Here is a 138,780-nt window from a genome sequence, read left to right as displayed (position 1 = left end):
GGAAAAGTGACAGTGGTGGAGGAAGCAGCAGCAGAGGCCGACAAAGGTCCCATGATGCAAAGTGCCCCGCCGCTGCTGAGGCTGACATCCATGCTGCCATCACCCGCTGACCCAGCCTGCAGCCAGCACCATACCCGGGTCTGCAGCAAAGGCGCTTGGTGGGAGTAGGGAGCTGTCTGTGCTCCGCCACGATCGCCCTTAGGAGTGATCTGGTGGCAATGCAAGTCTGCCCACGGGATGCTCCTAACAGCCGATAGAAGTAGCTGGTGGTGAGGCGTGGCTGCCTGTGGGACGCTCTAGGTGAGGGTGCACATGGAGGGGAAATTAAGTCACCCCCGAAAAGACCGCCTAGCCATTTGGGGGGGGGGGGGTCAAAAAAAATAAGGCCCTGGCTTATTTTATGAGAAACACAGTAGATGTATTATATTTGTACAGAATTTGTATAGAAGTTTACAGAATACAATTATAATAGATATAATATAACAGGTAAAAAGATGTTGAGACTCTAGAAAGAGTGCAGAGAAGAGCAACTAAGATGATTAGGAGACTGGAAGCTAAAACATATAAAGAACAGTTGCTGGAACTGGATATGTCTAGTCTTATGAAAAGAAAGACTAGGGGTGATATGATAGCAGTGTTCCAATATCTAAGGAACAGCCACAAGGAAAAGGGATCAAGTTATTATCCAAAGCACTTGAGGGTAAAACAAGAAGCAATGGTGGAAACTAATCAAGGAGAGAAGCAACTTTGAACTAAGGAGAAATTTCCTGATAGTTAGAACAATTAATCAGTGGAACAACTTGTCTTCAGGAGTTGTAAATGCTCCAACACTGGAAGTGTTTAAGAAGATTCATTTGTCTGAAGTGATGTAGGGTTTCCTGCCTAACCAGGGTTTGGACTAGAAGACCTTCAAGGTCCCTTGCAACTCTGTTATTCTATGTTCTAGAATAGTGTTCCAATCTACTCCTTCTGGTTCAGAGGTGGTATTCAGCAGGTTCTGACCAGTTCTGGAGAACTGGTAGCAGAAATTTTGAATAGTTTGGAGAACCGGCTGCAGAAATTTTGAGTAATTTACTGCCCCCCCCCCCTCTGACTGGCCCCACCCCATCTATTTTCTGCCTCCTTTCCCTGGAGTAGGGTGGGAATGGAGATTTTACAGTATCCTTCTCCTGCCATGCCCACCAAGCCACGCCCACCAAGCCACGCCCACAGAACTGGTAGTAAAAGAATTTGAATCCCACCACTGTTCTGGTTGTAAAACAAATCCAGTCATATAAGGTTAAAGTAGCCTAGGACTGAAAGTAAGGAAGATGATATATATATATATATATATATATACACAGAGATATACAAGCTTCATTGCCTAAGCATAAAGAGTTGAAGCCTTTTCTAGGTCCACAAGAAGATAATATTTGGAAGTGACTCAGGCAGACATTCTCTGTAATTCACTACAGTATAATAAGGAGCAGGTACAGCACAATCAGACTTGCAAGATTCAATTATGATTTCCAAGTTCAATAAAAATAATTTCAGCCTTCCTACGGAGTTCCTTTCCTGGCCTTTTCTATCTTGTACATCTAATAATCAATCAAAATCTAGTTATCAGATAAACTAGAAGAATATGTAAATTCAGTAGGTTGTATTCAAACATTTTTGTCTGCTAACTGAATGCACACAACTGAAAAAAAATGTATTTTCTTTCCTTCCCTCTTTAGCCTCCTATCTCTATGTTGAAGGATGGGAATCCCCTTTGCAGCAGATTTGCAAAAGGAAGTGTAAAAAAATGGTAGAAAAGAGGAAGATGGTAGAGCAACAGGAACTTCATTCACACAACTATGGATATCAGCTAATAAATGAAGTCCACATTGCATGAATAATTCTATAAAATAATGAGCATATAAGTAGAAAACACAAGGAAATGATGCATTTGTAAACAGATAATTTTTTTTAGTTATTTTATTTTATTTTAAACAAACATAAACAAACAAAACTTAAAACCATCTTCCAGTTACATAGATAAAATTTTTATGACAGGATAAAAATAATTACCTGTTTTTCATGTTTAATACAATGCAAAGGTTAAGGTTAGCTCCAAGAAAACAAGTAAACTATGGCTAGAGAGCAACATACAACTCAGCCAAGAAATCTGAACCAAGGGACCATAACCAAAGAGGAATTTCAAACAAATACATTTACTCAAAGAATTAGCATGCATATACAGCAGTTTGACAGCACAGCAAATTTGCCCAAACTGTGCTTGAACAAATTAACTGAACGTTTGCTTCTAAGTTTGTCTTTTCACTATCCAAAACATTAGTCCATGTTCCTTTTATAACAATACCAGACTATACAAAAATACTAACAAGTGAAGATATATTTTGAAACATGTCTGTTATTATCTTCAGTTTGACCAGTTTGACCTCACACCACTCTCCCGTATCTGTCTGTGTGGGGTTATCAAAAATCAAATCTGGGACCAAATCCAGGTTCTTCCATTCAGATGTTTGAAAACATGGGCAATCCAAAAGAATAACCTGCTTTCATGAGCCAAAGTCTTGTTCCATCCAGGCTTTTGAACTTCTGTTGCATCTCCAACTTTTCTTAGGGCAAAACCACTGGGTAAGGACAAAAAGAGGATGTTTGTGATGCCCATGAGTCAGAAGAATTTAAAAATCAAGATGGTAGCCACCAAATCAAAGCCTTGCTGTCATCTTTTCCATCTCTTTAGTACTCAAAGCACAAAAACACTGGTAATCTGCCTTTGGTATGGTCATTTTGATCTTTCCTGAAAGAAATGACCTGGCGATAGCCCTTTGAAGCAGGCCAGATCACAAAACAAATACGGGAGACATTCAATGAATGCCTACTTTGTTGTTGTAGGGAAGTTGAAGTCCACAAGGCTTAAAGTTGCCAAGTTTGGAGACCTCTGTTGTAGGGTATAATAATGGATTCTGTTGAAGTAATTCCCCGTTAGGAGAATGAGCGCATACAGGGAGACGTATTTGAGAAAAGTGTTTGACTAATACACACACACAGTACACAGATACACTGTACAGTAAATGTAGTTTTTTACTTCCACAAAGGTTTAAGCAAAGTCCAAAGTAGGCAGTCCAAAGTCATTCACAGGTTATTCAGTCAGTTTTTCAATCCAGGGATAATCCAAATATCAAATTCCAGTGTCAAAAACAGTTCAGTATCAGACTTACATTAAATCCAGTAATATCAGTCAATTAGGAAAAATGGAGCAACGGCAATACTTTCCAACAGAAGGAAACAGATATAATCACTCAGACACACTCTCTTCTGAGACTCAGACTGAACAAACCAGGTTTCTGGCTCCATCTTATGGCCGTTTGAAAAACCACACCCAATTGCATGCTCTTGCATTCCCTTAAAGATATAGTACTAAAATGTTTATCCTGCTTTATATATTTCTAACCCAAATACCTGTTAGGTGACTTATATTCCTAACATTCTCCCCTTTTGGGTAAGATAATATATACAACCTTACATTCTAAGTCCATAATCTTCACAGCTAGCCTTATGCTTTATAGAGCCTTGGGCCTTTGTAAAATGATCTGCTATATTGTTTTCTGACATACAGTATTCTAGCTTAATCATCTTACTTTGCACACATTGTCTCACATTTAAATATCTTAAATCTGTGTGTTTCGTTCTTGTTTTAACAGCAATATTTGAAGCCATCTGTATTGCTGATTGGTTATCTTCGTAAATAACAATAGGATCTGTTACATTAATTCCCATATCAATCAATAATTGCTTATACAAAACTAAATCTGTACATAATAAAGACAAACATGAGAATTCAGCCTCCATTGTTGATAAACTTAGATGTTTCTGTCTAATAGACCTCCATCCAATCAATGCTTTTCCCAATAATACAGCAGTACCCGATGTAGATTTTCATGTATTTATGTCTGTAGCAAAACTTGCATCAGCATATGCAGTCAAATTCAGTTCATCTTTAGGCTCCAAATACAATGCATAATGCATTGTTTGTTTCAGATATCTTAACACACATTTAGCAGCTTGCCAGTGCCTTTCAGTTGGCTCAGTATTAAATCTCGCTAATTGGTTAATATTGTATGCTATATCTGGCCTTGACAAATTACTGCGATAAGATAAACTACCAATCAAGGACTGATAAATGTTTTTATCAAAAACAGGACTTTGAACATCACTATGGCTAAACTCCTGGCTCATTGGTGTTTTAGCCAGCTTACAAAGTTCCATTTTAAAACTTTTTAGTAATTGGTTAATTTTATCTGCCTGTGAGATTTTGTATCCTCCCCTAGTTCTATTTATCTTTAAACCAAGATATTGTCTGATTTCTCCTAACTGTTTTATCTTAAATTTCTTTTCCAATAGTGAAATTATCTCAGTAGCTTCTTGTTCAGTTTGGTGATTAATGCTATGTCATCAGTAAATAATAACAACAATGAAATTACACCATTAGTTTCTCTTTTAAACAAACATGGATCAGCCATGGCAGCTACAAAGCCTATCTTAGTTAATTCTTTAACTATACATTGGTTCCACTCATATCCTGATTGCTTCAAACCATAAAGACTCTTTTTCAATTTCCAGCAATCATTAGTTTTATCAGTATTATCATTTTTGAGACCTAAAGTTTTCTTTAAATATATAGTGTGTTGCAACGGTGCATGCAGATAAGCTGTCTCTTCATCCAAATGATTTACAATATATTTCTCTTTAGCTGCCCACACTAATGCTGCCCTTAATGTAGTAGCCTTCAGACTAGGTGCAAACACCTCATCATAGTCATTTGCTGTCTGATTGAACCCTTGTGCTACTAACCTGGCTTTATGGGTAACAGTCCCATCTACACCTGTCTTCAGTTTATATATCCATTTACATCCTATGGCATGTTTACCTGGTGGTAACTTAACATTTTCATATACCTCCAGTCTTTTTAATGATTCCAGTTCCTTATCCATTGCTTTCTGCCAAGCAGCCTGATCCTTAGCAGGATACAGTTTTAGTTCACTATAATTACTTGGAACTGTATTCACTTGGCATACAACACTAGCCTGATATCTATCAGGTGGTCGTGTTACTCGGGTTGAACGTCTTGGTAATACAGGGCTTACTGGTGGACTTTCCTGTGCCACCTGCTCCTGTTCTTCTATTTCTTCCTGTGCCTGTTCTTCTACTTCCTCCTGTGCTTCCTCTTTAATGGCTATTTGTGGTTTACTGATTTTATCTTTAGGGACTATTTGGGTGTCAATAATAATATCATTGCTGGATTCCTGTTCCAGTTTATTCTACCCAACGTGCTCGAGAAATTTTGCACTAGCACTACAATAAACATGAGCTGTGCCTTGATCCCAGAATCTAAACGATCTACCTACAAAACCTACAAAAAATAACTTCTTAGCTGTATGTTGCCCTTTCAGTCTTACTTGTGAGGGAATATGCACCCATGCTGGAGCTCCAAATGTGTGTAGGTAACTTAAATTTGGCTTTCTGCCATGCCAACGAGTGAATGGCAATTCTCCAGTTGTTGTGTTAACTACATTGTTTAAAACATTGTTACTACACATTATGGCTTCATCCCATAGTGTTTCAGGTAAACCTGAATCAGATAACATAGTGCGAGCCATGGCTTGTAATATTTGCCCTCTTCGTTCTACAAATGAGTTATGCTGTGGTCTGTAAGGTGCAGAACGTTTATGCTCAACACCAGCCAATTTCAACATAGTTTGGAATCTTTTGTTAACAAACTCAGTCCCATTATCAGTAACTAAAGTAATTACTTTACTTTTCATTTTTCTCTCAGCAAACCTTAGACAGTTAAAGAAATGTTGGAATGTTTCTGTTTTGTTTTTCATGAGATAGCAGAAACCATATCGTGAGTAATGGTCCATAATACTCAAAATATAGCAGGCACCTCCTAAACTTGGTTTCTTAGGACCAATTATATCAGTAAAAACAACCTCTAAAGGTTCTTTGGTCTTAAACCCATTAAGTCTGTTTGCTGGAGTAACCTTGTTTTTCTCTTGGCTACAAGCTTTACAGTTTAAATACTTGCTACAGGGTTTCAATTTTACTTCCTCTGACAATTTGACAGTTTGTTTGAGCATTTTGAAATTAATGTGCCCTAGACGTCTATGCACTAAATGTATACATTCATCATGTGGCATAACATTGTTATAAACTGAGCTAGGCATCTTCAACTGGTCATCATGTATCACATATAAATCATTCTCTAATGTAGCAGTAATACTTTTACCCTCTTTCTCTATTATACAGTTATCTCCCCTAAAGGTTACTACATAACCAAGATTAACTAAAGCCCTTACTGATAACAAATTAAATTTTAGTTTAGGTACATATAACATAGTTAAATGTTCGTTTATACAAGAACAATATGCAGTACCTTCACCTGATGCTTTAATCTTCCATCCATTTGCCAATGATACATGTTGTTTACTTGTGGACATCTTTACAAACCTTTTTCTATCTTTAGTAATGCATTGTGATGCTCCACTATCAACAACCCACAAATCATGGTTTACAGTTGAATTGCTAGACATAGCAAAACTAACCCTTTTCTTGGCTTTCTGGTGTTTACTAGTATTCTGTTGTTTTCCTTTCTTACAGAATCTAGCTATATGTCCCCTAGCCCCACAAGAAAAACATTTCCTAACAGTATAGGCAGTTGAAGACAAATCCTCTTCTTGTGGTTGTTCCTTCCTCAGTTGGTCCCTATCCAGCCATCTTCTTGCTTCTTCTAACAACCTTCCAGTTATGTCAGTCAATGTCAGTTTATCTCTGGGCAGGACTTCCAGTGAAGATACATAATCATCATAACTTTCATCCAATGAGGAAAGAATGATGTAAACTTGATGCAGCTCTGAAAATATTAGTTCTTTTTCATGTAGCTCTTGAAAAGTTCTTTTCATGAAATTCAAATGAGCTAACATATCTCCACCTTTCAGAAGACGTGCTCTAAACAGTTTACGTGTAAGATGTATGTGTGCACCTACACTGTCACGAACATAAATCCTCCTCAAATTCTCCCAACACCTAGCAGCAGACTCTTCTCCACGAATATGGACTAGCTGCTGTGTTAGTCCAATTATACAAAGAGCTCATTCGTTGTTCTGTTTAAAGTCAGCAAGCTTCTTAGCATCATCCTCATTATTTGGATCCCAAGCATTTACATCTGGTGGGTCTTGAACTACATTCCATAAACCTTCTCTACGCAGAAGTAGGCTGCACTTCATAGACCAGGAAACATAGTTTGTTCCATCCAACTGGGTTATCAGTGATAGACTTGTTGAAGTGTCTTGTGCCATCTTTACCAGGATAGTAAACCACAGTTAAACAGTAAACAGCTGTCTGTATACAGTACTGTGTATTCACACTAACTCTCAGTTATCTGAGCCTGGTATGGCCTGGGCCCATAACCAGTGTTGAGGTAAATCCCCGTTAGGAGAATGAGCGCATACAGGGACTTATTTGAGAGAAGTGTTTGAATAATACACACACAGTACACAGATACACTGTACAGTAAACGTAGGTTTTTACTTCCAGAAAGGTTTAAGCAAAGTCCAAAGTAGGCAGTCCAAAGTCATTCACAGGTTATTCAGTCAGTTTTTCAATCCAGGGATAATCCAAATATCAAATTCCAGTGTCAAAAACAGTTCAGTATCAGACTTACATTAAATCCAGTAATATCAGTCAAATAATCCTGGAAAGTAATGACAAGTTACTTACATACTATTGCAGGAAAGTGACAGAAGTTATGGTCATGTAATCACCATGAGTTGAGCTGAATGTGAGGAAATCTTTTAAATATGAACAATTCTTTCAGTCCTTCTTATTCCTATCATATATTCACAATAATTATATTATCAGTATCAATAATTACCATCACATTTTTGGCTTATTGTGGCATGCTTTTTACCTTGGGTTTGGGAACTGAAGATGATAAGGTAAATGATGAAAGAACCAGGTAGCATTGAACTTAGCAGACCAAAGTGGCTACTTCTAAGAAAGGAGTCCCTGTGGATTTTACTATGCTACTTTTTGCTGATTATAGGGTGAGGTGCTCATATTTCTGTGTCAAGGCCATTGAGCCAGTCCTGTACAAAGACATTTCTGTAGCCATCATGATGTCTTGGAGTGCTGTTACCTTCCTACTGTAGTGGTACCTATTTATCTACTCACATTTGCATGTTTTTGAACTGATAATTTAGCAGGCGCTAAGGCAACGACAGGAGCTCACCTCGTCATCTGACCCTCGGGTCTCGAAGCTGGGCTACCAGTTTTCCAGTCAAGAAGCCCAGCATCTTAACCACTGAGACTCCTCGCATCCCTGATATTTTAATTGTGTTATTTAAATTCTTCAGCAAATCACAACTACTAGATTTTTAAATTGTTGTTTTGAATTCTAGTGGGCCCACAATTCCCCCTGAGGCATATGTGGTCAAAGTTGCCTCTTTCTAGCTTGGAAAATATTTATCCACTTACTTAAAATATTTTTGGTCCAGTGTTCAAGCAAAAATTACTCCAAGCACTATAATTTTTTAAACAAAAAATATTTTAATAAAAATGTTTTTGTTATAAATGCAATGTTCACTTAAAATTAGAAAATACTGCACACACAAACACACAGAGGGGGGGAATTCTGAAGCGCCATAGATTTTCTGGGATACATCCTTTGCTTTTTATATGAAGTAGTTCGTTGTTGTATTCTATAAACTACTCTGAAATGTTTGAAGAGGAAAATAAATAAATAAACAAAAAACAGCATTTGGATTGGGTCATTTTCAGCTATTTTATGCATCGGGAAATGCATAATGTGTTTGGCTAAATATCTTTCTTAAGTGTATGTTTACATGCAGCCAATCAGATAAATTTATGATAATAATCACACTTGATTATCTTTGCTCAGGATTCACCTGCAAAAGTCTACCCAGGAATAACTTTAGCATTGGAAATTGATCACATGTGAAGCAGTCCACACAATACAACTGACTTTTGTAAGCATGCTCAGTTATGAATAGAATTACCTGACTGTCAGTCATCTTATTTTAAAATACCTATGTTGCAAAAACCGTATGTGTCATTATAGATTTAGCAGTACTAGCAACATCCTCTTTTGTGAACCAAGGAGGCAATAAGACTAATTAACACTCACTAGGGAACCTGAAATAATGATCCCTCTCTCTTTGGAGAGCCAATTACCCCAAATATTCACATTAACTACTTAGTGCTTCTTTGAAAGAACTGTCTTGATTTCTTCTTTTCTTTTTAATTTAAAGCATTATATAACATGTAGCATCACGTTTTTGTTATAAATGCAATGTTCACTTAAAATTAGAAAATACTGCATATATATACTGAAGTATATTTACTTGTATGTATATATGTATTTGTGTGTGTGTGTGTGTGTTATGTGTGTGTGTGTATTTGCAAAATGGACAAATAAAACTAGCAAATGCCATAGGTAAACCCAGGACTTTACTCCTTCATGCTGAAAAATATATTACTCAGTACAAATTTCTGCCACATAATTACAAAAATTATGCAGAATCAAAGGGCAATTAACAGTCCTGGAGATGATATTGTGTATAGGCAGAATGGGAACTTTGATGATCCAGCCAGATCAACTCTTAAGGAAATTAATGGAAATTATTAAAGGACATTCATGTTTTTTTGATTGCTGTACCAACTATTTTTTCCATTTTTATTTTATTATTCCTCTTGTTTCGCAAGAGGAAAATTGTGCAAATACTCAGTTTCCCAGGCATGTGATATTATAAAACACCTTATAAATAAATCCACTGCTGGAATCAATAAAATGCTTGACAAAAGTAAATAAAAATAACTTGGATTTGCTTGATTCCTTTTCTTCTCTTTTCTCTGATATTTGGGAAGAGTAGTTAGACCAAAGCTATGAGGACATTTTGGGAGAAGACATCAGAAAACCGGTTCTTAGCAAGTTCATGTAAGGTAGGTAGGCTGGCACGCACCAAGCTCTTGGCATTGTGCAGCCAACTCTACAAAGTACTCCAAATCTATCAATCAGTGGAAAAATTAGAAGCTTTGCTGGAATTCTGCCTTTCCAAATGGAACATTTTTACTTAATGGATTTCATAATCCTGCAAACAGGCACTAAGTAAGTATTTTTCCTTTCTTTCATTCAATCATGTCTGATTCGCGAAAACTGGCTGGACAAATTCCAGCAGTTTTCTTGGCAAGATTTTTCAGAAGTAGCCTTCCATTGCCTCCTTTCTCAGGCTGACAAAAAATGACTGGCCCCATGGTTATCCCTCTGGCTTCATCACCATGGTGGGACTACAACTCACAGTGTCTAGCCCAATGCTTACACCAAACTGGATCTCACAAGTAGTTAACATTTCTGCAGCTTATTCTTGGTGTCTTAGACCAAATCAAAATAAGTAGTAATTTACACAGCAATATTAATCAGAGTGCTACAACATTCCTTATTATCAAGCACTTAAGAGAACCTCTTTCATCAAACCAGAAGTGTACTGTATATTGTGAAGTTTTAAATGTACGTATTATGTGACCACTATTAAAAACCTGTTTTTCTGCATTACATTTATTACTGTAACATTTGATATCCAACCTTTCAAGGAAAGTTCTCAAGGCTCCACATCCCAAAGAAAATAAGACTAAAGTTTATTATGTTTCATACAATGCTTTCCATTCATATATAGTTGAAGGGCCAGAGGAAAACAGAAATGCAATATCTTTCCTAATGTGCATTGCAAGAAGGTCTATTGGGAAATACAGAATTTACTTTTCAGTAAATAATGGGAATTGGGATGAAAATATACCACTATTTAAGAGTAGCCTAGTCGGAAGAAGCCATTGCTTAAATAACCCTACAAATTAATGGCTACATATTATGTTCTTAAAATAACACTAACCTACTACAACTAAACTTGGATTTTTTAAACTATTTTTGTAAAGAACAGCTTCCATATATTCACTGGTGTTGATACAGCCTAAAAGGCAAGGGCTTTAAAACATTTATGACCACAAATTTTCATTGATGTCATATGGCGCTCACATAGCAGTCTCAACTTATGATCAAACATAGAAGCTTTATTCTACACATAGGAGCTAACACAAAAAATTGTTCTAATACCTTTGACTGTACCTGCTTATAACAAACCATTCTGGATAAAAAATTTTTACCTCCAGCTCAATGAGTGCATATTAAGAGCCTATTTGCATAAGTGAATAGGATAAAAAAAAAGACCCAGTTTAAATCCATCCATAACCAGACAAGTTCCCAGGATGACACAAAATTATTATTTCTAGCACAAACAATATTGCAAGATATTGGAGAAGGGGCGGCAGTATATACTGTCTTCACTGTGAAAGGGGAAATGGGGCATAAATCCAGTAAATAAAATTAAGAAATAAAAAAGAAAATGAATATCTCTTGAATTATCAGTTTGAACATTTATGCCAGAGGTCAATTCTTGGAGTTGAAGTCCACAAGTCTTAAAGTTGCCAAGTTTGGGGGCCCCTGATTTATGCAAATCGTTCATTACTGCCTCACCAAGTGCTAGTCCCTTTCTTCTGAACTACTGCTTCCTTTCTTTTGCTAATTAATAGACAAACAAAAGACAAACAAAAAAAAAGAAAGAAATCCGCCCATTGTCAGTTTTGGTTTCTGTTGTCATTGGTTTAGTCTTTTTAATTTTTAATCAGAGATTTTTTTCACTGTGCTCCTTGACTTTCATTATAGATATTTGCACATCATTTATGTTTTAGTTATCAGAGTACTATCATCCAATAGGGCAGGTTATTGATACTTTTTCCTCCCTATTTTGAAACTACACTCAACTTCTTGCAATCTGCCTTCCCTCGATGTATATATTCAGTAAATAGGTTCAATAGGTATATAACCTTATCTCATTCCTTTGACAATCTGGAACTAGTTGTTATACTATGTTCTGTTTTGACTATGATTTTATGTCCTATGTGTACATTTTGTGTGAGGACAACGAGATTTCATTTCATTTACTAAACTGTATGGCCAGTCAGCACCTCATGACTCTGATTGGGGTGCAATCTAAAAACTGTTTAATAATACAGACAACAGAACAATAGACATCTGGAGTAGGGTAGACCAATAATCTCTAAAAGAAGCAATGTGACATAGTCCAAAATGCCTTTGCTTTGCTTTATCCCAAGATCCAGGGAAAAACCCATTTTGAGGACTCTTTTAAACAAATGTTTGTGGGAGATGTTGTTCCAGACAGCAGGTACATCAACAGAGAAAGGCACACTTGCTGTGTCCTATCAAATGAAATTCTTTATGGGATGGGGCCTGAATTATGTACGTGATTATGTATGCGTTAGGATTACCCATATTAATTTAGAATCCTTACTCACAAAGTATTTTCTGAAGATTAAAAGTAAAATATTCCAAACATTTTATTTTACAATAAACAAATTTGGAGGACCATTTAACACATTAAGATTCATCACTCAGAATCTGTATCATAGCATTATCACCATACAATTATTATTTTCAGCTCATTGCAATACCACTTCTAGCTTGTGGTGGCTCTAAAAAATTGTGGTTTTAAAAATTAGATGTATAAACATTTCTCTAACATGGTCAGGCTTAATACAGGTGGTAAACTGAGGGCTACCTGGGGGCTTGTATGTTGGGGGGGGGAGGTTTTAATTGTCCAGACGTTGTTGCTGGCTTCATGTTGGCAATGAACCTAAAGCAAGCTGTGTGACTCAGTGACAGTTGCAGTCCAGACACTAGAAAGACAAAGAACTAATACACTGGAAAATTGTAGCCATGGATGTCTTTAGTAAGAGATGCTGTTTATTTCTATACAAAATTAATAGATTGAGTGCTTGCTTAAAGTAGCTATTTATCTTTATTATAGCTGAAAATATTTTTTGACCATTTTTAAGGGGCAAAATCCATTCTAAAGCAAATTCCCCATTATAAATGGAGCAAAATATGAGTAAATCAATCTTAAAAGCAATCTACTCAATTAAAATGCCAAAGTATTAAACGTCCAATCACAACTGTAACCTCAGGCAGAGCAATTTGCTGATTCACACAATTTGATTGTCAGCTGCATACATTCAACATGCAAAACTTTGTACATTTTAACCTTGGTTAGATTTTCTCTACTTGACTGTCTTTGTGTGCGATGAACAAACCCTGCCTAGTTGTCTATTTGTACTGTGAAACTGGAAAATGGGTTAATTCAGTAATCCAGTTAAGTGTCTTGTGCACATCCATTCAGGGAAAAGTTTGGGTAAATGAATGGAACTTTAGAGCTTTCTTACAACCTGGAAATAATACGCCCTAATGAATTCCAGATGGCTAGGCATGTACAGGGCCACTTCAGAAAAGGTAGTTCTTTAATTAAAAAGAGATTGGATTTATACATCACACTGGAGTATAATGTGATTTGTTTGAGTTTGGTTTAAGTCTGTTGTGTGAACCAAGCCATTATATTTATAAGCATTAATTTGGTATGTTTTGTGAACGTAGCTGAATTTGGTTTGTTCAGTAAGCTATGGTTTACCAACGACTTAAGAAATCGATAATTGACATAGGCATTTCTCTATGCGTGACATGAAATTTCACTGGGGTCCTTTGGGAAGAATGGAAAATAAACTGAAGTTAATTCAGTTATTCCTTAAGTTATTCCTGAAATTGATAACATTAAGGACTAGGACAAAAATTCTTACCTGTAATGGGCAAAAATAAAACTCTCCTGTGCCGTGTAATCATTTGTTACTGGGGACAAGTAAATTTCCTATAGTTTTTTTTCTGGCAGGTGGAAAGGACCTGGTGGAGATGCAATATCTGAGATTTTCAAGAGTGCAATGACTGTTCCATGTTGCTCTTGCAGACTTACCCAGCATAATTTTCATATCAAACCAAATTGACCCATGATCCTAAATACCAGCTTTTGCCTGAAAATTCTACTAGGGGAAATCTGGCACCTTTTTGAAGTGTTGAGACTGCAGTTTGGAGGATTTCCTAGCCAGGGAAACTAAATGCCATGCTGGCTTGAATTTTCTCGAGTTACACTCCAGAGAGGCTGGTTTAAGTATCTAATTCTCTAACAGTAATCTTATTTTCTCCCTAGAACATTTGTATGCTGAATCCTGTTTAGAAATTTAATCAACAAGATATCATTGAACTAGTAACATAAGCAGCTAAATACAACTAAATCTGTATTAGCAGAATCTGGGTACTGGCCAGTATGTGGTAACAGCCAAAGGATTTTTAACTGTAGGAAATAAAGTAATAGTAAGGATTCAAGTCTGCACAGGATTGGGCTAATTACATCATGTCAAAGTCACCAAGAGTTTAAAAGGAATGGCATTATAGCCGCTACTAATCATTTTCAAAAGACTATGCAGTAAAAACTATCAATCCTGCTGCAATACAACATTGATTATCCACAAGGCCTCTTCATGGAAGCTTTTACTTATCATAATACAAAAAAGGAATACAAGTATTCATAGTAAAACAACTGCAACCAAAGGATGTTGTTAACACGGTTTAATAAAGAAGTATTTGGATCTAATAATATTTGTGGATGGAAAATTTATATTCAGAACAATTCATTTACCCAGTTGTTTTTTTCTCCATGTGTATATTTCTCAAACAAGGCCATTCCTGTACAGCTAATAAACCAGTGGAATTAATTTTGTTATCAATGTTATTACATTTATCAGTAGACCAGAACGGTTGGGTGGGATGGTAGGGAAGTGAGAATCAAATATCTTGAAAACTGAAAATATGTTTTTAAGTTTTGCCTAACCTGGTAAGGAGAAAGCAACAACTCTCCAATTTAAGAAATGGTATAGAGCAGGGCTGTCAAACTCCTGGCCCATGGCCATGCTCACACCCTGTTTAGCAAAGGGGGGGGAGTCCCAATACATCATGTGATGCTGCCGAGACATGAGTTTGACACCTCTGGTATAGTGAGATTATCTGGGGTGAATTTGCAACTTTAGCTTGAAGAGAACATAAGAATGAAATTACTCCCGTGATCCCTTCCTGAAGACCTAATCTATAGGATTAGCACTTGCGTGATGTCTCATGGTACCCGTTTCATTTTTATACAGGTAGTCCTCAATTTAAGACTGCAATTGGGAATGGAATTTTTGTTGTAAGTTATGATGGTTTGTAAGTCAAAATATCCACTTGACCATACCTAATTTTACAACTGTTAAGATGGCAGTTAAGCAAATCATGTGGTCATAAGTGCGAAGTTATTTTCCTGCATGGGTGGGTTTTTTTTTGCCAGAAACCAGCAAAAACATTGCAAATTGCTATCACAGGACCACAAAACATAGCAACCAACTATAAATCTGACCCAATTGCCAAGCACCTGAAATGTGGCAATGTGAGTCTGGAAAAGCAATGGTGTGATATTTTACCACAACCGCTTTATGGGTCATAAAACAATCTTTCTGAGGCTATCATAACTTCAAATTGTTGTTAAATAATTGGTCATAAATCAAGGACTGCCTATATCTGCTTTGACCAAACAGATACATGCTTCTAGAAAAGGCTTTATTTCCGTTAAAGTCTTAGCAACCGTTGGTAAGAAAAATTCAGCAGCCTGAGAGAAACCCAATTTAGGTGCCTTTAAAAGAAAACTAGAGGATCAGATGCAGAATAGGGCTATCAAAATCTAACATCTTTAAATGGCTTCAAAAGTCTAGTTCCAGAATCAGATAGAAATTACCTAAAATATCAAGACAACAGCTATGATTCTTGTGTTGTCCTTATATTTGAGGGGCTGCCATAGAGAGGAGGTGGGGTCAACCTATTTTCCAAAGCACCTGAAGGCCAGACATGGGATAATGGATAGAAACATATCAACTTATTCAACTTACAAATAAGGAGAAATTTTTTGACGGAACAATCAACCAATGGAACAGCTTGCTTTCAGAAGTTGTGGGAGATTCATCACTGGAAGCTTTCAAGAAGAAACTGGACTGCCATCTGTCAGAAATGGTGTAGGATCTCCTGCTGGGTGGTGGGGCGGTGGACTAGATCAGCGGTCACCAACTGGTGAGCCTTGAGAAAATTTTGGTGGGCTGCAGAGAAATCTCACCCCCAGAGCACCCTCCCCACAAGCAATTAATCCAGGCTGTGCAGAAACACAAGGCTGTGCTGCCACATGGCCCGCAGGAATGCTCCCCACCCACTCACTCCTTACCCGGCAAACTTACCTGCTAAAATTGCTATTTTTCTTTTTTCTGACCATCATCTGTTCTGCTGTGCTGGGAGATTTAGATTAGCTAGGAGGCAGGAAATGGTTAGATTAATTGCTTTCTAGCTAGTCTTTAGATCTTCAGCTCTGCTTCCCTTAGGACTGAAGGTTTGCTTGTAAGCAAATTCAGTGCAGACTCATGGCAAGCAAATTTGAGAGACTGAGCTAGCCGATGGCAGATAGATCACTGAATGATTCTGTGAGCAACTCAACCTGCCTGCTTTGCCTGATTTTGGGTAAAAATTACTCTTTTTTATAAAAAATTCAGTATTTACATACATGGTGTGTTGTAAGTTAATTTTGTGAGTTTGCTTGCTAGCAAATTTTATGAGTTTGCTTGCAAGCAAATTTTATGTGACAGACTGAGCTAGCCAATGGCAGATAGATAGATCTCTGAATGAATTTGTGATTCTGTGTGCAACTCAATCTGCGTGCTTGCTTTACCTGATTTTGGGTAAAAGTTGCTTTTTATAAAAAAAATTCAATATTTATATAAATATTTATAATATTTACATACAAGCCATGCCCAGCCAGTCACATGACAAAGCCACACCCACAAATTAGGCCACACCCACAGAACCGGTTAGTGGGTCCCTGGGATTTAAAATTATGAGTTTGGTGGTCCCAGAGGTCCAAAAGGTTGGCAACCCCTGGACTTGATGACCTACAAGGTCCCTTCCTATTCGGTTATTTACTTATGCATTTCCCAGATGCATCTTATTGGCTTTTATATGACAAAAAGTGCTGACTGAAGTAGGTCTGCTCCAGCAGAACTTTTTTTCCTTTCCAGAGTTTAATAAAGAGCCATACGGTCTGGAGTCTGGACCGTATGTGATCTGTCACTGAATTTGATCTGGTTGCTCCAGTTGAAAGAAATGGGTGTTCTCAGGAAGACAGTCAACATCTGGATAGGCCATTAATATGAAGAAGTCTGTTTCTTTCAACTTGTCAAACCATATCCTTGCTGAAAAAGATAAAACACTGAAACATGCTTGTCAACCATTCTTTAAACTATCTGAATCACAAGAAAAACATTTAAATATGCATGAATATTTTGATAGGATTGTATTTTACATGAAAAAAAGATGAAAATGAAGCAAATACTACAAAGTAATCTTATTCTGCAACAGTTATAAGGGCGAAGAACAGTTGTGACATTTTTCAGTGATAGAATAACTTTGGTCTCTAAACGAACTGTTGTAAGTTGAGGACTATTCAGAGATAAAAATTTAGTAAGTTAGGAAAAGTGTGCCAAACGAGACCTCTGATATTTGTTCTTAACCCTTAATAAGTGTCTCTGGGTCATATGACTGTGAATGGCCCAGAATGAAACAGTCATCAATTTCTGAGCCCTTGCCCAACAAATCTGTCCCCAAAAGAATATTTTTTTCCGAACTTTTTTTGTGTTTAAAAATCTCGATCTTTCCTGTCCCACCAAAACTGACAAGAGTTAATAAACACTTCTTTGATCTCAACTACTTACGATCAACTGGACTTCACTCCAACATATGACAGTGATCTATAAGAAATTGTATAGTATGCTGCTGAGGGTCAGATGCCGTCAGCTGGAGAAGGAAAACATCACAAAACATCACAGTCAATTGACTTACATCACAAATATTCAAGTCTCACTCACAGGCTGGAGTCAAGATGAAAACACATAAGAGTATAGTAGGAAAATAGTTGTGGCATGACTCTTCCATGGTTAAGACCAGAAGAGGAAAGTTTCTCAACTCCATTGTTTTCCACCAGTGTTTTTCAATCCCCTGAACCTAAAGACGTGTGTGGACTTTAACTCCCAGAATTGAAGCTGAAATCCACATATCCTAAATGCTAGCTGGAGAATTCTAGAAGTTGTAATCCACACATCTTAAAAGTTGCTGAGATTATAAAAGACTGGTCTACACACAGCCTCTGGCATTTATACCCAGCATATCCAGAAGTTGGGGATTTGGAAACAAATGAACACCACATTAGGAATGCTTGCAAGGACTTTAGTATTCTTTCAGTCACTCCTTAGAAATGCATGCCAACATTTAGCAGCCTCCTCAATTCTAACTTCCTGTAGAATTGAGAAACGCCTCTCAACCCCACGTGGGGAGAGGAGAAAAAAAAAAAAGCTGGTTACTTGAATGAAAATCGGAATGCAAGACAGGAATGCATGCTCAGGATAGGAAACTCAACTAGCGTAGGGAAATATTACATAACGATATAAGAGCGTCCTGCTCTCATCCCAGATCAAAGACACCGCTTACTTAATCATCCCGGCTGGTTGACATTGCACCATTCGTCTTCAGCAGCAAAGCAACTTTTGGCTGAATTAACTTGATTCCAGCTGGGCAGCCCTGGCTTCCGCGCAAGATACAGATTTCTAGAATAGTAGCTTGTGTAACAGAAGGAGAAGGAGTCACTCACGTCCCAAGGGTGAGAAAATCTTCCCAGCTTTGGACAAAAGGGAAGGACTTCAAGAGACAATGCGGTGGTGTTTTTTTTTTTTTTTTTTTTGCAAAACTTTGCTCCACTATTCCAGACTTCCCGTTCACTCACCCACCCCCACCCTCGGGTACATGAAGTACTCAGCCGCTTCAAAGTCTCAAGAGCCCCCCACTCCCACTCCGGAGAAGAGCGGGTGCGTGTTGAATTGTGCAGAACACGATATCCCTCCGCTTCCACCGTGCAACACTTCCAACAACATCACATACACACACACAAAACCGAGGGAAGGGCGAACTATTTTCAGGAAACGAGTTGTAGAAATCAATTGGCCGTCCAGGAAGGGAGCGGGGATTATTGTCCTTTCCCTTCTCATTTTTGGCCTCCATAAAATTACCCCCCCTTTTTTTTTTTTGAGAGAGAGAGAGAGAGAGAGAATTCTTGCAGTGTCGGCAGGCGGGAGACTCAAGAACCGGAGAGCCTTCGCAAACTGATAATCCCAGATTGATCGGCGGAGCAGACTCGGTCTCACGGCTCCTCTTAAGCTCCTCCCTGTGGAAGTCGGCTCGGGGCCCGATCCGTGCGGGCCTTCAAAGCCTTTAGTAAGGGGTGGGGGAGGTGGGCGCTTAGAGCAGTGCACTTTACTCAAGACCACTCCACGAACTAAAAACTCCATGCCGGAGATACAATACTGAGCTTTGCCCGGCGGGAGGGGGGGGGGAAACACAGGTCGCTATCCCTTCAAGCATGTTGGTTGCATGTGCTTGGGGAACGGAAAGGAGCTCTCTTCCCCGCCCGTCGACGGCTCTCCGCTACCAAATACAGTGGATCAGCTAAGGGAACGAAGCTAAGTGGTTTGTAGCACTTTTTGGGAGCGAGCGAAGGGGGGTCGTTGTGTGCGACCGAAGCAGGCCGGGGCTGCTCCCTCCGCCCACCCACCCCTCCTCTCACCACCCCCACCGCCGACGGTCTGCAGCCGAGGGTTCATGCCGCTCCCCTGACAGCAGCTTCCCGATCGGCCCTTTGGCCAAGACTCTGAGATCGCCTTTGGCCTCCCGGCCTTGGCGGCGGAAGGAGCTTAAAGTCAACGCTTCCGCCCAGTTCTCCCGAAGGAGGGGGCTGGGGAAAGGGCCGCGGTTCCTTCTGGGGGTTGGGGCGCCGTGGTTAAAGTTGCTTTTCCTTCTGCTCCGGAGAGGGGACGAGAGTCCTGCTCTTTCGTCCGCTTGGCTTCTTCCTTCTCAACCACCAGCTGCTGGTGACGCATCCGCCCTCCCTCGTCTCCGGGCTGCTTTAAAATACACCCTCCCCCCACTTCTTTTTTTTTCCACCTTCCCTCCTCCTTCCCTCTTCCTCTCGCTCCGGGCTGAATTAGTTCCTCTCCCAGTGTGGCGTCTGCTTGCTCCCAGAGCTCGTTTCTTCTTCTTTTTTCGCGCGCTCTGCGATTTGGGGCCGCCGGTTCCTGTTTGTGGAGTCTGGAGGAATTTCGGTGACTCTCCTTTTCCTTTCTGGCAGCAAGAGAGGGAAGGGCAACGGCGGCGGAGGCCAGTGTGCGGATGAAGGACCTGCTGCAGGAGCGGGCAATGTGGGCTTCTGTCCGGGTGCAGCTGCAGCTCCACAAGGACCTTGGTCGGGAGCTGCGCTGCAGCTGAGCGAAGGGGCTCCGCTCGTCACCGCCGCCGCCGGGATCGGCGACGGTCAACCTTTTCCAAGCGGGGGGAAAAAAAAGAAAAAGCAGAAGCTGCGATCTGTGCCGCTGACGCCCCCTCCACCCCCTTGCAAAAGCCAGTCTGAGTCTCCGGAGGAAGGCTGCTGTTTTAACACACACACACACACACACACACCACTCAAGGATTGAGGCCATTCTGGAGGAAGGGTGCGAAGGGGGGCTAGATCTGGGGTTTAACAATGGTGGGGCTTCTGGTGAGCTCCTGCTGCGCCCTGGCCGCATCGGTGCTGCTCCATCCCGGTTTGGGATCTCGGTGAGGAAAAAATGAACGAAGAGACGGCGAATTCTAACCAAGAGTAAGTTGCCTTTCATCTCTACTGAATGGGTTGATTAAGAGGACGGTCCCTTTCCCTGGTCCCCCCCCCCACCCCGTTGCCCTGCAGCTTTTCTCTAGCCGAAATGCTTGTCTTTTGCCTAATTATCTATAGGAAATCTCGTTTTATTCCCTTGCTTTGGAAAGTCACGGCAGTCTGGGATATGGCGGGAGGAGGTGGTGGGGGGGGGGAGATGTTTATGCTTATCCCGGATTAGCAATGGCCTATACTCCGCCTCTTGATTAACCTTTTTCTTTTCATGTGTATGTTTTATATTTCGAGTAAAGTGTGGGAGCTGCTTCATCCTGTAGGAAACTGGCCCTGAATTTTAATTGGATGAGTCAGTCAGTATAACTATTGTTAAACCTTCCCCTGAAGCTTACTTTTATAATGAGCTGTTAAGACTTTTCCTCCATGAACTAGAAATTGGAATAAAGAGGATGCTTCACATATTTACAATAATCGATTTCTAATAGGAAGTAAGCCCCTTTGGGTTCTTTCCCAGATGAGCTGTTTTAGGATTTGTAGCATTCGTGGGTTTGCAGAATGGCAATTTTCAAAACATTTGTTGCAAGCAAAGTGAAACATCTTTATTATAAATGGAAAGCAAGCTAGCCTTGTTACAGATCCTGAACTTTCCCAATTCTTTTAGGCAATGAACAATGTTGACATTACCTATGACGCCTACATTTTTAATAGTTACTGTTATTTTAAGGAATGAATAACAATATTTATTGGATATACTTTGAATTATGACAAAAGCATTCCCCCCCCCAAATGTCTGCGGTAATTAAATGTTAGACATAATTCTTGGGTTTGGGTGGGGTAGAGACACTTGTCACTTGCAGATGCCCTTCCAAATAAAACAATAATCCTTTAAGATGTGTTGGTCAGAACCTTGTTCTTTTGTTATGTGCTTTATTCTTAAACTAAAACGTCAGTGGATGAACCTAGACTGCAATAGACAAAGTACAAAACATTTGTACCCAGTCACTTGATAAGGTGAAGTGTTGCAATACTGCTAGAACGGCGAGGGAAGCAGCCGCCGCCGCCATATTTTCTTTTTTTGTGAATTGTTCTAATTTGCATACCACAGTTTTCATTCATAAAAAAATAATTAAACCTTCGCCACGTTTGCCATTGCGGGTCCTGCTTGACAGGGAGTGGGCCTTTCGTAGAAAGGTTAAAAAAAGATTAATCGGTACAAGAGTTAGGATTCTCTGGTTTCTTGTGTTGAAAAATGCTGCTTCTCTAGTTGTTGACACTGTTATGTGGGAAATATCAGCTCGGGAAGTGCTGAGAGCACGTGATCCACTCCATTCATAAAATACCTGGCTGGCCATTCACAATGCAGTGCACTGTCTACATGGAGCAATTTCCAGATCAAACCTGATTTTTTTTTTTTTTTTTTTGAGGAAGATAATACATCTTACAATGTATATCAGCATTACTTTTCTGGCAAATGCATAGAAAAGTAGCATGCTTTGAAAAGAAAATTTAAGGGAATTTCAGTAAAAACGGTAATGACACTGGGGATTGCTGCTCTTTATTTTAAAGTGCAGAATATTCCAGTATATGCTTCACTTTTAAGATATAGCACATCTAACAGTAGTTGTAAATGAAGGACAAATGGTTGCATGAAAGTTGTTACATGAAACACAATTGAGAATTAAAAAGCTTGATTGCAATTCTTGTAGCTCTTGGCATATACATTGTACATATACAATCTGCTTTAATTTCAGAAATTTTAATATATTTGGCAATGAAATTTTAATTTAATAAATAGTTGTGTTTTTATAGCTCTCTCAATTGTCAGTGAAGCATTTTCAATCAGCAGGAATGTTATAAGCATAAATCTTTTGACCAACACTTGAAATTCTGGGATAGAAAAACGATTATAATGTAAAATATGTTGTTGAAAATTTTTTTAGTTTGTGGCACATTCATTATTCTTTTGTTCTTACAACAGAATATATTATAGTTAAAAGTGCTATACTGTTAGCTGATATTCCACCCATATTTAACAGACTGCTTTTTTTCCTGAAATGTGGTAACCAATTATTTAGTTAACGTTAATTCATATAAATTTTGTATTAAAAAGCTCATATTCTATTGAATTGCACAAGTCCACACTTCGTTATTAAAATATAGATCTTCAGTAATATTAATTAATATTTAACACTCTAATAGGCACAGTCTAGCAGAATTGGGTTCTAATATAATAGAAGTGTATGTGTGCACATACACATACACACTTCCTCCAAAGAATTTGCCATGAACAGCCAGTAATATTTTCCAGTGAGCATATTTTTTATTTTTACTTTTCTGGCTATGTATTTATAGTTATATGAGTTTTTTTAAAAAAAACAACAACAGAGAACTGCAAGAGCATTTTACTCAGCCAGAGAAAGCATTTTATGGTTGAATAATGCTGTGCATTATGTGAACAGAATTGACAAATACTTGCTAATTCAAGCTTGCATTGTTTGTGTTTAAACATCCAGAACATAGCAATGATTTTTTTTAAAAAAATACTGCTTTCTTTAAAGGGTCATACTACTGGCATTTTTCATAGTATTCGGCCATTGGATTAATCAGAAGCTAATATTTTTTCATAAGCACAGATCAAGTAAATGCTTTTTGCTTATGAAGTTAAAATTGTATTATTTATTCTGAATAATTGATGTTGTGAAGGCCATTTTAGGAAACGTATTTTAAATTATAGATCCATCTTAGCATATCCTTTACCTAGTTTCTTTTTAGTTTTCACTTGAAGCTGTCCCAAAGTACCATTCTAATTCATAGTTTATTCCTAAAAACCATTTTATTGGCAAAGTATAGTATTCTTAGGTTATGAATGAAAGGCTAAAATTGTAACTATTTCCCCCCTATTCTTTTAGCAAAAATCCTGAAACTTACTGTTTTATTGTCTTGTTCTCACATAAACCTGGTTGCAGTACAGTTAATCATATACAGTTGACAGTTAGTGAAAGGACTTTCATTTCGATCGAATTTGCTCTCTAACTTTGCATGTGCCAGAAAGACTGACTTTATTATTAAGGGTCAGAAATGCTTTGTTAATGTTATTTGGGGAAGATTTGGCTGAAAATCACGCAAGGGTAAATGAAAGAACTAAATATCTTAAAATGAGGACAGCTATTTGAATTGCTCTGTTGTAGGTTGGAACTAATGTAGCTTTGCCAGCTGCATATGTGATGGCCTACATATATGCTTCTTGATTTTACGATCCAGCTTTTATTATGACATGACTTTCAAGGAATGCTTATTGTACATTTACAGAAGAACTAAAATGTTGATATTGCAGACATTTCATTGATAATGAAATTTAATTGACATTTTGTGTGTGTTAAAATATAAAGATTTGCGTACTTAATAAAGTTCTTTCAATAATAAATAGCAGCATGTATCCATATAACTATTTGCATTTTATGGAGACAGAAGTTACTTAACATTGGTGTCCATTTCATATATTGATAACTATGTTTATACTTATACCTGTTATCTTATAATCGCTTGACAAAATAAATAAATAAACTCGGTATATTTATTTATTTATGTTGATTGACTGTCCATCTTACCAAAGAATAATTCTGGGCGGCTTACAGTCATAAAAATATATCTATACATATACATTTTAAAAAAACAAACATTAAAATCTAAGGAAATGTATAAGCCTAATATATTAAGAAAACTCAAACTTTATGGTATCTATTGTTAATGCATTATACTGTTAATGCATTATATTGTTAATGCATATTGATATCTTCAGTAACATAGTTTACTTAATAAGTTGCAAAAAGAACATTTGCAATGAAAAGAGCATGAAAATTAGAAAAGAGAAGTAAAAGATAAGTAGCACTAAAATCAGCATAAGCCGAAGGAAAAAATAAATGAAAAAAATAAATATTAGCTTGAAATAAGGAAACGGAGACAATAAATTGAAAGTTATAAATGGTATCAATACATGTCATTTCATGTAGTAATTATTGTAAAGGAACATTTATATTAGATGTGATACATTTTAAAATTTTAAACATCTCTGTAAATATTTAATTGAAATAAACCCTGCTGAAATTACCATTGTACTATGTTGTAAACTTTTTTGCACCTAAATACACACAATTTTAAGAATATTTGGTATTTATAGTTCAGCTACAAGATGAAAACAGTGACATTCCTACATAAACCCCATTTATTTTTACTATTTTATTTTTGAAATGTGCTTTCCTTACATTATGGTAGCCCTCGAAACCCCTCCCAGACTTTACATGGGATCATTTTTTTCTGATATTGGTAGGAGTCTTATGAGTATCTTCTATAAAGGTATAAAAAAGGAAATAGTAACAACCGCATTTAAATATTTTTTCTTTTTTTAAAATGGAATACAGTAGCTAGAGTGGTGACATTACCCAGTATGGTTTCAATTGCTGTGGAAGACGCAATTCCAAACATTCTTACAACACTGAATATTGTAAAATTTACTTTTGAATATTGATAGGACTATGCATCAACCACAATTGAGCCCAAAAGTTATGTTGCTAAGAGAAACAGTTGTTAAGTGAGTTTGCTCCATTTTATGACTTTTCTTCCCATATTTGTTAAGTGAATCATTGCATATCTTAAGTTAATAACATGGTTGTTAAGTGAATCTGAATTCCCCATTGACTTTGCTTGTCAGAAGGTCACAAAAGCTGATCACATGACCCCAGGACATTGTAACTATCATAAATATGAACCACTTGCTAAGCATCTGAATTTTGATCATGTGACCATGGGGATGCTGCAATGGTCGAAAGGGTTAAAAATGGTCATAAGTCACTTTTTTCAGTGCTGTTGTAACTTTGAACAGTCACTAAATGAACTATTATATGTCAAAGACTACCTGTATAAATAAAGGACTGATTAGAGTCAAATGAAAGTGAATTCAAATCTTTATCAAGTCAAGTTTACTGTAATTCCTAGTGACGAGGTATGGAAAGAATTCAAAATAGGCATTTCACAATGTTACACGCTTGTCATGTTGCATACTTCTACTTCACATGAATACTTTTGAATGCCTTGCACAGCAAAGCATAATGCTAACAACACAGACATATCCTTGTTGTCTTTTTGATGACAGGATGGAAATGGTTTGCCATTACCTTCCTGTAGGAAGACTTGTCAACTTCGTAAGGATTTCCTGGTAGTCTCCCATTCTGACATTAATCTGGTCTGACCCTGCTTAACTGTTTCAGGATCACCCAAGATTGCTCGAGTGCCATGATGGTGAACCTATGGCACCCATGCCACAGGTGGCATGCAAAGTCGTTTGTGCCGGCACACCAGCCGTGGGCAGACTTACCTCACTGCGCATGTGCACGCCTCACAGCTGATTTTCGGCCTCCCAGAGGCTTGAGGACAGCTTCTGCAGCTTTGCAGGCTGAAAATAGGCTCGTTTCATCACTTCCTGTAATACCGGAAGTGACGAAATGGGCCTATTTTTCGGCCTGGGTGCAGGTAAGGGGGCAGTGGTGGGGATGTTCGCAGGGACTGCCTTCTGCTGGCACATGAGCATTTGCAAGCACACACAAATTTTGCCATAGGAGCCCAAAAAGGTTAGTCCCCACTGCCCTAATGCTTCTATTGGCTGAAATTGAAGGATACCCATCCTCATTGAAATTAAAATAAAAGGATTGGGATAATTTTTTCTATTAGTTTTTAGTTTCTTAGGGTAAGTTTAGTGTATAAATGCAAAGAGCAAAATTCTCATTTCAATGTCATGTTTAGAACATTCTGACTCATTAAAAGGAATTAAAATGAATCATTTTTAAAAAGCATGAATTTGCCATATTGATCCTTTGAGTGTAATCCCTAAAATAGCTGTTCCAAAAATCTTTCATTCTGGTTTTCATTTAAACTATTGGCTGCTTATTTATAAAACAAAATTAATAAAAAGTGATCATGATCAGAATTTCTGTTGCTAAGCAACATTGTCGCAAAGTGTGTGATCATGTTGCTGTGTTGCTTAGCAACGACAGTCTCCATTGCCATTGTTAAATGAATCCCACTGGTCATTAGGTGGAAATCCAACCCAAGCTATTCCCAGCTTGGTTTCTCTCAGCATTGAGCCTCGGTAAGGTAAGGGACTGCCTTGTCTGTTCTTCTGCCATTCCCCCCACCTGCCTATCTCTCTCCCCTCATGTCCCTTTTGGTCACCTGACATAGCAATACTCTTTAGTGGTGGCAGCGCTAGGTTTTCGGCAGTCTCAGCTGGCCACCATTGCTCCTGGGCCTCTACTTCAGCCCCAGTGCTGCTGCCATGGAGTACTATCTTAAGTCCTGTGCTGTAGCAGCTGTCACAATGCTAAGCTCCCACCAACTTTGCTGCACCCAGCTGATCTTTATCGTCTTCTCAAAGCATCATGAGGATGGAATGCATGAATCGGAGGACAGTGCATGTGGCCTTTTTGCAAGACTTCAAAATCCTTCCAAAGCATTGTGAGAATGGTGCATATGATTTGGAAAATTATCTAAATCCTATTTGGGCAATGCATAGCCATCATCTGCTTCACATGGGGCCAGACTTGCCGGCAGTGGAAGAATGACAGTAAAGGGTAGCAGGGCCTGAGCAGGTGGTGGAGGCTTTGAGCTGTGGCGCTGGGATAGATGGCTGCAGCACAGAGCTCCTTGATGGAACTGAGGCTGAAGTAGAGGTATGGGGTTGTGTTGGTGACCTGAGACAGCTGAAGGCCCTAAGGCCTTTAGTTCAGCTTCAGTTTGCTGTTACAGCCAAAGATTGCCACTGTACATGGGCATCCAAAGGACAGAAGTGGGAAGGAGATAACTGGGCGGGGAGAATTAAATGCTCCTGTGGTTGTAAGTACAAGCAGGCTGCCAATCACCTAAATTTTGTTTATCTGATCATAGGAATGCTGTAGCAACTGTAACTTCGGGGAATCACTTGTACATATTCTTTGTTCAGCACAACTGTAACTTCAAATGGTTGCTGAACAAACAGTTATTAAGTGAGTACTACCTATACTTCTGTCTTCCTTGGATAGAAATGGGATCTATTTCTATTTCTATTGGATAGAAATAGGATCCATTTTTATCAATGGATGGAAATTAATCAAGGAGAGAAGCAACCTGGAATTAAGGAGAAACTTTCTAACAGTGAGACCAATTAACCAGTGGAACAGTTTGCTATCAGAAGTTATGGCTGCTTCATCACTGGAAGTTTTTAAGAGGGCAGTGGACAGCCATTTGTCTGAAATGGTATAGGGCCATGATGGCGAACCTATGGCATGTGTGCCACAGGTGGCACGCAGAGCCATTTGTGCAGGCACAAGAGCCCCAGGCAAACTTATCTCACTGCACACGCGCACGCCTCCCGGATGATTTTTGGCCCGTTTGAGGCCTTTTTCAGCCTACCTGATACTTGAGGGAAGCCTTTGCAGGCTGCAAAATAGGCCCATTTTGTCACTTCCAGTATTTCTGAAAATACAGGAAATGATGAAACGGGCCTACGTTTCAGCTTGCAAAGGCTGCAGAGGCTTCCCTCAAGCCTCATGTAGGCCGAAAAAGGCCTCAAACAGGTCAAAAATCAGCTGGAAGGCGCAGTGCAGGTAAGGGAGTGGGGGATCACGCGTGCATGCACAGGGGGTGGGGGTGCATGCACACTGCCTTCTGGGTGTTGGCATGCAAGCGCTAGCATGCACACAATTTTTGGCATAGGAACCCAAAAAGGCTAGCCACCACTGGTATAGGGTCTTCTGCTTGAGCAGGGGTTGGGCTAAAAGTGTCCCTTCCAGCTCTATTCTGATTGATTTATAAAAAAAACAAATTCTCTAAATTATCAGTTTCCTTGCCACAGTGAAATGACAGACATGATTTATTTTCATTTTAGCCATTATAACTTAAATGACATGAGAAGGTTATTTTTATTGTTGGAAACTAAATTTCGCAGTCTTGTTTGATGCCACAAATAAATTAGCTGGAGCTACTGTCTTGTTAAAACTGCTTTAATTAGAACAATTTTAATCTTTTAGGTATAGGTTTCAGCTAACTTCATAAAGTAAGCTTCCATATTTTAAAAAAGGGATAGCAAAAGTAATCCAGGGGAAAAATAAATTCATTATGTCATCAGTGTCAAGTGACTTGCATGCTAAATAAAAGGCACTTGCCATCGTTTATTGGACTTCTGATATTCCAACTGTCTAGCAAGGGTTGCTAGAATTTTGCCATTGAAACACAAATTCTCCTATTTTAAGAATGATTGATAATCTTAGTCCTTCAAATCCAGGACTACGAGCAAGGTTGCATTCAGCCATAATGAAAAAATAAATTTTGAACTTGATTACAGTCTGAATCTGAAGCCTGTCTCCATGTTTAATAAATGAATTGAAGTATGCCATTTCATTCCTTATATCATCAGCTTAAACATCTTTTTTTCAAAGCCGAACCGCACACACCTATAAATGCTCACCCAATGTTGCTATGGCAATGGAAACATTTCTGCATACTTAACAAGCCAAAGTCAGGTAATAGAAGCTTTGCAAAAATAAGTTCAGTTAAGTATTTGCCTAGGGCATTGAAAAATAAAGTTGCTCATAAAAGCTACTTATCAAAACAAAAAATAGCTTAGTGGATTTAATAAACTTGTTATAGTTTAGGTAGTCCTCTGATCTAACAATATTATTAAGATTGGAGATTTTTCAGCAAACGAGGGTAAACATATTGCTGCAGAATGATGATTTCTTTGTTAAGCGGGTGTTGTGCAACATGGGTCATGCTGCATACAGTAATAAGATGAAATACAATCCAGCTATCAAAAGTTGAATTACAGTTACATTCAGTAAGTACTTCATTTCTGTCTATTTGCATGAACAAGCTTTGTACACGTGTGGTTTTAAACTAAGGGCAGTAGCATTAATGTATATAAAATAAATATAAATAATATATAAAATATATATTGTCTAAGATTTTATTGCTGCCTAAATACATTTCCAGGAAAGCTGTCTTGTAAAATTCATCAATCATTTTATTAAAGCCTGCTATTTTAAAAGGAGTGCTTGTTTTATAATGAAGTCTGACCTTGATTATAGCTAACTTTGGTTCACTAGTAACCAGATTTTTTTGTAACCAGTGTTGTTGGCCTGCTTGCTCTGTGGGGATTATGTTGCAGTATTCAGGGCAGCAGGGGCTCCTTATCAAGGGATCCTAAAGTCCTATCAAGATTCAAGGGAAGTACTTTATTATTTCTTCCCCTTCTGGTGCTTGCTGCTTTTAAACTTATTCTGTAGAAACCAGTGGGTTTCAAACAGAATAACAGATTGCAGTATCTTTTGCCTATTTCTAGTCCCCATCAGAGGCTCATTTCTCCCTGTCAGAATTAGTAGCAGCATAGCTTGCTATAGAAAGACCCGTAGTACTGCATCTCTAGTCACTAATCCTGGAGAAAGTTCATAGTAATTTGGCAATATCTTCCTTTCTTTTTGCTTTCATGATTGGAAATGAGACTTAAAGAGGACTCTCAGAATTGTTTTTTCAACAGGCGTTGACAGATTGATATGCTAAAGCAGGGCTGACAAACTTGTGGCCCGCCGGCCAGATGTGTCACGTGCTGGCCATGCCCACCCCTGATTTAGTGAAGGAGAAAAAAGTCCCAATACATCATATGACGCCGCCATGATGATGTAAGTTTGACACCCTTGTGCTAAAGGAAGGGGTGGGATTCAAACTTTTAACAGCCAGTTTTGTGGTCATGTCTTAGTTGCTGGCATGGCTTGGTGGTCATGTGACTGGGTGGACATGGCTTGGCGGTCACGTTATTGGCTGAATGTGGCCAACTCAATATCACTCACATCGAGGCATGCATCTCCTCACCTGGCCTCTCATGACTGTGGGGATGCTGCAACAGTCATAAGTGTGAAAAATGGTCATAAGTCACTTTTTTCAGTGCCATTGTAATTTTGAATGGTCACTCCACAGAAGCAAAGTATCAGCAAAGGAGGGGGGGGAAAGCTCCAGAGACATTCCTGAGACAGGAAGACTAGTCCTGCCAAGAATGTCATAAGGGTTAACGGAGAGGCAGTTTCTGTAAGCAACACCAGAATGTTTCCTTCCTGCTTTCCTTACAGGATTAGGCCAGTAATTTCTTCTAACAACCGGTTCTCCAAACTGCTTAGAGTGTTAACAACCACTGCTTAGAGTGTTAACAACCGGTTCGTGCAAATAGGTGCAAACCTGGCTAAAGGGTTTCTGGTTAATAGTTGCAGGGGTGGAAGATTGATTCATTGGTTGTGTTTTCTTATTCAGTATGAAGAAGGTAGTAAGGGCTTAGATGCTAGTTCAGCTGTTGCTGGCCCTTGAACAAATTGCAATTGCCTATTTTTCCTTATGTAAAAGATTTGTCTCAATATTGATAGAATGAGTGTGTTCAACATTTTGGACTAAGCATTCAAACTGTGAAACACTTGCAAAATGTCCAAGCTTTATAGTAGTGAGAGAACATTTATGTCGCTGTCTTGTCTCTACTAAATTTGAGTAATCAATGAATGGAGAAGTATTTCAAATGTAAACAGACATTCTGCAAAGATAGCTGTAAAACTTTATTGATTGCTCTTACTCACTGAACTGCATTAATTCAGGCATTTCCTTGCCCTGGAAACCTCAGTACTGAATAAAAACACTATGCTAAAATGCTAAGATTTTACACAGCGTTTGAATGGATTTATCTGTACATAATCCTATTTTGTTTCAATCCCTGTTTCTTTTGGCAATTGTAGGGGGCTTCTTGTTTTCCCCCATCTCTATCATTCATCACATGTGTTGGGTGAAGGCAGTTCCTGTTGTATATTTGTTTTTCTTCTGGCAATCACCTCCTGGTTTTGTTCATGCTGCATTTTATCAACTCTTTTATCACTGGAGTACACTTTTATGAATAAATTTATGGTGACTTTTTAATGTTTATTATAAAATAAATGTTAAAAATGTGTGTCCTCTATTTTAAGATTACAAAACTGATCTTCTGCCCTGTACTGTGCAAATGTAGTACAATAATTCTGCCTTGGTTTTATTAATGAACTGCTTTTGTTAAATTATTTCCTAGTGAAGGTGATTTCTATTTTCTAGTACTTGGATTTATAAGCAGATCATGTATCTGTGCCATGAAATAAAAATGCAACAATAGCACATAAAATAAATTTTAAGTCTTGTAACTTACATTTAACTAACTATATTAAAAATGGAAATCCAGAATTGCTAATATTTTACATGTTATTGAAGCTGAAAACATACTTTTAAATAAAATGTACATGTTTTAAGTATTTTGGTATGTTTTTTCCTACTAAATTCATATAATTAAATATATTATTAAAATCTATTCTGTTTGTGAAATGGAAACACATTTTGATTTTTAATTATGTTCTTATTTCAGATAGGGATATTCCATTCAAATCAGACATAATAGTTCTGAAGTTCAGTTTCAGTTTTATTCTTTGAAAATGGGTTTTAATGCACACAAATAGAAAGTGGTGTTTGGACTAAACTCTCTAATCATTTGTATTTTTTAAAAAAATAAAACTACATAAACTATGCATATTTTCATTCAGCTGTTCCTATCTAGCAATTGGCATCGATGTTTAATCGTATACAGCCACAGATTTAAGAAAACAATATCATGGAGCACCCCTATTTAGAAAAAAGTAAAGTGAAGTGAAGTGAAGATAACACTGAAAGAGGAATGTATTCTATCAATTCCTGATTTAAAAAAACTGATTTTTAGGATTTTAGATATTAAGGTTGTAGAAAAGCACATATCAATTACCCCAGCTTTGCATAGTTCTACATAATATCTTAATATTAAACAAGAAATGACAATAAGTAAAATATTGTTTTCAACAACAATCTTTTAAATTTATATTTTCAGCTTTAGCAGAATACAGAAAATTGCAGGCACAAATACCTCAATATCTTTCCTGGGGATTTCTCTACTGGAATCTTATCTATCCCACATGCTCAGATAAGAAACATCCACTTGGAAGCAACGTAAAAACCTCCCCTGGAGCTATGACTAAGGTGGCGTTCCCACCTACAGGGATACAATGTGTTGATTTAAATTATATATTTTTTGTTTCTTATCACCTATATTAAATACATAAATAATTCTGTTTTAAAAACCCAATGTTTGTCAGGAGGTATCCTTGTACAACATGGCATCTAATTTTAGAGAATGAGAACTGGAATTTTCTTGGTTCTGCTTAGTTTAAAGAAGCAATTTGAAATGTGCCTGTTTTGTGAGTTGCAATCTCTGCAGTCTGATTTTTGTTTGTCCTTTGTTTTTTCTTATAGAATGAAATACAATAAGTCATATTGATTTTACAGTTTGTCAGTTACTAGTACACAAATGCAAAATGGAATAAAACAATTCATAGAACTTTTATGTCTTATGCAGTCTTTTCCATAATTGGTTCAAATGAGCTGCTGAGTAAGTGGATTCTTAAAATGCAGCGAATTTGTAATAAGTCTACATGTTCTATGAGAAATATGTGGCTGAGATACTATAACAGGTAGCTCTGATAAGGTTTGTTTTCTTTAGCTTAGTATTTGTATTGGCCATCATTGTGTGCACAGTGTGATCTGAGTCCAGAGAATTATAATTCAATTAAAAAAAACATAGTTATTTTATTATTTCTATGATTCATAAAAGTATTCATGGAGCCATGGTTAAACAATAACTTAGTATGTGTGAGACCTCAGACTGAAATGTCTGACAAAGTACCATATACGTGTGTTACACTGCTAATGCTACTGTTACAACATCATGTAGGAGAGATCTGCAAAAACATTAATTTAAAAAAATTATTGTCAATATTAGAGAAAAATATACAAAATTGATCAAAAATGTAAGTTGCTGTGTTGTCCCACAAATGTATTTTCACTGCAAAAATGTGCATTGTTGAGCCTTTTTTTGCCTGAGATCGATAAGCCCGTGTTAATATTTATTAAATTTCTAGAATAATGCCTTATATCACCAAAGTTCTGCAAATTATTATTCAGGTTAAATTGGAATGTAAATTTCTTGCCCTGTCACATTTCAGAAATGGGAATTGAAGTTATGGTTTCTATTTCCACGCAAAAGCCACTTTTTATTCAAAAGTATCAAATTCCAGAGCTGTTAGTTAGATTGAATAATTGAAGAAACAGCCTCTAAAGAGTGTCATAACTTTACTGAATTATTGACAAGAGAACTTGTGGCAATGTCCATATAATAATAATAATACAGGTAGTCCTTAACTTGCGATCACAATTAAGTCCAAAATTTCTATTGCTAAGGATCCAAATTTTGATCACATGAGGTTGGGGATGCTGCAGTGGCTGTAAGTATGAATAACAGTCATAAGTCACTTTTTTCAGTGCCATTGTAACTTATTACATTAATCATTAATCAAATGATTATAAGTCGCCTACATATAGCATATAGTAATCAGGAGCTGAGTTTGACTTGTGAAACTTAATAGTTCAGAAGAACAGCAGTTGAAGTTCTGGTGGAAAAAAATAGAAAAGACTCTTAAAGGAATTTAACTGGAGGTAAGTTGAAAATAATACTTCTGTTTTTAAATTATGGACAATAATGGAATTGAACCAGTGTACTATCAATAATAGAAATGTAGGGTAGAAGTTCCCCCACTTAGAAAAGTGAGTAGCAGGTATCAAATTCAGAAGAGCTAGCTTTCATCATTTTGAAATAATGCACTTTATTATCTAAAGAACTTTCACCTATTCAGTAAAACCATGAAGTCCAAAGTATAAAATTACCTAACAGCATCAGAGGTTTCCATTAAATATTTGACAGTGAGTTAATAGACTATAATAGTTCAGGCACAAAGCACAAAGAAAACATAGCCTCCCATCGAATAATATTACATTGTAACTTGTATTATATAAAGTTGGCCTAATGTATATTTACCATATAGTAGGAAGTCATGAGACGATTAAAATGCATGCAGTGAGATTAAAATATCAGTGTGCTGTAATGGTTAAAATGTTGCATTAGGACCATTGCATAAGTCCAGCTTCAGCCATAGAAGTTATTCATATGACATATTCACAGGGGAGGGATTGTACCAGTTCAGACTGGTTTGGGTGAACTGGATGTTAAATTTGTATCTGGTTCGCTGAACCAGTATTTGTACCAACCGGCTGGCCCCACCCATCCCTCCCAGGGATCTCTCCCACACAGCCCATTTTCGAATCAGGTAAGTGCAGAGTCTGCACGAAGGCTCTTGGAGGGGGAAAAATGGGCCTTCTGGCCTGTTTTCGGCTTCCAGAGGGCCTCCAGAACCCGAGGGAGGCCTTTTACGCCCTCCCAGAGGCCCGAGGGAAGCCTCTGAACCCTTGAGAAGGCGAAAAACGGCCCTACCGGAAGTACCAGAAGTTGCTAAATGGGCCTGTTTCTGGTTCTGGAGGGCCTCCAGAGCCAGAGGGAAGCCTCTGGACCCTTGGGAAGGTGAAATATGGCCCTCCTGGAAGTTCTGGAAGGCCACGCCCACCCAGCAACTGGACAGCGAACCAGCTGCTGGGTTTTTTGAATCCCACCCCTGGCCAACCATACTTTTTTCAGTCCCTTCTATTTCACATGGTTATGGTTTCGAAGGTAACATGGAAGCAGGCAATGTTGTGTATGTTGTCTTGATCTCCTAAGTGAATAGTAGGATCTAAGTCAAATCTTTGGGTCTCTGGTGCAATTGTATCAGCCAATAAAAAAGGTTGCCTTTATACTTCTACCCTTCCGTGTTCTTCTAAATCTGCTCTAGTATCTCAATAAGATTTTTGGGAACATACAAGAGGAAGGAGGTATTGGGAAAATTCTACAATATCAAAGCATGTCTGTTCACACAGTGTTGGATATAATATATAACTTTTAACATTTTGAAAAGTTGTAGGGTATTATGGGGACAATTATACATCTGGTAGGTGATTGCTGCTGATTTTTAAAACCTTAGCAACTGGAAAGCCTTGATAAATAATGAATGTCTAGTTACTTGTTTGAATAAATGAGGAAAAGCCCACTGAAGTATTTGCACGCATGGTGGAGAGACAAGGGACATAAATCTGCATTGTTGATTATTTATTGTGTCTATATTAATAAAGTATGCAGATCTGATGAATGATGGAACCGTAATTAAGCTCCCTTTAACTGGATTAAGTTTTAGGACTTTAGTATTAGCTATGAGTGAAGCTCTCCTTAAACCACCACTAAAGCAGCAGTATGCCTTAGAAGAGTTATGCTACTGCTTTAGAAGTTTTCTCCTGCTTTTTTCATGTGTTCTGTGAACAGATGCTTTACTTTGCTGGTGATCCCAATGGGACTATTGTCTGGGCAAATTGTTGGGAATATCCTTCAAAGCAGAGAAGGATATCCCTCAGCTTTCCAGAGACGTGATTGTTTTAACACTTTGAGGTTGTTTTATTTGCGCTAATACACTTTCTAAAGCATAACTTTTGAATGCTGTGCAGGGGCTGTTAAACATGTTCTTTTATTTCAGTCATAACAACAGGCTACTTTTGAAACAAAAGATCTACCCATTATTTAATTTTAATGTTTTTTTCCCCAGATTTTTTTTATCCTGCCTTTGTTATCTTTATAAATGACTCAACACAGCAAACATATCGAATATTCCTTCCTCCTCCTTTTTTCCCTGTAACAACAACCCAGTGAGGTGAGATGAGGTGAGAGATAGTGACTGGCCCAAATTACCCAATTGGCTTTCATGGCTAAGGCAGGATGAGAATTCACAAGTCAGTTTCCTAGTTTCTAGACTGGTGCCTAACCACTAGATCAAACTAGTTGTTCACCTTTTCTCCAGAAGCTCAGAACAGTTTTATTGTATGTTAAAATATATGTTCCTGTCTGTGATGCATAAGTACCAAAGCATTTTAGAAATTGTGCTTTGTGTGATAAAATAACTAGGCACACATGGATAAACTAGAGTGTTCCTTCCCACTCCCTCCAACCTCTTGTAGCTGCTTTTGATTTAAATCAATAACTGGCTTCACACATTGTTCTGGTCCATAATGTTGTTTGGTTGCTTTAGATTTAGTGGTGATATGTGAACACAGCTGTTGTTTGTAAGGCAAGATTTATGGTTCACCATTATGACCAGGCTACTAAAATTTGTTTAGGAAACCATGGTTAATCTGATAGGCTAACTAACACTGCCAATAAATGAGCAGATACCAAGTAGGTATCTTACATAGTTTCAGTATCAGGATTTACAAATACAGGTAGTCTCAGGATAGAAAAGGGCCTGGGGTGTGCTGACTGTTTGCAAATGCTTTTCAGTATATCACCCTTGATCTAAAAGATTGATTCCACCTCCTGACTGCTATAATTTTCAACTAAAGATAATGATATGGGAAATCTGACAAGAGAACCTGCTAAAACAAAGCTAAAATGCTGAAATAAGTTGGGGTAGTTTATATTCTATATTTTTAGAGACCTTCTAAAGTGTGGTTTATTTTTAAAGCAGTCACATGCAATAATAGAGGAACAGTAGAACAGCATAATCACTATAAATGAAATAGCATTAAAACAATTCAGAAGAGGCTGGATAGAACTGAAGGATTTCAATTAAAATAATATTCTTGATATTGGTGCTGAAAGATCTTTTATTTTATTGCACATATTCAGGTGTATGGGTTTTTTTTTCCTACAACCTGGTTGTCCAACTTTTTTGCTTGTGTGGGCCGCATTGAGGGAAGAAGAATTGCCTTGGGTTGCATATATAATAGATTTTATAGATAATGTATATAAAGACATAAGTTTACAATTTTGTGGGGTTGCATTACGAGCTGTTGAAACCCATATGTGGCCCATGGGCCATGAGTTGGACATGCCTGTTCTAAAATATTTTCTATGCTACTTATGGAAAACATTCTATATCCTGACGTGTTACCCTGATTAGTGGAAAAATATTGTTTAAATGTGTCTGTTGCTTTTACATTTGATAGTGATATTCATCCCTGCTTTATAAAAGTTAATTGAGAAAGGCCTAATTCAATTTACATGAAAAATCATTCTTATTTTTGTATTAATCTTGTTAATGAGTCTCATAATATGTAATGGTTTGGTCTAACCTTGCATATTAGTAATGAATCTGAAATGTGGACTCAAGATCAAACCCAGTTATATAAGCTGGAGTAGTATTTGATAAGTGCATTTGATTTCTAGAGGCATATCAGTATGCAGGATGCAAACAAACCACCAAAAGAACCAATCTGTTATAAAGGGATCTAACTTTCATCATAACTTTATTTGGGAAGTAGTGGAAAACTCTGGTTTTAAATGATAAAAACCGTGCACTGCATGAAGCTTCTACACTGCTTTTAAGCATTGGTCAATAGTGGACTGACTTTTCTTGGTGCTAGTCACTTCTTCCATTAAAATATTTGTTGTAGTACTTTCAATCCATCAATTTTCAACACAGAGTTTATGTTTCATCTACATGAATAATGAAGATAAAATAAAATCAGGGCTTAGGCAAAAAGAGTGCATTGTGTCTATATGTTTTTCATGGAAGGAAGGGAGAAGTTTCAAATCTGGCAAAGTTGGTGGGAACTGTTGCCAGGAAAGCTTGGGTTACTGAGAGAAGGGGGGGTAGTGGTTAATTTTTTAAAGCTTCAGTTATGCATTTTCCAGGCCATAAAAAAACCATAGCACTCATATGGGTAGAAAAGAATCTTTTGCTTCTTTTCTTTCTGTGCTTCGTTTTTTAAAACTGAAGGATGCGTTTAGAATGGAACATGCTGTTTTCTGCCCCTTTCCGACACGTTTAACTGTGACATGCATATTATGAAGAATAAAACGGGTTTTTGCGTCATTTTGCCTTTCTGGAATCATGCTACTTCAAGGCCTCTCTACTGCTGTTATTTTCTGTTTGCTTTACAGTCTTCATGTTAATATATCAAATCCGGTCATAAGACAGCACAGAAATTTGTTTAGCTAATGTTCCTTTCTTAAGAATGAAGTTACATGTCAAAAAGGACTTTCTTCTTTTTAAGTGAGAAAAAGAGTTGTGCAACATACCTTTATTGATTCAAGAAAAGTATGACTATTATGAGTGCCCATGTGTTTTAACATACATGTGCAGAGTAGTAAACGTTAATTTTCTCTTGCATGTGTGATATAGTTGGGTTTGGCTTAAATATTTTGTTCCTAGGGTATCTTCCCAAGAAATAAGACCACAATATTTTAAATTATTTTTTGAAAACGGATTTATAAAAGGTAGGAACTGAGTATAAAATACAGTTAAAATGAAATAAAATTGGTTTTTGAAATCCCATTTCCTTGATCAAACAATACTGTGTTGTGTTAAAATGAATACGATGATTATAAATTTATACAATTAACAGTTTGGTTATAATAACTGAAGAAATATTGTCTATAACAGGGGTGTCAAGCTCAAGGCCTGCGGACTGGATGCAGCCTGCAGGGGCTTAGAACTGGTCCACGGGGCCGGCCTGGAAATAGTGAAGGACAGCAGGCCCACAGTGCTTCTTCCAGCAAAAATGGAGCCTGGGGGGCCATGTGCAGCCTTGCCAAGCTCTGTTTTTGGTTGCGATGGCCTCTTGCAACACTCTGCCAGCAAAAACGGAACTCGGGAGGGCCGCATGCAGTCCTTCCGAGCTCCGTTTTTGCTGGCAGAACACTGCAAGAGGCCTTCACAGCCAGAAATGGAACCTGGGGGGATGCCCTCAACTAGAGTGACATTGAGCTGGCCACACCCATCCCAGCCACACCCACCTGGCCTCTGAGGTCAAAAAGAACCCTGATGTGGCCCTCAATGAAATCGAGTTTGACACCTTGGTCTATAATGAAGGTAGATATACTGCTTGTGTTCAGAATGGTTGTAAGGATGTGGCATTAAACCAGCTTTAGAAAAATAAACTGAATATGCTCTACTTCCCTCTATTTACAAAGATGATAAGAACTTCTAAATTCTGTTTAGTAAAGGTACATTTTGTATATTATGTCAAACCTTAGTCAGATTTCTGTAGTTTATAATCTTCCTTCATTAGGGATAGTTTATGATAGTGAGACTAAGTTTTCGACTTCTGTGTTATCTGTCTGTGACACAGATATATTGTGGCAAGCTACAAGTCAACTTCATTTTCAGATTAGCAAAGGCAAAGTTAATTTTGAGAATGGAGAATGTAATATGACATGTATGGTGAAAAGACACAATTCCTTCCGATCATTAAAAAAGTATTAGGCTGTAATTTTAAACATGTAGTTGAAAACAAATTATAATTGTTGGGATCAAAATCAAAGTAAAAATGTTCAGCATTAACATGCAATGATCTTTACTCTAAAATTATTATGTGAATAACACATAATAATTACCAACAATACCTTGCATTATTCATAATTTTTCTTTTCTTACCTCAAATTGCATAAATATATATGCTTTTGAAATCACTCATTCAGAAATCTTCCATGACAGCAGGACTATTCATCAAATTCAAGTAAGAAATCCTGACTGAGAAATATGAAGTGCTTAGTTTCTTCTGATCATTGTAGAAGAAACACACATGGTGAACATGGAAAGAAAATTGGGATGGTGTTTTTGTTTAGCTTGTTACGATCTAGATGGATGAATCTTTTGGTCTTGCTTGCTCTCCTATTTGATCAGTTTAGTCTTTGTGTTCTTTCTGTCTTGACATTTATAACATTTATTAAAATGAGAATCGGTCACCATATTTATATGACAAAAAAATAGAATTTATTTTACCTAGAGGACAGAGCTCAAAAGAAGTTTTTCCCCACTCCTTAAGAGAAACCACTTTCAATACTTTGTGGTTTCAAAGAGAATAGTGATATCCCATTTAAATCTTCTGTTCCTCCCGGAGAAGCAGATTTGAAAGAAAAAAAGAAGAAATATCTGAAGATAGAAAATCAGGCTGACAAAAAACAGCAAATTCAAGAATTTTTAACAAAGAGCCCCCAAGACAAAGAGTTGACCACTTTATCTAACCTTACAACTGGCCAGTCAGATTGGAGAATTATTTATCCAGTAGCAAGAATAAGCTTTGCAATATTCAGTTGATACATATTTTTGTATTCAGTAAATTGTCCCAAAGAGATGGAAAAAGCAACAGAGTTGTGTAGCAGACAATGCACAAAGAGAGGGGAAATGTACTGAACTCAGTATTGAAAACCATAACTAATAAGCCACACTTTGGGGTGACATCCACCCAGTAACAGCAGAGTAACACTGGGAAATGTTTGCTTCCCTGAGTGACCAAGGAACCGGCACCTAACATTCTTCTCCCATATCCCATCAATACTCCCAAGGTGACTGTGGAAAAAAATCAGTGATAAGTGCAAAAATATATTTATTTATTAAAATAAACGTATATACTTACATAACTATATTTTGGAAAAGAAGAAAGAAAGCCAATGCAGGAAACCATAAGCTAATGGCAAAAAGTGTGAGCAGCCACAGGTACATGAGAAAGGTACAGAAACACTGAAAAACCCTCTAAATCAGTTTAGAGAAATACAGAATCTAACTGCACTCCTCTTTCCATGAGCAGAACTCTGATGCCCTTCTTTGAACAATTTTTATTCAAAAGTATAATAATAGAGGGATATCTAACTCTATATTCTAAGAAGTAACCGACAAGAAAGAATCTTCCATTTCAAGGAACACTTACACTCCTTATTTCCATGAATTATTTAGCAGAGTACAGATCATAGCGGATCAGTCTACCTGGCTTTTGTGGTTTATCTGCCAACTTAGTTAATGTAGGAAGTATACTTAGAATCTATATCCAGCCAGTGGAAACAGTCCTGAGGTAGGGCCTGACCCAGAAGAAGTCAGTTTTCTCAACTATGCACATTTAACATTTTGTCTGTTAAATGTGTGTAGCTGATACACAAATCTTTTGCTTAATATTTTGTAACATTCACAGACATTAAGCTCCTATTTATGAACATAACTGGATGAAATGTGCTCTTTGCTATGTGTTCCTGAGCATGGCATTCCCTATACAAATAAAAGCCTAGCATTGATTCAATTGTTGAAGGCAATTGAGTCAACCCTCCTGTTCATATCAAACACTGTAGCTGGTTTAGGATTATTCAGTAAGAAAGTTTGGCTCATTGCTCCAGATGTGTGGCTAAAAAAGCCCTTCTAGGGAACAGCACCTACAGTATCTCACAGAAGTGAGTACACCCCCTCACATTTTGTAAATATTTAAGTATGTCTTTTCATGTGACAACACTGAAGAAATGACACTTGGGTACAATGTAAAGTAGTGAATACACAACTTGTGTAACAGAGTAAATGTGTTGTCCCCTCAAAATAATACAACACACAGCAATTAACATCTAAATCCCTCGTTACAAAAGTGAGTACACCCCTACATGATAATGTCCAAATGGGGGCCCAAGTAGCCATTTTCCCTCCCTAGTGTCATGTGACTTGTTAGTGTTACAAAGTCTCAGGTGTGAAGGGGAAACAGGTATGTTAAATTTGGTGTTATCGCTCTTACTCATACTGGTCACTGGAAGTTCAACCTGGCACCTCATGGCAATGAACTCTTTCAGGATCTAAAAAAGCGAAATGTTGCTCTACATAAAGATGGCCTGGGCTATAAGAAGATTGCCAAGACCCTGAAACTGAGCTGCAGCATGATGACCAAGACCATACAGCGATTTAAGAGGACCAGTTCCACTCAGAACAGGCCTCATCATGGTTGACCAAAGAAGTTGAGTGCCTGTGCTCAGCATTATATCCAGACATTGGCTTTGGGAAATAGATGTATGAGTGCTGCCAGCACTGCTGCAGAGGTTGAAGGGGGAAGGTCGGCCTGTCAGTGCTCAGACCATACACCGCATGCTGCATCAAAATGGTCTGCAGGGCTATTGTCCCAGAAGGAAGCCTCTTCTAAAGATGATGCACAAGAAAGCCCACAAACTGTTTGCTACAGACAAGCAGACTAAGGATATGGATTTCTGGAACCATGTCCTGTGGTACGCTGAGACCAAGACAAACTTATTTGTGATGATCCAGGGTGGGATACAAAAGCAACAAAGTCACAAAAACAGGTGAAGTCTGTTTAATTCCTTCAACTTGGCTTCAAAGGTCCAATTATCATTGACTGGAGAAAAAACCTCCCCACAAACTGTTGCGAAAAGGAAGAACTTTCTTTCAAACTCAAAATGCATATAAATTATAAATAGAAAAAAAAATACAAACCACACTGAAGAAATTAATGAGACAGGGCAGGATAAGGGTTTGAAGACATCCACAAATATCGAAATACACACACTGGGAAGGATGCCAAAACTCAAATAAGAACTGACAAACTAGATATATTTTCATGCTTTGCTTCCAACACTGGCCCATGCGCAGTTTGTCCTTTTAAACAGTCCTCACAGCTACAGCCCATGAAGGGGATCAAGGCCCTTTCCGCCCCCATAGACCACACCATTCATGTTTCTCCCTTATCCAGTCCTCCCTGCATACCCTAGGATGAAGAGGGGATGGGCCTGGGTCTTTCTCTGAATGCCCAGCGGGACTGTGCCCTTCCCCAGTTTCCTCCACAACCTCCGGAGCCACACTCCCACTCCCTGTTGGCTGTTTCTCCTCTCCCTCAGAGTCAGATTCTAACGGGCGTGATATTATTTGGTTCAGGTGGTGTCAAGTGTGTGTGGCAGCAACCAGGTGAGGAGTACAAAGACAAGTGTGTCTTGCCTGCAGTCAGGCATGGTGGTAGGAATGCCCATGGTCTGGGGCTGCATGAGTGCTGCCAGCACCAGGGAACTACAGCTCATTGAGGAAACCCGAATGCCAACATGTAACATACTGAAGCAGAGCATGATCCCCCCTCTTCGGAGACTGGGCCGCAGGGCAGTATTCCAACATGGTAATGACCCTAAACACCTCCAAAACAACCACTGCCTTGCTAAAGAAGCTGAGGGTAAAGGTGATAGACCAGCCAAGAGCCAAATGTCATTTTTTCAGTGTTGTCGCATGAAAAGATATACTTAAATATTTACAAAATATTTACAATATTTACAAAATGTGGACTCACTTCTGTATAAGTGAATTCTATCTTAATATACTTTTGGCTCCAAGAACCAGCAAAAGATTCTGTGGAGAACTGTAGGCTAGTGGTTGCTTCAGTGTGGAAACTTTTAAGGAAGTTTTTGATGTGGAGTTAGCTGGAAACTTTTAGTCTACCATACCTGAGTACCATCTAAGATTGTCAACTGACTTCCCAAAAGTTTTGGGACTTGGGCCCTGATCTAGACTCAGTTTCAGTCAGAAATCCTAAGATTTGTCAAAACTCCATTGCCTTTACTTCCTGGCAAAGCCTGCCATTTGGCTTCTTTGTGGGCAGCTCCTGAACAAGCCACTTGCCACAGATATGTGTGCAGTGGCAAGGTTGTACACTTTGAAGGTAGTGATTTTACAACATCGCTGTTGTAACCATTAATCACTGGAAACCATTAATCTTATTCTCACATTGCTCCAATATAAAAGATTTTACGTGCAGTTGAATTGCTCTCGAAGTTTTTTTTTTCTGAAGCTGAATCTTACTTTATTTCTGTTATGCTAAGGGCAATGTAATTTTTTAAAAAAGAAATTTTATGGACTATTGTGATTGTCCGAAATGCTTCTTCTTTTCCTTTGAAAGTGGATTGCTCCACACTTCTCATATTGGTTGTGGATCTTTATGCAGCTTTGCTTCAGATAGTCTAGTTGTATGTTTTTTTAAAAAAATGTATATCTATTATTATATTACTTCGTTGATTTTAAAACGTATTTCTGTAGTGTAAACCTAGCTATGTTTGCTAAATCAAAATCTATATTTGGTAGGACTTACTTGGAAATATATTTAGGATTACATAACATTTATTTTAAAATGCAAACCAGCTTTAGGATTAGGAGAGATGTTTTCATTTTAGGATTTGGTATAAGTCCTAAATTTTTAAATTTAAATCTTTAAAAAGACTTAAAAGGGAAATGTCGAGCTCTGGCTTGGAGCTTGCCAAGAACCTGGACCGCGCCTGCCTACCTTCCAATCGCCTGCCAGCTGATGAAGCCCAAGATGCGCTGCAGTGGCTTGTGGGGGCGGTGCCTGCCAGCTGACTGAGCCTGAGATGCACTATGGTGGCTTGTGAGCGTGGTGCAGATCTCTATGAGAACAGTGGCATTACGGTGGACTGATGGAGGCAACAGAGGCCTCCAGCTAATCGGCGATGGAGTGGCAGTGGTGGGGACGCTAGAACAGTGCTTCCTGGATCGTGGCTGTTTGCTCCGCGTTATCAGCTACCGGATGGTGGCTACCGGAGCAGAACGGAGATTGGAAACACGTGGGGGTGGGATTAAGTATTTAACAGCGCTGGGAGGCAGTTGCCGCCAGCACTGATTTTATGCGGGCTACCTTTTAGTTACCTTGCTCAGTACTTCCTGGGACTTGGTGGTAGAAAAGAACACCAAGAATAAAGACAGTGTTGGATCAGATCTGAATCGGTTCTTTCATGCTAATTGCCAGTCTTGCTCAGGAGTAGCTGAGAGGAAGCTTTTGTCAGCATAATGCATTGTAAGGACAAAATGATATGTAAATATATGTTTAAATCTTCATTTGCCATGATGTTTGATAAGATGAAATTTGAACAAAATTTAAACACGTTTTATTTGCTTGTTTATCTATAGATTGTCATCTTTAGTAACATTTAATTCTGGAGTTTATTAGACTAGATCTAGACTTATCGATAGAACTTTCTGGATGAAACAGCCTGTCAGGATGGACAGTGAGGCTGCTAAATGGAATATATTTTTTCTATTTTCACTGACAAGTTGTGCACCAAGTTGTGCTATTCATTCTTCGTTTTTCAGCCATTATATTCCACAGGCAACGTAACTTGTGAGACAAATATAACTCCATTAGTCAGCTTGCGTGGGTTGCTGATATAGAATGCAGTCAGTAATTTATCCTGGTGGAAACAATCTTTTGCATCTAGTTAAGCTGCCATTAGGAAATGGCAACTTGGGCAGTCTTTGGATAGGTACATTTTCCTATTTTGTTTACCAAGCTAAAACTCATAATAGGAACATAGCAAGAGAATTTTGAGGAAAATCCCTATTAAACAAAAGCTTTCAGAGATGTGAGTTGTAGAGGCTGAAATTATGGTAATAGCACCAATAATGAGAATCTAGCATGATTTTTATTGATAAATAAGGTCAGGCTGCTTGCTGAAATATATATCCAAAATACTTTGAAATTGTACTAATGTGTATGAATACTTTTTATCAGAACATAAGAGGGTAGGAGATTGACATGAGAGACAGTTTGATCTAGTGATTAAGGAACAGGCTAAAAATCAGGAAACTTGAATTCTGTTCCCACTTTAGGCCTGAAAACCTGTTGTGTGACTTTGGATCACTGATTGGTTCTCCAGAATGGTGTCAATAAGATCCAGATAGCGTGGGATAACTCTGGTCTGCTTGCTCTTTAGACTGAGTTGTTTAAACTGAGGACATGCCTCTCCCTCCCTAACAGTCCCCAGTTTTTGACTCAGTCTACTGCTCAATTAGACATGCTTTCTTAAGCTTTTCCAAAGATTCTTCTCATAGCTCCTCACTGACCCGGACATGATTTGTGGACCTGGTCGGTCTCTCAATAACCAGACCATGGATAATCCCCCCCAAAAGGATCTCCCTTAGCCATGGTCCGATCGACCATCCGGAGCCTCAATGGCTCCAATTGGCCTTTTGGCAATTGAGAGGAGAATTCTGATGAGGGACAACTTCTCCTCCCGCGTGATCTAAACCATTCAGGTGGTCAGAAGACCATTTACTACCAGAATTTATGATGCAACATGGAAGGCCTGATGAGTGAAGAAGGTATTTCAGCAACAGTGGCTCAAGTACTGGACTTTTTGCAGGCGGGGCTAGATAAGGGCCTGGTACCCACCACTATTCACAGACAGGTGATAGCCCTTTCAACAGTTTTGACTTTTGGGGATTTTTAAGTCCCTATCACAGCTCCTGATGGTACGTAGGTTTCTCAAAGGAGCCACCAATTTGAAACCGCCATTGCTTCATAGGTACCCCACCTGGGATCTATCCAAGGTGCTTCAGATGCTTACGACTGCACCTTTTGAGCCTTTGAGAACTGTCAGCCTACATTTTCTGACTTACAAGGTAGTATTCCTCGCCATAACATCTGTCAGGAGGATATCGGAGCTGGCGGCCCTATCCGTCAGGGAGGATCTCTGCATTTTCCATGCCAACAGAGTAGGCCTACAGTTGGACCCAGCCTTCATCCCTAAGGTCAATTCCTATTTCCATCAAGCTCAGGAATTGATGTTGATGGACTTCTGCCTGACACCATCTCATGCGTAGGAGAGGGTCTGGCACACATTGGATTAAGGTGGGCCCTCTGTATATATATCAGATGGACTACGGCTTTCAGAAGGACAAAAGCCGTGTTTGTGTTCCAACTGACTACAATGGGACAGAAAATTACACCATCGACTATCAGCAGATAGATTAGAGGATGCATTACTAAGCCATATGAAGTGCAAGGACTGGCCAAGCCAAGCCAGATTACAGCTCACTCCACGTGAAGCATGGCCATGACAGCTGTGTGGGCCACTCAGTCTTCGGTGGAGCAAATTTGTAGAGTGGCGACCTGGCCATCGCCTTCACCTTTTAATAGGCACTATAGACTTGAGACATTTGCCTTGGTGGAAGCTGCTTTCGGAAGACGGGTCTTGCAAAGAGTGCTTTCTGCACCACAGACTCAGGACCAGCCAGAGACCCACCCTTAGGAGGTCAGCTTTGGTATGTCCCAGGCTGTCTGGATCCTATCAACACACTCTGAAGAAGGGACATTGGTATTACCTCAGATGCTCCTTCTCAGAGGGTGGAAATAGGATCCAGCCCCACCCTGGAGACCGTCTGGTCCAGGGTGCGGGTCTACAGGGACAGTTGCCATCGACAACCACTTGCATCGCTTCAGCCTCATTGAAAACTGGGGACCGTTGTGGAGGAAGAGGTGCGTCCTCAGTTTAAACAACTCAGTCTAAAGAGCTAGCAGACCAGAGTCATCCCACGCTATCTGGATCCTATCTTCACCCTCTGAGAAGGAGCGTCTCAGGTAAGACCAATACCCCTTCTCAACCCAAACTACCTTACAGGGTTGTTGTGGGGAAAATAGGAGAAGGAAGAAGTACAGGTAGTCCTCAACTTACGACCACAATTGAGCCCCAAATTTCTGTTGTTATGTGAGTATTTGTTAAGTGAGTTTTTGCCCCATTTTACGACATTTCTTGTCACCTTTGTTAAGTGAATCATTGCATTTGTTAAGTTAGCCACACGGTTAAGTGAATCTGGTTTCTCCATTGACTTTGCTTCTCAAAAGTTTGCAAAAAGTGACATGACCTTGGGACATAGCAACCATCATAAATATGAACCAGTTGCCAAGCATTTGAATGGTGATCGCAAGACCATGGGAATGCTGCAAATATTGTAATTGTGAAAAAGTCACTTTTTTCAGTGCCGTTGTAACTTTGAACAGTCACTAAATGAGCTGTCGTAAGTTGAGGACTACCTGTGTTAGGTATGTTGGCCCCTTGAGCTAGTTATGAAAATAATAAAAGGTGGGATAACAATAGATCACATATTATATTTGCCAAATTTTACAGTTGAGCCTGAAAAGCTAGAGACGTTTTGTTCCATATATCTTTATAGGACTAATTATTCCTTTGTTAGCTACAGGAAAAATGAATAGTATTTCATATGAAACATATAAGAGAGAATATGCAAATAGGGGAAAATGCAATTTTATGTCTAATACAGATGAAACTAGCAGAAGCAAAATGAACTCTTCTCATGTTGAATGCAAAAGCCTAACATTTCAATAATGTAGAGAAATTCTATAAATGTTATATAACAATATGATTCATCCTGTTATCTTTTAAATGAGTGGGTTTTCTTAGCTTGTGAACAAACAAGGAGAATAGACAATTATCAATATTAAGAAAGCACATGAAGGTTATTGCTAAGATACTTCTATCAAAGAATAGGCCTTTTGGTCATCATTTTCAGATAATGTTAGAGAAAGGAAGGAAAGAAATGACATTTGACTGACTATTGCTTTATACATATAAATGCTACATTTGGTCCAAGAATTTTGCATCACTTATCTTTAATATAGCTTGTGATGCATTTGGGAAAATGGCAAAGTTGTTGGACTGTGACCTTATAAATTTATGCTATAGAGTAGGTTATAAGTAGTGCACTTTCCTGTTGTCCAAGGATCAAGGGCTATGTTCCCTATGATTAATTTCACCTTTACACACTGATTTATCAATCGCACTTAGATATTTCAAAGTTTAAAGATATAGTTAGACTTTTTCCACTCTTCTAAGAACTTCTGCGTGCTCCAATTTTTCTGTATTCCCAAATTAGAATGAATTCTTCCCTTCTGACAAATAAACTTGTAAACACGAGAAACCATTGAAATAGCTCGTTTTATCTAATTGCTACTATAGCCTATCTGTGACATTTTAATTTTTATCAAGCAGACAGTATTTATTGCATCAAAAATGTGTGGGTATTATAATGCAGTTGTGAAGACGTAGCAGAATAAGTTGTGCAATCTGTCTCTGATAGAAGGTCCTATGATTGGTCACAATTGTATTTATTCTTAGGTTCTCCAACCATTCTGAAATGAATTTAGAACTAGAAACTGCTACTTATAAATAAGAAAACATATATACATTGTATCTTTGTAGTGATCTATGTTATATAATTCTTTAGAGCTATGTTTGTAAAACTATTTCTTATGCAAGAATTTTCAGAAGAAACTAATGGAAGGGAAAATAGCTTGGCCTTTTGGATTAAAGGGACGCTTTTTTTGGCTAACAAAGGAGTAAAATTAATTACCTCCTTCTATGCAAATTAAGTTATACTTTTGAAGTGTAGTTTGAGAACTTAGTAGACTTCTCCATCAGGGATACCCAAGGTGCTGGAATAATACCAAGAAGTCAATTTCAAAATAAAATCATTATAATTATCTTTATTTGCAGAAAGGAGTTTAGCTTAACCTACTATACATACCCAGGGTGTTTATATACACTGGTTATGTATGTGCCCAATCTTTTTTTTCCTCATCCTGAAAAGTTCTATGGGATGTTTACCAGAAATGGCTCTATAGCCCATTAGAATCTGTTGATGCAATATTTTAATCCAATTGGGAATGACAATAAATTCCATAGAATATGTTGGAATGTATGACTACCTTTATTCCATGTATATAGTCATTTGTTATCTATAGATATGATATGTGTCACCTTCCCTTTGTACACTTTTATATATAATGAATTGTGAACAACAGATTTCTTCTCCTGCTGATATGTCTGGTGGTATGAGTTTTCCTTTGCTTTGTTTGAATGCCAGAAAACACTTTTTAAAGATATATCTATTGAGTACTGAAACAAAGAGTGCTAGTTTGAAACAGCAGTTAAGGTACAAGGCTAGAAATCTGGAGACCATGAGTTCTAGTTCTGTCTTAGACATGAATTTAGCTGCAGTGGCTTTGAACCAGTCAGCATCACTCAAATAAGTTTGCTCAAAAGTGTTTTTTTAATTGCTATAAATGAAAGTGAAATTAAATTATTAGCAATGAATTTCATAACAAATTAATTCATTAGTATGTTTTGTATATTTTGGTGATCTAATTCATTAGCAAGCTGTGTTTTTCTCATTTTTTTTCTAAATAAAGTGACCAGTCATCTACAAATTGGGAACTCCTTTCCTCTTGCATGAAATACAGTACATTTTATTTCAGAAACCTTAGGAAGGCAAATGACAATTGAGAAATGGTTTTGAACCACCTATTGCTATTATTTTAGCTAAAAATATTCTTATCAAATATTTCCATATCCCTAACCCTTTAGATATATAAATAAACTTAGATTTTTTTGTACAAATTGGACCCTTAATTACTTTCCCAACATCCTGTTTGCTTGTCTTTCATAATAGACCCATTGCTTTTTTATTTAGATATTTTAACATATATGGAAATCGACACAATTTACAATCTGTGCTTCAAATTCAGTACCAAAGTCTTTGAAAGCATAAATGGTTTTAAATTTTGAACTTCAGATGTGGTTTTGAGGGTTTTTTAAAAATTGGTTTGATGTATTTAATTCTGCTTATATTCTGAACCATCAGAATTGCTTGGAGTGTAGCAGAATAAATAAATCAACAGAAACTTTAAAACTGTTGCATTGTTTGCCAAATCTCATGGCAACCACATGATCTCTAGAAAAGATGTGGTTGTTCTAAAGAGTTCTATGCTGGTGTTGCAAACACATTAAATATTGAAATATTTTCAAAGCATTGCATAGTTCTCCTGGAAATATCTATTTTAACTTATGAAGTATACAACTTTTGCTTAATGTTTAAAAACCAGCAAAGAGATAGAATGAACTTATATAAATAGTGATTTCCAGATGGTACTGCCACTTAAAAGCTCAGCTTTGGTTTACTATAGACCCAGTGGGGAATAGACCCAGAGGGGGAAAATATAGCTTGCCAGCTTGGGCTGAATTGGTTCTCGGCAATTCCAAACAGCAAGAGTGAATTACAATTCAGCAATATTTAGTCAGATGCAATATCCCTTACTTTGCTTTTTCCTACATTATGGAAAAAAATAATTATTTCATTAAAGGCTATGACTCATGCATATTGTTGTTTTAAAATGACTACAGGACTATAGATATTAATGATTTTGACAGGGAAATGGAGAAAATGGTTATTAGACTCCAGATAAGATAAGAATGGGCAAGATAGCTAATAGCTTAGACAAGCAGTTCTCAAACTTTGTCCTGAGGTTCTGCAACAAACTCAGAGGGGCTAGTCCAGGATATTTTAAATTTTGGAAGGAAACATGGCTATGCTTGATATCTGTTGGGCACTGCATGAACTACTAGCCTAGGGATACAATGAAAATAATTACTGAGATATTAAGGGCATTATGAACTGAGACAATTTAGGATTAAATGGTAGGCATAAAATTCGATAAATGGAGACAGAGTGAAAATAACCAGAATGAAATTTAATAAAGGAGAAATAAAGTTATTTAAGAAAAAATCAGATGGAGTTAATTGGCTTAGTATTAGTTCTCATGAAAGAGATTTTGGGACGATAGTTGATTATGAATAATATGTATCTCAGTGAATATGACTTTAAAAATTAAATTTAGAAGGCTAGCATTTAAGTTAGAGTGAGAAATTGTTTCACTTTATTCTACAATAGTCACAGTTCACCTCAAATAGTGTGTCCATTATCAGAACCTAAATATGATTTAGACAAACTAAAACAGGTTTGGAGAAAGATAACGAGGGTGATTTGGAGATTAGAAATTAAATCCTGAAAAAAATGGAAAAGGAAGTGCTTAGACTTGAGAGGAGAATGCTGAGCAAGTATTATAGCAGTTTTCAAATAATTTACGGGATATCACACACAAAATATGATATACTCACTGCTTTGAAGAAGACACTTTTTTCAACTTCTCTAAATCAGGATCAGCATGGTGTAGTAAAACTAAATGCAGATAAATGATAGTGCCAATGTGTGTCAGAAACAAGTCAGAGACCAAACCAGCACCACTATCGAATAGTACTGCTATTCCAAAGTGCATTAAACTGGATGAATTTACAAGTAAATTTAATATCAATTTACAATTTATATCTGTGATTGTATGATCTCTGCATATGCCATATGCCAGGGGTGTCAAACTCAGGGCCATATCAGCATTACTGTTGGGCCAGTTGAGTAAAAAGATAGTCCTTGACTTATGACCACAATTCAGCCCAAAATTTCTATTGTTAGGTGAGACATTTGTTAAGTAGATTTTGTCCCATTTTAAAACTTTTCTTGCCACTGTTAAGTGAATCACTGCAATTGATAAGTTGGTAACATGGTTGTTAAGTGAATGTGGCTTTTTCATTGATTTTGCTTATCAAAAGGTTGCAAAACCGCCAGTCCTTGCATGCTCGCCTCCTATACACGTGCCCGGGGAGCAGCGGGCTAAGGCGGCAGGGCCAGCCCCTCGCCATCTCCAGGACAGCCCCATGGGCCAGATTTAAACAAATTGTGGGCTGGATCTGGCCCATGGGCCTTGTGTTTGACATGTCTGCCATACGCTAAATAAAATAAATAAGAATTTATAGGTTCTGTGTTGTTTATGCACCTATCATATGAGCCAGATGGCACAGTGTGCAGTATTGCAGGGTACTTGGGGACTGCTGTTGTATGGAAGTTCAAATCTCTTCAGGCTCAAGGTTGACTCAGCTTTCCAGCCTTCCGAGATGGGTAAAATGTGGACCTAGATTGTTGGGGGCATTATGCTGACTCTGTAAATTGCTTAGAGAGAGCTGTAAAGCACTACAAAGCGATATATAAGTCTTTAAAGTGCTAGTGCTGTGATGGTGAACCTATGGCATGCGTGCCATAGGTGGCATGCAGAGCCATTTGTGCAGGCATGTGAGCTCCAGCCAAACGTACCTGCATTGCACATGTGTGCGCCTCCCTGCTGATCTTCGGCCCATTTGAGGCTGTTTTCACCCTCCCTGAGGCTCAAGGGAAGCCTCTGCAGCTTTGGGAAGCCAAAAAATGGGCCTTCCGGAAATACTAGAAGTGCTGAAAAGTGCCCATTTTCAGGCTGTAGAGGCTTCCCTTGAGCCTCCAGGAGGACAAAAACAGCCTCCCCTGAGCTCCAGAGGCCCTCCGGAGGCTGAAAACTGGCATTTCCGGTATTTCTAAAAGGCCCGTATTTTGGCCTCCCGAGGCTGCAGAGGTTTCCCTCAAGCCTCCAGGAGGGCAAAAAGAGCCTCAAACAGGCTGAAAATCAGTTGGGAGGTGTGCACATGTGCAGTGCAAGTAAGGAGGCGGGTGTTGCGCGCACATGTGCGGGGGGGCAGGATGTATTGTATTGTGGGTGCTGGTGCCACACACTTTCAGCACAACACAACAAAAAGGTTTGCTATCACTGAGCTAGTGCTATCATATACATTGTGGCTGCACCTTCGTACAAAAGAGACAACTTCTAATTGAATTCTTCTATTCTTCAGACAGACTTTTCCCTTTGCATAGCAAGGTATGTGGTAAAACCACTTCAATTAAGGTTAGAATTTCACCTGAATTTGTTTTGATATCATCGATGAAAAAAATAGTTTACCAAGCACCAGCCTATTTGGTGAATCAGGATAAAAATGCATGCAGTACCTTGTTGAAAATTGTAGTTGACTGAAGCTGTAATGATAAGCCAAGGAGCAACATTCTTAGTTTGATAATATGCATCTTGGTTAGCTTAGCATTGTTTTCCTAACTAAGTTCTTTATTAAAGCATCACAGTAATGATAAAAAAAAAATACCCTGCACATTTTAAAGTATCCATCAGACAAATATATGGATGGGGAAATGGCAGAGCCCTTTCCCATTTCACTGTCACATGTATTCTTTATTCATATACTTAGTATTTTTCTTTGTACAATAAATATTGAAAGAACACTTTCCTATTACTTGGTTATTATTGTCAATCATTTTCCTGTGCAAATACTGAAATCCTCACTCTGGCTTTGAAGGAATGAATAGAATAATAACAGCTCATTTGCACTTCCTCTTTTACCAAAGAATGTCTTAATAAAGGATAAAATCAATTTAATCACAAAAAAACATAATTGACATAATATACATCCCTAAATAGGAAAAAAGAGGGACTATAACAATTACTGAAAGTTAAAATGATAGGCCTAGAAAGCAGAGAAAGTAACCACATGCAATTATATATCTTTCTAACTGCTTGTTCAGCCTTGCTTTCCTGGACTGGTGGAAATATGTAAAAATATGCAGCCCATATAAAACAATAAAAGCAACAGACAATGAATAACAATAATAACACTACTAATAATAATATGATACTAGAGGATACCTTGAGTCAAACTCAGGTCCTTGCTGTTTTCTTAATAGCATTATGGAAATATCTTCTAGAAATTTGTCACCGTCACTGTCTTCTAGACATTTTTTAAAATTAAACTTTCTTGCCTGCCATTTCAATGTCGAATTTACAGATGGTTCTGATCCAAGTACCTTCAAACTAGTAGGAAAACTATAATCAGTAACTGTAAATTGTTTCATAAATTGGGGGGATTTTTTTAATGTGTACATCAGAGGTGGTATTCAGTAGTTTCTGACCAGTTCTGGAGAACTGGTAACAGAAATTTTGAGTAGCTCAGAAGACCAGCAAATACCACTTCTGACTGGCCCCTTCCCCCATTTAATCTCTGCCTCCGAGTCCCAGCTGATTGGCTGGGTCTTCTTTTGTTGGCCTGTACAGGAGAACAGAGCTAGAAAGCAGGTTAGTGGGGTGGGGTGGGGAGGGGATGGGGATTTTGCAGTATCCTTCCCCTGGAGTGGGGTGGGAATGCAGATTTTACAGTATACTTTCCCTGCCATGCCCACCAAGCCACGCCCACAGAACCAGTAATAAAAAAATTTGAATCCTGCCACTGGTGTTCATAGCCCACTCCAAGAACAGCAGTTCATAATCACCAAATAAGCTGTTTGAATTCATGCTAGAGTTTCAAATAGTACTTGAATTCATTCAATTTTAATAAATGATGTTCAGATAACAAAAAAAAAATCAATATTTTTGGTTAGAAATTCTGGGTACAACAGGAATTATATTGAAGTGGAGTATAAACCTTGTTAAGTGAAGATATAAACTCCACTTATATATACAACTTCTTCTCCTTTATATCTTACATACTGCTCTTGTTCCAAGCAATTGAAGAATTTGAAGGCCTTGTTACCAGCTCATTCACTGGCAAGAACAAGAGTGTTTAGCATGCCACACCTGCTCTGAAAAAGTTCTTTAGCTTTGTTATGCCTGTGTTCCTCTTGCTGCACATAGCACTCTTCAGTACTGTTGAAATATATTACATCATAGGCATTCAATTTCAAGTTAGTGGGAAAGCCACATTGAATTGGGTGATGAGGGTGCTGGGGAAGTCATTTGTTATATAAACCCTAACCCTTCCAACTCTGTTATTGTTTTCTGTTGGCTTCAGAGGGCCTGGAACATTTGCAGTAGCACAAGAACATTATAACAGGGAGAGAGGCAATGTTTCCCCTCATTTGTTTTGGTGTACAAATAAATGTATATTAAGGTTTACAGAGGTTTGATATGTTTATTTCTCCAAAATATCAAAGAAAACGTTACAGTGTTGAAACTGCAATTTGAGTGCCAAATTTTACTGGTATCAACAAAAAATATTTATAAATACTTTGTTGCATAAGGGAAGTAGATAACTTGCATGGTAAAATATCAATGCATCTGGTTTTACCACTGTGTATAATGTATACTATGCTAGAATTGTTTGCTCAAAAATTAGCCTCATCAAATGCTTACTTCTAGGTATACAAGTATATGGTTGTTATCTAATAATATATTCTTAGATAACTTTGCATGTGTAGCATATTTGAAACCTCCCTTCAGAATTCCAGTAATTTCCAATAATATTCAAATTTGAGAATAGTGAAATATTTTCAGATGCTTTATCTTTCTTTCCTTTAAGTACTAAGTAGTTAATTTAGAGTTATATTTTTAGATCATTGTCTTGCTGAATCATCCAACCACTTTTCACCTTCAGTTCCTTCACTGACTGGCATCAGCTTAAAGATCAAGAAAATCTCTATTAGAACTGTTCCTAAATTGGACAGATTGGTTAAACAACCACAGATCCTTATAAATATGTGCTAAACTTTTAGAGGATGCTGGAGGAGTGTGTCACAACCCCACAAGATTTTTGTATGGGAGAGTTGTCAGAAGAAAACAATTTCTCAGCTTGTTAAACTATCCATCCAGATTTATGAGGTAAATCTAAATATATATGAACCTAAGAAACTGATCTTTCTAGCGCTACAATGTCCCCAGGGCTGCAAACAAAGCTCTGTTTTGGAATTGAATCTGAAATCTTTTGCATATAAAATATACTACCATATGAATCATAAAAGGAATACGAGTGGAAGGCTTGAAGAAGAATTGTTCAACAGTTGCTACTGAATCACTCATCTGATGGTGGTGCTTGTAAGTGTTAACTGCCAATAGCATGGACCACAAATTCCTCGCCCTGCACAGGGCATCTACATTTGAGTTATTTTTAACCTATTATACAATAATTGGAGTCATTGTAAAGCTGAAATTGACAATATAATCTGTTCATAATGGACTTACTTGGATTTGAAAGTTTACTTTGAACTGTTTGTGGTATAGTGTGCATTTCCTGGTGTGTGGGAAGTTCATACAAAGAGTGACTCGGACTCTGTAAACAGACATAAAGATAGAAAGGTAGGTGTAATCTGGATATCTGATTACCCTTATACTTCCTTGACTCTAACATACAAAATACAATCTCATTTGTCTAAATTGCCCAAGGAAATAACATTGAATGTTTGCATAACTAGGAGTTATAACTAGGAGCGCCACTATTTTAATTTTGAGGCAACTGGTTCTTAAAATCACTTCTGTCTCAATCCTTCTAAAAACCCCAAATGAAGAATTAATAAGTGTAACATATGCTGATTTTCACATCTTCCGTTCATAAGGAGATTAAAATATTTTAGCAGGGGTGCTTATTTTCATCTCTTCAAGCTCCTCCTTCACACAGATACTATTACACAATATTTCTTGATGAGCTCAGCTTTGGTATCATGGGTTGAGAAGGTAATGGGGATTATAAGGGAGACAGGAAGGGAGGAGGCAGTTTTATTAGTGTTGTGTGGGTGCATCATTACAGGAAACATGGAGAATAATGGCTGAGATAGGCAATCACAATGAAGATATTGCTTGTGGGTTTTTCTATAACCTACACTCTATGGAGCATATAGAAGTGAAACAAACAAGTAAATAATCAAGCCATTGGAAAAAGCCAGGAATAATGATCAAGTGCATGCCAGGGTTCACACATTAGATTTAAGTACATGGAGCATGAAAATCTCAATCTAACCACAATGTGAATGTCAAGTTTAACGCTTCTTGGACTTTACCTATGGTACAACTATCATCTATTACAACCTTTAGATCAGGGGTGTCCAACCTTGGCAACTTTAAGACTTGTGGACTTCAACAGCCCAGCTTTGCTGGCTGAGGAATTCTGGGAGTTGAAGTCCACAAGTCTTAAAGTTGCCAAGGTTGGACACCCCTGCTTTAGATGAAGGTGCCCCTGCTGAGTAGAACTTTGCGATTGAATAAGTCCATACTCAAAGAGGACATTTATTCTTGAATTGTATAGTATTTTGGGACACATGTTTCTTAAAACCTGGCAAGTTGTTGGACTTTTCTTCTGACTTGATTTGAGACATCCTCTGCCTGAAGGTGGTCTAAGCCCCCACCTGCATATCCCTCCTTACTTCTGTTTTTGGCCAAGCAGAGTGTAATAAAAATACAATGATTTGTCCTTGGTCTTTGATATCTTTTACCCATAAAATCAAGATAATATAGTAGCAAGTGGAAAAATCAAGATAATATAGTAGCAACTGCTGCTTCCCTGGTCAGATTGGCAAGACTGAAAGAAAAATATAGTTAAACTGACCATTTAACAAACCACAGTTTAACGAACTTCAGTATCATTTTTTTTCCTTTTGGTCTTTACTCCCATTAATTTAGGCTTTTTTAAATCATAGATTTATTACAAATAAATCTATCAGTTAAACATTGTTACCATTGTCTTATTTTCCCATTTCAGCTGTAGCATTCAAGAAATGCTAGTGGTGGTGAAGATGCTTGTTTGCATCCTTAATTTTAACATTTTCCAATCTGACACTGTGCAACAAAATAATAGAGAAAAGAAAATAATATGATTGGTAAAAGTGATTGATAAATTTTAAAAAATGTTCCAGTGTTACTCTCAATCTTTCCCATTCAAGCTGAACTTTAATATCAACATCCATGTCACTCTGCGTATCTTGACAATGAAGCTACATATGTTGATTTAGTAATCATGTTTTATTGTTAAAATAAATAAGAATTTGTGAATTTTCAGATTACCCTGAAGTATAACTTCCAACGAGTTTGGCTAATGGAAGAGGGTGTTGGAACTTGCAACTTATATATGTTTTTTTTTATCTGAATAAATAACTGCATATAAATAGTAAGTGGATTCAAATTTACAGAAAAATGTGGTGCTTAATTTTAGCCATGTCAATATTGTTCACTTGAGATTCATTAAGAAGAATATTTTGTTCAGGGCTGCCCAATTTGGAAATAACTCTGTTTATAATAGTAATAAAGAATTTGGAAAATTAAAAATACCCTCAAGAAGCATTTATTTTACTTTAGTTGCTTAGAAAAATAGACTGTAATCTAACTTATATGTGGCTAGTATAAAGATTGTCTTTACAACATGAGGAGTGAGAAATCTAGGGTGTGGAGATTGAGATAACTTCTAAGTAATGTAGAGAAAGTTAAGGAATGAGGTGTGAGGAAGAAGACAAAAGAAAATTAAGATCATTCTGTATCTCCCTTAAAGAAAACGATGTTGCAACAGATAATAGGAAAGAGGACATGACCTCAGTCAAGCTATTGGAGGGTAGGAATTACGAGAATTATACTCCTAACATGTATGGTTGATTGAGCAAAAATAGTGATTAACCAAACAAATCCTAATACATCAGCTTGTGCATATTGCTAAGCTTCTCTAAATCATTTTTCTAAACATTCTTTTAGAGAGCCCTATTAATTTTTGGCAGTCTCCTAATAATACTTTTCCATGATTGCTCCTAGTGGCTTACATATAAAAATAATCACAACTTTGGCCAACAGTATCTTATGTGAGCTAGCTTAGTAATTATCAATCGACTAAACTTTAAAAAGGTCGCGCACGCATGCGCAGGGGGCTGGGGTCGCACATGCATTGCATTATGGGTGCAGGCATGCACTTTCGGCACGTGATGACGAAAAGGTTAGCTATCACTGATGTAGGATAAGCAGACATTGCTGTTTGATGATGTTCTTCTGTTCTGTTGTCTCAAGTTATTGCCATGTCCACTAACCAGACTTTTTTTTGTCTTTCTTATCGACAGTTGTTAAGTCTGGGTGTTACGTAGCAGGTGCCTATCTGTTTGAACTATTAAGTGCCAGAGCACTTTGTCTTCTTCATTTTTCTATTCCTTTCTCTTATTTTATGACTTCACCAGTTTTTGCTTGCAGGCAAATGGTATTTCTTGAGATCTTTCCCTTTTCCCTTGTTGCTACTTTGTCATGCCGTTGTTTGTAGTCTATATTTATTATTGTTGTTGTTGTTGTTCATCAGATAGTCAGCTGGATGTTCAAACTGAATTGGCATTTTTGTCCACTGAGTCCTTTTCAAAACCTGGGGTACTTAGATGTAGATATTTGATGATGTTAATGGTATCATTGCAAGGTGCAAGCTGTTCCAAGTAAAGCTGCCTTTTGCAATTGACTTTATGGTTATTTTGTTGATGATGATGATGATGATTATTATTATTATATGTCTCCCCCCCCCCCCAATGAAGGCCCAGCATTGTTTTGTGCACATGTGGTTAAATTTAAGGCTTGCCCCAAAATTTTGGGCCTGTTTAAGCGCATGTGCAGCTGCCAAAAGTAGCGCCCCCCCCCTCCTTGTTTGCCTACCAGTAACCTGCTGTAGTCCACTCTGGAAAGTCTGGCCACCGCGCCACTTCTTTTGATCCCTGCTTTCCTTGCCACAGTCGTCACTCATCCAAAGCTGCCACCACCACCCTGGGAATCTTGCCAGGCTTTCTGGAGTGGATGACAGCAAGCTACAGGGAGGCAAGAAAGGAAGTGCATGGGGTGCTCCTTGCGGCTGCTAAAGAAGCAGCCCGGTGGAGAGGCAAGGGTGCGTGGGGGGGGGGGGGAATTAAGACACCCCTCAAGGGGATCTTAAAAAAACAAGCCCCTGCCTTATTTCCTGAGAAACATGGTATTATTATTATTATATACACAAAAATGTGAAATTACAGCTGCCAGTTCTTTAGTGGTTTTATTTATTTAGCACATGGCAAATACATGGATTTATAGTAGTTCAAATGTTAATCTCCAGTCCACCCAGCCATTCAAGGACAGGATGGTCTATGTTGAAAAAATCAGACACTGGGACGTGTAAGCTCTTGATGGACATTCGGACACAATGTGATGGATATTTTGTTGAGGAGCACCACAGTCACACTGAGGGATAGAGACAAGACCCCACTTAAACAATGAGTCCTGGCAGACACCATGTTGGGTACGGATCCTGTTCAGAGTTGACCGATGCTGGTGATCTGTTGCCATGTACTTAGAGAGCCAGGAGTTTTACAAAGATGTCCAGCTGCCAACTGTCATTAACTGCCAATTCTTCAATGTAGTCTGGCTGCCAATTGTTGCTAATCATTTGGTTCACACTACGAGGCTATCTACGGTGCACCACGAGGAGGCGAACTAGCATCAAACCCCAGTCTTTAGCTGGTGTTTGCCTCCATAGAACCTAGGATGTTATAATGCAGGAGTGTCAAACAGGTAGCCTGCAGGCCAAATGCCTCACTTGCAGGCCATGCCCATCTCAGCTCCACAAAGGGAAAAAACCATTGTAATACATCATGTGACACCCATATTGTAATGTATTGGCATAGAATATGTGCAAATCCAAGCATTGCTTTTCCTGCTTATTATTAAAATATACAGGATGTATAAACATCATAACTCTGAAATAAAAACTCAGTTTTTGATTTATAACGTGGAGGAAACAGGAAAAAACCTGGAGGAAACAGAGTTTCACTCTGTCCTTAAAATAAAAGTTCAGCAGATACCGTTCTACCCTATTAGAAACCTAACCTCTGTTATTCAATATATAGAACACAATGTAATGGTGTAGAGGAGGGGTCCCCAATCCCAGGCCACTGCCCACTGTCCATTCGGAACCAGGTTGTGGAAATGGGAAAACAGCGGGCGAATATGTCTGTGCATGATCCATTTGTGCCAGCTGCCGGCACGTGTGCCCACTGCTTGTGCAAATGGAGTTGTGCATGTTTGGTCACCCACTGCTCACATGGAACATCCCTTCTCTCTTCCCTCCTTGTTGGTCTGCAAAGCCAGAAAGGTTAGGAAACTGGTGTAGAGTAGAGTAACGCCATTGAAAGGAGATCCATCAAAAATGAGTGTCTGTTTTCATTTTTTTCTGAGCAAGATATAAAACTTAAAAGACAAAATTCTCAAACATATTTTTGTATGAAGGAATGCTGAAGGAGAATTCTCCAAGAGTAAGCGTTACTGTAGGAAACAGGCAGAAGTGATCCAGTAGATACTTGGACTTTGGACTAAGTCTAACATAAAAGGCTAGAATAAACTGAGATGACCCTGAGTGAGGTAACAGGTCTGTTAACAGATTGGATAAAGAAAAGAAGCAGAGAAAAGAAATATTGTGTGCAGGGAATGAAAAAAAAATGGGTTGACTATAGTTCTAGTAATCAACCTTCAGACAGGATTGGAACAGTTGGAGTAAAAGCAATAAAACAATAAAAGCAACCAAAAGGCAACTAATTTTTCAGGATTTTTAAATTGGAGGGTGGGGAGGAATGACTAACTTGTAGGGCATGATCTTAAAGTACAGTATGCCTAATACAATGAAAATGATTATATCATAAAATTCAAGGAAAATGAAACTAAATGACTTACTTAAATGCAATAGATTTGAATTGTTCATTTAAAATAAGCAGTTTTTTTATCCAGGCACAGACCAGATCTTGAGTTTTCTTAACAATTGAATAATGGTATGTGGATTATAAATTAAATTATAATCCATGTGTATAATCCCTTTTATGATTGGCATGGCATAGGAAAACTACATAGAAAATGTCACGTACTTTTCTAGCAAATATATCTGTAAATAGTTTTTTTTATCTGCTAGAAAACAAGACACATCATTTCAGTGTCTAAAATAACTCTACCATACTTTTCCATAGGTTTCTCCAACATTTTATTACTAGCTAGACAAGAAAAAACAAAATATAAGCAAATAATTGTTGTTCAGAGAATTGTGTTAGAACAATCATTTCTGAAATCTCTGGATTTATTAAATTGATGTTACCATTATAAAAGTTTTAAACAGCCATATCTAAACTATTAGTTTAATTGCTTTAATTACTTTAATCAGCATTTAATTGATTCTGTAATGGTGGTAGTTATAGTTTATTAGTGATAAAAGTTATTATAAAATATAATCAGCATCTTGAATTTATGGCTTGAATTGATAGCATCCTGCTCTTCATAAAAATTGGAGATGATTTGAAAAATTGGAGATGAACCTCTGTGGTTAAGGAGCTAGAACTAACCCCATAAATATAATTTGTTCCTTGTAGCTGGAACTCAGGTACCTATCATAGCTCAGTTGGTCCTTGTATCATATGCTAAAATATTATGGTTTTTTCATAGATAAATTGATTCATTTTAAAGCTAAAGGGTTGAACAAGATTTTCATTTTAAAAAAAAGATGTTAACTACAGTATATTCAATATCAACCTCTGAATAACTTTTTCCGTTCTGGTAGCAAGGTACATCATTCAACAACTTAAGTCCTTGTTGTCTGAAATAAAGATACAGTTGTTTATTTCTAGCTTCTATTGGTTTATCTTTGCTCAACTGAAGTTAGAACTTTTATTTTGTAAATAATTTTGCATCATTGCTAATGGAAATTCTATTTGATTGAGGACTGTTTACCTGAAGTTAATTAGCAATACCTATATGATGCCTGGGGGGGGGGGGGAATTGACATTCTTAAGATAAAATAAATCTCCAAAGCCTGGATCTGTAATTTTTTCAGGATCAAAACATGTTGCTTTTTTTATTGATCATAGCTACTGGTCCCTGATATTAATCAGAGTTGATTGAACTATTATCTTCGAATATTTACATATTAACAATTACTTGGTCCACAAGATAAATTACTGCACCAAACTTTTTTACCATAAGGAACTCAAATCTGAAAGAATACAATATTCCCTCTTTTCTACAGACATGTAAAAATTATATTCATAGTAAATGAAATTTTTAATTAAATTATTATATGAAGTGGTCTTTTTTTCCATTCCAAGAAATCTTTGGGGTTGGAGCTTAAAACTGTTGGAATAATTATTATTATATACACAGCTGTCAGTTGCTTAGCTAATGTTGGCCTTCATTTGCATCATGTTCCTCCCAAGAACCCAGGATGTCGTAATGTAATATTTGTACGAATCCAAACAGTGTGGTCTTTTGTAATTGACAGATGGAAATCAATGCTCAGCTTTTCTGAAGTGCCATCCAAAACTTCTTCCTTGGATAACTGCTGAAATCATGGTCACTTTATTATTATTTTGATGGTTGAACACATAGCCAAATGCTTAGACTGGATTTAACATTTTTACCCACCTATGGAGTCCTTCCCAAGGCACTCCGATAGGCAAATGTTGGTGTTTGACGACGTTAAAAGTATTGCTGGATGTAGGCTGTTCTGGGTAAACCTGCCTATTGCAATTGACCGATTTTGCTGGCACCAATGGTGTTCAAGTGGTTTTGAACATGTTTTGGGATTGCTCCCAGGGCACCTGTTACTATTGGTACTATCTTATGTTTTCTTTTGCCACAGTCATTTAACTTCTGTTGCAAATGTTTGTATTTTGAGATATTTTTTGGAGTAATTAACTGGGAATTCACACAACCTTCTTTTTGCACTGTTCCAGGCAATATTACTGTTACTTCAGATCCATTATGTTTGTTTTACAAATTATACAAATTTGGAAAGATTATATGGGATCCATAGGGCAGGTGCTCACAAAGAATTTATACAAATGCCAACAGGTTCCTAACAGGGCTTTGTACAGGTACATAACCCATGTTAATTCATATAGTAGGTGACCACTTGGAAGAACTATAATTACAAGTGAAACAGGCTGAGGTGGAAGGACTTGTTTATCTGTCAAACCCAACTGAGTGATACCAAAGTGACTTCAACATTCTGCTGTTTTGACAGATTTGACCGCTTGTTCTGTCGAAGGATTTGAGGTCATCTGCTCTACATCTTTTCATATATAATTAATGTTTCTAGGGTATAATTTCCCTTTGGTGGTTGTTTGATGCAATATGATATTTTGACTGTTTTTTTATCGTCAAAAGTATCACTTTATCTGATTTCTTTGTAACAAAAGATTCTAAATATTGGAATAGACATTGCAAATTTAAAGTAATTATGTATGTCCCTATATATGGCTGATTAAAACAGTTACTAGCTTATGTGTTCTTTTATACAGTATTAGATTATTATTCCTACTTTATAAATGATACTAGAGATTTAATACATAATCACTTAACATATGATCTTTCATAGGTTATATGGAAGTAATAATTTAGGCAATGCTCATTCATAAGATTGATTCTGTACAAAAAACACTGTTATATTTGATCAGCTTTTTTACTTGATCACCACTTTGCTTTAGCATGTATTTTTCTTATGGGCAAATTAGAAATTAAGTTTAAAATAAACTTCCAAAAGCAATTGAAGGGCTAAAACTGGTTTGGAAATTGACAAGAGCAGGGGTTCCCAGCCCCCAGGCTGCAGATCGGTACCAGCACGGCTTATTAACCAGGCTTGTTAAGGTGGCAGGCACACAAAGCTTCATTTGAGCATGTAAGGGATCTAGGTTGTGCACACGAACCCAACCCCTCCCCCACTGCCAGTCCTGGAATCAAAAAGGTTAGGGGACCCAAGGACTAGAGTTTATTTTAGAGCACAATTTCTGGTTTGCACACTAAGGCAAGCCATAAATCTGCTAAAGAAAATCTAAATTCCAATGTATTTCTGCTTCCAGCTTTACAAGGAAAAAAATGTGAGAAGCTGTGCATATACCACAGGCACATACCTGTTACATAGAAACTTTTTATATACCCCCCCCTTTGCATAAATTGCATACTCCCACCAGAAGAGGGTGTATAAGTATGCATGTGCATGTATTCAACCTGTTTCTTTGTTTGGTCTTTTTGTTCCCTTTAGGAGAATCATGATGTGACCAAAGGGACAAAAAAGCTACCTTGCATTTTGCAGATATTGTGTATGGACAGTGAACTGAAAACTTTACAAGGCAAATTAACAAATAGCAAGGCCAGCTTCCAAGATTTCTTTCCTGTAATTCATCAAAATGGATACTGTCCTTGTCTCTCAGGGTTGAATTTGCATTTATTTGTATATGGGGTCATTCTTGGCGAGTGCAATAGAGAACCCCTTATCCTGATTGTTCCAGGAGCTTTACTTTAAAACCAGTTCTGAACCTCTCAGCAATCATTAAGCATTCAGGGTGGGAATGAGAAGGGAAGGAAACATAAGATCTGTTCTCAATCCTCCTCCATAGAGGGAAGAAGCAGCATTGTCCTAGCAGATTCCTGCTCTTTTAAAATGTAAGCTCTATGTTCACCCTTGATGTTTTGATATTTCTCCAAAGGAGAATATAGGTTATCATTGTATTAAAAATGGCTGACTATGAACCACTGAATCTTCATACAAGTTTCAGTATAAGCCTTCCATACTTTGACACCATTTTGTACATGGCCTTTAAAATCTGTTTCCCAATTTTGAATAGCTTGTACAGTAGCAAACTAAAAGAAAATGCTTTCTTCGTTGACAACTAAGTCAAGAAGAATTCTTGCCAGGAACACATTGCATTCAAAACATTAGTACAGATTTGAATTTTGTTTACAACTCAGTGAAGCAACTGAATGAATGTGTTTGTCATTTCTTTTAACCTCTCCCTTCATAGTCTCTCTCCAAACCTGGATATCCTAAAATACTGATTATAAGTTACTTTTGTTTTATTTATTTTTTCCCCACCCAACTTGAAGATTAACTTAATTCTGCATTATGGTCTAATTAGCAATATTTAAATAGCAAAAAAAAAATACACTCTCTCTTCAGTGTTTTTGGTCTGTGGTTCATGTTTTTGTTCTTTTGGATTGTTACTCTTAGGTCTGGTCAGTGGTGGGATTCAAAAATTTTTACTACTGGTTCTGTGGGCATGGCTTGGTAGGCATGGCAGGGGAAGGATACTGCAAAATCCCATTCCCTCCCCACCCCATTAACCTGCTTTCCAGCTCTGTTCTCTTGTGTAGGGCAACAAAAGAAGACCCAGCTGATCAGCTGGGACTTGGGAGGCAGAGAATAGATGGGGGCAGGGCCAGTCAGAGGTAGAATTTGCCAGTCCTCCGAACTACTCAAAATTTCCACTATCCAGAACTAATCAGAACCTGATGAATATCACCTCTGGGTCTGATTTGATAGAAACACATACAAAGTACAGTATGAAGTTACACTGTATTAACATTTATCTGGTGTTTTGTCCAAATGTGAAGAAAATATACTTCGTTACTTAATGAAGCTTTGTACGTTAAATGTTAATATGACAATGGGAAATAATTACTAAATGCATAATTGACATAGTTGCTTTTTTAAAGTAAATTATTATTTTTTAAATAAAAAGTTACTTGAATATAGTAGGCATGCTTGCTGTCCCTATCAGCAACTCCTTAAATCAGTTGTGCCATTTCCTGGGCTCACATACAAACTGTGGTATCCCACAGGATTGAATTAAAGTTATGGTGACAAGGCAGCAACATCCAGGCACAAATTTTCTGGGGACTTTATGTTTTATTTAGCATATAGTAAGAATATGACAAAAGAGAACCGGGTGCTGCACAGCTACCATATGTATCCAGAAAAGGCACATCTTCTTTAAGGAGCCATTAATAGATACAGTGGGCGTAACACACAAGACCCAAGGCAGTTTTCTGCTTTGAACTCAATATTATTGGATCCCTATTGATTTATTGCACTAGCGTCTCTCCTTACATGGTTGCATTTCAGTGTGGTAATGAACGTGTGTACATTTATCTTTATTTTTGTGGTTTTGCACATTTAAGTGTAGTTGATGAAAGTTAGGCTGTATGTTTGAATTTGTTATGCAATTGCTGTCCTCTCCCGTAAATCACTGTAGCATGAAATTTACCCTTAGGAATCCTATGGGGATGCAGGGAGAAAAGGAAATTTGTTCTACTGACAATTACTGTTCTGTCAACAAATACATATATTTATTAGACATCCGATGTCCTGTTGGGTCGTCATCTCAGAGATAGTTCCTTACCTAAACAGAAACAGAATGATTATGGGTCAAGTAATGGAAGTGGGAGCGACTTCCGACTACCAGCAGGCTTCCTCATTGATTTTGATTGTGGGAAGCTGGCAAGTGACATTGGACATCTTCCTCTCTCCCTCCCCTCCTTTGAATTCTAGCCAGCTTTCCCATTTATTTTGCTTGTGGGAAGCTTGTGCAAGGAGAAAGTCCGTGGGGAAGCCAGCAGGAAATTATAAGTCCAAGGCCAGCAGGCAGTTAAATGGTGGCTGTTGGGTGGGGGAGGAAGCAAGGAAATGATGGCTTTTCCATATCAAAAAAGTGACATTTAAAGAAGCTGATTGAAGGGCATAGTCAGACTGGAGATTTCATAGTTGTCCTGTATCCCTAAATGTGAGGGGAAATTGGACATGGTACTGGTATTTTTCTTTCTACATTTGTTCACAGGAGAATGGAATAGAGCTTCATTTAATACTAACAGACAAAAAATGAATAAACTGTTCCCATTTCATATTTTCATATGCCCATAAACAGGATATTCAGTTTATAGACTTAATAGACAGAGATCTCTGATTGTGCAGAATTCTAACTAGGCTATAAGATTACCTGTTATTAAACATTTCAGAATTCCTTGTCACATCCCAAGATATTGTTCTGAAATGCATTGACAACAGATAGAACATAAATTTGTTTACGTTAAGGAGAATTATCCACATATTTTTTTGCTTTTTCAATACAAAGAGTGGGTGAGCTTTCACACATTTGCAGTATAGGTGGCGTTGCTTTTTCATAATTTGGGTTGGAAATAAAAGCAAAAGCTTTGGGATCCATTGAAAAATGATCTGAAGTGTAACATTTTTCAGACAAAAGAATGCATATGTAAGTACTTGAAATTGCTTGTAAATAAATTTTGAGTGTCCTTTTCCATTAAAGTAATCTTGAATATGTTCCTCTGATGAATTTGCAAGTTCCTGCTGGCTTTCCCACTGATTTTAGTAATGGGAATTGTGTAGATGTTCTTGGCTAAATCCAGTCTTTTAATCTACCAAAAGTACTAATAAACACTATATGGGACTCTTCCAGAATGTTTGAGTGGGTAATAATTGGATTCTGGTTGTATTATTGATAGTAAGGCATTTGTTGTTCTAATATGTTTACCACATTGTATTATTTTTTATTATATTGGATCCATAGTAACAGTGCAGTGAAGTTCTTAAAGAAAAGATAAATCTGATTGGTACAAATACAGTAAAGAAGAATAGTGTTAATTTTATTCTTCATTAAAATGGTATGCTCTTATGTACTTGTGCCTTCCATCTTGAAATCTAATAAATTTGTTCCCTTACCTGATCTTTTGGCATTTTAGTACCAAAGACTATCTAAAAGCATATTAACTGTTTTCTTTTAAATAAATGTATCAGTGTCCTTTTTTAAAAGTTTTGTTTCCCATCTGATAAACAGGAAATTTAAAACTGTTCTTTATGCCCTGTACTTTATAATTAGATTACATTGGGGTGCTTTAAATGTCCCTTTCATAATCTTTTAACTCTTCCTCCAAAAAGCTTCAACTTAAATATCAGGGTGGAAAAGGACGAATACAACATTAATCCTGTTATTGTTTAATTTCTACTGGATGCTGACTTTCCATCATCATATCCCAAAAAGGCAGTGATGATAAAATTAAGTATGCATTTACTGGCAGTTAAGTGACTTTTTGCAGGAATCAAGTAAGCAAACATTGTGATTATCTCCTACTTAGTTGATGCTTTCTTGTGGCAAGTTATTATGATCCAATCTGTATCCACTCCTTTCTCACCAAATTAGAGAATGTACCACTGAATATAAACAGAACTGCATCAAATAATGTGTTGCCCTGGTTACCAGCCCTGACCAATATTGCCATGCTACACATGCTGATGCAAGACTATCACATCTAATGTGGTCTAGTAAATTTGGGGAGAGAAGATTTATTAAGAGTGATTTGATCTTGCTTGGGCAGTAAAGTGTCTATCTTGGATCCATTTTCATATAAGAAACATTGGAAAACAGAGTCAGCATATTGCCCTCAACAATCTGGGCCTCATTTTATAGATCTTGGAAGGCTGGAAGACTGAGTCAGCCATGAGCCCGTCTGACAGATCGAAGTGCTGGCAGTCAGCAGAATTAGCCTACAATACTGTATTCTAACCACTGTGCCACCACAGCTCTTCAGTAATCAGTTCAGATTACCAAATAGATTCCCAATGCTGCTGACAATCATGGGATATCAAATGTTTTTGAAAACTGTATGATTAACTAGATGGCTTGTATAATTTAACGTGGCTATTGCACTGACTTAATTTAATCATATTCATTCCCAAAATAGAAAACTTATTTTTCTTTATCCTTAATCTGTTTCAGTAATAGTTATGCCCGTGTGCGAGCTGTGGTGATGACCCGTGATGACTCAAGTGGTGGATGGTTACCACTTGCAGGGGGTGGACTAAGCTGCGTCACCATTTTCAAAGTCATTCACCAAGAAGAAAGTGGCTGTGCTGATTTTCTTATACATGGGGAGCGTCTCAGGGATAAAACGGTAAAAATAATTATTATGTCTGTTTTGTGATATTAATTGTAAGTCAAAGGGAAGTAACTCCATAAGAAACAGCTTGCAACACCCTATTGTTTATACTTGTGTGTTTGTTCCCCTACTCTTTTCTCTTTGTGAGTTTGTGTGTGTGTGCACATGCGCACTCACACAGACATATGTGCACATTTATATACACACCTAAATACATTTTAGTAAATGGTTTTAAATTTCAAAGTTCATAAAATGTTCTGGTCATTTGGAAAATACTGTTGGTTGCAATTAAAAATGGTTACTTGAAAAAGCCATTGAATATTCCTATTTCTTGCATTAGAGACACCTAAAAATTGTTTAAAGTGATTTGTAATAATTATCACAATAAGAATTGCAAAATTTGAAAGAGATGTATTGTTGGTACTGTTAAATTTACTGCAGTGTTAAATGTTAAGACCGTGGTCTCCCATGTTGGCTGGGGAAGTTTGGGAGTTGAGGTCCATACATCTTAAAGTTGCCAAGTTTGAAAAACACTGTTTTAAATTAATCCATTTCAAGATAAGAATCACTATACAAATCATAGAAAAAGTGTAAGAAATAGTAAGCAAATTAATTGGAAGCAGAACTCAAATAAGATAAAATCTAATTCATACATTGCCTTTAGCTTTTTAAATTTCATGTCTCTTTTTGAGGATCTGTTTCTTTTTCTCTTTATTTTTCCTTCATAGATTGACTTTGTAATGTGCTTAATGCTCTCTGTCTGACCAAAATATCTCAATGTCTTCTTTCATACTAGTTACTTTTGTATTTAATCTACATTCATTCAAACTCATTCACTCCTGACCTTATCCCTTTATTTTGCCATACATATCCTTTTGCAACTAACAAAAATCTTTTTCCCCCCAGTTAAAATAGACTTTTGCCAGAAAAATGAAATGATAAATTGCAGGAAATCAGCAAACTAAATGGGTTATTAGTTTCCTGTTTGGAATAGAATTGTTCATTAGTATAATTCAGATATCCATTTCTTGCACATTATCATGCTTATAGGTGCAGCTGGATATAACTTCACTGAATTGCTGATAAATAAAGAGCTCTTTAAACATCAAGCACTAGCTTGATGAAAGTTACATTTACATAAGATTAGGGTTTCAACTCAGCCAGAAGGTTAGAGACCAAGATCTGGAATTGGCATTTGGAAACTCCCTAGATGGATTACTTTCTTTAAATGTTACCTATAGCCACTCAGAAGAGGCACTCAGAGAAAGGCAGCTCCCACATAACTGGGAAACCATCAGACTGGCGCATAGTAATCCATGTAATATCTGCCCCCGAGTACTGTTTTGCCATTTAAATTAAATGTAGAGCTTGTGAAATTGCTTTATTCTTATTCTCAACAGAGCAGCAGGTAAATAATATAGTCTTTGAATATATAAAGATTTAGTCATAATCATTAGTGTTAAATATCTGATTTGCTATTTAAATGCATGCTGATTTTTAAAATCATGTATGTATGAAGTGGCCTGTAGATGTGGTGAAGCATGGTTGGTTTTTAAGGATATATAAAGCTATTGATAGAGAGTGGGGTTGCAAATTTAGATCCGGGTCCTTTTCTTATATTGCACATTTTTTGATGCCTACTTTTCTGCCCTTTTGTAACAACTTTCAATCCAAGGGTTAGTTAGAGTTTCTTACATTGTAAGAAACCTGTTCCATGGTTGCCCCTTACAGTTTTGCATAATGTTGCCACCAGCAAAAAGTTGTTAAGAATTTATACCTGAATATCTTCAAAAGTGTCATTTTAGAACCTGAAGCAAATTGTTCGAGTTAAGTAATGTTGGTAAAGTTTTGCATGGGAATAGTGAAATAATTGCTTCGAATAAGCTAAATCATGAAGAATATTTAATATGGATGAGAGAAGGAGTTTCAGTGCATTGTCCAGTTATATATAGTAATATAATCCCACTTAGTACACACACACACATTGAAATTGATGACTTTGCTTATTGTGCTTCTTCTTCTTTTCATCTTCTGTCTTAAACTTTACCACATTGTACTCCTGGCTTTCCAACTAAGCAATCCCTTTAGTACCATTGTTTCAATATAGTCAACAAATGGCACTGCTGCTGCCATCTTTTATTGACCCTTTTATTACCTGAAGAAAAAAGGAAATCTGGATTTCAAATATTTTTCTTTGAAAAGATATTACCTTAGCTATCAAGTCAGAAAAAGCAGAGAACAAAAAGAAGGGAAGCCACTACCAGAGAGCAAACCATAGGAGAAGAAAGGAAGGAAAGATTTGGTGAAGCAGTTTGTTTGCTTTCAGTGAAGAGGAGCTGTTTGTTACTTCTTCTGTACCTAGAACTGAGTATACAGTTCAGGAAATCAACAGACATTTGCTGTTTTCCAAATGATGTGGCCACTGTTGGCTAGTTGTAGAGGAAGGAAAAAGTGATAGAATTGGAAAGTCACTATCTATGGTACTTCTGTGTAAGGTGTGTCTTTATCCATCATTAAAAATGTACGAATGGAGAACAAGACGGCAACAATAATCATTCTCCTATCTGAAAATATATTACCATGTATATATTTGGCATGGACTCAAAGGTTCTGAGCAGCTAGAATGTACTTTTTATGATTTCTCACCATTTTTAACAAGTACAACTTTTTTCTTTCAGTGTAGTATGTCAACAGTACACTATTATAAGAAAAGTTTTGTAAAAGCTGCTTTGAAACAGTAATTAAGATGGAGCTAGCAAAAAATCTTGCTTCCCAGTAAGGCCATTATTTTGTCATTGCTGCTATTCCTTTTGCAATGTGTTCTTGTGTATATATGTACAGAATCACAAGGTAATACAACAATCAGAGGAAATTCTGACTTTCAGTTTGGGCTTCTTCAGCGACAGACCATCTGAGAAAATCTGAGATCGTGCGCAGTTTCGATCCATGCTCGCTGCTGGAGCGCCCTGATCCTTTGGATTCGGGGCTGAAGCCACCCCTTAGAGGTGGCAAAGAGAGGGGAGACTGCCAGCTGAGTCGAGGGGAGCTGCATCTCCTCCTTGGCTGGTCATTACTCCCTTTCCCAAAGGCAGTTGCACCAGTGGTCAGAAATGGCCACCTCAAAGAGGAACCCAAAGGGACAAGATTAAGCAAGAGGGAAGACAAAGGGGAGAGCTTGACAGACCAGGCTAAGCAGAGGTAACATCTGAGCAAGAAACTAAAATTATTAAGAGTGTTGTTCCCAAAAGAAGATTTTTTTTAAAGTTTTTTATTTTAACAACAAACAAAACCACATAAAACATACAACATAAAACATAAAAACATCATCCTTCTTCATAAATTTACAAACAGTGTATCAGTTGGTTTACCACTTTTTTTGTGTGCATCCGTTTCCTAAACGCTAATATAGTTATATTACATAATAACTCATATTATCAATCAACAATTGTATAACCTAGTATCATTACTGAGAAATCATTTAACTATAATTTTATTAATTCATACTTTAATGAAATAACTATAATTTACTTAATTTATTTTGCAACGAATTGTAAGATCATACCAAATCTATCTTAATAAGGTTTTATAAAAATAATATCAAAAAAAATTATATCCTAAATCTAAATATTCTATTATTGTGTTTTATTATCTAACCATTGATAAAAAAGATCCCAAACTTCATAAAATTGTTGATCTTCTTGTTCTCTAATTTCACCAAAAGAAGATTTTTAAAGTGGCAGCGAAGAGAGGGAAAAGGAACAAATGAATGCTAAAAAGAAGAGATTTCAGTAAGAAATTTGTGTTAATTTACTCTGACACTAACAGGCAATTTTAAGCTGAAATTAAAGTGTCACAGAGAAAATAAAGACTTTCTGGATATTCTAAAGCCTTCAAAAGGAGGAAAGTGGAGGGAAAAAGCAAGGGTGGAACTTCGAAACAACAGAGAGTACCACCTGGAAATAAAAAGAATTAACTGTGAAATTTTAACAAGACTTCCAAAGGATATATTGTAACTGAAACTTTGTTACAAGATAACAGAGCCCCAGGAAAGGGAAAATGGAAAAAAGGAGCAAGAAGAAACAGTTTTGGATTATTTGGTAATTTTTGGAAGTTTGGGTGTTGGATTTTTAGTGGTTTGAATTAAAATTAACCAGGTAGGTTGTTTAAAAGTGCTTAAAATGACAGTACTCCTTGACGAATTAAAAATGGAACCTTAAGAGAATAAAAGAAGAGTCGCAAGAGGGAGGAGGATCCTTTGGCTTTGTACTTCAATTCTTAGAAATGGAGATTATGAACTATGAAAAACAACAAGAAATGCTTGAAGAACAAGAAGGGCTGGACAAAGAAGAAGCCATCTTTGATGACCAAACAATTCAACGTGGGGTAAAATGGAAAAAGGGGAGAAAGGGAGTTAAAAATTCAAGATCTGAGGAAACAACTAAAATAAAGAATAGTCTGAAAAGTAAATATAACATTAGGAAGAAGCAGAAGATAGGATTACAGAGGGGAGTATCAGAGAGAGAGGGAGACAAAAAGGGTGATGAGAAAAAGATAAAAAGGAAAAGAAGTTATAAGGGACAGAAACAGGAAATAAAGAGGGGAAACGTACAAGAATTAAAGGTATCAGCCTATTTAAAAGACATAAAGATAATGGTTAAAAATATAAAAAGAGGATTCTGCAAGGGTACAAGAGATAGTGTTATATTAGAAATAGTAATGAGCTAGAAAATATGAAACATAGGTAATTTAAGTGAAAGAAAAAATTGGTATTGTTATGTAATGGAATGTTTGCTAATAATTAAATGAAATAAAGAGAGAAAGGGAATAAAAGTAAAACAAGAGGGATTAAAAGGAAGGAATGAAAATACTGTAATTGTTCTTAATGATTTATAAAATACAATTGAAAAGAAATGTAAAAGATTTATAATGAAATCAATATCAGTTGTCAGGATGAATTGGAATAGAATAACCATTTTATTCATTATTGTTATATAATTTTTCTTTTTTTAGAACTTGTGTGTATTTTTAAGGGAAAGTACCAAGTGGAATTTGGTTGATAGAAGTTATATGATATAAAATAGACATTAGAAATTGAATGTTACAATTGTATAATGTATAAATTAAATGTTTAATGAGATTTGAAAGGATAACAATTATAAGATATAAATAAAGGTGACACACTCTACTTGGTAATCATAGGGGAAACTTTGCTTTTCAATGCCTGGAAGGAGAGGGAATTGTTTTTTTTTTTTCTTCTTTTCCCTTTCGGGATGATGATGGAAAAAGAACGTATGAAATTGTAAACAGGACAGACAAAAGTACAAATATAATGACTAGAAAGATATAGAAATTTAGAAAAAGATACGTAATTGAATTAGAAAGGAATGAGATAATCATAAATAAGGTTGAGGAAAGTAAGGGAAGGGAAAAATTATTGAGAAATTGATAAAACAGTGACAAGATACGAAATTGAATACAAAGATGAATATGTTACTGAGATTATGTATGGAGATATGATAACCTGGAATCATGCTGCTCTCAAAAAAGATATTTTATTTGTATTATGTTGTAAAAGTAAAACTTTTATCAAAAAAAAATCAGAGGAAATTCTGATTAGCACTGATATCCAGAGCCAGTGAGAGAAAGAAAAGATGGGAGAAAGATTCAGCAGACAGCTGATTCGTCATGGGGGGAAGGCTGTCATAAACCACTAATTATAGGTCAGACTTAAACACTCATTAGGTACCCCTGCCTTTGGTTTTTTTAGGAGTTGTCCTGTCATTCAATGTGGATGGACCGGTTTCCATACCTTTATTTTATCTTACTTCTACTCTTCAGCCCTGTAAAGCCTCTTTGACTGGTTGACTCAGTCACTTCCAGCCCTCCAGATACATTGAACTTCCCATCTCAGCATTCCTGGCCATCCCGGTCCACTAGGTTCAGGAGTTTAAGTCAAGATGCTCAAAATCATGAATTGAAACCTCAGATAGTAAAGTGGAGTGAATTTAAAAGGAAGGCAAAAAGGAGGGATTGTACTTCACTTGATTTTTGAACCTTTAAAACCTACTTGGCATTACATTATTAAACATTTTCTTGCAGCAATTCACTCCTGAAATTAAGAATAGAACTTAACTTGAAACAAACATACATTAGGATGTGCTTTGATGTATACTTGCTGCCTGTCTGTTTGGGTTGGGTAGCAAGAAAGAGGTCCAGTTCAAAAGAGCAATGCATTGGAATTTAGACAGGGGAAGAGAATTCTGTGGGTGTGACTCCATCACATCTAGAAAGCACAAGATTAGAGAAGTCTTATGCAAGTAAGATCTTTTGAGTTATTTTGCTTTAATTGAGAGTACTTGTGGCAAAATACTAGGTGTACTTTCATGAATGAGAATACTTGCTTGACATGTTTTTGACAAACAATCTTCCTGGTATCTTGAAAAGAGATAGCACTGAGGAAATGAGTTTCACTTTGGAATGACAGAGACTATTTCTGGACTTGTTTACCCAGCTTGTTTAGACCTCTGTTGGAATGTAAAGCAGTTTTTTTTTCACTCTTTCTGCACAAAGCACCCTTGACATAATTGCACACTTCCTCCTTCATTATACTTCCCTTCTGAGATCTGGCTCCAGCCAGTCTAGTTTGAACAATTACCTTCCACTCTAACCTGGACAGGTCTGCTGCTGTTTTAAGCTATGTAAACATTGCCTGATAGTTCCTTTTATATGAAGCATTAAGCAGGCACGCAGGTTTCAGTATTTTAGATTGTCAGATGCTATTGCTTTTAAAGTGATACTTACTTTGCTTTCCAATTTTATAATGAGTTGGTTTGTTGCCTGTTGCATATCTTATTCTCTGTTGCCTTTGTTTAATCAATTCAGAACAGCATATTCAGACAACGAAAAAGGCTTTTGAAACTTGTACCATTAAGGCTTCCAGAATAGGAATTTAAGAAGTAAAGAGACAATTTTTAAAATGTCATTGCTTGGTATCATGCTTCTTCCCTAATTTAGTGTTCAATGACTATGGAAATTTAGCACAATCAGTTTTAGGAAGGAAAAAAGAGAGACAAAAAAAAGATTGGAAATATTGAACTGAACAGAAAAATCTGGTTAATCCTGTGACATAGGTTAAGGCAAGAAATCTTTGTATTACTTCTTGAAAGGGAGGATATCAATGAATGAAACTAAAAGTTGGATAGATTAATCAGGGTTGTTGTTGAAAAAAACATCACATTTTTTTTCTATAATTGCTAGTCCTGGATGCTATCCACGTATTTTGAGTGGGTTTTTTTAATCGAAAATTGAAGAGGACGTAACAGCATTCTGTGGAAAGAAAATCAGTTTGGAAACAGAACGTCATAAAACAAAAGTCAGTTGATGGAAATTGACAATGGCTGTAAAATGGTTTGGATTTGATTCTGAAATGGTGTTCACTATGTATAAGGGCATAAATATAACATCTGTCTACAGCTCCTTAAAGCAACTACATCACAAGTCCATAATAAAGAAATCCCCATTTGTTTGCATAGATACAGAAAAGAAGAAGAAAACCTGGATTTGTTTAAATAAATAGAATAGGTTCATATACTGATTTTGTGAAATTATTTTCTTAGGGGAAAAACGTTTTAATATACAGCACTAAGAACATTAACAGAGATACTAGACAGCAAAGCCCTAACAAATCAAGGGTTTTCTTTCAATAAAGGCCAACCAGATATGTATTTAGAATTATTTATGCTACAGATAGTCCTTGACTTACAATCATTCATTTAACAACAGTCTGAAATTACAATGGTCTGAACCCCTACAACAATCTTTTCATTCTTAAAGAGCTGACTACTGGAGGATGGAGCTGAAATCCTTCTGCAGGCAGCTTTCATTCTTCCCACTTAATACTTGGGATTTTGCTTAATAGATACAATGGAAGTGCTGAGGTTGTGGTTTTTGAATAAAGCAATCATGTGACATGTTGTTTAACTATTGGTTCACTCCATGATTGAGATTCATAAGATCAGTGTTCATAAGATGAGGACTACTTGTATTTCTATTCTGCGTTTAATTCAGGAGCTCAAGGTGACATATATAGTTTTCCCTTTTCTATATTTCCACAGTGACTGGCCCAAAGCCATCAAATAGACTTCTGTTGCTAAGAGTAGATTACAATCTATTTTTTTCTGATCCTGGTTCTTAACCACTATAATATAGTCAGTCATAGTTACTGATATCCTAGTCACATCCAAATTAGGTTTGGACAGCCAGGGAAGAATGTTTGTGGTTCATTCATTCACTCATTTCATTCAGTTTAGACCACCACCCAACTCCAGACTGAATCTGGGTGTCTGATAGTACAAGACAGTGTAACAATAACAATCTACATAAAACAGTAAACAAATGGCAGATCCAATCAATACATAAAACATATCAGATCCCTAGCAGTGGCTTCAAACCACCTTAGCCAAAGGTCTAGGAGAGGAACCAGGTCTTTAAAGCTCTGCAGGGCACCATTCAGGTGGAAGCCACCCACGTATCATTAGGAATTTCATTCCAAAAGGCAGGTGCCACAAACGGAAACACAAGATTAGTCAGTTGCCTAGAACCAGTTTGGTCTAGTAGTTAGGGCACCAGGCTAGAAGGAGGGAAACCGTGACTTCTAGTCCCAGCTGAGCCATGAAAGCCAGCTGAGTGACTTTGGGCCAGTCTCTCTCCCCCCCTCTCTCCCCGCCTCTCTCCCCTCCCCCTCAACCCAAACCCAAACAGGGCGGAAAATAAGAGGAGGAAGGTGTGTTGGATATATTTGCTGCCTTGAGTTTGTTTGCAAAAATAATAAAAGTAGGTTACAAATAAATATGCAAACAGACTTCTTGGGTCAAACTGGCCACAGTGCAGCTTGCAACGCAGGGATATCACATGGGCATATCAAGCAATCTATTCCAATATTGTATCACTTGTGAAAGCTGTCACTTTCAAATACTATTTAGTTACTTGTTTATTACATATCTGAATAGTCCAGAATCAGTTCACTTTAAAGACAGTTTTGCTTCTGTTCAGGTATAGCCAAACTTGCTGGCAGGGATGAAAAACCAGGGATATCTTGACAATGGTTGCCATTTATACAGCTTCCTTTTTATTTGTGTAAATGTTTCTGTTTCTGCTTTTGATTTCACATTAATTAATTTTTGGGATATGTGGAATAGGTTATTAAACTGATGGGTACTTGGGGCTAGCTTTTACAGCTTTGGTTATATTTACATTGTATCGTTTAGTAATTAGGTCCTTTATGCTGTGACTTGTTTCATTTTTATTTTTATTTTTGAGAAAAGGTTTGATAATACAAAAATTGTTTAAATATACAAACACAGACAAGTCCTTTATAGTAACCTCCTCTTTTAACTTGGTTTCTTTTCAGGTGGTTTTGGAGTGTATGTTAAAGAAGGAGCTTATTTACAATAAGGTTACGCCAACTTTCCACCACTGGAAGATTGATGAAAAAAAATTTGGCCTCACATTTCAAAGTCCCGCTGATGCAAGAGCATTTGATAGAGGAATTCGTAGGGCTGTTGAAGATATATCTCAAGGTATGCATTATTCAGGGATTGTTTTGTTTAAAAAGCTTACACCTCCCTTTTTTCTTTTTAGTTGTTCATTTCATCTGCTCTGACTAACCCATTTACTGCCACTTTTAAAGAATGAAAGCCAAAATGTATCACTGATATACACTGCTCAAAAAAATAAAGGGAACACTTAAACAATGTAACTCCAAATCAATCACACTTCTGTGAAATCAAACTGTCCACTTAGGTAGCAACACTGATTGACAATCAATTTCACATGCTATTGTGCAAATGGAATAGATAACAGGTGGAAAGCATAGGCAGTTAGCAAGACATCCCCAATAAAGGAGTGGTTCTGCAGGTGGTGACCATAGACCACTTCTCAGTTTCTATGCTTTCTGGATGATGGTTTGGTCACTTTTGAATGGTGGTGGTGCTTTCACTCTAGTGGTAGCATGAGATGGAGTCTGCAACCCACACAAGTGGCTCAGGTAGTGCAGCTCATCCAGGATGGCACATCAATGCGAGCTGTGGCAAGAAGGTTTGCTGTGTCTATCAGCATAGTGTCCAGAGCATGGGGGCGTTACCAGGAGACAAGCCAGTACATTAGGAGATGTGGAGGAGGCCGGCAACAACCCAGCATCAGGACCGCTACCTCCGCCTTTGTGCAAGGAGGGACAGGAGGAGCAATGCCAGAGCCCTGCAAAATGACCTCCAGCGGGCCACAAATGTGTATGTGGCTGCTCAAATGGTCAGAAACAGACTCCATGACACTGGTATGAGGGCCCGACATCTACAGGTGGGGGTTGTGCTTACAGCCCAACATAGTACAGGATGTTTGGCATTTGCCAGAGAACACCAAGATTGGCAAATTTGCCACTGGCGCCCTGTGCTCTTCACAGATGAAAGCAGGTTCACACTGAGCAGATGTGACAGACGTGACAGGGTCTGGAGATGCCATGGAGAACGTTCTGCTGCCAGCAACATCCTCCAGCATGACCAGTTTGGCAGTGGGTCAGTAACGGTGTGTGGTGGCATTTCTTTAGGGGGCCGCACAGCTCTCCATGTGCTCTCCAGAGGTAGCCTGACTGCCATTAGGTACCGAGATGAGATCCTCAGACCCTTTGTGAGACCATATGCTGATGCAGTTGGCCCTGGGTTCCTCCTAATGCACGACAAGGCTAGACCTCATGTGGCTGGAGTGTGTCAGCAGTTCCTGCAAGATGAAGGCATTGATGCTATGAACTGGCTCGCCCGTTCCCCAGACCTGAATCCAATTGAGCATATCTGGGACATCATGTCTCGCTCCATCCACCAACGCCATGTTGCACCACAGACTGTTCAGGAGTTGGGGGATGCTTTAGTCCAGGTGTGGGAGGAGATCCTCAGGAGACCATCCGCCACCTCATCAGGAGCATGCCCAGGCGTTGTAGGGAGGTCATACAGGCACGTGGAGGCCACACACACTACTGAGCCTCATTTTGACTTAAGGACATTACATCAAAGTTGGATCAGCCTGTAGTATTTTTTTCCACTTTAATTTTGAGTGTAACTCCAAATCCAGACCTCCATGGGTTGCTAAATTTGATTTCCACTGATAATTTTTGTGTGATTTTGTTGCCAGCACATTCAACTATGTAATGAACAAAGTATTTAATAAGAATATTTCATTCATTCAGATTTAGGATGTCTTATTTTTGTGTTCCCTTCATTTTTTTTGAGCAGTGTATATGCATACATATGCAAAAGAAAATGCTAACTTAAGTCTTTAATAAAAAAAGAGCACTGTGTTTAACGGTAATAAAATCCAGATCTTATTTGGAAAAGAAAAAAAGCTTTGCAACTTTCTGTAGTCGCCAAAGCTTTACTTCACTTCAAAAGTACTTAGTTCTCACCAGCCCCTTCTTCCAAATAGAGCAATGTCCATATTCTACATGAGAACCAGTTTGTAAACATACCAGTTTGCTTACGAGTTTGTAAGCATCTGATCTGTTTTGGTCCTTGTTTCAAACTTTGTAATGTGCGTACTGTCCCTTGGCCTCAAATTGGGACTTCTGGGAACAGAGCAATCACCATTCAAAATCAGTGTATTAAAATAGATGTATTCCTGTTTTCTAGCAGGAAAGGGATATGGGAACAAAATAGGTCACTGTCTAAAGTGTTTCCTCACATCATGTGTTTTATTGTATTCTGTATTGTGATGATATAAATATTGTTCTTTATAACATCGTTGTACTATGCTTAGTGAGAAACTCTGGAAAACAAATAAAAGCAGGTTAAAATTGTATGTTTGTGTCTTTCACCATAGGTTGTTTGACCTCACATGATGAAATCGAAGTGCCTGCAGATGGCTTTCCAGTAAGTGTTTCCCAGTCCATTATGTTAATTACGTTGGCTGAAATTACAATAACCCTTAATCTAAAAGACATGCTTACATTCATTTTTATCCGTGGGTAGCTAGTTTTGGGAGAGTCTTGCCTTGAGAAAGGCTAGTAAACATCTCTTACTCTTAGGACTGCACAACTATTACCTGTCCCAAGGAAAGCTGTTAATGAATCAGCATGGTTTTACAGACACACGAGTGGCAGGCTCTACAAGCTAATTATTAACTTTTCTAATCCCTGAAAAGAAATGATTCATTGACAGAAAATGATGCTGAAACTGTGTTAGTAGTAACATATGGTTATGGATGCAGGAGAAATACAGGATTTAACAAGGCCAGATGGCCAGATGTTGTGTTTTCAGTATTAGGGTTTAGCCCCAAAGCAGCTGGGTTTCTGCTTCTAAATATCTGCTGGGTGCCCTCCTATCAAAGCAGATTGCTGTCAGTCAGGAATTTACAGAAACAACATTGTAAAAGCTGTGCCTGGTTCAGCCTAAGCTTCCTAATGTACTTGTTCTGAATACAGGTAATCCTCAATTTATGATCACAATGAAGCCCAGAATTTATGTTGCTAAGTGATAAATTTGTTAAGTGGGTTTCCCCCACATTTTAAGACTTTTCTTGCCACTTTTGTTAAGTGAATCACCGCACTTGTTAAATTAGTAACACCATTGTTAAGTGAATATGGCTTGCCCATTGACTTTGCTTGTCAGAAGGTCGCAAAAGATGATCACATGACCCCTGGACGCTGCAACCGTCAGAAATATGAACCAGTTGTCAAGCATCCGGCTGTAATTCACCTGACTGTGGGGATAATGCAGCTGTGAAAAATTGTGAAAAATGGTCAAAAGTCACTTTTTTCAAAGCCGTTGTAACTTTGAACAGTCATTAAATAAACTGTTGTAAGTTGAGGACTCCCTGTATTCAGAAAAGCTTTTTAAAAAAATTTCCATATACTTGTGTCCCAACTTCATTCTGAAATGATACTACCAATAGTCAGGATTATCTGAGAGCAAACGCAACATTAAACTCTTGGTTTTTTTAAAAACTTGCCAGAATTTGATTAAAAATTAGGAATGTACAGGAATAAAGTTTATGGATTTCATTAAGGAAAACAACCAACCTTTCCAAAACCATCAAGAGAATCTGACTGGGAAACATGGGTTGGAAAAGCTCTATAATTTAAACCTTGGAGCAGTGACCCATACGAAACCTGTAGTGGGCAAATCTTTGTGTATACAACTATATTGTTTCCTGCTGTAAAGAAAAGAATCCAGCTAAGTTATGTCTGTGTAGCTTTCTGTTGAGCAACCAATTCCTGAGAAAGCATTTAACATATTTGGAGAGATTAGATTTACTGCTGACACCTGCTACCACTGAGGGCCGTCTCTTCCTTCTACTTTTATTGTATGAATTGAATGTATACTAGTGTGATAATTGAGTGTAATTTGTCTTTATGTTCTTACCATTCTGGAAAATGCAAAATTTCTCCAAGATCCTGAAGCACTGAGGATCACCTGTAGCTCGCTCTTATTTCCACAATAAGCAAAGGAATCTTGCGACATGTTTGGGTTTTTTAAAGCAAGTTGCATATATCCACAGAGAATTGCTTCTGCCATCCCCTTTAAAATTTCTAGAATGTTAATACATCCACTTTTGCATTTTTTTTTCTAAATAGGTAAGCATCCTTCAAAACCAGGCTACTGTCAGCCACCATTTTTACTATTCAAAAAGTGGATGTGAAATAGCTCTATAAATCTTATAAATAAAAATGATACTAGTGCTTTTTAGTAATTGTTTCCCCATTTTTAGAATACATTGATTAATTTTGGTAAGGCAGGGAGCCTGACTTGTGTCAAGAGAGGTTTCCTTGTTAGTTGCAGATACATTTCCTTACCCAAACTAGTCATTCTGGTTTGGAAATACAGAATATGAGTCACAAGGCCAAACACACACACACACACACACACACACATACACACAACAAAGGAGATCAACCTTTTCTTTTAATAAATACCCTGAACTTTTTATCTGCTTTCCTGTTTGCATATATGATATCAAGAGAAAAAAAAACTCCTCAAATAGTGAATCTTTGATGAATGAACCTTCTTCCAAAAGGCAACAAACAACTAACGTTAAGTAAGCAAAAAACTGGCAGTTATTAGAACAAAGACAAAGCCAGTAACTTAGAACAAACTTTCATAGCAAGCTTGGTAATAAACTGAAGCTTATTTCCAAATTTAAAACTTTCTTACTGGTGATATTTGGAAAGGAAATGCATGTTTTAGGCAAGTCAACGTTTTAAATCATGTTTTCAAAGTAGTGTGTCCAACATAGATGATTTTACAGTTCACTGAGTATAACTATAGAGGTGAAGTTATCTGATAAGGAAAAGAAGTCTTCAGCTTTGCAAAAGGTAGTGAATGTCTGCATTGTCACAAATAACAGATAATCAGAGTTGGAAGGTACCTTGTAGGTCATCTAGTCCAACCCCCCACCCAAGCAGGAGACCCTACACCATTTCTGACAAATGGCAGTCCAATCTCTTCTTGAAAGTCTCAACTGATGGTGCTCCCACAACTTCCGAGGGCAAGCTGTTCCATTGGTTGATTGATCTCACTGTTAGAAAGTTTCTCCTTATTTCCAGGTTAAATCTCTCCTTGTTCAGTTTCCATCCATTATTCCTTGTCTGGCCTACAGGAGCTTTAGAAAATAGCTTGACCGCTTCCTCCCTGTGGCAGCCTCTCAAATATTGGAAGACCGCTATCATGTCTCCCCTGGTCCTTCTTTTTACTAGACTCGCCAAGCCCAGTTCCTGCAACCGTTCGTTGTATGTTTTAGCCTCCAGTCCCCTAATCATCCTGGTTGCTCTTCTCTGCTTTTTCTAGAGTCTCAACTTCTTTTTTACAATGTGGTGAACCTTTAAATGTATTCTAGTTTGAAATTTTAAATTGGTCTAATGGAATCTCTTCCATGGTTTTCACTTGAATCCAGGCTTTCAGTGTTGGTGGATTTATTGATTTTTCATTAGTTCTAAAATAGACATCTGAATATAGATTAGAGCAGGGGTAGTCAATCTTTTTATACCTACTGCCCACTTTTGTATCTCTGTTAGTAGTAAACCTTTCTCTAACCGCACGCTGGTTCCACAGTAATGGTGATTTATAAAGTAGGGGACAAAATCCCTACTGCCCACCATGAAAGCTGGAACTCCACTAGTGGGTGATAGGGACCAGTGTGATTACCACTGGATTAAAGTGTGTGTGTGTGTGTGTTCATAGTTCACCAATAGATCACATGTACTTGCAGGGCAAACCTTTATAAAGAAGCAATCACATTAACTTCCTGGTAAGATAACTTATGACTACAATTTCCATTGCCTTGACTCAAGAGCCAGAGGTCACAACTATTTTGTGCCTTCCAGATATTCTGCTGAAATTCAGGAACAAAATATTGATAGATATACTTCATCCCATGGGGCGGGGGTGTTAAAAAAATAAGGAAGAAAAATGTATTTTAAAGCTCTGGGAAGATGTTAAGACAACAATCACACTTTTTCATTAGTTCTAAAATAGACATCTGAATATGGATTAGAGTATTAATTGCTTCAAAATTATTGGGTGATTACTTCCTGGTTGTAGGGGAAATGAGGGATGAATCTGTAGGCCTCCTTGAAGCTTACTTTTTAACATCTCACAGTGTAAGTTCTGTCAGATATTTTGACCACCCATTTAAATAATATCATGCCTTTACTGTTCATGTTTTCTGCAGCTTTTAGAGACTCAGAATGTTGTTTTTTCCACTATGCTTTATATATAAAGAGAAGTGCAGATTTGGAAATGTAATTGGTTGTCTATATTTTGAAGAGTAGAGCACCCTTATCAGTGATGGTATGCTACTGGTTCAGACTGGTAGTAAAAAAAAAAAAAGCTGAGGATCAGCTGAGAGGAGGAAAAAAAATCCTCCTCAGCTGAGAGGAAAAAGAAGAGAAAAGCACAGGATCAGTCCTCCCACCCACCCCTGCGCTTTTCTTTATCCTCTCAGCTGATTGGTGCTGCAGGTCTCAGTTGGTATGGGGAAAGCTACACACCGGCATTAGGCAAAGCACACCCACCAAGCCATGCCCATCAAGCCACACCCACCAAACCGGTGGTAAAACAATTTGAATCCCACCACTGACCCTTATGTCTTCTCTCTGTATATATATATTGAAAACCTTTGACAAATAAGTAGATTCAAATGCATAGCATGACTTATCTGTTATCTGAAAATCAATTACTTTGTACCAGAGTTCAAATAAAATATACATATTTTGGTTATCGTATGCAGATACTAAAATGTAGAAGGAAATATAATGCAGCAGTCTTTTGAGAGACTGCTCAAAGAGATTTGGATTGTAATAAAAGAATATATACAGAACAAAACCACAAAACAAAATAATATTTAAAATTAACAAGTTGTATAGCAGTAGGAATACTTCAAGTCATTAAGTTACAATTATGTTGATAAAGCATTGTATTAAACAGAAACATTGAGTTGGAAGGAAGCACTAATTGATCAAGCTTGTTTTAATTTAATAATGTTGAAGTATTTGTTTTAGAAAGGAAGTCTGAGTCTTGAAATAGATAACACTAATTTGGAAGGTATTATGAGTACAGAAGAAGGACCAGGAAGTTGCACAGGAAGAACTGGAATCAGAGTAATAGAAATGGAATGAAATGAAGTCCTGCCAAGTAGAAGGCTATGAACTTGGAATGATAAGAGACATTTTTGTTTTTGGCTGAGAATTCAGCTGGAAGTAACTAAATAAAGAACCAGGAATCTTAGTTGATTGGAAAATGACTGAGCTATTGAAGTAATGTGTAGCTGGAAAACCAAAATCAGTTTTGGATTGGTTATAGGTAATTCTCGACTTACAACAACCACAGTTGAACCCAAAATTTATGTTGTTAAGTGAGGCATTTGTTAAGTGGATTTTGCCCCATTTCACCATCTTTCTTGCCACAGTTGGTTAAGTGAATCTCTGCAGTTGTTGCATTAGTAACACAGTTGTTAAGTGAACCTGACTTGGCCATTGAATTTGCTTGTCAGAAGGTCACAAATGGTGATCACATGACTCCAGGACACTATAGCGGTCATAAATATCAGTTCGATGCCAAAGCATTTGAATTTTGATCACGTGACCATGGGGATGCCACAACAGCCGTAAATGTGAAAAACAGTCATAAGTCACATTTTTCAGTGCCATTGTAACTTTGAATGGTCACTTAATGAACTCTTATAAGTCGAGGACTACCGGTATTTTAAAATATCCAGGTAATACAATTAAAACATAAAACTGTCAGACATCCCAATTTGGAATGCTCATATATTGTTGGAGGGGGGGAAGTTAAATTAGAAAAAAGTGTTAAGAAAAAAATACTAGGATTGGTAAATAGTAAATTGTAGACTATTTTGATAACCACTGTTGGATTTTTAACCTGCCTCAAACAATAATCAAATAATCTTCATAGTGTAAAAATTTCCTCCAGTTCACAAAGCCAAGGGAGATGGGGATTTCCTGATTGCAAGGCCTCTGTAAACTACTTCTGGCAAGTCACACTTGCAAGAACAGAAGTTCCCAAAGGAGCATACTGCTAAAGAAATGATGTTCCAATAGATAGGATCTTCAGGGCTAATAAAATTAAAAGCAGATCTTCTCTCAGTGGAGAATCTGGGAAACCGCTTCTTCTTCGTTTCTTTACATTCTCTATGTTTCAAACATCTGCAGCTAGCAGCCTTACATGCGGCACTTGAAACCCACTTAAAAAAAAATGTAGCTAAAATCTGCTGAGTGGTTTAAGGTTGGAAGGAGTGCTTTCTACCATTTGAATCTGGTATCTGAAAGCCTCAACACGTGATTTCTTAAACGTACATCGGTCTATGGATACTCTGTAGGATTTTACTCAGAAATCATTTTAAATACATAGTTTGATTAAATTGAATTTAAATCAAAAGTTTGTTCTGGCATTTTTAATCTCTTTTTATCCAATAAATTTGAGGTGATTCAGTGAAGCTTTTCATAAGACTTGACTATAAAATGTGCCTTAACCTAAAAGAAAAACAAATTAATTTGTTCTCCTTAACTACTTGATTGCATATTCATGAATCCCACTGTCCATGTTTGTGGGAAGAAAGATATGAGGATTTGTGTAAACTCAGTTTGTGATGTATAAAACTTTCTATAACTACAGTAAAGGGGTGCTGCTAAAGGCATATTCCCAGGAGAGGCAACCCTGTTCTCTCTGAACATCTGGATAAGGGAGTTACTTATGAACCCTATCATAAAATGCTGTCCAGCTGTTGTGAAATAAAGGCTGTTTTCATGTGTGGCTTTTAGTGGTTGGGACAGGAGAATTTCTATTTTCAGCTTTCTTTCTTGAGCATGCCAGAAAACAGCAAGACATCATATTCTGCTTGTTCTCCTAAGGAATTGGCTTAATCTTCTTAAGCATCTGATGTGAGTGCTCTCTTAAAGTATTACTGTTTGATTGAGAGATAACTTATGCATAAAAATAGAGTTGGCCATGTTTCTAAAGAGATTCTCACTGATTTGATCAGCAACAGAGACCCTAGGCCAGGAGTGTCAAACTCAAGGCCCAGGGGCCAGATCCGGCCCATGGGTACATTGATGTGGTTCATGAGGCCGACCTGGAAACAGCAAAGGACCGGCCCCTGGTGCCTCTGGTGCAAAAATGGAGCTTGCTCACAGAGGATTGCAGGAAGGCATCCCTCCCAAGCTCCATTTTTGGAACTTGTGAGCCTGTTTTCGCTGGCAGAGTGCTCAGGCCATCACAGGCGTCCTTGACATGAGTGACGTGAACTGGCCATGCCCACCCTGGCCCCCTGAGGTCGAACACAACTCTGATGCGGCCCTCAATGAAATTGAGTTTGACACCCCTGCCCTAGGCCATGATTCTGAATATCCTTACATGACAGTAAACAAGTGGTGGGATTCAAAAAATTTTTACTACCGGTTCTGTAGGCGTGGCTTGATGGGCGTGGCAGGGGAAGGATACTGTAAAATCTCCAGTCAGAGGTGGTATTTGCCAGTTCTCTGAACTACTCAAAATTTCTGCTACCGGTTCTCCAGAACTGGTCAGAATCTGCTGAATACCACTTCTGCAGTAAACCCACATTATGAAATATGTCCAGTAAATATCATTGGAAATAAAGTAGACAAAAAGTGGCAGCTTTGATAATGTGTATGCATTTGGATCCTGAAAAAAGACCTGCTGTATCTGTGGTACACTCATGCTTTTAGCATATGCTTTATGTGGGAAATGTTCTGTTTTAAATGGCTACATAAAATATTTCTTAGACCATAGGCTGCTTCTGAAGCTATTCAGGATGTAGGGCAAAAAGAATGCAACTAATTGGAGAGAATCCGTTGTTGGTATTGAAAGCAATTGCTGCTGTCTGTGAAATCATAAAGCGAGGATGATTTCAAATTTGATGTTCATGTTCTTAATCTTTTAAAATGTGTTCTAACGAAGGGGGCTGATGAGTAAAATGCTTTCAGAAAATGTGGAAGATCCTATAAAAGGTAAACGAGTACAGTGCTGTTATCCCTTATTTTCATTTCACTTCTTAAATTACTGCCTTAACATGATTTGCAGAAGAGCACAATGTTCTCTCCTCCAAGCTTCATCCTGGGAAAAGTGTGGCAAGGAGGTTTGAAGAAGAGCAAATCCCAATCTGTTTTTCATTTTCTCTGCAGCTGTCTTCCAGCTTTGAGTTCTGCTGGACTGCTACAGCTGGAATCATTTTATTACTTTTATCCAACTTCCTTTTGCTTGTGCACACAGAAATGTTTTAATAGTCTTGGAAAAAAGTCAAAGTATGTCTTAGCAACCATAGAACAGTAATTATTATACCAGCAACTGAGAGCAAACTAGGTTTCTGCTGTGCATTAAAAATTGGTATAAGTTTCCTTTACAGGTGATAATGGGTAGTTTATGCCAGTGTTCCAATTGAAGGATATTGAATACAGGTGTGTAATTGCTTTGGCAGTAGAAAAGAATCGGGCATTTGTATATCTGTGTTTGTGTATAGTAAGATAGAGGTCATAATGAATCTTAATGCAGCGAGGTTTTTTCATTTATTTTACTATAAAATGTTTGTTTTGGCTTTTTTAGTATAATAACTTGTGTTGGGCCTCTTGCTGGAATTATGTTTCTGAGTAATTTTTTTGTTTTGTTTTGTTACTGTTTTATTAAGTTTTTTTTAAGGAATGAACCCATGCAAATTCAGAGTAACCTAAATGGAGAGTAAATAAATCACTTTACATTACTGTAGCTCTTCCTGATGCTTAAAGCCATATAGGTCAATATGTTGCCACAGTATAGGATAACTATACTGCATGTTCTCAGGACCTCAGGAATGCTTACATTGGCCAATGCTTATAAACTGGATCTGTCTTTTAGTGCGCAAACAGTGCTCAACTGGTTACATTCAGGAAGCTGCTTGTAAGTTCATTTTGTTTGCAAGGCCAAACAACATTCATATGTGGCATCCTTCTCTCAACTTCCAGGTCCTTCTAAATTGGATTTAGGAACAGATTTGTTTGTATCATTAAAAGTTTGTAAGTAGAGTAATGTCTGTGTATGCTCTCTGAATTGTTGCTCTCTGAGCACAACTACTGACTTTAGTAATGAGATCCTAAATGCAGCTAGTTTTCCTTCAACTGGACATTAACAGATACTATCACCACAAATAGGACTGTGTCTTAGCCTCACTTGTATTGATGTTTTTTTAATCAACAATGTTTTGACCTTAAAGAAATTATTTTTTGGATTAAAGCAATTGAATTTTTGATAGAAAAAGCTGTCTGCCTTTGTCTATGCCAATTACCTGATCTTAATAGCTCTGTTAGAATAGCCTTCCACAGCTGCATTCTGGGGAAAAAGAACTTTTCCCAGAATGCAGATAGAGCAGCGTTCCACTCCTTGAATATTTATTTCCTGGGCAGCTATTTTTCAGATCTGTGCAGCTTTACTTCAGTGGCAATTGCAAATGAAGTGTCTTTTGGGCATACACACACTCAAAGCATAGGGAAAAGGCTTCTGTACAGCTTTGGTCAATGCATTCCACAACCCTACAAAATAGCCCATCCCATGGTGAAATTGATAGATAATTTATGTTGATAACTTCTCTGTTAACATAAATACTGCTATAGAGACATTTTGATAATTGATTAAACAAGTGGCTGTCATATCACTAGCTCTGTTATAAAATATAGCCTTGGTACCCATGTATTCTTCAATAGACAAAGAGTTGAAAGTGTCTCAGAAATTCATCATTGTACATCTAGTGAAGAATCTTTATGCCATGTCTAAAGCCCTTTCAAATAATTTTGTTTTTGGTGGTTAAGGCTTACAGGGTCTCGGTATTAAACTTGGCACTTTTCCTACCTGTGGCGTCCTAGAAATCCCTTTGTTATGTTTCTTCATCTCTTGGCTTGGTAGCAGTTATTGATATTTTCCTTGGAAAATTTGAGTTCACAGCCTATCACAAGACTTCTGTTTTCTGAATGGAACGTTCTTCTCCTTTATTTTTTCTCAAAATTCTGGCATTTTCAACTCTATTCTGAAAGTTCATATGCGTTTTGGAGCAAATTTGGGGGGAAATGTGAGAGAAAACTGCTCGTCCCTTCCCCCGTTTCAAATGAATGTGGCTTTTCTTTTTTTGTGAAGCGTTAATTGGAAACCATGTTTCTCTATTTTTCATTGACAAAATAAGATATCCATGATCTGTATAATGTTTGATTACCCCCTTTTATTTTTTTAAAACATTTTGTGCTGTTATGTCCATTACCATATTTGTGTAAGATAACAAGAATTGGATATATTTGGGGTATGTTGTTGACTTTTTTCCTTTCCATTATTTTTTCCTGTTGTCAGTATGTATATATGTATGTTCTAACAAAAGTAAATTACATTCTCCCTGTCCATGGAATGAATTATGTTTGTTCTATTTATTTAGATGCATTACATTTTTATCCCACTTCTGTGTGAAACCTCAAAATGAATTATGGGAGGAGGTGTTCCCTAATTCATTTTCCACATCAAATATTCTTTTTAAAGAAGATTGTGTTAAAAAGAGAGAGGGAGGGGGAGAGAGAGAATGGGAGAGAGAGAGAGCCCAATATGTTTTATGACATCTAAAAATTTCATTGCAAAGGTTTGGTTCAATTCTGTAATATGGATGTTGGACAAGGTTGAATTGATCAAAGCATTAGCTTTGAATTAATAGTTTTCTCAGAACATAGAAAGGATATAGTAAACTATTGGTCAAACAATAAACACTTTACTCCAGATTATTATAATAACTGAAAATGTCTCATTTTTATGGAAGTGCTGGCTAGTATACAATATTCTTTCAAGATGGACTTTGCCAGGTGATGTCTTATATATTAAGGCATGATTAAGGCATTTATCTGAAAGTAGCCTAAATTCCTAAAACTCTCTTTTGTCCCACTTTTTTATAGAGTTACAATAGTTGTTATGGAAATGTTTGTTGTACTTATAGATCTCTTCTCTCTGTTCTGCAGAATTGAGACTTCTTAACTACATCATTCTATTCCACTACCGGCTACAAGAACAAGGAAAATTCTTGATTGATATTCTTAATTTGTCAAGCAAAACAGTTGTAGTGATTGGGAAAATGATTAATACTCATTGGGAAAATGATTAATACTCATTGGGAAAATGATTAATACTCATTGGGAAAATGATTAATACTTATTTAGATCTAGAGCAGTTTTCTATGTGACAAATATAAGAACAATTGTATGGTCATATTGTGTGGCCATGATGTTTGTAGATCTGGATGATTGCTTCCTTCCCTGAACTTCTGATAAAGTATGTCCACTGAGCAAGTACCTTTAAGGAGTGATATCCTCAAATTAATCTGCCTTCTTCTTTACTTCCTCTTTCATTGCTTTGGGTGACAACGGACTTCCAGTGTATTCATTAATGCTACCTCCATTTATTTTAAAATAGTATCTGTGATGCATTTTTAATTATGTATGAAATGGGTACTTTGAGTATCATATGCAGCTTACTAACTGAAGTTCTAAACAACATTGCAGTGGATTTAATTTTATATAGGAGAAGCGAAGGGGAAAAAAATCCCTAATTATGTATTTTAATATATAATCTTTTCCAGGCAATTCCAGAAAATACATCAAGTTTGCTAATGAAAGATCCGATTTTCCAACATGAATCTCTAGCAAGCAATGATCCTCACAAAACCTTATGCATAAGACCCTCGGTCTTTGAAGATTTGAACACCAGAAGATTGTACTTCCACAACCAGCCAAACCAGGTAATCCTTGAAAAGAAACTTGTATATTGAACGTGTCAAAAGATACCTCTGAAGGGCTACCAGAGTTTTGTCAACAAATATTACTTCTCCAGTTCAGATATAATGGAATAGAGGTTTCCCTGCAATTATGTGAAATGTCACGAAAGAGACTGGAACTTTCTGCTTTCAAACAAATCATAATTCTCGCTATGATTTGGCCATAATGAGTAACTGTTGCTTGATTAACAGCAGAACCAGGTGCTTTGAAGTCGCTTCTCTGGTTTGCATAGTTAATTGATGCACTGAAGCTATTTCTACCCATGTTCTATGACAGAAATTCATTGCTTTTTTCCTTCACACACACACACACACACACACACACACACACTGTGGACATGCTATGGCTCAGTGGTTATAGACGTTGAGCTTGTTAGCTGGGAAGTGGACAAACAGTTCAAGACATGACAGAGTGAGCTCCCATTATTGGCCCCAGCTCCTGCCCACCTAAACAATTCAAAAGAATGCAAATGTGAGTAGATAGCTAGGTACCACTTAGGTGGGAAGGTAACAGTATTTTGTGTACCTCGGCATGTAATCATGCTGGGCACATGACCATAGAAGTGTCTTCAGACAAAGCTTGCTCCCTCAGCTAAGAAATGGAGATGAGCTCCACCCCTAGAGTCAGATTTGACTGAAAGAGGAAACAATCAAGTTTATCTTACCGTCAACCAGCCTGTCATCTCACCAATGTCATGCTCAGCAACCATTTAGAGTTACTAACAAGTCATGAAATTCATAGTTTTTATGGAAACTTTGATTTTAGGCTGAGAAAACTGAAATATCTTTTCCAGTGCCAAAAAAATCCTTTATAAAATAAGTCTTTAAAATAAGTATATATTTCTAAAGTGGTACTGTGCAGTGGTGGGATTCAAAAAATTTTTACTACTAGTTCTGTGGGTGTGGCTTGGTGGGCCTGGCAAGGGAGGGATATTGTAAAATCTCCATTTCAGCCCCATCCACTAACCTGCTTTCCAGCTCCATTCTCCTGTGCAGGGCAACAAAAGAAGACCTAGCCGATCAGCTGGGACTCAAGAGGCAGAGAATAGATGGGGGCAGGGCCAGTCAGAGGTGGTAATTGCCGGTTCTTCGTACTACTCAAAATTTCCACTACTGGTCAGAACCTGCTGAATACCACCTCTGGTACTGTGTTTCATTTCTCTTGCGTCTGCTTGTGCTGAAGCATGTTGGAAGTATCTCACACATTGTTTTTTTCTGATTGAGTTTATTCAAATCTAGACAAGCTATGTTCTTGGGTCAAAATCATACTTCTATAAATGTTTGAACAAATACCTGTTGTGTTTGTCCAAAATTATGCTGGCTATATGATTCTGAACAGCATTGTACTGTAAGCCAGTTTCCATCCATGACTCAAACGATCCTTTTGTTACCATGCACACTGATTTTCCATAGTAATGACTGAGCTACTTTGTAATTAAAATTCAGAAACATCTGTAACAAAAATTTTGATTCGCATGCCCTGCTTTAATTGAGAATGGAACTTGACTTGGATTCCAAAGAATTCCAAATTTAGCTTGCTCATTATGTAGAAAGTTTGAACCATTTGGCAAGAGTTATTTTCATTAGTTTGAGCCAAGTAAGTCATAGTGAATCTCAAATATTCCAACATAAGGTTGCTCTGCCCTATAATAGAGCATCTTGTCTTTGCCTTTGGCAGGGATGGAAGACTGCTATTTGCTTTTTAATCTTTGCTCATAAACTAAAACATTATAGCAAACTTACTTAGTGAAAGATGCTTCTGTCATCAACAGCCAATCCTTTAGAAGGCTATGGAAAAGTTATTTCTGTCTCGGTTTTGTGGATTTCCATTGGATGCCAGCAAAGTGAACAACTTCTTTGGTCCTGGCTACAGTTCCTACCACAAGTGTTAATGTATTTATTAAGCAAGTACTTCAAGTAATCAAGGGTTTTTTTCCCTTCTAAAAGCATTTTGAAATAATTCAGGCCTGAGCTGCAAGGTTACTTTTACTTATGCACCTGTACCAAACCTTACCTCTGTAACATGATTTAAAGTTCATGTTCACAAGGAACGTCCTAGGCTTAGCTCAACACGAATCACTTAAAACCACATTCTTTCTTTCAACCTTCCTAATTTAGCAGTAGATGTTTGAAATTGTAATACTACGAATTTAGGAAGAGATCAAACTGGAAAAAAAACCCTTCTGAATCCTCTTGTGTTTGACAATTGTGTGCTTCAAAATTGTGGACTTCAAGCAAAATTTAATGATTTCTTTTACTGAATTAGTTTTTACTGACAGTTTTTATTCCCCAGATATTGAGCATGCACAAGATCTATAGGGTGGGTGGAAACGAAATACAGATTTGCAGCTTTCACTCTCACAAAACTGGATTCTGCCTTTATTATTAAATTCTGGTAGCCTATGTCTAAATGATATGTATATTTAATTAGACTGTTAATTGACCGATTGTTGTTGCTGGGGGAGGGTGGGTATTGCTTTTTATTGTTTTTTTATGATCGTTTTTTTTTATCTCTATAAGCTGCCCAGACTCATGAGAGTTCATATGGGCAGCTACATACATTTTCTTAAATAAATAAATGTGCTGTGTACACACAGTTACTGAATTTGCATTTGTCTCTAACTACATTATGTTTACTGTTATTTATTGAACAGATTTCCTGTTCCTGTTCAAAAGAATATAGCAGAAAAAAGAGTTAATATCCTCAAAACAACAGATAAAATAATTATTGAATATAATAATAAAATCATTGGAATGCAGAGCAGTACTTAAAAAGCAAGAAAGAAACCATGTGGATTTCTGGATAGGTGGAGTGAAAGGTCATTTCAGGATTATCAGAGCAACAATTGCTGTGTGCTCAACATTCAACCTGATGACTTTCACAGATGGATTGGAAAGTAGGATCTTGGGTGTTGTATATAAGCTTACTTTCAGATTGTCAGTACCAATATGATGGATTGGCTCTAGACATGAATCGGTTATCTATAGAATTACAACAGAAATACATACACACAAACACGTACATAGTTGAAATTTATACACTTTTTAAAGGATAGCCTCATATACAGTGTATTACTGTAAATCAGCTGGGATGTAACCAGAATTTGTGTCACCAATGCAATTAAATTCATTAAATAAGACTACATTTGGCAAGGAGTCCAAGCTGATAAATGGCATTGATGATGCTTCCTCTTCCAACAAAAATAGCCAAGTCCAGGAACACTTGCCAGTTGCATATTTGGGCTTTTAAAAGAAATGAAATTCATCAGGTATAAATGTAAATTATTATCTGCAGAGATCTTGGCTTGATTAAGCTTCATATTATTCACCCTTCTTTTTTACATTCCTGTTTCCAGATATTCACTGAGGGGGTTCCACTGTCTCCTTCAGTTTAAAATAATGTTAGAACTGCATATCATCCAAAGCTTGATTTGATTCCAGTCTCATTTTTAGATGCCTTCAGGGGATTGACATGAACTTTAAAAAATGTGCTTTGGAATAATCACCTTCTTGAATTTATAATATTTAGACATGTCCTTTATTTTTAAATGTTTTGGGTGTTAGTGAATGTGAACTTAATATAAGGATTATCAGCACTGCAGTGCTTCGTTATTTGGACTGTTGAAAAAAACATTAAATATGGCAGATATATTCAATAAATTGTGCAGTTAAAAAAAATTATTCTCCTGAAACATCAGGCGTTATGACTTGATACTTTGCTTGTTTGAAGGAACGCACTCAATCATCAATATGGTTATGTGTAATATTAAAGGGTTCTCTTTTTCCTTCTGTGTCCTCTCTTTTGTAGATACCCCAGAAACCAGTCAGGAGTGTCACTTTTCAGGACGAAGAAGAAATTGTTCGGATAAACCCTCGTGATATTCTAATACGTCGCTATGCAGACTATCGGCATCCTGATATGTGGAAAAATGACTTGGATAGGGATGAAATAGATTCATCGCTGCACTGCCCAAAAGCTGACCATAAAAAATTGGACTATCTCTACCCATCTGGAGATGGACCTAAACTGAATTCCCTAAAAGATTCTAAGAGTTCTGTGGTACTCAAAACACAGCCTCCTTCTATCAAATTGAAAAAATCCAAAAAAAGGAAAGAGGACGGCGAACGCTCTCGCTGCATATACTGTCAAGAGAGGTTTAACCATGAAGAGAATGGCCGGGGGAAGTGCCAAGATGCTCCAGACCCGATTAGAAGATGCATATACCAAGTTAGCTGCATGCTTTGTGCCGAGAGCATGCTCTACCACTGCATGTCAGACTCTGAAGGCGATTTCTCTGACCCTTGCTCCTGTGACACAAGTGATGACAAGTTTTGCCTGCGATGGCTCGCCCTCATCACTCTGTCCTTCATTGCACCATGTATGTGCTGCTACCTCCCGCTGAGAGCGTGCCACCACTGTGGCGAAATCTGTGGATGCTGTGGAGGAAAACATAAAGCTGCAGGATGAAGCAGTCCGGTGCAGAAATGGGCTGACAAGTCTTTATTGCTGGGAAGTATCTAATTCATGGAAGCACTTGGCATGCAGAAGGGAACACCTACCCTGTAGGAAAGACCTCTTGTGGAAGATGTGTCAGAACTGTGTCATTTGACCAATGCAAGCCATGCCTAATCTCCTTTTTAAGCACGTAGGACAAGTGGCGAAGGAGTTATTGCAACCTGAAAGCCTTTCCTTCCGACTGGTCTTTGAAAGAAGTATAAACTGCAGTCCATACTTGAGCACTCTGTACATTTTGTGCTATAGGTGATGGGGTGGGGACACACATTTGAAATAATCAACTTGGCAGAACAGTTAACTAAACCTGCACTAAGGAAAGCTGATTGAAAACTAAAGGAAGTTAATGTCTTGGCAGATATGAAAAATTAAATTGATTTTCAATGCAACTAAATTACTTATAAATAGTTTTGAGAAACAGTTTTATGTACAAATAACAAATGTTTATATTTAACAAAATATACGGTACAAATTGTTAAATCTTTCTTCCACTTTCCAGTTCAGCAGTTATGGACCTTGTTTTCCAGGCACATTCCGTGATAGTATTTCTCAGTTTTAAATACTTAGTATTTTTATTCAAATAGAGAAATCAATATTTTCAGTCTTATTTCCCTTCAACTACATTTTTGTATTAATTTTCTTCTGTACATTCTGGTAATCTGAAAGCCTTTAAATATTAATTATTGTAGTCTTGAATGACCAATGTTTTGTTAAGCACAGATATAATTGTCTAATGCTCTTATGAGAACATAACATTTATTTTTATATATAAATAACTCTAATTTCAATGTAATGGCAAAATTTTACCCCTCCCTTTCTCACAGCCAGATTTTCTTTTAGGATTTTCTCCTAAAAATGTTGATGACAGATGTTTGGGAAGAGAAAATTACCACTTTGAAATTGTTTAAAATATATGTGTATAACTCTTGTTTCAACTTGGTGCCAGTTATTTCTTTATATGTTTCCATTATTTTACTTTTATTTGACCTACCACAAGTTAAACTTATGCTATATGACAAACTGTAGTCCAGGTAGGAAAAAACAAGTTAATTTCTTGTTGAATGAAAATGGATTCTATTTTGTCTTTGAGTTGTAGCATATTAATGAATATATTTAACTTAACATTTGGCTGTGTGTTCTAAATGCCATTTCTGGTAATTCCTAAATGTTATCTATCATATGGCATAATAACATAATTAAGCATAGAGGATTTTTATTAATAAAAGTTTAAAGCAGTGAACCAGTCATTCATTCAAAAAGGTTAAAGGGTGTGGAGAAGGGAGTAAAATATGTCTTTAATATGTTTTTGGATTAAAATTAAAATTTCACAATTTTTAATATCTGTCTGTCTTCAGAAAAATACACATGTTGATTTTGTTTTCTTAGGATCATGTTCCATCATACAGTTTAACTTCCACTATACAATCTACATTTGTTAAAGCCCAGACATCAAAACCAAGCAATTGTACATAACACTGCAAAATATCTTTTTAAAGGGGCATTTATATTTTATACAACTGCTTGAACTGACTACATTGTGTACATAGATCATCTTGAAGTATTATTTCACATTGAAAAGAAGAGAAATATATGGATAAGTATGGAAGTTAAGAGCTTCTTTCTAGTTTGGTACTTTTATCTAGAATAAATAACCTAAGTCAGCAAACATGATTCTTTAGCAGCAGTTGCCTTTCCTGAATTTTATATCTTTAAAAACTGCTGCATAGATGTCTTTGATGCTTCATATAGTCATTTAGTCAGCCAACTTGGTTGCCTAGGCAAACTGTTGGTTTTTTTTCCAAACAGAAAAAGGGAGAGTGAGAGAGAGAAAAAAATCCCTAATTTTTATTTCATTAATGGCATGAGAACAGCATGAATTGTGAATAGCAATGATTAAACGTTTGTTTTTTATTAAAGTGGGGCATGGCAACTAATAGCCATGAAAAGAACTTGCTGGCTGACCAAGAAAGTGCTTTGGATCTCTGTGCACACATACATATTTAGATATTTTAAGAAACAGTGAATCTATGTCTGACAAGCATTAATCAACATAATACATTGGTTCCTTTAGTGTTTCCCATGGAATATGCTTTAATCCTTCTTTCTGAATACATGCATTTCAGTGTGACAGGATCCAATCTGGATCGATCGGTCACCGGGACCAGAGGACATTAATCCTAGGAGAAGTATATTTGCCTCCATTCATTTCAGTATGTACTTAAGCACTTTGCTGGTAAACACATATCCTGTATTATTGAATAAATTATGCTCCTTCTTGGGGAAGGCATTGAAATACAAACACAATACTGTAGGATTTTATGTCCTGTCCCATCCCCACTGACATCATCTGAAGTAACAACATTGGTCCAATATATGTTTATTTTTTTAATGGAGTTGTTTGGTATTTAATGCAGGACTGAAGCAAAGTCCCCTCTTAGAATAACCGTTCTATTTTAACTTAATCTACTGACTCCTATTATTTAATGAAGTTTATTTAATAGTGTTTAGTCATACATTTTCAGTGTGCGTTTATCCACATGTTGGATGCATTTCTTGTTCATGCTTTGTCCAGAAAAGTATAATGAAAAGCTGTATTTTATAAAACATCAATTCAGATGCTTTTTAATAGATAAAGTTGCCTATTTTGATAAATCTGATATTTTTAGGCCTGGAAAAGTTCTTCCTGGTTTATTCTACATGAAAATAGCTCTGTTGCTTGGGCACCACCTGCTGGACAGACATGATTTAGAAATTGTGACGAGTCATACGGCCCTTTAAGCGTTAATTTAGTATAATCTGCCACCAGGTAGGCAGAAGTATACCAGGATCTGCTCATAAATATGCAGGAGATCAGCAAGAATTTCTGGTTTCAAAAAGTTCAACAATCGTGACAAAACTCTCTACCTGTTAAATTAGAATATTGAAAGAAAAACTGCAACAGGGTGGGAGGGAGAAAAATCATAGCTTTGTGAGTCATATAGTTTGCTGGCAAGCTCCAGCTGGTTTACTTGAAAGACCTTGGGGGTTCTAGAGAAATGAAATAGCCTAAAGTAATTTAATGTAATGTACCCACTCACAAATTAGACTGTGTGTATAGAAGATACTTTCTGGCATTTGGCTCTGCAGTGGAGATGAATTCCTCTATTTAGCATTTGCAATTTCATTCTAATTCAATGTAAATGTCATTTTTGGAAGGGTAACTTATAATAGCCAACTTATCAAGTATTAATACATTTTTAATGTTTACATGCAAATATCCATGTGCTTCAAGAAAAGTAGTTACAAACTAACCTTAAAAAGTTAAGATGGTTTTTCTCTGGAACAGTTCTCTAAGACTAAGTACATTCTTATTCCCATTTCCCCATTTCAGTGATGAAAGCTTCATCATTGGGAGCTTTCAAGAAGATAGTTGTTAAGTTCGGAGGAATGAGAGACTTAGCCAGGGCATTGCAAGCAACAAATACTTTATTATTAGAAATAAAGGGCTGATTGAGCTCACCAGCCTGGAACGGGCTCGCGACAACCAGCAGCTAACCGAACCCCGCAGCCTGCTTATATAGCCGGCTGCTGGGGTGGTCAGCCAATGGGGAGGCAGTAACGCCCCCCACAACTTGAGCGGACCTGAGTGGGGACTGTGGAGAGTCCCAGGGACATAACACCCCTTCCCCCCAGATGTGAACATGAGTAATCGTTCAAATAAGCCGGAGGTCTGTGCTGGCGCTCTGAGCGTTGTAGCTCGGGTGCGTTGACCACTGGCCCGGAGCCCGAGGGAGATGGTTGAACTGATGAGGAAACACAGGCATGCTCAGCGGACTGCATTGGTACAGGGGTAGAACAGCCAACTGGCAACGGTGTGTCCTCGTACGTTGGTTCGGGCGACATACCCTCTGCATGGTCTCTGTCTGGCTCCTCGCTCAGTGGCTCACGTGGAGGTGGTGGAGTATCTCCCGGGCTGAAGTTGAAGGGAGTCTGGCTTGGTGCCTGTGTGTTGGGTTGTGCCCATGGTTCTGCGCAGGGCGTAGTGACTAGGCGCTTACGAAGCTGGTCCAGGTGTCTCCTCCAGATGCGACCGTCATTTAACTGGACTTTGTATGACCTGGGACCGGTGATGGCAATGACCACTCCAGGGATCCACAGCGGGTCTCCCGCATAGTTCCTCGCGAAGATGCTCTCCTGCAAAACAAAACCTCTGCTCCCCGCTGAAGAAGCGAGGGGTGAGTCAGGGCAGTAATTAGGGTGAAGTCTATCTAACACGGTTCTTAGGCGTCTACCCATCAGTAGTTCGGCCGGGATTTATTAGTGACTGTGCACGGGTTGCGTGTTGACCCAGCAAGAAACGGGATAGTCTGTGGTGCCAGTCTTCATTGCCGAATCTGGCCAATGCTTCCTTCGTGGTTCTAACGGCTCTCTCTGCCAACCCGTTGCTGGCGGGGTGAAAGGGATCCGTGAAGATGTGACGGATGCCCAGATTTGCGGCAAAACGGCTGAACTCTGTTGAGGCAAACTGGGGGCCGTTGTCAGAAACTATGGAGTCTGGAAGCCCGTGGGTCACGAACAGGCGGGTCAATACCTTGGTGACGGCTTGAGTGGTGGTGGTGGATAGTTGGGCCACATCAATCCACTTAGAGTATGAGTCAACCACCACCAAGAACATTCTGCCGTGAACTGGACCCGCTAGGTCAATGTGCAGTCTGGACCAGGGTGCGTTGGCGCTTTCCCACTTTGTGGGGGTGGTGATTGGAGGGGATGGTCTAGACTCCTGGCAGGGTTGACATGAGCTTACCCATTTGCTGATGTCGTCGTCGAGGCCAGGCCACCACACGTAGCTGCGTGCCAACGCCTTCATCCTGACAATGCCACGGTGGCCCTCGTGTAGTGCTTCCAAGACTCGGGTGCGCAGTTGGGCCGGGATGACCACTCTGGTGCCCCACAGCAAACAGCCCTGCAAACTAGATAATTCTTGTTGGCGTATTTTAAAGGATGTGAATTCGTTAGAAATACTCGTGCCCGGCCACCCCCTCCTCACCCAGTCCAGTACCTGGGCAACCGTTTTGTCCTTTTTGGATTTAGTGGCGATATCGAGGGCAGTGACAGGAAGGTCGAGCTGGGTGACCTCAAAGATAGCGTGGACCGGGGCCGGGTCTTCAGCTGGAGCAGGCAGGGGGCAGCGGCTGAGAGCGTCTGCGTGGCTTAAGGTTTTTCCTGGGCGGTGTGTGAGTTTATACGAATAGGCTGCCAAGAATAGGGTCCACCTCATCATTCTTGGGGACAACACTTGTGGGGTTTGTTTGTCGCCGGCCAGGAGACCCAGGAGAGGCTTATGATCCGTGACTAGTTCGAAAGAGTGGCCGAACAGGAATTCGTGAAATTTCTTAACTGCTGCTACGGCAGCTAAAGCCTCCTTGTCTATCTGGCTATAGTTTCGCTCTGTTGACGAGAGGGTTCTAGAAAAGAAGGCGATTGGTGCCTCGGAGCCATTTGGTAGTCTGTGGCTTAAAACAGCTCCAATCCCGAAAGGAGATGCGTCAGCTGCCAACACTAGTGGAAGATGGGGGTCAAACTGAATAAGTACTGCGTTAGAAGTGAGTAACGATTTGACTGCGTGAAAAGCAGTGTCTTCCTTGTGACCCCAGTGCCAAGGAGAGTTTTTATCTAAGAGCCTGTGGAGAGGCTCAGCTACTGAAGCTTTATGGGGCAGGAATGATGCGTAAAAGTTCAATAACCCCAAGAAGGCTTGTAACTCTGCTTTGGTTGTTGGTGTGGGTGCTTCATGGATTGCCTTAACCTTGGACTCCAGGGGGTGAATACCTGAGGCGTCAGTTTTATAGCCCAGAAAGTCCACCTGTCTAGTGGCAATGGCACATTTCTCCCTTTTTAATTTGAGCCCATGCTGTCTGAACCTGTCTAACACTGCTCTGACTCTCTGGAAGAGTTGGGGTCTGTCCCTGGCGAGACCAATATATCATCGAAGTAGGGTACTACGCCAGGGAGACCCTGGAGTATGCGCTCCATGAGGGATTGGAAAATGCCGGGGCAACGCTTACGCCAAATTGGAGACGCTTGCAGCGGAAGGCACCCCTGTGGGTGACGATGGTTTGCAGTTCGGCTGTTTGATTGTCAACAGGGAACTGCTGATACGCTTGAGACATGTCCAACTTGGCGAAAATGTTGCCGGGTTCAAAAGTGTGCAATAGATGTTGTATGACAGGGACTGGGTAAGCGCTAACTTGTAAAAATTTGTTGATTGTGGTTTTATAGTCCGAGCAAATTCTCAGACTGCCATCCTTCTTAAGTGGGGTGACGATTGGCGTCTCCCACTTGGCGAAGTCTGTTGGTTCAATGACGCCTTGCTTCAATAACTTCTCTAGCTCCGCATCCAGTTTAGGCCGGATGGCGAATGGGACTCTGCGGGGTTTTAGTCTAATTGGAACTGCCTGGGGGTCTACTGTGAATGAGATGGGGGTACCTTTATAGCATCCCAGCTCATTGCTGAATACGTCTGAGTAGTCAGCGAATAAGGAGTCAGTGTCAGAGGTGGAGACAGCATGGACTCCTGTTAACCCTAGGCCAAGATGGGGAAACCAATCAAGCCCCAATAGAGAGGGGAGGTTGCCGCTAACTACCACTAGAGGCAGGTAACCTTTGAAAGCTTTAAAATTAACATGGAACTTGCCTTTGCCAAGTACCGGAATGTCCTTCCCCTGGTAGTCCCTCAAGGAGAGCTGGCACTTCTGGAGTTGGTTCCTGGATAGCTTGGGCTGCAGCTTCTTGAGGGTGTTCCACGAAATAATTGAGAGCGCTGACCCCGTGTCAACCTCCATAAGGCATGGTTTACCTTCTAATAGGACAGAGAGCGAGATTTTACTAATGGCATTGCAGGTATGTTTAGCAAAATGGCGAGTGCGACAGTTTAGTACTTGCCTTTGTGGACCCGATCGTGAAAAGGAGGAGGGGCCCCCGTGCGTGGGACAGCGAGCAGCTTGGCAGACTCTGGCTATGTGCCCCTTTTTGAGGCAATTGTTGCAGGTGGCTCCCTTGAACTTGCAGGTGGCCCTCGGATGAGATCCGCCACAGGACAGGCACAGGGTGATGTGCTTAGGCGGATGGCTGCTTTCTTGCCTGGCTCCTACCTGTGGTTGTCTGGTCTGAGCAAGGCGGTGGATGTCAGCCTGGTCGCTGGACTCCTCTGTGTTGACCACCTCTTCTGAATGGATGGTGGCAGTGGGTTGTTTGTGCACGGGGCCTTGGATTTCCGTGGCTGATTGGGTAGCCAACTCTGATGCCAAGGCTTCCTCGACGGCTTGGGCGAGGTTGAGGTCCTTCTTGGCCAATAGACGTCTTTGGAGATGGAGGTCTTTGACCCCGCATACGAGCTGGTCGAGGAGCATGTCATCAAGGTAGCTCCCGAACCCGCAATGGAGTGCTGCAGTCCTCAAGGCAGCCATGTATTGGTTGATAGACTCTTTTTCAGTCTGCTTCCTCATGCGGAAGGTGAACCTCCTGGCAATCTGTGAGGGTCTAGGAGAATAATGGTTAGTGAGGATTTCTAATAGTTCAGTCCAGGGGACATTTCTTAACTCACGTGGAGCTACCAGGGCTGTGGCAGTGTCGAAGACGATGGCCCCGCAATAGCTCAGAAAAAATGATTTCTTCCGGTGCTCCCCTGCATCAGCCAGCCCTATGGCATCGATGTAATGATTAAAACGATTCTTATATGACTCCCACTTTTCCTCATCTGGTTTGAACGATGGGAAGGCTGGGTGGGAGTTCATGATGAAATCCTCGTTAGATGACCTGTTGAGAAAATCTCTCTGGGTAGCAGCAGGAAAGGTTTTTTGTGCCAGCAAAAGGCTAGTGACTTCAGCTCTGGAGAGGTGTTTTTACAACTCTCAATTCTCTCTCTGGGACTACTGGTGTTTTGGCTGCAACGGCTGTTGGCAGCGTTTTTTTGAATTTCGCGCCTGACTTCAGCTTACAGCACCGCGCTGTTACTAGACGGGAAATTCAACTGACAGCCGTTTGAATTTCGCGCCTTTTAGAATGAGCGGCTGCGGCTCGCAGCGCTACACTTCCTTCTGTAGCAGGCTAGCAAAACGGCTACAGGCGTTTCTCTCACTTTCATTAGTTCGCTGACCGCTTTCTCTCTGGCTGCGGCTCAGCGTTCGCTGCAGGCTAGTAAAACGGCTACAGCGTTTTTCTCACTTTCCCTAGTTCGCTTTCGTTGCCGGCTGATCGCTTTCTCTCTCTAGCTGGGATCAGCGGCTAGTGACTCAGCGGTTGCGTTATGCCTCTGGAAAGAATCCCATCCTCGTCGCCAGTGTTAAGTTCGGAGGAATGAGAGACTTAGCCAGGGCATTGCAAGCAACAAATACTTTATTATTAGAAATAAAGGGCTGATTGAGCTCGCCAGCCTGGAACGGGCTCGCAACAACCAGCGGCTAACCGAACCCCGCAGCCTGCTTATATAGCCGGCTGCTGGGGTGGTCAGCCAATGGGGAGGCAGTAACGCCCCCCACAACTTGAGCGGACCTGAGTGGGGACTGTGGAGAGTCCCAGGGACATAACAATAGTGGATTGCCATTGTCAGAAATGGTGTAGAGTCTCCTGCTTGTGGGGGGTGGACTAGATGACCTAACAAAATACCTTCCAACTCTGTTAATCTGTAATCCCCAAAAATCAGATCTGTGTGAATGGAGAAGAGTTTGGGAAGAAACTAGGAAGCCTGCATGATTTCTTGGTGAATGTCCCCAAATAATAGCTATGAATACCCACACTCTTTCATATCATTTAAAAAATAAGTAGCTCAAACATTATTTTCTTAGCAGGGGATCACAGAAAACTTGTCCTATTTCTCCTTTAAAGCCAAGGATGAATTTTCATACACATCAAATCTATAAAGATTTAATGTTTGAATCAATGTTTCTTCAAAGTTGGCAGCTGGAATATAAGGTAAAAACAACTGACAAACATCAATCCAGTGTCTGCAAAGGTTATGCTTGCAAATCCTACATATTTGGAGAAGGTTGAACTCTGAGAAAGCTAACATTAAGTCACAAGGGTAGAACCATTCCTAACCAGCTTGGTTCCTGAATCATCATCCACAGCAATTTCAGAAGATGCATATTCATTGAGATAGTTTACATTTTTTGCTCCTTGTAAGTTTTTGTACTCCTATTTTGCCTCTGCAGAAGAAAATTTTAACACTCATTTCAATAGCACATAATGTGTCTATTAATTTATTCTACAAATTTCACTTAAGTATTGCGATTACAAGTGGATGGTTAAAATGTCCATATGCATTTTAGTGCAGTGATTAAATGCCACTTAAATAGCATTAAACAATATTTTGCCCAAAGATGCTTAATTTCAACAGTTGTTATTAGCTATGAAAATAGAAAAAGATCTAGTGGAAGAATTTTATATTGGGATCTGCAATATAACATATATATAAAGTTTCCCCCTTTTATTTGTGGATTTTATTTTGGTTATTTTGCCATTTGTTTTCACTTCGCAGAAAGTGCCTCACTTGAAGATTATTTCCATTTAAAAATTGCTATATATTTATACTAAGTAATATAGATTTAGTTTCAATTTCATGCCATAGATGTATTTATGTATAAAAAATATAACTGACTACCCTTGAGTATATAATGTAAATATTGAGTTTTAACTGTTTTGTTACTACAGTACACCTGTTGGAAGTTGACATACCGGGTAATAAGATAAAAGTTAAATATTTTCTGCAATTATCTGAATAAAACTATCAGGACATTAAACAGTGAAGTCATGATTATTGCATTTAATTTGGGGAACTATCCTGAGTAGGATATCAGGAAAGCACTACAGAAAATTGTTAGCATTATGTAGCATTTCTATCAAATTGGCAAGATGAGTCTGTTACCTACTGCAAGGCTTTGTATGTTGCTTGTAAAACAAGTGCTCTACAAGCTTATGTAGCAGGAACACACAATGCTATAACTCATAAATCCAAACCATGATGAAAATCTGAAGCCATCATACAAAGGCAATTCTATAAAGCCAAGCAGACAAAGTAGGTTTTTTTTTAAGCTAAAGCCAGCCAATGACAAAACAAATTTGAAACTCCTGGATGACATAGCACATGTAGAGGGGCTTTGAAAATGACTACTGTAGCCTAGTAGATGAAATGAATAAATTCCATTCCACTGATACTGAAGTTCAATGCATAAAAAGCACTATAACTCAAAGCTGATAACCTCAGAAACTCTTGGAAACGAATAGGAAACTAGAGAGAATACACATCTTCAAACTTCTATCTTGAGTTGTTAGAGTTGTTTCAAAATAGACATGAAAGAGGGAAGAGGACCCAATGTAGAAGAAATCAGATTTATCTCAGAATGTAAAGGCGATCAGTTTATGTAATATGAAATATGGAAGAAGTTTGTCCATCTTTTAAAGGACAGATGTCAACACCTTTGAAACATGAAGTGAAGCACTGCTGAATAAAATTACCCTTGCCTGCAGCAAAAGGATATCAGAAAGTTCATCAGATGTTCCTTGGTAGCATACTCCAAAAGGTAGAAGAACCACCAAGAAACCTTCAATTCATTTCATCAACCATACCTCTGATGGTAGACAAAAGGAGAACGATCTTAAAGCCCAGATAAGCCTGGAAGAGAGAAGAGGATAAATGTTTGTTATATGTTCTTACACATTCCGACCTTTGCGCTGATCATGGTGATGCTTCTCAAAGACTACAATGAAATATTTTTTGTTCTCTGCAGAATACTACTTTGTCAAAAACCCTATTGATTTAGAGCTCTGCTGTGTTCAACTGGACTTGCATATCAAGAGACAGAATTGTGCAAAAGTGTTTTTCAGTTCTTTTAATTTATTCCCAATAAAAGAATGGATGCAAGGCAAAAGGCCCAAGGAAGAGATGTCTTTTCTGTGGATGAGCCACAGGAAAAATGGAAAGAGAACAGCATGAAGTTCAAGTGGTTTTTTTTAATGGGGTCTGTGTGTTAATTGGGTCAGTCTTTTCAAAGCCACAGAGGCCATGCTTATCGGGAGCCCTTGCCAAATATTCAGCTTTCAGTTAATGTTTAAAAGCATAAAAAGCATGTGCTAGCAAACACCTGCAGCCTTTTTATTTATTTATTAAACCTGCCTTTCTGCTGATGAAAGTATTGTGTGTCTCAAGCATACAAAACATAGTTTTTGGAAATTATATGTGTCTCAAGCATTTACAACTCATATTAATGTATGAAAATCAATGTAATTAATGATGAAATGCACATGCCCTGGAAATGTAAATTTATTTGAAAAGTAATTAAAAGTACTGGGGAGCAGCTGGCCTTTTTAAATCTCAAGACAGCCTAGCCTTCAAGGGAATCACCTGACCCTTGAAGGCCAATCAAAGAAAAGAAAAAAGGGTTTGTCAAGTTTGGGGTGGGAAGAGCTTTGGAGTACTGTTGATGAGAAAGTTGGCTAGAATCCTGGATGAGAACGTGGCCTCAGGTAAGGTGAAATGATTCAGCTGTAAATACAAGAGCACACCCAAAATTAGGAAAGCTGAGTCAGGATCTATTTCTATTCAAAGAACAATCTCTATTCCTCAAAGAAAGAATGCTTGATGCTCACCACGGTTTTATATCTCATTTCACAAAGCATCCTCCACAGATGTTGAATAGTCAAGACATTGTTGATGACAAAAACTTTGTCAAGGACCTTGGAGTACTCATCTCAAATGATCTAAGTGCTAGAGCCCACTGTAACTACATAGTCAAAAAGGCATTAAGAGTTGTTAACCTAATCCTACATAGCTTTTTCTCTGGTAATATCACACTACTAACTAGAGCATATAAAACATTTGCTAGACCAATACTCAAATACAGCTCATCAGTCTGGAACCCGCATTACATATCTGATATTAATACAATTGAGAAAGTCCAGAAATATTTTACGAGAAGAATCCTCCACTCCTCTACTCGTAGCAAAATACCTTATGCGACCAGACTTGAAATTTTAGACCTAGACAACCTAGAACTAAGCCGCCTTCGGTTCGATCTAAGTATAGTATATAAAATTATATATTGCAATGTCCTACCTATCAATGAATACTTCAGCTTCAACCAAAACAATACAAGAGAACTAAATAGATACAAACTAAAGATAAATCGCACCAAACTTGATTGCAGGAAATACGACTTTAGCAACAGAGTAATCAATGTCTGGAATACTCTACCTGACACTGTGGTTTCTTCCCCAAACCCCAAAATCTTCAACATTAGACTGCCTACTATTGACCTCACCCATTTCCTAAGAGGTCTGTAGGGGGCATGCATAAGCACACCAAAACATGCCTACTGTCCCTGTCCTATTGTTTCTTTTTTTCTTATTCGTATCCATTTCATATATTTATAACCCTGTTTATACTTATACCATTTACTAATAATTGTTTGACAAAATAAATAAATAAATAAATGTTCATTTTGGAGATGCTCAATGGAATAAGTGAACCTTCTTAAAGATGGCCCAGACTCCAGAATTGAGTACCCAAACTGATGGTTAACTTGTCCTAATTCTGTTCTATACTCTGCATCAAAGAAGAGGTAACACTGTTAGCATATTGTGTTGCTATAACAACACAAAATGACACCATTGGCTGTAGCCAGAAAACAAAAACTTTATTCATACACTGCCATGTATTAACTGGTGTAATTTTGCATGTTTCATATTTATCAATCTACTTATTAATCAAATTTCTAAAGATGTCTATGGTGGCACACAATTAGATTAAAATATAAAAACATACATCTTGAAATCTGCTTTAAAAAATAAATAGCATTGTGTGTGTGTGTACACACATATAAAAAGCCCCAGGTGAAGAGAAGATACTGAACTAAAATAACTGGAGACAATCTCTCAGACATCCCAGTTCCATGCCCTGAAGGATTTTTCAGATTAAATCCAACAATTTGAATTTAATCCAGAATAAACTGGCAACCAATGCAGCTCATAGAAGAGAGGTGTAACTTGCGTTGTTCTAGGAGCACAACATAACTGGCCCTGCTACTTCATCCCATACCAGCTGAAATGTCAGGGTTCTAAGTAGCAAACAAAACTCCAAGGCAGGTAGATTACCCAAAGAATAGTTTTATTGGATATATCATATTGGCACAGATCTGGTGAAAACCAATTCTGAAAGTTCCCATGGTTTTCACCTAATTAAAAGTAGAAGTGCTTCCCTTTCACCAAACTGTCACATGATCCAATCAAGGTGCCGTCTGGTTGCCAGGTAACATCACTCCTCCCCTCTCTGACCAGGTGTGAGAATGTCCTTGGTTCCCAAAAGAAAGTATTTTGTTTTGGTTACAAAACCCAGCTATCTGTATTACCCCTCCCTATCCCTCAGCTGTAATGTGGCAACACTGAAGCGACAAAATGGCTTCAATCAGGTCAGCTTCAGGGTTGACATGAAGCTTCCAGATACTGTTGAAGGGCAGTCCCATGTACTGTGTATTGCTGTAGTCCAATCTGGAGATCACTAAGGTATGAGTTAGTATGGGCCTGCTGATCCAGGAAAGGGGGCCACTTGTGCATAAGATGGAGCTATGAAAAGATCCTCTTAGCAACAATTGCCACCTGCTCATCAAACACGAGTTGTGAGTCTAGGGGGATCTCTAGATTGCATACTGGATCTGTTTGCAGCAGTGTAATCCCATCAAACACCAAAGATGCATTATCCTAGAACCAGTGAGCCTCAAAATCCAGACCCACTCAGTCTTGCCAGGTTTTAATTGAATCCTGTTCCCCATCCAGATTCTCACAACCTCCAACCATTGTGAAAAGACATACATGGCATTCGGCTGCAAACAATTTAAAGACCATTATTTTTACAAGTGCATACAAATATTGTTTCTCCCATATAAATTATGCACATTCTGAATCAGCAATGACTCGTATTCATATAATTAATTCAAAGGTTATAATGGCAAAACCAATTAATGTTGCCAGTAATGTTCATTTTATTTGAATATTTCTGATGCATATTCGTTGTCAGCAATGACAGGAATGGATTGATTTGATGGATACTTTTCCTATCTTTTAGCATGTATATTGGTATTTCCTAGTCACCACGTGGAAATAAATACAGCAAATACTGTAAAATGCTTGCCCCCCCCCCGCCCCCAAATTTAACGAATAGATGGTTTTTCCAGTCCTAATTCTAATTCTTAGGTAAATTTAAAGTTAACATTTTGACCTACTAAGTTTTGAAAACTCATTAACGGTAAATTGTTTTTTTCCCTTCTCCCTTGTGCTCATAGTCTTTTTGTTTGTTCTAAAGAGGGGAAATGCTTTTGTATATTTTGAGATCAATTAACTGCATTAGCAGTAACCTGCAGCCTGAGGGTAATGGGAAATATGACAGCATGAGATACGACAGTTTGGTTCCCCTGCCAACAGCAAAAATGCCTGACTAAGACTGCATGGTGGAATAGTGCTCATCAATGAATCATTTGCCACGTAAGTCCAATGTTTTTTTTTTCCATAATGACCACAGACATGTGCTTGCTGTCAATTAATCCAAGCTTTTATTCTTCAACCAAGGCTATATTTCTACTCTTACCTATAGAACTTATTTTATTTGGGGATGAGGAATTCCTAATAGTGTTTCAAATGAAACATATTTTTGTTGAAATGGGTGGCCTGATTACTTGGACAATCAAAAGACAAATCTGGAACCAGTCTTCCTCAACTTGAGGTCTTCCATATATGTTGGGATTCAGTTCCCATGATTCTCATCTACTGAGCCTTGTTATCTGGAAATATGGGGACTACAACTGAGGGGTTGTCAGATCAGAGAAGGCTGCCTATCAGTTTTGATGAGGGTGAACATTTAGTACAAAATGTCCTCCTTTTTGCACAAAATCTGGTCACATGACAATTGGCTTCCTAGAAATCTTCGGTGATAATTTGGAGCACTTCTTGAAGCTGTAACCTCAGAATTTAGAGAAACTTTTAATGGATCCTTTTTATTTAGGAATCAGTTATTAGCCAGGAATAGACTAATAGGTAAGTTTCCAGATCTTTTAGATTACTATGACAATCTGTTTTCCAACAAAGACTATGCTGCATTTAGTTACTGTTGGTTCGACTAGTTGGCCCACCTAATTCAATAGTGGCTGCATTTACTGACAATAGTATTGGCAGTAGATATTCAGATAGAAATAATTTCATGTCTTATTTTGATATGCCAGGCATTTACATTTAATGTAAAACAAGTGTTATAATGTTAAGATCCCTTCTCTGGTTTTTTTCATAAGTTTATTAAAGTCCCAAGGAAAATTTAGACCAGGAAGGCAAAAAAAATTAAAAACTCCTCAGAAACCATCTCAATAATACTGTGTGGAAAACAGTATGGGGGCATTTTTATTATATCTAGAAAGTCTTCTAAGATAGTGACTATCATCCTATACTATATAATATACTCACTGGTGATAATGTAGAGCACAGATGGACCATTTGTGATCATAAACAGGTGTTCCAGTGATTGCCCTAATTAAATCATGAACCTTGAGCCAAGCTTCAAAAAAATTCAAAAGATTTATTAGGAGCAACATTTTGGCATTAACCTAAATGAAGTCACCTCTGGCATACGTAATTTACAGTCACTTGTGATCCAATTTCCCCCCCTCCCCCGTGTGTATCATAAATCAGATTCTCCAATGAAGCACGTTCATGGGCTGGTGTCATCAGTCACGTTCTCCTATGAAGGATTTTCGGCAGGCAGAATATCAGGTAGCCTAGCTACAATCTTTGTAAGGGTAGAATGTACTTCTGGTTTCAAACTGGTTTCAGCTCGCCTCCCTTTGTTTATGGCAACTCAAAAACAGGCATAGGAATGCTTTACGAGTTGACGCTTTGTCTCACAAACTTATAACAGTTTGTTTAGTAACCTTTCAAAGTTACAACGGCACTGAAAAAAAGTGACATGACCATTTTTCACACTTATGAACATTACAGCGTCCTTATGATCATATGATCAAAATTCAGATGCTTGGCAGCTGATTCATATTTATAACAAGGCAGTGTCCTGGGGTCATGTGATCACTTTTTGCAATCTTCTGACAAGCAAAGCCAATGGGAAAGCCAATCGCTTACAAGATAATAGGTATAAGTATAAACATAGTTATGAATACATGAAATGGATACATATAAGAAAAATAAAAAGAAACAATAGGACAGAGACAGTAGGCACGTTGGTATGCTTATGCACGCCCCCTACAGACCTCTTAGGAAAGGGGTGAGGTCAATAATAGACAGTCTAAGGTTAAAGTTTTGGGGGTTTGGGGAAGAAACCACAGAGTCAGGTAGAGTATTCCAGACTTGACCACTCTGTTGCTGAAGTCGTATTTCCTGCAATCAAGTTTGGTGCGGTTTACCTTGAGTTTGTATCTATTGTACGCTCTTGTATGGTTATGGTTGAACCTGAAGTATTCATTGACAGGTAGGACATTGCAATATATAATTTTATGTACTATAGTTAGATCGGATCGAAGGCGGCATAGTTCTAGGTTTTCTAGGTCGAGAATTTCAAGTCTAGTGGCATAAGGTATTCTGCAACGAATAGAGGAGTGAGAACTCTTCTCGTGAAATATTTCTGGATTTTCTCAACTGTGTTAATATCAGATACGTAATGTGGATTCCAGATTGATGAGCTGTATTCGAGCATTGGTCTAGCAAATGTTTTATATGCTCTAGTTAGTAGTGTGATATTACCAGAGAAAAAGCTATGTAGGATTAGATTAACAACTCTTAATGCCTTTTTGGCTATGTAGTTACAGTGGGCTCTAGCACTTAGATCATTTGAGATGAGTACTCCAAGGTCCTTGACAGAGTTTGGATCATGAACAAGGTTTGACTATTGAGCTTGTATTTTATTTCCTGATTTATTTATTTTTGCCAATATGTAAGACAGAGCATTTATTTGTTGAGAAATAACGATGTTATTAACTTAACTGCAGTGATTCACTTAACAAATATGGCAAGAAATCTACAATAAGGCAAAGTCACCTAACTGAAGAAGCATCTTGGATGAGAAGCAAAACATCTTCAAAGAAAAAACGGAAAGTCCATTTGCCTCTTGAAAAGCACCTTTGGGATATTTTGTTCTTAGCCATGTGATGGGACAGTTTTCGAGGCCTCAGACAAAGAAGATAATTGAACAATTTATATTATTTTCTTGCATACTCTGTGAACTATGAGGGAGGGCTTTCCTCACCCTCTTTGTCTCACTGTAACATTTGGACTGAGTTGCCTCTTACTCCTTTGGAATGTACACCCTCCCTCCTGAAAATCCACCTCCTTATTACATTCCATCACAGTCATTGAACAATTGGTGGTTAAACAAGATTTGCTTGTATTTATTTTGTTGGTCATTACTAGAAGATAGCTCTGGGGAATATTACTGTGCATAATCCTTCACATTTGAAGGGAAAAAAGGATTTCAAAATGCCTAGGATCATGCAAGTAGCACCAGCTATTTGCAACTACTTAAAGCACCCATGTCTTTCCCCAGGATAATGTAGCTACCCTCTACAGCTGCCACAAGAAGCTGGAAAATTATGCATTAGTTTAAAACAGGGGCATCCAATCTTAGCAACACTTGTAGACTTCAACTCCCAGAATTCCCCAGCCAGCATGTCTGGGTGGAAAATTCTGAGACTTAAAGTCTACCGGTCTTAAAAGTTGCCAAACTTGGAAATCCCTGCTGGAAAGAATTGTGGATAGGTGCTGTATCCATGCCTGGTGTATTATTTGTTGTTCCAATTTAAGTCTAAAGTAAGCTCCACACAGCCCTACAACATTCCAAACTAAAGATGTCACTGAGTGTCTCAAATTTTTAATTCTCAATTTGTGTAACATCTATCAAAGGCACATGGAGAAGGGTTGTTGTTGTTTTTTGAGTTATCATTAACAAGCAAGTGACCCCTCCTTTCTTTTTCTTGAGATTTATTGCCTAGAGTGAAGGAGGGAGCCAAAGACTGATTGGCACATCATAGTTAGACCCAAACAGAAAACCCCTGTTAATATAAAGAATGGCTGCCTGGCCTGCAAACATAAACATGTGAGATTATTCTTCTGTTCTTTTGTAGAAAATCCTTTTCCTTGGGAATTTCAATGTGGCTTATCAAAGTAACATACAGCTCAATTTATTATTTCTATCCCTTCTGTCTCCTAGACATTTAACACATTTTACATAAGTTGTCCAGGGCAGAGGAAAATGTTCAGATTGTTACTGATTCATAACATGTAAAACAAAATCAAAATTATGTTATAAGAGTGCTTTTCCTCCAATTATCTATTTTTTTTTTTAGTAATGATACTACTCAGTTTCTACAGGGAGAACAAAATTAAAACTAGCAGTATCCTGTAGTGGATGGATACAGTTCAGTGTCAAGCATATGCTTTGTATAAGGAGAACATTTCAATCGTCATGAAAAATTCCTGCTTAAAACATTTGAGGAAGTGCTGTCAATCCCTGAAGATAACAGAATAACAGAGTTGGAAGAGACCTTGGAGGTCTTCTAGTCCAACCCTCTGCTCAGGTAGGAAACCCTATACTGTTTCAGACAATTGGTTGTCCAATCTCTTCTTGAAAATTTCCATTATTGGAGCGTTCACAACTTCTGGAAGCAAGTTGTTCCACTGATTAATTGTTCTAACTGTCTGGAAATTTTCTCCTTATTTCTAGGTTGCTTCTCTCCTTGATTAGTTTTCATCCGTTGCTTTTCCTGTCTTCAGGTGCTTTGAAGAACAGATAGATTCCCTGCTCTTTGTAGCAGCCCCTTAGATATTAGAACCCTGCTATCATGTCACCCCTAGTCCTTTTTTTAAAATTAAACTAGACATACCTAATTCCGGCAACTGTTCTTTGTCTGATTTAACCTCCAGTCCCCCTCAATCGTCTTTGTTACTCTTCTCTGCACTTTTTCTAGAGTCTCAACATCTTTTTTACATTGTGGAGATCAAAGCTGGATGCAAAATTCCAAAAGTGGTCTAACCAAGGCGTTATAAAGTAATATTAACACTTCATGTATTAATAATACTGGATTCCAGATAACATTGGGTTCAACAGACCAATGGTTTGACTCAGTAATTTCTTCTCTTCCAATTAGCTAATTTCTTCCTGAATACAAATATCTACAGTTGTACTATGAGACAACTTTCTCCAAACTGGATACCATCTAGATAAGTCAGGATTGCAACTCGCAGAATTCCCTGTAGCTTGAGGAAAGCTAGTGCTCAAACAAGCTCATCACACATGCCAGAACCGGATGGAAGGAGTTTCCCACAATTCAGATGAACAACCTTCACTGTCAATAGGAAAACATGTAGCTGTATCAAGGACTACCTGTATGAGACACAGCTATACATTTTCCTATTTTTAGGAAATTATGGATTTATGACTACAATTGAGATCAAAATTTTATCTGCTATGCAAGACAATTGTTAAGTGGGCTTTGTCCCATTTTATTATCTTTCTTGCCATAGTTGTTAAGTGAGTCACTGCAATTAACATGATTGCTAAGTGAATGTCTTACCCATTGACTTTGCTTGTTAGAAGATTGCAAAAGGTGATCATGCGACTCGGAGACACTGCAACCTTCATAATACATGCCGAGAATCCAAATTTTGAACATGTGACCATGCAGAGGCTACACCAGTTGTAGGTGTGAAAAATGGACAGAGGTCATTTTTTCAGTGCCATTGTAACTTCAAATGGTTACCAAATGAATGCTTGGAAGCTAAGGATTACCTGTATTGCAACATACTAAGTCTCCTAAGAATCCTAGTGGGAATTGTAATCCAGAAGACCTTCAGGAAGGACAGGGGCTCCATGCATTGAACAGAATGATGAAAAGAATGCTAATCTCCATGGAAAAGCTAGTATCAAAATCAAAATGAACATAATAACATTATGTGACCTATAGAGTCTATGGAGATTCTTGTCATCCAGGTCATGATAATCCACAGGTGCTTTTTTAAGAGGCAACTGGACTTTCTGGTTTTTCTTTGAAGATGTTTCACTTCTCGTCCAAGAAGCTTCTTCAACTCTAACTGGATGGTGGGAAATTGGAAGGATTTATATTCTTGTAGATAGCTGGTCATTTGTATTCTTTTAGCAAGTCATTGGGGCCACTTAGAGGTTTGTCCCTGAGGATAAAAACAATACAAATTTTAAGTTAAAGACAAAAGAAATAGAGAAAAGTAATTGAAAAGTGATAAAGAAATGAAAAAGACATAGAAAAGGGGAAAAAACCCTAAAGAATAATAAAGAACTGACTTCCAATCTACTTAAGAAGAGTTATAAATACACATATAGTTTACCCTCTCTCAAAATTTCCTTCATTCCATGATCTACCCTTTTGAATCATCACATCCATAAATCAAATCTATAAATCATCAGTTCATCTTTTTCGTTAAGTCCTGAAGGAGGTTCCAGTCATTAATAAGGATGGTAATTGGGCAATTAAAGAAGAGAAGGATGGAATACCTGAGCAAAGGCTTTGACAGGTTAGTGTAAGGAGGTATCTCTTTGAAAGCAGCCTCACGCTTTGCCTCTCCTCTATGCAAATATCAAAACTACCACTTTCCTTCCTAACAAGAAACGATGGCCTTGTGATAATCACTGATCTACAGAGGACTGAATCATTTTCAAATTGTTTGATTAAATCTACTGCTCCTTCCACACATCTCAAATCAGCTTTAAGATCAACTCTCTCCACCGTCTGTTGCTTTCCTGAGTTTGCAACATCCCACAATTTATAAGAAACCACAATGAATTATTATATGGGGGTTTCCTTAAGAAATACCAATATAAATATACAATGTTTGGCCCCAAGAATGAATGTAAACCCTCTGAAGCAATTTCAGATTGTGGTTTTGAAAATTCTTGTTGACAATTCCTTAAAACAGCAAGTTGGATCTTACCAAAGAATTTGTTGACATCACAGGTGGGGTATTGTTCCAAAAACAATAGCAGCAGCACACACACACACACACACCAATAAAGGCTGCAAATCAACTTTGCAGGAAATTACAAAGCATGTGTCTCGCTGGAAAGGGTGCTTCACATAACTTGCTTCAGCAAAAATATTTTCTTAGCAAAATAATTTTTAATTTATATCAGTGTTTTTTTTTAATTCCCTTACTCCAAGATTTATTTCTCTGGCAAGCAAACCTTGCAAATCTGCCACACACTATGTTGCAAAGGATAGTGAATTTACATGGATGGAAGGTAGTCCTCGGCTTACAACAGTTCATTTAATGACCATTCAAAGTTATAATGGCACTGAAAAAAGTGACATGACTATTTTTCACCTTTATGACCATTGCAGGACTCCCATGATCACATGATTAAGTCAGGTTCTGACTCATATTTATGATGGTTGCAGTGTTCTGGGGTTCATATGATCACCTTTTGTGACCTTCTGACAAGCAAAGTCAATGTGGAAGCTAGATTCATTTAACAACCATCTTAATTACTTAATAACTGCAGTGATTTGCTTAACAACTGTGGGAAGAAAGGTCATAAAATGAGGCAAAACTGCCTTAAAAATGTTAGCAACAGAAATTTTGGGCTTGATTCAGTAGTGGGATTCAATTGTTTTTACTACAGGTTCTGTGGGCATGGCTTGTTGGTTGTGGCAGGGGAAAGATACTGTCAAATCTCCAGTCAGAGGTGGTATTTGCCAGTTCTCCCAACTACTCAAAATTTCCACTACCGGTTCTCCAGAACTGGTCAGGACCTGCTGAATACCACCTCTGGCTTGATTTTTGTTGTAAGTCAAGGACTACCTGGAGATGCAATAGTATGCTACCTCACTGATATTGTGTCTCTGCACATTTCTGCTCAAGCTTCCTTTAGCTGATGGAAATTGCTTATTGGAATCCAATCTGTTCTCTGCTGTTTGGAGCTGCTGAAAGCGATGAAAGAATTTGGATACAGGCTTTAAAAGAAACTGAAGAATATGATCTGGAATCCACCTATAAACTTCATGGCTATAGGGACAGAAAAACCATGATACTTTTCCATTATCACTGTGTCTGAACAGACAGAACTATTTTTTTTTCCAGATGGCCAACAGCAATTTTCTCCACTTCCATATCTGCTGTTTTCAATTCCTAGAATCCTTAGAAATGGCTGCCAGCTGGCAAATTCAGAGCTGAAAGTTGCCTACTAGATGAGATTTTGACTCAGAATATGGCACTTCCACTTTAGACTTATGGTTCCACTTTCTTCAGAGTCGAAATCCCTTGTCCCTGTTTCAATATGAGTCCAACCAGCTTGTTTACATGTGATTTACAATCTGCACAGCAGCAGAATGTGGATCTATTTGGCAGGCTGAGACCTGTCATGTATTTGCTCAATTCTTGTCATTCCTAATTTATAAAAGGTTTTCAAGATACTGATTAGGATAAAGACACATGTCTGGAAAACATTGTGGTGGCACCATTTCTAAAAAAATATGATGCTGGAACTAATCACATTAGATAATTTCCAGTGGTCCTGACTAGTCCATGCTTTAGCCAAGATGCTCATGAAAAAAATGCCCTAGGAATTCTGGTTAAAGCAGTTTGCCTATTTCAATCGAAATTCAAACTTGGTCAGAGGTCAGAGACATATTTGGTTGACTCAGTGGAGTTTTCCATTATGATTTAAATATGAGGAGGAATTGTAGGCGGGCAGCCATGTTACTCTTTGATAGCCAAAAGTAGGAGTTCTGGGAACAGCTTTTCAGACTAACAACATTTATTAAAGGGCATAAGCTTTCACCAGCTACAACCTCACTTCTCCAGATGCATAGTCCATGAGTAGAAGGTATGCGTATTTAAGATTAGGAAATCATCAGAAGCTGGGACATGGTGATGCACTTCTTTATAGCAGTTTCTTCTTCTTTGGGAGTGGTTGCAGAAGATAGTATTAAGAATATTTTGATTGCTAAACTATATTAGGGAGTAGGAAAAATTTCAAACTCTTCTTCAAAAAATCTCATGAATGATTAAGGAGTCCTCCACCTTTTTCTCTTTTTCCCTCTTTCTCTATCCCTTCCCTATCTACCTATTTTCTGCCCAGGCAGGCAGGGCCTAATCTGTCAAAGGCCTGGGCTAATCCTGCATCCCCCCCGTTTCCCCTTTCAGAGGCCCTGGCCCTTAATTCCCGATTCCTCCCCCACGACCGCCTCTTTTGTCATCCCACTTTACCATCTTCCTGTGTTTGGCTGCCAGGGAAGGCAAGCCAGGGCTGAGCCATTGTCGCTGGGCTCCCCGCCAGCCCACATCGCCTTTGTCACGAATGCCTGCAGACACCGTGTGTTACCCCCCCCCCCAAAAAAAAAGACACAGCGGCTGGAGGCTTTTTGCAGTGAAAATTACCAACCACAGGCTTTGCTTGCTCCACTTCTCCAACGCACCACTGCGGCCACATTCTAGGCACCGGCCCTGCAGGTCCACCCCATTGAGCCCACTACACTGGAAGGACTTGCCCAAGCAAGTCTGAGTGGTGTGCTGCAGTCAATGGGGTGAGCCTGCATGGCCGACGCCTAGAACGTGGTGGCGGTAGCACGTTAGAGAAGCAAAACTGGAGGTCGGTAATTTTTGCTGCAAAAAGCCTCCAGATGCTGCGTTTTTTTTGGTGCGGCTAGAAAAAAAGACGTGGCGTCTGGATGCTTTTTGGAGCGAAAATTACGGACCTCTGGCTTTGCTTGCTCCGCTCCTCCAATGTACCACTGTGGCTGTCAGCAATTGTAGCGCATGGATGCAATGTCACAGATGCGCAATAAGGACTGACTGAGCAGGGAACAGAGGAGTGGGTGGAGAGGAGCAGGGCCAGGGCCAGCCAGGGGCCCATTTTACCGGTTTCCCAAACTACTGGGAACAGTAATGAACAGGTAGAATCCCACCCGTGAATTGCGTCCTGCAAGGGGCCCATCTCCAGCACTCCTCTGCCATCCCCCCTTGCCTTAGCGGCCCCCTGCCACCACCACCCTTGCCTCTTAGTGCCCCCTAAGTCATCCCACTGCCCCCCAGGTGGCAGTACTGCCCACCTTGGAACCACTGTTTTTTACTACTTGGGAGTTATCGTTCATTCATCAGGACACAGAGTCCCATATCTGGCCCACTTATTACAAGTGGCTCGGAGGAACTCTCTAACTATTTGAGGCAAAAAAAATGGCAATAATTATGTAACTATATAAATGTAAAAGTTCCCTTCTCACTCTTAAATGTAGTATGTATCTTCCTTAAACCTGGATCCCCTACCAGAGATCTGGAGTTTGAGATTTGGCCCAGTAACTCACTCAAGGGTTAGGGTTAATTAACAGGTCAATTATGAATGTTAGGTGTTAAAGGTTGGGGGGGTAATTTATCTTCCCCTCCCCCTCAATATTGAGCAAGAAATCTAAGAGCTTTTAACATTCCTACTAAAGGCAGCGACATAATAACCATATTGTCAGCATACAGGAAAACTGAAAGGTATCTACTGGTTAGTTTTGGATGGTGAAAGTTACTTTTATGGAGGTTATCAATTTATGTAAATGTTAGCAGTAACAGAGCAAGAATACATCCTTGCTTTACTTCCTGTACTGTAATGATTGACTAAGTTAACAGCCCTTGGGGATCACCTCTTACCTTCAGGTTGCTATTAGTGTAGAGTTTATGTATTAATAAAAGTAATTGTTTTTCTATGTTGGTAGATTGCAGATTCTTCCACAATACTTTTCATAATATGGAATAAAGTGCAGATTTGAATCTTACAAATGCTGCATAAAGACACCTTGCAAGACAATTCTGCTGCTACTATTGCTAGTTCGAAACCCAGCAGAATTTTTTTTTACAGTTGTTTTTATTTTTGTGTGCTAGCTAATTTTTTCCTGTTTTTTTTTTAAAATAACTCTGGCAGTGCATTGCTTTACATGTATTGTACAATGTGCATTGCTGGACTTTATAATCATTATACGGAACTAGATCTGGGGGGGTGGGAAGCCCCACTGAATAAGATTTGGATAGTGCCATAAGTTTATTTTCGGCAGTTCCTAGTTGGTGAGTAATTGCATGCTCATTAGCTACTTCCATTAAATCAGTAATAATTGCATACTAAGAGAAGAGTCAGCAGGAAGAATTAGTTTCTCAATGAGTAATATGTCCTCACAGTAATCTTCCTCCATCTTAAATAAGAATTCCTTAGTTCATATATTACTCTACACATGAATAACATCATTCAGTCTAAACCATATGTTCATAGGGATAAAATTTGCCTGTCTGTTTTTCATTTTAAATACAGAAAATGGTCCAGTCAAATCTTACATTAATTAGTTTTCACACAACTTTTAAACATAGCCATGGTGGTTGGATAATTCAGTGGGCTTAAGTGCAGATCTCTAAAAGTTGCCCAAATTTGGGAAACATTGTTTTTAAAACACTTGTGTGTATAAATCTGTGCTTTAATGTAAAAATGTTTTATATAAAAAAATCTAAATAGATAAACAGAGAACAGTATTACTTTTTATTTTTGCCAGCTGCAATTCTTATGATCATGAGAGCTGAGGAAAAAGTGATTATTCATGGGAATTGTTGCTATCTTTGGTTGTTTCAGCAAGGGATAGCATTTAGTCAATCTTGTCTGAAGATCAGAAGCCAAGCAAAGTTGATATGTAAGTCCTTAATGGTAGCAATTGGGACTGGAATTTCTATCACTGAGCAATGCAGTCATAAAGTGGCATATCATGTGACCACATTTGCTTAGTGACTACCATTCTGGCAATCTCCAGTCGCCATCGTTAAGAAAATCAAGAGTCATTAAACCATTTCATGTGATTATGATTTCTGACTTCCTGCTACCTTCCTCATTAACTTTGCTTGTACAAAGGCTAAGGGAAATCATGATGCTGCAATAATTGTAAATCTGGGCTACTTATGTGACCACAAAAAGACTTCAAGGACAGCACTGTATTCAGTTGCTGAACGAGTGATTGTTAAGTGAGGATTATCTGTAGGGAATTGGCAGAAAACTAGAGCTGTAAGCTGTTCAGAAAAGTAAAAAAAAACATGCTAGAAGAAAGCAACGTAAATCACTTCTGCACAGTTGCTAAGAAACTGCAAGGTTGTGTTAACAGAAATCTATATTGACATGGGGATGTTTTTACTTTTGAACCTAGGTTCAAACCTAAAGCAAGACAAGGCCCACTGCAATTCACTTCCCTCTCTCTTGAATTAGCCTGCACTGAATTGTCTTGAGGCGAATTGGCCATGGCCAGTCACCAAGGGCAAGTTTTACATGATGGTTTACGACAGACAGGGGCAAAACATTGTCAGTTCAGTTCAATTTTGAGTTCAAAATTGATCTGCCTAGACTTGTCCGATGCTGATCTCAAGCCTCCTAACATAAGACGCGTGGCTTCAGATCCGACGGCAGTGTTGCCGTTACGACTTTGCTTCCTTCCGCAGGATTTATCAACCCATCCTGGCTGAGATTCTCATGTAGGTTGGGTTCGTGTTGAGAAACATCCTTCGCGGCGCCCTGAGACAAGGGAGATCGGAAGGCCGAAAAGCCAAGCGAGCAGAAGGGTCGCCTGAATCTTTCCAGCCTCCCGGAAGCGAGACGAAGCCACTGGCCGCCGAGATTGGAGAGGGAGATGAGCCAGCGCAGCCCGGTTCAAAGACTGCAGGTCGCCTTTTTCCGAGCGTGCACAAAGACGCGGACCCGTAACCGCGTCCCTCGCCCTTCGCCAGAGTCACTTTCAAGCTCCACCGGCAGCCGGGCGGAGAGTTGAAACCCACCGAAGTGAAGGCTGGCTGGGGAACCTCGAAAGATTCCTCGACCGTTGCCATGACTTGAGAAAAGGCCGCCCCTTGAGCGTTGAAACGAATCCTTTCACTCGAGCCTCTCGCCTCTGGACTCATGTGGAAAGCGAAAGATGGAGGGTAAAAGCTCCTTCTCGCGAAATTCACTGGAGGCGGCTTTCCAACAAGGCGATGGAGCATTAACCCGGACGAGCTTTTTTTAAGAAAAGCCGGAGCAAAGGACCGGCCTCCAGCTCTTCCACGCGTGTTCAAGTGAGACCGGAGGAAAGAAGCGTCACACAACACTCGAGGAGACACCCTCCCCCCAAGGCGGCCCTCCAATACCCCTGGGGTGGTAAACAAAATACCGGAACCAAAACCTCTGGCCCACGGAGCTCGACGAGCACGTTTGAACGAAACACCGGGCTCTTTGTGCCGGGAGGCGGGACCGAGAGCGCTTGCAGTCGCGGGAATGAAGGCGCTGGCGTTATAGAGCCCAACATGGAGTGCGTGATTCTGGATGCGCTCGAGGCGTTAGGGTGAGATGGAGGAGGCCCGCCAACTCGGGGCAACGGTTGGTGGGGTTCTCGCTTGAATGTGCACCGATGACACATTCAATCCGGCGGCTAGATAAAGGACCTCTTTCGGCGGTGCAGAAAAGGAAGGCTTGACCGGGCTGGTTGATCCGTCCAGATCTCCCGCCTATCGCCTTGGTTCCCCCGCTGGGATTCGTTTTAATAGCCTTGCACCCACCTCTGCGCGGTCGGGAGGGGGGGGCGGGAGAGATTGTTCCCGCAGTTTTGTTGTGGGAGGCGTTTTGTTGTGCGCGTGCCCAAGTAGATGCAAGCGTCTCTCCCCGCCTCTGCGAATCAAAGACTGGTGGAGAAATGTTTTCAAAATCCGTTGCCGTCATGAAGGATCTTCTTTTTTATATTCTGTGTTCAGTTCGTCCTCTCCACTGATGCCCAGAGCTTTAATTTTTCTGTGGTTGCTGCTACAGGCTTGCTTGCTAGCTAATGTGTATATATAGCCTCGGAACATGTCAGTGCAATCTGTTCAAATGCAATATTTGCATTTTGCTACTTGATTTAAATTGCTAAGATCGAGAGAAAAGCGGGCATTTTAAAAGAATTAATACCTGTTGTACTAAAGTCTGGTGGGAAATTATTTTTAAAAGGTGTATATATTTATTTATTTGTTAATTGATTAATTAATGGTCAGTTGACAGTCTGATCCTAAGGATGTTTATGTGGAAATATGGCAGGTTGGTTTCAGTTCAGTTACTTCTAAATAATGTGCTTTGTAATACATCATAAGAGATCCAGTTTGGAATAGTGGTTATGCACTATGCTAGAAACTGAGAGACTGCAAGTCCTGTTTTGAGCATAAAGCCAGATGGTGACCTTGGGCCAGTCACACACAGTCAGCTCTAGGAAGGAGGCAGTGGTGAACAATTCTAAGAATCTTGCCAAGAAAACTGTAGGGACTAATTCAGCCAGTCACCAGGAGTCAATATTTGGGTGAAGATACAGATATATAAACATGAATAAATATACTGCAACCATATTTTAAACTTTGCTGATTCTGAAAAAGTGAAGTGGGATTGGATTTCATTAGTACTTGGATGGGATATCCCAGCCCTGTAGACTGTAAATCTATCTATCTATCTATCTATCTATCTATCTATCTATCTATCTATCTATCTATCTATCTATCTATCTATCTATCTCCATCCATCCATCCATCTCCCAGCAATTGGTCCGTATGGTCTGAAATGGTATAGGGTCTTTTGCTTGAGCAGGGGATTGGACTAGAACAGTGATGGTGAATCTTTTTGTTGTGGTGTGCCAAAAGCGCAAGCGTGCACTGGCACTCACAATGCAATGTGCCCCCCTGCACATGCACATGCAACACACACACCCTGTCTTCTTACCTGCACTGTGCAAGCGCATGCCTCCCAGCTGATTTTCGGCCCATTTGAGGTCATTTTCGCCCTCCTGGAGGCTCGAGAGAAGCATCTGCAGCCTTGGGAGGCCGAAAAATGGGCGTTCTGGAAATACTGGAAGTGCCCGTTTTCAACCTCCAGAAGGCCTCTGGAGCCTGGGGAAGGCTGTTTTTGCCCTCCCGGAGGTTCAAGGGAAGACTCTGGAGCCTCAGGAGGCTGAAAAGAGGCCTGTTTCGGCACTTCCGGTATTTCGGAAGGCCTGTTTTTCAGCCTCCTGAGGTTGCAGAGGCTTTCCTCAAGCCTCCAGGATGGCAAAAACAGCCTCAAACGGATTGAAAATCAGCTGGGAGGCACACGCATGTGTAGTGCAGGTAAGCTTGGCTGGGGCTTGCACGCCTGCACAAATGTCTCTGCGTGCCAGCTTCTTTTTCACAGGCATGAGGAGGTGAAACCACATCTTCAGGTTTCTTGTGTTTATATCATTCTTTATGAGAAGTTGGAATAAGAGAAAATAAACTTGCTATTGATCCCAAGAGGAAAATTTGAATATGCATATCTCTCTATGTGTGTTTGATTTATATGTTTTGAATTATGTATTTTTCTCCAGATACAAAGGCCCCCTTCTGGATGAAGAAGCTCTCAATAAAGCAGCAGAATGTGGGCTGGCTTCTGAAGATTTTTGTGAGCTTTGTGTTTGGCTAAGTTCCAGAATACAGCCATTATGTAACCTGGAAGAAAGCATCTCCTCAACAGCTGGTATTTCTTACCTGATTTTTATTTGAAACTGTTGGAAATATGTGTATGGGAAATAAAGACTCATAAATTGAAATTAAGCCATTAAAATGTCATTACAGTCATTTCCATGTTTTAAAGTAACATTGCAGTGGAATTTTTTGTGGTGATGTTTGACATTCAGCTTTACCTTTAACATGACACTGAATTGTTGAGCAACCCACTTGTTCTTGCAAACAAAATAATGATGGCTTTCTTGTGCAATTCTAGTACTTTTTTATTGTTGCATTTATCTTCTGCTGATTGTAGATTACTTAGCAACTTTAATTGATTACATAAGCAAATTAGTAGTCAGCCAGGAACCCATAATCCAACAATTCATTCCTATTTTTATATCTTATTAAATTATAGTTGCAATCAATATATCAAAAGCAAACCAATTTTCAACTGATTTAATGAACTTAAAAAAATCATGGTTTATTCCACTAATATGATGTGACTTCATTCATTCATTATATTTAGCTCAAAGAAATATCAATATGGTTTAATAGGTGATGTGAATCCAATTAATGAGATACCAAGTAGAGAGATGATAGCCTTTACTGCTGACATCTGTACACATTTTTTGTTAGTTCGGTTTTTAAATTTCAAGTACACCGAGGAAAGGATTGCCAGTTGATCGTTTCCTTGTTCTATAAAGGCTAAAACAAAGCAGCAACATAGTTGAGTACTTTCCTCCAAATGATTATCAGTTCCAAAATAGGTGATGCCTGTCACTGGAACTCTGTGTTATGCAAATATAGTTTATAACTATTTACATGTTGATTATAATTGATATTTTCTAGAAATGCCCTTGTGTGATTCTCTCTTTTTTTATAGTTTATAATTTGTGACTAGTTCTGTTTTCAATATTCTTAGAACTGGTCCATGAATTTAAATTACAGGATTTTCTCTTTTTGTCATGAAAGACAAAAAGGCCCCAGTAAATTCAAATTGTATCAGTTATATTTCTTTGTCTAGAGTACAAGCCAGTATAAACACGTTTGCCTAAGATTAATATTATTTACGTTTTTTTTTGTGGTTTAACTTTTTTAGAGGATAAAGTTTAAAGCATATTAATAGGATACACATAAACATACACATAAACAATTTGTACTCTAATATGTTCCATCTTAAGTAAAGCAGATAATTCATTACTATCAAAAGGACATAGTTGCAGAATGACGCTTGCTCAAAGCCCTTAAAAGAATACTGATTCTGGATTTTATTATAATTGTGCCTAAAATGGTAATGAAGATGTCTAATTCTCTCTTAACTTGACTTTTTTTAGGTGGTGAAGATCTTGAAAGTTTACAATTAGAAATGAGTGGCTTTTTAAAAGAACTGGCTTGTCCATATTCCACACTTGTGTCCGGAGAAATTAAAGACCGGTTAAAAAAGAAAGAAGACTGTCTTAAAGTCTTGTGTAAGTTAGTAAGTTCCTTGCTGCAATGTTATATCTGCTTGCTTTATTTCCTAAATATTTCCAGAAAAGAAAGAACTCTTTCTGAAAGTTGCTTCATAGAAGATTTGAACCAAGCATACCGAATAAAGGGACATAAGGCAGGAGATAGGTTTTTATTTACTTTTTAATCATCTTATCTAGCTGCAAACTCAAATGACTCTGAGCAACTCACATTATTAAAAAAGTAAAGAATAATTTTTAAAATAAAAATATTTCAATACTCAGCAGTTGAGAAAACAGTAGTGTTGGGATACTTAGAATATAGCCGCTTTATACTCTTGTAGACCTAGATCCAAGCCAAGAACTAGCAGGGATGGGGCCAATCTGATCTCAGGGAGAGGAGGTAAGCACTATACCAGAAAAGGTTTGTCTTCTGAGCCCTGCCAGCTACCCTTCCTTAGGTAATGAGATCTAGAACATACCCATCATGCCAGACTAGACAGGGTGAGCTGAAACAACCGGGGGAAGATGGGCCTGCATGGAGGATGTCTGCCTACTATGTTATTAGTATTTGATTAGTAGTATATTCATTCCTATTGCTAAATTATGCTAAGCAAGAACAGTGGTTCATAATAACCAAATGATGGTGGATGAGTGTATTGGTATTAATCCATTAACATTTTTTCCTCTAAATAATGGATGTTCTGTTATAAAATTTACTTTTAATCTAGTTTTATTTGTTTCATGCCTTATTTTTATTTTATTTAGTTTTATATTTATATCCCAATCAGCTTGGCAGGTCATTAATTTTTTTTCTTTTTGCTGAAACACAAACACCAAGTTAACATATTTCTTTTCTTCCTCATTTTATAGTATTTTTAAGCACAGAACTTCAGGCTTTGCAGATACTACAGTTTAAACAATGTAAAGGTTCCCATTTGGCAAAGAATGATGAAGTTCATCAGGAAATCCAGATGATCTGTGATGTTTTAGGGGTACCAAAATCATCAGTATCTTCTGACTTTTATTCTCTCCCTGTCTCATTAAACAATATAGAATCAAAGGTATAGTATATTTTGTACAATTGAATGCTTTATAATTAGTTTCAATCCATTGTGAAGATAATACAAAACAATAGTGAAGGAACCACCAAGGAGGAAAGTGCACTCCCACCAAAATGGCAGAACAAGTTACTGTATATAAATAGGCAGCAAACTACACACACACACACTGATGATGTTACCTAGTTAGGCAGTGAAATGTCAGCCAAGCTTAGAAAGAACCAAGAACTTTACAATTCAGCCCATATTTAATTTGTTCATCTAATTTCTATGCTTCCCATCATGCCACAGCAACAATATATGTATAAAAACAAACAATCTTGTACTGGAATTAAAGTCATTGAATACAAATCTATAAAACTAGAAAAAGAGGAATGTTGTGGTCTGGCACCCATGTGGGGGTATTCCACAAGGGTCCCACAGCTAAAAACGCTATGTAGCAATTTATCCCCTTTCATTTGGTAGAGGAACCCAAAGAAGATATATAAGGGAGGTGGCATTTAACATGCAACAAGGAAAATGCAGAGCTCTTTGGGCGAGCCGGTTACTTATTACTCCATTTAATTTCTCCATAATTGGGAAATGGTGGAAGATTGTATTTACCCTCTCTGGGAAATGATTTATTTCTCCATCTTGTCTACCTGTAGTAAAGAGTATATTGGCTACACATTGTATCCAATTTCTGCTGATGGGTGTTCCATGCTTTAATGTAATTACTAAGATATATAGGAAATTATTTTTTGGAAGTCATAAAGGTAGAGAGATGTTTTTTTCTACTTTTTTTCAGCTTAAGGATGTTTTGTCAAAAGTTCCAAAAGCATACATGGAGAAACCTCTGCTGAAAACTCCCTTGAATACAAAGCAAATGGTAACATCTTTTTAAAAAAAACAAAAACCTTGCATATGTAGTGGGCATACAGATTACTTATTGGATATATTATATGCTATATTTAGTTTGTCTTCATTTGTTTGAATATAGCAATTTATATTAATTGATGTTGGATTTGATTGATTGTACCATTGAGTCAGTATCGACTCTTAGCAGCCACAGAGACAAATTTTCTCAGTGATCTGCCCCCATCCTGGTGCTTTACATCTTGTTGGATTTAAACATAAGTAATTTCTACAAAAGGATCACTTTAAGTGATTTCTGTTTGCTGTAGAAGCAGTTGGAAAAAATCAATGAGGCTCTTCTCACTGAATATGAGTGCCGCAGGCGGATGTTAATGAAGCGTTTAGATGTAACTGTACAGTCCTTTGGGTGGTCTGATAGAGCTAAGGTGAGTATGTTCTATTTTTTTTAGTTCTTGTTGATTGAGTAGAATCCCGGTGTGGAAGATGTAAAGACAGAGATTTTCTGTTATACAGAAGAAAGAAAATTCCAGTTATTCGTTTCTCCTTTACTCATTTACATTTCAACAGATGAAGCACTTGGCCATATTAGTAGAGGCATAGAAGCTAAAAAGGGCCTTAAGTGGGAAACCATGTGTGGGAAACCAAGAGTGCTGCAAGCTTAACTCAATAGTTGCAAATCACTCTCAAAGAAGAAATGGCAAACCATTTCTGTGTTACAACTAGTGAAATTGCATGGATCAGTGCCTATAGTAACCATAACTTTCCTTGGCCTGAGTATATATTAAAAATTTCCAGGCAAAAAACAATGTAATCTTACAATGTATACAGGTAGTTGCCAACTTAACAACGGTTTACTTAGTGATCGTTCAAAGTTACAACAGTACTGAAAAAAGTGACTTATGACCATTTTTCACACTTATGGCCATTGCAGCATCCCCATGGTCATGTGATTTACATTTGGACAACTGACTCACATTTGTGACAGTTTCTGTGTCCCAAGGTCACGTTATTCCCCCTTTGCAACCTTCTGACAAGCAAAGTCAATGGGGAAACCAGATTCAGTTAACAACCATTTTACTAATTTAACAACTGCAGTGATTCACTCAACAAATGTGGCAAGAAAAGTTGTAAAATGGGGCAAAACTAACTTAAAAAATTTCTCACTTAGCAACATAAATTTTGGGCTCAGTTGTGATCATAAGTTGAGGACTATTTTTATTGATACTGTAAGATTATTTTTGGGATTTTTTTCATGAAAACTTTCAGTGTATTCTCTAAAAAACTTCTGATATACTGATTTCAAATTAATATTAATTTATCTTTGAATAATAATTCAAAGATACATATTCAATTAATATCACACACAGAGACATATACATACATACATACATATATACATATAATCTTGAATTTGATAAAAGTAATTTCTGCATGAACTCTGGCATCGGAAGATGAAAGCTTACGATATCAGGCGAATATAAACTTTAATTAAAATGATAACTTATAGGTTCCCGTTAATTGTATAATCTGCTTTATCTAACCTACTTTAACTGCATTATGGCATTCTTTAAACAATCATTATTCCTAAGTGTTTTAGCAACTTTTTCTTTGTCATTAGGAGCTTATTTGAAACTAAAGTGCAAAGTGGAAGCTAATAATATACATGACATAAATAACTAGTTCATAGTGCAGTAAAGTTAAACTTCCTAATGTCACTCCATAATAGTTTTTGTAGCTATTACAAATGTCTATCCATTTTCCTAGGTGAAAACAGATGATATTGCAAGGATTTATCAACCCAAACGTTACGGACTGACTTCTAAATCAACAATTTCAATAGCTCATCTTCTAGCTGCTCGTGAAGATTTGTCAAAGATCACAAGAACAAGCAGTGGATCTACGCGGGAAAAGACTGTTTGTGCAATCAATAAGGTATACTTTTCATTAATGCAGCAGCTATAAATTTCTTGTACTATTGAACCTTTAAGAATTTGTGCTAGTTCTCAGAAATTTTAATGTTTCTGGTAATTTGCAAAATCTCAGGAATCCCTTGCTCACTGTTGCACTACATAAAATACAGTCATGTATATTTAATACATATTAGCCTTGTATTTTATACTCATTCTTTATAATTGACTGTTCAATCATAGATTATTTATACTCTTTTAGAATAATGCAGTAATGGAGGAAAACCTAGTAGTTTTAACCACAGACATGCATACATACATAAAGTAACATGCTTTCTCTCCATAATTTGATATTCCAAAGTCAAGGAAATATGGTCTTACTGGGCTGTATATGTTTTCTGAACAGGTCTTGATGGGAAGAGTACCAGATCGTGGCGGAAGACCAACAGAAATTGATCCACCGCCTCCTGAAATGCCCCCATGGCAGAAGAGACAGGATGGTGGTGGTAGAGGAGGAAGGGGAGGTTGGGGAGGAGATGGTGGAAGAGGAAGAGGTGGAGGAAGTAGAGGCGGCGGTGGATGGGGTGGGGAGGGTGGAAGGGGTGGATGGGGTGGGAGTGGTAGAGGAGGGGGTGGGGGTGGCTGGAGGGGAGGGGGTGGATATCAAGGGAGGGGTGATTATAGTGGGAGAGGAGGGTATGGGGAGTCATATGGTAGAAGGGGAGGTGGCTATAGAAAATACTAACATGTTAATGTTGACCGACATGCATACTGTGAGACCAAGATCTCGGAATACATTAGCGCTGATGGGCAAATGTGATGCTTGAACTGCATTGATCTTTCTTACTGATGAATCCTGGTTGTTCCATTCATTCAAAACCACCTTATACAAAATTACTTTTCACTGCAGGAATGACTTCTGTCTATCCAAGCATATGTACTCACACATTTGTCATTATCCGCAATATATACATGAATATACATGGAAGCAATGACTGATGGAAGACCTTGGGTTGCAAATACACAACAAAATTGTTATGTACAAGTTTGATGTACAAATCTGATGCTAAACTTGCAGGGTATGTGGTGTTTTCTGTGCAAAACCCATCTCTCTCTTAAAAGTGTGTAATGTCCCTAATTATTTTGGCTCAGTTCTTTTTAGTTTCTTTGTTTTACATTATTGTTCATCAGGATTTTTATTTATTTAACAAGGCTGCTGAAAAAGATACGACCCTGAAATTGATATATGTCCTATCCAACCTTTCTGGTATTTGCCACATCCAGCCTTTCTGTTGGCAACATACCAAGCAATTAAAGAAGCAACATTGGATTTAGCTTACTGAAGGTACATAAGGCACTTCAATCAATATAGTCTGCTAGGATCAGTACTGGTGTTCTGATGGGAATGTTCAGGTGATAATGCTCTGATTTAATTCCTGAGGACACATAGAATATTTAAATAGCTTCATAGAATGTATTATGTATCCCATTACCACTCAATTTTTTCTGAAAGAAAGGCCAAAGCAGGCTTTCTTGAACAAAAGTGTTTTCTTTAGTTCTTGGTTTAGCCAAAGATTATGATACATGTGCCTGTTGAAGTATATAGCTTAGCAGAAACAGGAATCTTTTGACTGATTAATGGAGCAGCTATTTCGCGCATTTTTTCTTATCTTAGTTGACTGCCATGTTTCTTACAATTCTGCCTGTTAATTTTTTTTTAGATTTCGATTGTTCTCATGTGCCGATTATGTGTGCCTTTGTTTCTCAACTTTGACAACTTTAAGAAGTTGGATTTCAACTCCCATGCTGACTATGGATCTCTGCAAGTTGATGTGTATGCATCTTAAAGTTGCTAAGGTTGACAAATACTGATGCACACTAAGGTATTATTCCAGAAATTATATGGTATAGAGGATCTTATTTTAGCTGATCATAAAATGAAAAGCAAGACAAACTGTTCTCCTGAGCCAAAAGTGAAGAGAGATTATTTTTAACTAGTTAAACCTGTAATTGTTTAATATTTCCTGACCTTACCAAGTCAGAAAAAAACATTTCAAACTAAGTTAAGGATGAATAATAATTTCTGGTAATTGTATGCCTGTAATTTTGACAACCTCTAACAATGCAATAAACATTCAGTATCTTTTATATGTTTAAATCTGAAAGTGTATTTTATAGAAGGTAATATTCTTTTATAAATAGTTTGTTTTAACAGATATCCAGTGTTGTGTTTCTGTTCATATACACAGAACATCTATTGAAAAAAACCTATCTTTTAATAGCTACCTAGAAAATGGTTTAAGTAATAGATCATTTACAATTGTGAGCACTGATAAATAAAATATAGTAAAGTTGTTGCTGTAGTGTCTTACACGTTAGTAGAGATGTAATAGAAACTTATTCCTTTAAAAGAATCTTTCATTCTTTTTTAAAAAATTCTTAAATCCTTTTGCTACTTAATATTTATTTCATATATATCTAAAAACACATTTAATTTTGGAAGACATGCCCATTCTGCTGATATCAAGGTGGTGTTAAGTGGCTAATATATGGTTGGATATATATGGCAATCTATGATCAAATGCATTTGAAAAATTACAGGTTTTCTTAAAATACTGAATTTTGAAATGGATATTTTTAGAATACTTTTATTAAGATTTGACCATATTCAAATGTAAAATGCTTGTTTTCAGTTTGGAATGCTTTGCTTACCTTGAAAATTGAAGTGTCCATACTTACTTTTGGCTATCATTGAAAATCAACAGATCATTGTTATTCTTTGACTGATTGATCAAAATTTGAAGAAACAATCATTTATTTTGTTAGCCATTGGTTACAGAGAAAAGAAAAATATCCATATTAACTGAAAATCTAGTAGAGCTTTTACAGAGGGCAGACATACCTTCGTATTATCTGTTGTACAGTGTTTGGCACTGTAGGAGAGAGAGGAGGGAGAGAGATGATAGCCATATCATTGGATAAGATAACTTTCTGCTGGAATTCAGCAGATGTCCAGTTTTAATTCTGAATGTGTTTGCATGTTTATAGCTAGTAATCAGTAGGCATTTCTGATGCTTAATTTTCTTTTGACTGATACAAATACTAGCCATCACCACAAGGGGGCACCTCCTTTAAGCAACATGCTCTGTTGAGCTAGGAAAATCTTGATACATTATGTCAAAACTATAGTGATCAGATACAGTTCTACAAGCCATCACTTAACAGTATTTCTTTAACCAATGCAACCATAGATAATCCCACACCAACATATCTGCTTAATTTTAATATAAGGGAAAATTATACTTTTATCATATTCAGATGCAGTGCATTTTAAATGATAGTTTTTGTAATAATTTTGTTTATAGGAGGCAAAGTGCACTAAAAATGTTATTGTAGTTTTAATTTCAGAACACTAGCTATATAACAAGACAACTTGAACAATAGAAAATACTCAAAATACGATTTCACCGCTAGCAGATGCAAAATTTCTTCATGAAATATATATACCATAATTAGCTTGGAGAGAGGAACTGCAAATGATTACTTAATCCAAGTTTACTTAGAATTGTCACAGAATCTACTCTCCGTAAGCATGACCTTCCCATGGTAAGATAAGTGCAAAAGACAGAGAACTAGGCTCAATATATCCTTGGTTTACCATCTCTCTTTTCCTCAGGATAAAGAACTTACATGGAAATGGAGTCATTAATGATCAATAAAATCTGTCTCAGTTGTATTGGTAAAATGCAGTATATTTTAAATTATTCCAATTTTCCTTGAAGAGGCTGACTATATATCTAGTTGAGTTGGAACTTACGCCTCTCCTGATTTGGCTAATCAAGGCTTCCCAGGGACTGGCATCTTGATTCTATAAATTGGAACCAAACAATGGTTAATGCCTCTTTGCAGGGAGAGTAATGCTTGCCTTGGAGGTGATCCACTCCCTTCTCAAGAGCACATCCATGTACTATATTAATGCTCATTAATATTTATCTAAATGGAAACTGCTGGCTGAGATCATTCAGTGGCAAGGGGTGGAGTATCAACAGTATGATATTGGTGATACTAGTTATCGATCTCTACCTCTAGCCAGGCAGATGCTGCTGCTGAGGTGATGACTCAGCATCAAGAGGCTGTGGGGATCTGAATGGGGAGGAACCAGCTCCAATTCTATTTTAGCAAGATAGTGGGTTTGAGGCTTTTGTGGGGGGCCCGCCCCCCAAAAGGCCTAGTGTTGTGTCATGAGGTTGCACTTCTCTGGACAAAATGTTCAGTTTTGGAATTGTAGTTAATTATAAGCTGATGGGAGACAACTTTTTTTAAAAAGGTGTAGTTTTTACACATCAATAAATGTAGTTTCCATATCATGGAAGGAAATTCTTCCACTACATTCCATACTTGTCAAGCCCTACTTCAACAGCCGCTTAAGCTAGTACTGGATGCTATGAGATTTTGAAAAAGTTAAAACAGGTGAAAGGGCAAAGAGGTTGATGAGAAAACTGGAAAATAAACCTTTGAGCTGAGGGATCTCGGATGTTCAGCCTTAAATAGTAGAACTTCCCAATTGTTGACATTGGAACCATTTACTTACCCTTACACTGGCTATGTTCAACCAGAAATCAGACAAGCTAAGTTTTAATTTAAATTCATCCACTAATCAGATTCAGAGTGAAAAGATCCCTTCTATAAAGAATTTTAAAACACTAATTATTACTACAAAAATGCATTTTTATCCATGATTATGTAGTGAGAGAAGCACCACTAAATCATAAAAACTCATTCTGGAAAATATAAACATTTATATAAATCTTATCAGTCCATCTTTCCATTTTCCTTGCAGGATGAAAATAAAACTACTCTTTTCTCAGCACATAACAGAATCACCTTGTGTAGAGATAATTCTTGACTTATGATTAGTTGTTTAACAGCCATTTGAAATTATAACGGCCTCGGAAAGGGTGTTTTACAGTCTGTAAAGCACTTTCAACCTGTGATGACCCGGAGTGTCAAAAATATAACAAAAACCAAAGCGTAAATAAAGGTCTTCAACTTGGCTTCACTGTTTAATTGTTCACAGTTGAAGATTAAACTATTTTCAAAATAACATTCCAAATGAAAGAAATACAGTTCAAATTCAAAGAGCAGGTAACGAAGCAAAAAACAAAAACAAACCGCACTGAAGAAAGTTCCACGACAGACCAGGATAAATAATTACAAACTTCAGGAAGATAACCAGGTACAGTCCGTTGGAAGAACGACAATCAAGATAAACCTCATCCAGGAATAAAACACTAATTTGTCTCCAGTGTTTGTTAGCACACAGGTCCAAACTCTTATGCAGATTTCATACCTGCAACCCATGAAGAGGATCATGGCCCTCTTCTCCTGAGTAGACCATGTTTTTTCCCTGATCCTCTCCTCCCTGTGTGCCCTAGGATGGACAGGAGATGGGCCTGGGTCCTCCTCTGATTGCTCAGCCGACCTCTGCCCTTCGCCAGTCTCCTCCACCACCTCTGGAGTCACACTTCCACTCCGCTGGCTGTTCCTCCCCCT

At 38.1% G+C, this 138,780-nt stretch overlaps 2 protein-coding genes across 3 annotated transcripts; both read left to right on the top strand.

Annotated features, from left to right (window-relative positions):
- The first annotated feature begins 19,504 nt into the window (after nucleotides 1-19,504).
- SPRED1 (sprouty related EVH1 domain containing 1) lies at nucleotides 19,505-99,792 on the top strand. Its single transcript, XM_026710479.2, has 6 exons — nucleotides 19,505-20,765; nucleotides 70,442-70,616; nucleotides 80,011-80,179; nucleotides 82,464-82,513; nucleotides 93,747-93,905; nucleotides 97,750-99,792. Exons 1-6 carry the CDS (start codon nucleotides 20,734-20,736, stop codon nucleotides 98,407-98,409), a joined length of 1,245 nt encoding a protein of 414 aa, XP_026566264.1. The 5' UTR covers nucleotides 19,505-20,733; the 3' UTR covers nucleotides 98,410-99,792.
- A 25,700-nt stretch (nucleotides 99,793-125,492) lies between these two features.
- TSLIG3B (tRNA splicing ligase complex subunit 3B) lies at nucleotides 125,493-135,375 on the top strand. Of its 2 annotated transcripts, none has more exons than XM_026710468.2 (8): nucleotides 125,493-125,822; nucleotides 127,836-127,984; nucleotides 129,291-129,425; nucleotides 130,278-130,468; nucleotides 131,253-131,333; nucleotides 131,629-131,745; nucleotides 133,085-133,252; nucleotides 133,634-135,375. In XM_026710468.2, the coding sequence occupies exons 1-8, from the start codon at nucleotides 125,785-125,787 to the stop codon at nucleotides 133,970-133,972; spliced, it is 1,218 nt and encodes a 405-aa protein (XP_026566253.1). In that variant the 5' UTR covers nucleotides 125,493-125,784; the 3' UTR covers nucleotides 133,973-135,375. The 2 variants fall into 2 exon arrangements, with proteins under 2 accessions (XP_026566253.1, XP_087777963.1); XM_087921837.1 differs by having other exon boundaries at nucleotides 125,652-125,822; nucleotides 131,632-131,745.
- Nucleotides 135,376-138,780: the final 3,405 nt, after the last annotated feature.

This window comes from Pseudonaja textilis, chromosome 1, assembly GCF_049901715.1.
Source record: "Pseudonaja textilis isolate UNSWEBS1 chromosome 1, rPseTex1.2, whole genome shotgun sequence".
Taxonomy (NCBI): Eukaryota; Metazoa; Chordata; class Lepidosauria; order Squamata; family Elapidae; genus Pseudonaja; species Pseudonaja textilis.
This window is presented reverse-complemented; position numbering and strand designations above follow the sequence as displayed.

Bases quoted from the DNA above. Each gene is read 5' to 3' on its own strand.
- SPRED1 (XM_026710479.2), top strand. From the start codon at position 20,734: ATGAACGAAGAGACGGCGAATTCTAACCAAGA. The intron at 70,617-80,010 runs GTAAAAATAATT...GTTTCTTTTCAG, and splicing joins AGCGTCTCAGGGATAAAACG to GTGGTTTTGGAGTGTATGTT. The intron at 93,906-97,749 runs GTAATCCTTGAA...TCTCTTTTGTAG, and splicing joins TCCACAACCAGCCAAACCAG to ATACCCCAGAAACCAGTCAG.
- TSLIG3B (XM_026710468.2), top strand. From the start codon at position 125,785: ATGGAGTGCGTGATTCTGGATGCGCTCGAGGCGTTAGG. The intron at 127,985-129,290 runs GTATTTCTTACC...GACTTTTTTTAG, and splicing joins AAGCATCTCCTCAACAGCTG to GTGGTGAAGATCTTGAAAGT. The intron at 129,426-130,277 runs GTAAGTTAGTAA...CTCATTTTATAG, and splicing joins AGACTGTCTTAAAGTCTTGT to TATTTTTAAGCACAGAACTT.